The sequence below is a fragment of the Ursus arctos genome, unplaced genomic scaffold (assembly GCF_023065955.2).
Source record: "Ursus arctos isolate Adak ecotype North America unplaced genomic scaffold, UrsArc2.0 scaffold_8, whole genome shotgun sequence".
Taxonomy (NCBI): Eukaryota; Metazoa; Chordata; class Mammalia; order Carnivora; family Ursidae; genus Ursus; species Ursus arctos.
In genome coordinates this window covers 64,965,546-65,081,792 of record NW_026623100.1, presented here as the reverse complement: position 1 = coordinate 65,081,792, position 116,247 = coordinate 64,965,546, and the positions used below count along the sequence as shown (strand labels likewise).

The 116,247-nt window shown below is 48.4% G+C and overlaps 1 protein-coding gene and 1 non-coding gene across 2 annotated transcripts; one reads left to right on the top strand and one right to left on the bottom strand.

Annotated features, from left to right (window-relative positions):
• Nucleotides 1–23,176: 23,176 nt before the first annotated feature.
• Nucleotides 23,177–112,278, top strand: DPYSL5 (dihydropyrimidinase like 5). The gene is made up of 13 exons (XM_026520519.4): nucleotides 23,177–23,296; nucleotides 62,450–62,714; nucleotides 87,240–87,398; nucleotides 89,620–89,799; nucleotides 90,615–90,683; nucleotides 92,425–92,469; nucleotides 94,237–94,312; nucleotides 95,241–95,397; nucleotides 100,494–100,635; nucleotides 101,826–101,968; nucleotides 104,440–104,647; nucleotides 109,633–109,801; nucleotides 111,619–112,278. The coding sequence occupies exons 2-13, from the start codon at nucleotides 62,454–62,456 to the stop codon at nucleotides 111,702–111,704; spliced, it is 1,695 nt and encodes a 564-aa protein (XP_026376304.1). The 5' UTR covers nucleotides 23,177–23,296; nucleotides 62,450–62,453; the 3' UTR covers nucleotides 111,705–112,278.
• Nucleotides 44,124–44,196, bottom strand: TRNAN-GUU (transfer RNA asparagine (anticodon GUU)). The gene has a single exon. It is a non-coding gene; the product is annotated as a tRNA-Asn (tRNA).
• Nucleotides 112,279–116,247: the final 3,969 nt, after the last annotated feature.

Sequence of the window (116,247 nt, the reverse complement as noted above, 5' to 3'; positions counted from 1 at the left end):
GGAGCCCGGTTCTCAGCCTGGAATAACTACGATTCGAGTGAACAAGCGAATGCGTGGGTGAAGGAGTGAGTTGTGGCTGGAACCCATAGTAAACTACACATGTTAGAGATTTTGAGGCACTACATGTCTGGGCATCATCTGCCAGCCTCTGGAAACTTCTTCTAAGTCCAAGAGGTTTAAATGAGGCAGATTTGGGGGTGCCTGGCTGGCTCAGTGGGTGGAGCATACAACTCTTGATCTCAGGGTTCTGAGTTTGAGCCCCGTGTTGGGTGTAGAAATTACATTTAAAAAATAAAAATCTTCAAAAAAAAAATAAACTAGGCAGCTTTATTTCTAAATTATGATCATTATAGGGGCACCTGGGTGGCTCAGTCGATTAAAGATCCAACTCTTGATTTTGGCTCTGGTCATGATCTCAGGGTTGTGAGACTGAGTCCCGCACAGGGTCCCCGATAGATGTGGAGCCTACTTAAGATTATCTTTCCCTCTTCCTCTGCCCCTCTCCCTCCTTCCCTTTCTAAATAATTAATTTAATTTAATATAAGTTATGATAATTATAGCATCTAGAACCCAAAGTAACCAAGAGGGCACCGAAGAGATGGGTGTAGACAACCATACTTACCTCTTGCTTCTATGGTCGAGCAAGTCATCCATTACAGAAAACCATAAGCAGAGGGAACCAGATCACAGCTTGGAAGAAATGCTGTTGAGTGTTCCTTATTGGGAATATCAAAAATCAACAGAGAAAGCAGGCTGGCTCTCCAAAGGGAAGCCCACAGCCAGCTCTTCCTCTCCCCACTCACTTCCCACTCACTGCCTCCATGAAGTTTCTCTGTCCCCACCCATCTCCACACCACCCTCCATGTACATCCCCATGCAGTTCTTTGCCCATACTTGTAAATCTGCTTTGATACTGTTCTTTGAGTAGTTTGAGAGATATCTGTCATTATCGTCATCAGATTAGTACCCTCCCCTCACTCATGTGCCACTTCACTCAAGACCTGCCTCTAGGGGCGCCTGGGTGGCTCAGTCGATAAGTGTCTGCCTTCGGCTCAGGGCGTGATTCCAGCGTTCTGGGATCGAGCCCCACATCAGGCTCCTCTGCTGTGAGCCTGCTTCTTCCTCTCCCATTTCCCCTGCTTGTGTTCCCTCTCTCGCTGGCTGTCTCTCTCTGTCAAATAAATAAATAAAATCTTAAAAAAAAAAAAAAAAAAAGACCCGCCTCTAAGAGTCCAGTTAGCCACTGCTGCTGTCTGGCTGGGCCATAAACCAGCTCAGAGAGAGTCCCCCGTAGAGCGTGGCTCTGTGGCCCTGGGCGGTAGACCCTCAGGCTCCCAGCTGGAAAGGGAAGACACCCAAGCCATAGGTATGAGTATGACAAAAATGGTATCTTATTGTTTTTATTCCTATTTTCCCTAACCAGCAGAGAGGCTGAACGTGTGTTTATTGGCCATTTACCTTCCCTCCTTATAAACCCTACATATCCTTTACCTACTTTTCTTTATCAATTTGTAGAAACTTTTTTTAAGATTTATTTATTAATTTGACAGAGAGAGAGAGAATGAGCAGGAGGAGGAGAGGGAGAGGGACAGAGAGAAACAGACACCCTGCTGAGCACGGAGCCTGACAAGGAGCTGGATGCAGGGATCGATCACACAACGCTGAGATAATGACCTGAGCTGAAATCAAGAGTCAGACATTGAACTGACTGAGCCACTTAGGCACCCCTAGAAACTTGTATATATTAGGGATATTAACCCTTACTAAATCAAATATATTGCAAATATTTTTGACTTCTGGGTGGAATATATTCATATATATGGTAAGAGGTGTCTAATTTTATTTTCTTCCAGATGGCCAGGAAATATTCCTGCATCATTTATGAAGTAAAGTGCCTATGGAATTTCCTCTATAGAATGAAAAGGCCTCCTTTGCTGTATATTAAGTTCCCATAGACTTGTATCTATTTCTGCTCACTCCCTATTCTTCTGTTAGTTGTAACAAAAAATGGGAAATTACCTGAATGGTTAAATAGACTATGGCATACCCAAACAATGAAATACGGTATATCCATAGTACATTACGTAGCTATTGAAAGTAATAAATAAAACCTATATCTGGGCGCCTGGGTGGCTCAGTTGGGTAAGCGTCTGACTCTAGATTTCATCTACAGTCGTGATCTTGGGGTCCTGGGATCAAGACCCCCCTCAGGCTCCACGCTAGGCATGGAGCCTGCTTAAGAGTCTCTCTTTCCCTCTCCCCCTGCCCCTCCCCCCTCTAAAAAAATATTAATAAAAAAAATAAAATCTATTACCTTGGTCTGGAGGAACTTTTGTGATGCAACAAGTAAAAAGGAAAATTGCGGGACACCTGGGTGGTACAGTCATTTGATGTCTGACTCTTGGTTTTGGCTCAGGGCTGGTCGCTGGGTCATGGGATTGAGCCCCACCTCAGGCTCCACGCTCAGTGCAGAGTCTGCTTGGGTTTCTCTCTCCCTCTCCCTCGGCCCCTCCCCTCCACTCTCTAAATTTAAAAAAAAAAAAAAATATATATATATATATATATATAATTCTCTAAATTAAAAAAATTTAATTAAAAAGGAAAATTGTGAAGTAACATGGATAGAAGTGTGAAGCATGGTATTTTTTTAAGAAGGAATAAAACTCACGTGTGGGTACACAACTCAGAATGTACTAAAAACCCCTGGACTCTGCCCTTTAAGAGGGTGAATTGCACGGCATGTGAATGATATCTCAAAAAAGCTGTTATTTTTTTTAATAACTTTTAATTTGTGTTTGGGCATGTTTGCAAGGGTATAGAGAGAAGCGTAGGAAGATCCAACCTGAGCTGCCCATATGGGGGTGGGACTGGGAAAGGACGGAAAGATCATTAAATGTCCTTCGTGCGCCTCTGGATCGTTGAATATTTTGCAAAGAGAATGTCAGTTTTGTCTTTACAAACATTCAATAAAATAGTTTTTCAAATTCTGTAATTTTACATCTTTCCAATAGGGAAAGAAAAAAAAACAAACAGACTCAGGCTTCGATGTTTCTATGTTCGCATCCCTGCTGATCAGAGCTATTGTTCTCCCTGGCTAAACTGATGAGAACATACAAGTGGTTCCAAATCCCCAGTCTGCAGAGGCGTCCAGAGAGAGGCAAATGCAGCTCAATCCAGCAGAGAAACAAGAGACTTTCATTTCAGAGTCTCCAGCCCCAGGTGGCCGTGTGACACCGTCTCTGGTCTTGAGGCGGGGCTCAGCAGAGTAGAAGGCAATGAGCCAACCCTGAGATGCCAGCCAAGGCTGTGCGGAGAGAACGTAATTCAGTCCCCTGTCATTCAAAACCATCCCCCCCCCGTAACAAGGGTCTGTCCAAGTCTCTTCAGCCTTTCAAGCTGCCTCGGTTTCCCCTGCGTACAAGTACACGAACACACTGCATACTCCATTTTATCAGCTCACGCTTACACACCCGGAGAACTGAAAACCCAACTCTGCTGTTAACGGCACGACACTCACCACTGATACGGAAGAACAGTATTTTTTCATGAATATGGAGATGACACTCCTAAGAAAATGAAAATCGCCTGAACTGAAATGTTATTTTTAAGCAAAACATAATACAGTCGATGGTGAAGTGAAAAATAATGTTGAAGAAGTATATAAAGTATGATCCCAGGATTTAGAAATAAACACGCACGTATAAAGATAGGAAAGACATTGAAGTGTAAACAGAGGTATCCCAAAGAAGTGGACTTTTAGGTGATTTCTATGGTTTCTTTTGGTTTACCTGTGATTTCTAAATTTCTCCAGTATATATGCATTACTTTTATTATGAAAATACATGTTTGTATTTTTTAAAACTAAAAAAATTTAAAAATAAAAATAATAGCATGGCACTTGGAGCGCCTGGCTGCCTTAGTCAGGAGAGCATGTGACTCGATCTCAGGGTTGTGAGTTCAAGCCCCACGTGAGGGCATAAAGCTTACTTTAAAATAATGATAATGATAATAATAATAGCAGCATGACACTCTTCTGAAACTTTCCCACAGGAAAAGCAGCAAGGAACAGGAGGCAGCCAGCGTCAGACGCACCTATCTGTAATGTCCAGTCAACCTATCCACGCTCCCATGCCTGAATCTTCTCTCCAACAACCCCCTCCCTGCTAGCTCCCTGGCTTCCCCTTGGACTCCTCTATTGACTGGCAGCTCGTTACCTCCCGAGGCAGCCTATACCATCCCTGACACCTGCCACTCCAGAAAAGTCTGCAATTTCCACCAACGATTTCTAAATTCCCCCTATTGGGGCCATACAGATCGGACCCCAGCCCTCCGCAACATGACAGGCTTTCCTATAAAGAGACAGCCATGTGACCAATTCCAATGTCACCACTGGGCTGTCCGTCTTGACTATTATATCAGACACCCCAGCTCCTTGGTTTGGAGGATATTTGAGTTTGATTATGCCATTCCAATCAGGGAAGGAAAAGAAGGTTTCAGGTGGACACAAAGCCCCCCTCTCAGCTCCCAGGGGAGCTTCTTGCCCGCAGGCTCCTAGGGCAGTGGGGGTGGGGAGCCAGCTTCCAGGACCACCCTGGGCCTTCTAGTTCTCTGAGGAGTGTTCTATGAGCAGAGCTGTTCACAAAGGACCCCTAAAGCCAGGCTGGGTCAAGTCGCAAGAAGAGGCCGCCGCCCCCAAGGCCGCCATACCTTCATTCCCGGCCCTGCCGTGCCTTCGGCTTCTGTCTGGGCTTTCCCACGCCCGGCGCCAAGATGTCTGGCAACCACCTCAGCTCTTTCCCTGCCCCATGTCCTCTTTTCTTCCCTGAGACTGAGCCACTTTTTTTTAACTAAATGTGTAAAGTTGAGAGCAGATAAATTTACTGGGTAAACTACAGACTTGGTAGACTGATTCAACGGAAACGTACACGGAGGTATACCAGGCCCGTTAGAAATACGTGTGACAGTCAAGTGACGGCCTGGTAATTCGGTGTGGTGATGAGCGGGTCGTACGGGGGTGACTCCCCAGCTAACTGATGGATCGGGATTAGGACACACCAAACCCAAGGTCACCAACCCCAGAGGGTGTACTGGGGAAGGAGGAACAGCTTGCTGGGTCTGCACACCCAGCCCCAGGGGCTGTTAGTGGTAACCAGTGCCTCTCAGTCTCTCCCAGAACCTAGACTGACCAGGAGAGGACGGTCCTGCAAGAAGCCCCAAGAGGGGGATAAAAAAGAATGCCCCCAAGATATTTCCAGGGGCTTGCATAGGCCTGGGGCTCACTGGGCTCTCCCCCTGGGGTCCCTCCCAGCCCCATTCCACAGCCAAGGCAACAGAAGCCCAGGGAGGGTAAGTGAAATCTTGGGCAGAGAGGCTGCTCTGTCTGAGGCCAAGGAGACTTTGCAGGTCTGAGGTGGAGCGGGGCAGGAAGGGGGGTGGTTCTTACTTCGTCCCGCCGCAGCAATGGGGATGACCGGCCAGGGAGACAGGGAGGGGAAAGAAGTGACAGAGAAAAGAAAGACACAGCATTAGACTGTGACATGAGTCAGCCCCGAGTCACCCCCAAGATGCTAGGGGGCCCCAGGTCCCTGTGTCCTCGTGCTCCCCAAACCTCTTCCCACCGAAAGCAGAGTCCAATCCTCCTGGAACCGCAGGGAGCACTCCAGCGCCTGCCTTTCTGTGAGGAGAAAAAGGGCTGAAACCCTAGTGACCACCCGACCCAGGAACTGCAACACAAGGCAGGAGTCAGGGGACCTTTCCCGTCCCCCCTCCCTCCCTACTGCACATGCAGGATCCTGACTTTGGAGAACCCTCCAAAATATGCCTTTGGCCTGGGGCACTGGGTAGCTCTGTCAGTTGGGCGTCTGCCTTTGTCTCAGGGTCATGACCCCAGGGTCCTGGGATGGAGCCCCACATCCGGCTCCCTGCTCAGCAGGGAAGCTCTTCTCCCTCTGCCTCTGCCCCTCCCCCTGCTTGTGCTCCCTGTCTGTCAAATAAATAAATAAATAAATAAATAAATAAATAAATAAAATATTTTGAAAAATTAAAATAAAAAAATAAAATATACCTCCGGCCCTTGCTATGGGCTGAATTGTGCCCCCTCCCCAATTCATTTGTTCAAGTCCTACCCTAGTACCCCGGACAGAATGTGCCTGTACTGGGAGACAGGGCCTTTAGAGAGGTAATTAAGGTAAACTGAGGTCATTAGGGTGGGCCCCGATGCAGTATGACTGGTCTCCTCCTAAGAAGAGAACATCTGGACACAGATGGGTATAGAGGAAAGCTCACACGGAGGTACAGGGAGAAAACGGCCATCTACAAGCCAAGGAGAGGGGCCTCAGAAGAAACTGCCCTGCCGGCACCTTGATCTTGGATGTCCAGCCTCCAGACTGTGAGAGAATAAATCTCTGTTGCACCCCAATCTGTGGTGCTTCGTTGTTGTTTTTTTAAAGTCATTTCTTTTTTAAGTAATCTCTGCATCCAACGTGGGGCTCGAACTCACAACCCCGAGATCAAGAGTCACACGCTCTTCTGACCGAGCCAGCCGGGCACCCCCAGTCTGTGGTATTTTGCACGTCAGCCCCGGCACACGAATCCAGCCCTCAGGTACCACCCAGATCTGGCTGCTACGGGGCACGCACAAGAAGACAGGCCAGGTGTGACCGTGGAAGGGGGCAGTGGGCCCACTGCAGGGAACGCGTGTGGAGGCTGTGGGGTGAGAAGGCCAACCGGTACCACGGCAGCAGTAGAAGAAGTGGGAACGGGTCCCTATGTGCTTGGGAGAGAGTCCCGGACTCATCTGAAGCCTTTTCCGCTGGAACCCCCAGGCGGAGAATCTTGAGTAGGAAGAACTGTAGAATTCATGGTAGGAAGAGGAGCCTGCGACCCCCCAGCTCACGCCCACCTTCTCGGGTGGCAAGAACAGCAGGCTGCAGACCCTGGAGGAAATCTAAAGGAAAATAGAGGGGCGCCTGGGTGGCACAGAGGTTAAGCGTCTGCCTTCGGCTTAGGGCGTGATCCCAGCGTTGTGAGATCGAGCCCCACATCAGGCTCTTCTGCTATGAGCCTGCTTCTTCCTCTCCCACTCCCCCTGCTTGTGTTCCCTCTCTTGCTGGCTGTCTCTATCTCTGTCGAATAAATAAATAAAATCTTTTAAAAAATAAAAAAATAAAGGAAAATAGAAACCTGATTAGACCATTACATGAGCAACACCTGTGCAGACATTTAAATTAGAAAATGATTCTAAAAGGGCGCCTGGGTGGCTCAGTCGGTTAGGCGTCCAACTCTTGGTTTCAGCTCAGGTCATGATTCTGGGGTTGTGGGATCAAGCCCCGTGTAGGGCTCCAGGCTCAGCGGGGAGTCTGCTTGGGGTTCTCTCCCTCTGCCTCTGCCCCTTCCCCTGCTTGTGCTCTCTCTCTTTCTCTCAAATAAATAAATCATTTCTAAAAAGAAATTTTTAAAAAAGAAAAAACGATTGTAAAAAGAACGATCACACTGATGAAGAACCTTCTATGTTCGAAGGGCTTTCACATGAGCCGAATCGCACCTGCTGCTCCTGACAGGTCTGAGAGGTGAGGGTCGGGTTCCCCACCTTCCATACGAGGTAGTCAATAACAGGAGACAGGAACCTAAGCCTGGCTCGGGACAGCCCCAGGTCTGACCGTAGCTCAGTGACCCGGGCAAGTTGCTCATTCCCTCTAAGCCTCGGGGTCAGCAGGTGAGGGCAGGAGAACCTTCTCACTGGGCTCTTGTGAAGGTTGAACACTCTGATGTGGGGGAAGCACCCGGCGCCCGGACAATGGTAGCTGCTATTATCCTTACGGTTCCACAGTCACGCGTTCTGGGCGGCTGAGGCGCCTCGGCAGAAGTGGGGCTTGAGCAGTAGGCAGACCCAAGTCACCGGAACAACCACCACCAGGAGCGGACACCCTGGTTCCCAGTGATGTCATGTGGGGTCCGGAGTGAACGGTCAAGAAAGAGTTCTTGAGGGACGCCTGGGTGGCACAGTGGTTAAGCGTCTGCCTTCGGCTCAGGGCGTGATCCCGGCGTTATGGGATCGAGCCCCACATCAGGCTCCTCCGCTGTGAGCCTGCTTCTTCCTCTCCCACTCCCCCTGCTTGTGTTCCCTCTTTCGCTGCCTGTCTCTATCTCTGTCAAATAAATAAATAAAATCTTAAAAAAAAAAAAAAGAAAGAAAGAGTTCTTGAGATGTTCTTGGTGCAAAAAAGATGGTTTTATTAAAGCCTGGGAACAGGACCTGTGGGCAGAAAGAGCTGCACTGGGTTTGTGAAGGGTCATTGGTTATATTTTTAAGTTGCGGGGGTGGCAGGCAGAGACGAAGAAAGTTTCCAAAAGGATTTTCATATGTTAAAGGAGGATCTTGGAGGCCTGGCTCTGGTCCGGCCACGGTTTTTTGCCTCAAGCAAACAACAGCGTTAAGACAGTTGGGAGTTCCTGGAGGAATGTCATACTCTGCCTGTTTCCAGTATTTGTCAACGGGCGGCAAGTAGTAAGGAAGTTTAATTTTGTCTACGTTTCCTTTTGCCTTTACTCTCCACATCACCAAGCAACAGGGTGTTAGCCTTGGAAAAGTCTCCCCAGGTCGCCCTGGGCCCTTTTTCAGGATGGCTAGGTGAGGATAGCTCAGAGGACAGCAGTCTCGGGGTGCGGGGGAGGGAGAGGGCTTGGTGGGTTCAGGGGTTTTAAGCAATTCTGAAAGGTTGTCACCAGCTATTGAATGAAATTGGTCACCCTCAGTTCCACAGCAGAGAGACGAGTCTGCTGTGACATCCTGAATTTATTCAGTGCTTTTCTGCCAAGGAGATCAAAGCACTTCAAAATAATTTCCGCCAAACTTTTCTGAATAAGAAGCCAGTGGGAGAAAACCCTAACTTGTTTTTTGAATGTTGGTGCGTTGGTGGGTCCGGAGACGTCTTCAGTGCAAAGAGGTGATTTTATTAAAGCACAGGGACAGGACCCGTGGGCAGAAAGAGGGGCTGCCTCCTGCTGCCCCCGGGACTGTGAAGAGCGGCTGATTATATACCTTGGGGTTGGGGGAAGTAAAGATAAGGGAAGTTCTGAAAGGACTTCCAGGTGCTAGAGAAGACTCAGGTTCCTGCAGGGATGTTACAATCTGCTTATCTCAAGGATTTATGAATGGGCGGCAGGTTATGAGGACATTTAATTTTATCTACATTTCCTTCTGCCCTTGTTTCCCACTCCAGTCCCCCCTGAACAGTTTTGACCCCTTAAATTTTTGAGGTTGTTGAGAACGGGAGGTCTCATCTTCTGTAACTTCTTCCTGCTGAATAGGGGCGTAGAGATGTCCCTACCTATGGGTCCACACTGGCCAGTTGGGGAATTTATATATGGGAGTTACCAAAGGCAGAGGCACCCAACCCAAGGTAGACAACATGGATGACCGTCCTTGAGTAGAAAGGATCATCCGTCAGTGGGAAGTTGTGGCAGTGAAGGAGTTCTGGCCCCCTGCCAGGGAAACGCCAGAAAAGACAGCCAAAGAAGCTTAGTATTATGATAAGATCGAGAACTCTGAATAAAAGAGACCTTTGCTAGTTAACTAAAATTTTCCTCTGGTCCTGTATTGTCCTTTGAAAAGAAATTTGAGATCTTCCACGGGTTCAGGGGAATAAGAAGGCTCATTAGTTTGCTCACTGGTTTCCTGTGAAGGAGATCCAGGTTTTATTCTAGATATATGAGCCCAAGAAGAGCGTCCCTCTAATTCTACCGCAGTGGGAGTACATAATGTGACCCGGTAGGGGCCCTTCCACTTTGGAGTTAAATCCCCTGCTGTATTAGACTTCCAATCCTTTAAACAAACCGTGTCTCCGGGGTTTATAGGGGTGGGCCGCTAGCGACTGTCAGATCAGGCTTAGGGAGGATATGGCTTGCATGTTCATTTAGAGATTTATGAATTAACCCGGCCTCAAGTGAATAATTTAACAGAGCATTATAGTCTCTGTCTATTAATAAGTCTGCAGTGAGAAAAGGTTTTCCATGTAGTAACTCAAAGGGACTTAACCCTGTTGGTGGTTTTGGGGCAATCCTCATTCGGAGAAGTCCTACCGGTAAAAGAGTAATCCAGTTTTCTTGAGTCTCAATGCTTAGTTGGTAAAATGCTGCTTTAAGGTGTGGTTAGCGTTTCCCACCTTTCCAGAAGGTTGTGGATGCCAGGCTGAATGTAAATAGTAATTAATTTTTAAAATTTAAAATCAGTTAATTAACATACAGTGTATTATTAGTTTCAGAGGTAGAGTTTACTGAGTCATCAGTGGCATATAACACCCAGTGCTCATTACCTAAAGTGCCCTCCTTAACGCCCATCCCCCAGTTACCTCACCCCCTCCCCCTCCCGTCCAGCAACCCTCAGTTTGTTCCCTAGAGTTAAGAGTCTCTTACGGTTTGCTCCCAATAGTAATTAATCTTTAAGGCCCAAGCTATTTGCTGAGTTATTTGTGCAATGAAAGATGGTCCGTTGTCACTTTGTAGGGACCAAGGGAGTCCAAATCCAAGGACAATTTTCCTTAGCAAAGTTTTTGTTACCTCGGTGGCCTTTTCTGTTCTACAAGGGAAGGCCTCTATCCATCCAGTAAAGGTGTCTTCCTAAAGCAGTATTTATATCCTCTACGTGATGGCGTTTTTGTAAAACCTAATTGCCAGTCCTCCCCAGGATATGTCCCCCACCTTTGGTCTGACCTTAAAAATGAGGGAGGGGGTGCACATAGCACCGTCTGGATTTGCTGGTACGCAGATAGCACAGGACTGACAGACCCATTTAACAGTAGCCTTTCGTTTCTAATTCAGTGAATCCCGTCAAAGGTGTTTTTAACCATCTGTTCCAGGGCCTCTTTACCCAAATGAGTAGTCTGATGTATACCCTGCATTGCTTTCCATTGGCTGCTTTTGGGTATAAAGCCTTTTCCTCTGTCATTTATAAACCAGTCCTGTGCATTTTTTGAAAGTCCCCGTTCCTGGGCTACTCAGGTTTCTTGATCTGAATAGCCGGGGGACATATCTTTTATTGGTGTCAGGACAGGCATGAGACTCGGTATTTACAGGCTTTGAGCAGCCTGCTTGGCTGCATGCTCTGCTGTGTTATTCCCTTTAGATTCCACGGCCCCATCCTTCTGACGTCTCCTGAGATTAATTACAGCCACCTCCTCGGGCTCACGCACAGCCTCAAAGAGATCTGTGATTTCAGGTCCATATTTAATGGGAAAGTTGTGACTTGATTCTGGCCCCCTCTCTGTCCACATTGCCCCGTGCACCTGCAGGACTGGGAAGGCATTTAGAGTCAGTATAGATGTGGGTTCTGAGGCCCTTTGCCAATGGTAAAGCACGAGTGAGCGCTATGGACTCTGCTATGGGGCACATGTATCCGCTGCGCGAGCTTTGGCTTCAATGGTCTGAGTTAGACTGACGATTATACACCCAGCTTTTCTTAGCCCCCTTTCCCATGAAACTACTGCTGTCAATAAACCAGCTGCCCTCTGCGTCATCAATAGGAGAGTCTTTTAAGTCTGATTGGCTAAGATAAACAAGATCAATAACCTCTGAACAGTTATGTTCTATAGAACCACAATGGTCGGGTCCAGGCATAAGGACAGGTCTTTTTTTTTTTTTAAGATTGTATTTCTTTATTTGGGAGAAAGAGAGACCACAAGCGGGGGGGAGGTGCAGAGGGAGAGGGAGAAGCAGACTCCCTGCTGAGCAGGGAGCCGAGGTGGGGCTTGATGCCAGGACCCTGGGATCTTGACCTGAGCCAAACGTAGACGTTTAACCGACTGAGCCACCCAGGCACCCCTAAGTCTGATGGGTCTTAAGGACCACTTCAGGTGTGTCTAAAATCATACTATGGTATTTAGTAAGTCGTCCCTCCCCCATCATCCATTGGTGGCCTTTAGTTTCTAAAACACTTTGGACCTGGTGTGAGGTCATCACAGTTAGGGACCGCCCCATAGTAAGTTTTGAGGCTTCCTCTACCAGGAGGGCAATCACAGCCCCTGCTCAGAGGTGAGCCAGCCACCCTTGTGCTACGTTGTCAAGTGGCTTAGAAAAATAGCCCACTGGTCTTGTTTCATTTCCCAATTTTTGGGTGAGCACTCCCAAAGCTTGGCCCTATTTCTCTGCATATATAAAGTGAAAGATTTCTCTAAATTTGGTAGAGCCAAGGCTGGGGCTGATAGGAGTCTAGTTTTTAACATTCTGAAGGCTGTCTGCTGGGCTTTAGTCCAGAGTAAAGGCTCTTTGTCAAGAACTTTAATTGAATCATACAATGGCTTGGCTATGAGCCCAAATCCAGGGGTGCCATCCAAAGCCTACCATGCCTAGGAAAATTCGGAGTTGTTTCTTAGTAGTTGGGGGCTCAAGATCTAATATGGCATTTTTTCTGTATCAGTAGATAGAGTGCGGTGACGTGGTGTTAGCTCATATCCCAAATATTGTACTTTCTGCTTAGATATTTGTGCCTTTTTAGGGGAGACATGATACCCTCTGTCTGCCAAGAAATTAAGTAAGGTTATAGAATTTTTATCAAATTTCCCTTATAGGACTACAGATTAAAATATCACCCACATATTGAATTATAGTCCCTTGAGGCAACGTGATATCACGGAGGTCTTTGCTAAGTGCAGCCCGGAGGAAGTGAAGACTGTCTCAGTCCCTGTGGCAAGACTGTCCAAGCTCATGGAGCAGGCTTGAAGGGGAGGCCCATTCAAAGGCAAAGAGTGGCTGCGCTTTCCCACTTAGAGGGATGCAAAAGAAGGTGTCTTTTAAATCGAGTACCAACTGAGCCATCCAGGCGTCCCAATCAAGTACCTGAAACCAGTGGGCGTCCCCAGGGACTGGGGTGAGCATAGTATATGGACTTGGCACTGTGGGATGAATGGTATGACTGCTTCGTTTATGGCCCTTAGATCTTGTGCCATTTAATAGTCTCCATTTGGCTTTTTTACTGGTAAAATTGGAGGGTCATAAAGAGATTGACATGGTTTTCAAATATCATGTTTGAGAAACTTACCCACGAGCGGTTGTAACCCAGCCTTTTCCTGAGGCTTCGAGGCATACCGTGTTCTATAACGTATAGCAGTTGGTCTTTTAAGGTCACTTTAACTTGGTTGTGCTTTAAGAGCTGGTCCTGGGACATCACAATCCCAGACCTGTGAGTTAACTTCCTTCCAAAGATCAAAAAGGATATCAGGATAAGGGCTTTGTTCTCCAAGTATTAAAGAGAACACGCCGTCCTCTTCTTTCCTAAGAGCAAAGCTGCTTCCTAGTTTATACATCAAGCCTCCCCCAAGGAATGGAGTGGGGATGGGACAAGACAAAAGGGCCAGAAAAACATGAGTAACTAAACTGGCTTTTGTATTTACAAATTAGAGGCATGGTCTGATGGCATGTTTTAGTCCCCCTTTCTATACCAACGGTTCTATGGCTAGAAAGACAAGTAGGGCCAGAGTGCTGAACAAGGGCAGACTAAGTGACTGCTGTATCAATAAGAAAATTGATAAACTCACTTCCCACATCCAGGGTAACCTGGGGCTCAGTCATCTTGATGTCAAAGGAGCTGGACCAACCAGCCTCAGGGTCCTGTCATGGCAGACCCTCCAGTTCCGCTTCCTGTCCGGCAGAGACACGAGGGCCTGACCTCCTCTCTCTCTCGAGACGAGAACAGTGTCTCTTCCAATGTCCTTCTTTTTTACAAGCAGGACGCAGCCCAGGGGGACAGCCCTTCTTGGGACATTTACTACTCCAATTGAAGCAGGAGAGCTAGGTTCTTGTCTCATGGAGTCAAAGAATGAATCTCGTGGACGAAGGAGAGTGAGTAAAGCGATAGGGTTTTTATTAAGCAAGGGTATACAGAAAGAAAAGCTCTCAGGAGAGAGAGGAGTCCCCGACAGCCTGGCCACTGAGCACTTTTAGGGTTGGTGTTTTATAGAAAGCTAAGCAGGGAACTTACATCTTTTTTACCTCTCTCCTGACGGCCCCATTGATTAAGGACTAGTGACAACATCCTTAATGGCTTACTTCTTTTGGGGTCTGGTTATTTTCTGTTGACCACAGGAGACTGTCATAAATAAGACTCCCCCCATCCCAGACACCTGGGACAGGGTGGTCTGGAGTGTTCCCTTGTCTCTGGTTTCCTTACACCTCCACATTTTCGGGATTTCTGTGAGCTTGATTGCGTAGCCCCCTTACCTATGTTTCCTTATCTAGCCCCACCTGTCCCTTTCTCACAATGTCCAGTCTGGCCGCACTGGAAGCGTGGCATCTGACCTGACCTTTCTCCGGGAATCAGCCCTTGCCTTGACCCTGGTTAGTCAGGTGTCGTTCGGAGTTCGAGATAGAGGCAGCCAATATTCCAGCCTGTATCTCACCCTCTAATTTAGGCCTCTGGTCCTTTTCCTGTTTTAATATCATGTCCCTATTATTAAAAACCCCTGTGGCCACCTCCAAGAGGTGCCGAGTGGACGTTTGAGGGCCTAAAGCCATTTTAGTTAACTTCCGGTAGATGTCAGGCACCCATTGATTTGTAAAATGCCTGTTTAAAATAGTTATTCCCGGGGCGCCTGGGTGGCTCAGTCATTAAGAGTCTGCCTTCAGCTCGGGGCGTGATCCTGGAGTCCTGGGATCGAGCCCCACATCAGGCTCCACTGGGAGCCTGCTTCTCCCTCTCCCACTCCCCCTGCTTGTGTTCTCTCTCTCGCTGGCTGTCTGTCAAATAAATAAATAAAATCTTTAAAAATAATAATAAATTTAAAAAATAAATAAATAAAATAGGTATTCCCTCAGGGGCGCCTGGGTGGCTCAGATGGTTAAGCCTCTGCCTTCAGCTCAGGTCATGATCCCAGAGTCCTGGGATCAAGCCCCGCATCCGGTTCCCTGCTCCATGGAGAGCCTGCTTCTCCCCCTCCCTCTGCCTGCAGCTCCCCCTGCTTGTACTCTCTCTCTCTCTCTGTGTCAAATAAATAAATAAAAATCTTCAAAAAAATTAAATTAAATTAAAGTAGTTATTCCCTCAGGTGTCCTTGGGTTCAGGTTTGCATGCTTGCAGATTGCTTCCGCTAAGCGACCCTGAAATACAGCAGGGTTTTCATCAGCTCTTTGAGCGACTTCCTGAATTCTGTTAAAATTTAAATGTTTAGTGAAGCCTTTTGTCACTCCTTCTTTCAGGCAGGTGATCCTATGACCTCGGTCCTCTCTTCCCTGACTATCCTCCTGATGGGGCCAACGTGGCTCAGTACGTGGGACAGCAGCACGCCCCCCGGATCATGTTCTCTGTCCTTGTTGCTGGTTCACCAGCAAACTCCCGGGCACCTACCCAGATGCATTTTGTTTTGTTTTGTTTTTCCCCCTCAGAGGTTCAGCAGTGAGGCAGTATGATATATATATATATATATGATCTTGTCAGGTCAAATCAAACATAATGGATATTTGTTGAAAATACTTAATAAATTGGGAAGGGTTTTCAGACTATCGTCCTACTTATTGTTTTATGGACCCAAGTCTGCCATGGAGAACAGGGTATGGACTCAAATAGAGCCCATTTCTCCATTAGCAACCTCCCTAAGAGGATATAATCCTGATTTAGGGGGAGCTCCAGGGAGATAAGGAGGCCCACTCCTAGTGTGCTCGGCTGGGCTGGGTAGAGAAGGGCCTTCAGGCTTGTAAGGAGGAGAAGTGACAGAATCAATGTCCTCATCATTGGGAGAGGCCCGTGTATCCTCGGACAGCTTAGATTTATTAGGAGGAGGCCTGTTTAAAGAATCGCCATCCAGTGTATCAGGTGGGGGTTTGTTGGTCCAATTAGTAGCCAAACACATTCTGCAAGAGGCCCTTAGGTTGGGGTCCTGATCTAGAGCCAAGAAAGCCTGAACATAGGGTACCTCTGTCCATTTGCCTGTTTCTTGCAGTAGAGATCTAACGGATAGACCGTATTGAAGCTTAATGTCCCGTTAATGGGCCATTTTTCCTTGTCTCCTAAGGAGCACCGAGGCCATGCAGTGTTACAGAAGATTAGTTTCTTTTTCCTTAAATCTTACAATCCAAATTGTTTCCAGTGGGTTCAAAGACCACCCTGAGAGAGAGTCCTTGGAGACTGAAGAAGCAGCTTCCATGCTCCCAGAAAAGTAGAGACGGTCCATTACCAAGAAAATCCCCCCACCCTGACTCCTGGGTAGTATCCCATGTGCAGGAAATGTCAGAGGCTCCTGGTGTCAAAGTGACCCAAGGTGTCCCTCAAACGAAATAGCTATGCTCACCACCTGCCATAAAAGCTCTGTGGGGGGGAGGTCTGCCCTCCCCCACTCCTCTTCCCCATCGCATTCTAGGCTATGATGGGTGCCGGAGGATGGACCACCTTTGTCTTGCTCTCCTGGGCCTCTTTTATAAGGCACTAATCTCATTCATGAAGGCTCTGACCTTATGACGTAATCACCTCCCAAAGGCCACACCACCAAACACCATCACATTGGGCATTAGGATTTCGAAATATGAATTTGGTACAAACATTCAGCCTATAGCAGAGCCCAGTCTTAGAAGGGCCCTCACCCTTTCAGGGGTTTTATCTCCAGGAACCCCACCAGTTTCTCAAGGTAAAAACTAGAGAAAATCCCCCTTATGGTTCTGGCATGGTAACCACTTTGAAATAAGTCCAGAGGGTTCTCCATAATAAGGGCCCTCCAGGGGGAACCTTACCAGAGCCTTCTCTTATCTGAAGGAAGAGCAATTAGCCAGTTCTGACACTGTCTAACCTCCCTGTCTCATGTAAGAGAAGGGAGAAAAAAGGCTGAGAAATGCTTCTGAAGGTCACAGCCCAGGGACATGGGGAATGCTAAAAAAAAAAGAGAGAGAGAGAGAGAGATTTAACCATAAGATTATAGAACACTTCACTTTCCAACACCTTTCCACTATATCAACACTCCAGGATAATAACAGTGGGTTATAACTGGGAAAGCTGCAAATCACAGAGACTATTTAAGAAGGAGTTCTTAGGGAAACCCAAAGATAACAGAGGAAGAAAAAACAAGGAAATTAGAGGAAACAAGCCTTTGACACTCACAGCCATAACAATTATTAAATATAGCCCAGCTCCTGCCCAGATGAACACAAAGCTTTACACTAAAACCTACCTACCTCAGTTTCTCTTACTCAATACTTCATGTCTAGCTTTCAACAAAAATTTACAATGCATGTTAAAAAAGCACAAAAGAGGGGCGCCTGGCTGGCTCAGTTTGCAGAGCATGTGACTCTTGATCTCGGGGTCATGAGTTCGAGCCCCACGTTGGGAAATTTTTTTAAAAAGCACGAAAGAATATTGTCTGAGGAGACAAAGCAAGCATCAGAACTACACTCAGGTATGACAGGTGTGGAATGAATCTATAGGGAATTTAAAATCACAATGATTGTTAAGACTCTAATGGACAAAATAGACAACATGCAGGAACAGATGGGGACCGCAAGCAGAGAGATGGAAACTCTGAGTCAAAAAGAAGTACTGGGGGGGCGCCTGGGTAGTGCAGTCGTTAAGCGTCTGCCTTCGGCTCATGGCGTGATCCCGGCATTCTGGGATCGAGTCCCACATCGGGCTCCTCCACTGGGAGCCTGCTTCTTCCCCTCCCATTCCCCTGCTGTGTTCTCTCGCTGGCTGTCTGTCACATAAAGAAATAAAAATCTTTAAAAAAAAAAAAAAAAGAAGTACTAGGAAGAAACAGTGTAACAGAAGTGAAGAATATTTTGATGGGCTCATCAGCAGACCTAAGACAGCTGAGGAAAAATCAGTGTGCTTGAAAATATGCCAATAGCAATTTCTCAAACTAAATACAAAAAGAAAAAAAAAAGAAAAAACAAAACAGCTTATGTAAACACGTGGGACAATTCCAAGTGCTCTGAGACACCGTAACTGTGAACAGCAGGACTCATCGCTCTCTGGGTCCCTCACAGCACACCCACGTGGGGTTTTTCATTTGGAAGGTAAGGAGGCAAACAAACTAAAGTCAACAGAACCACCAAGCTGGACGGGATGGTCGCCACTCTGAAAATTACACTGTGAATCCCCCAAAACCACTATAGATTTGAGAAAAGGGCAAAAATGTAAATAGAATAATGTTCAGTAACAGGCAGTGTGGTTTAAATGAACAAGTATGGGAATGCCTGGGTGGCTCAGTTGGTCAAGCATCTGCCTTCGACTCAGGTCATGATCTCAGGATCCTGGGATCGAGTCCCACGTTGGGCTCCCTCCTCAGTGGGGAGTCTGCTTCTCCCTCTCCCTCTGCCTGCCACTCCCCCGCTGCTTGTGCTCTCTCTGTAAAATAAATAAATAAAATCTTTAAAACAAACAAACAAACAAACAAATACGGATCCTGGAGTCAGATCTGGGTTTTGATCTGGGCTCTGCACCTTGGAGCTGTGACCTTGGACAAGTTACTTGCCTTTGAGATCCTGCTTCCCTCTTTCATAAAGTGGGGATCGTGATAACTTTCTCACAGGTCTGCTGCAGGGATTAAATGAATCATGTACCTAAAGTATGCAAGAAATGCTCAATAAATACTCACTTTAATTCTTATTGAGATAAGTTCTGAGTAATACAACTTAAGAGGAAAAAATTAGCTGAACAGAAAAAAATCAGGTAAAAGCAGTGATTGGTCTTTTTTAGTGTTGTATTTCTTTGGACTCATTTTATAAATGAAAATCCAATTTGGTGGCAGGGTGAGGGGATTCTTTCCAATATTCTCAGCTCTTCGGCACTCATCAGGGGTTTAATAAAGCATTGTGCTGTGGAGCGTGACAGGTGGGGAACAAAAAGATGATTAAAGATCTGCCTCTTAGAGTAACTGTTTTGTTCTCTGAAGGTTGTTCCATATATTTAAGTTGTTTCTTGTTGTCACTATTATTCTTGCTAATGCCCAGCTGAAGGTGATTTGTTAAGGGAGAATATGGCTTGAAACAAAAACCTGCTTATCCTTATCTGTATAATGTTGGCATTGTGAGACCATGAAGTTCATAGTTTCCTTTGGGCTTGAAAACTCTGTATGTGGGTGTGAAATACATGCAAATTTCACATTGTAGATTTCCGCTAGGGTTGCTGGAATCACCCAGAGATTCTTTCTTTATGTTGGCTTGTGGCTATTCTAGTTCCAAGACAAGACACACTTTTATTTTAAAATTAAACTTTGAAATTTAAAAATAAAAGCAGAAAAAAAAGTTTCCTAGGCCAAAAGGAATGATTTAAATTTTTGGAGAGCTCATCAGCATTTCAAGAGCAGTGATAAGCCACTGGAATTTACTTTGATGTTTTCAGCTCAAGCACAGCGACCCCAGGGTCCCCTCCCCTGTGTCTCAGTGTTGGGCTGGGTGGCCACAGCTCTGGAATCTGAAACTCTGTTAGTCTCATTCCCCACTGCCCTTGTTTGTGTATCTGTTTAGCCCTATGCCTTTATTTTTTAAATTATTTTTTTAAGATTTTATTTTTAAGTGATCTTTAGGTCCAACATGGGGCTCAAACCCACAACCCTGAGATCAAGAGTCGCACACTGTACAGGCTAAGCCAGCCAGATGCCCCTAGCTCTATGCCTTTAAATTTTCTACAGGCTTCTTCTCTTGTCTTCCTCTCAATGTCCATTTGCCCATCTTCCTGACTCCTTTTTGGTTCCTGCCCCGTGGCACTGACCTCATATAGAAGTTTGACTGCTGGCTCACAATTGTTTTAATGGCTAAGTAGACTTCACAACGTGTTCTCCATGCGAGGGTTGTCATTGACTTATGAGGGGTGGGGGAGGGCAAAAAGAGAAGGCTGGGGAAGAAATCTAATACAAACCTGCTTGGGAATGTTGGAGAACACCATTTCTCGGTGGACACCTCGAGGAGTAACAGGTTGAAACTGCAGAGGAAGGGACATGACTCCTTGAGAGTCATTCATGGGCACCACAGTCCCTGCACTGGAGACTCGTAGGATAGGACATGCTGGGGCAGGAAGGGCTCTGCTCTGTATCAGGCAATGTGGTTTGGAGCCCTGGTAATGCCACTGTAGCAGGGTGACTTTCTGGGCAAGTCACTTGCCCTCTCTAAATCTGGACCCCCTCTGTCTATAAGAAATGAGCAATGGTATCTGTCATGTGGCATTGTAAAGATCCAGTGTGTTCCCGAAACACCTACTGGTCCTATGCCCCTTCCCCCTTATGATAACCCTTCACTTGCCCATTATTCAGAACCTTGTTGTTAAGGCGATTTGGAACTTCAAACACATTTACTGATAAAAGCCAGTAACCCTCAGCTTCAAGAAATCTGGCCCCAACACCATAAGCCTATCTACCGTCCTCTTTCTCTCCGCACCACCCCCATTCATGGACTGGACTTTCAAGTCATGATGGGTTCCTCTGCTGCCTTCCAAACACTTCCCAGCTTCTCTCCCACAAACTTCTACTCCTTCATCCTGGAATCTCACACCTCTGCTTAGAATCATCCAGCAAATCAATATCCAGGTGAAATCCAAATCAAACTCCTCTGTTCCATCATGATCTGTTCAGAACTGATTTCTCTCTCATCTGAATCCGTATTGTACTTCATCTAAGCTGGTCATATGAGCTTTATAATAAAGGTCACAACATACTGCTTTTTGTAGCTGTCATAATGAGAATGTCATTTTTTTCCTTTTTTTTTTTTTTGAGAGAGAGAGCTCACGCACACAGGAGCGGGAGGTGGGATGGGGGGGAAGTAGAAGGAGAGGGAGAATCTGAAGCAGGCTCCGTGCTCTGTGCAGAGTCAGAGGTTGGGCTTCATCTCACCACCCTGAGACCATGACCTGAGCCAAAATCAAGATTTGGACACTTAACTGACTGAGCCACCTAGGTATCCCAGCAATGTCGTATTCTTATATCCCTCACACCGTTCCATAACCGTCTGTTCTCGAATAAATGAACCACCACAGCTTCATTCGCTGAGTGCGTGCTATATGCCAGACAGCGTGCTATGCCGTTCATGGGTATTTCCTTACGTAATCATCACAGCAAAGTTTTTGAAAATGTATTACGATCCTCGTGTTCTGTAGGGAGCTAAGGCTCAGATGGCACAAGTAATTTTCCCAAGGTCAATTATCCAGAAAAACGAGCAATGATTCCAACCTGGGGATGTATAACTCCATGCCCTATGTCCTTTCTACTTCCCAGGAGAGATATTTCAACCTAGATTGAAAGTCAATGAATAAAGTAAATGAATAAAGCTAAAGTCAAGTACTGGGGACATTTGCAGCCTCAGGTTTGGGTGCGACTTTCCTCAATGTCCCAGGTAGACAGATGACCTCAAGGCTGCTCCTTCTCTTACCAAGGGAAGTAGACCCAGGAAAGCGGAGTCCAAATTTGAAGTCTGCAGGCTGCAGAAAATGTTTCCTCCACTAGAGGACTCCCTCTCCCTTAGGCAAAAAGGGCCGCTTTAAGGAAGGTCCTGGCCAGGGATCCAGTTATTGCCAGCCTGCAGGGGGCTTCACTCCACCGACCTGAGGCTCAATCCATTTTGCCGAAATCCCTGGGTCTCTGCAGAGCCTGGCCAGCCTGTGAATCCCTAGGGCAGTGCCCCAAGCTGGAGCAGTGGGAGGACAAGCTACTCCCCCTACCCCAAGTTTTCACAGTCACACCCTGGGCTCCCTGGAGATGCTTTGGTGTAAGCCCTGGGCTCATTTGGGGGTCCCTTGCATAAACTCAGGATATGTGGGGCAGGGGCCAGAATAGTAAACCTTCCTCCCTGGAGAAGCAGAACCCCATGTGGGTATCTAGCAGTGCATTCCCCAACTGCCAGCCTGGCCCGCTCCCGACCCTGAGCCCTCTGCAAAGGATGGCAGTGAAAGTGGTCCATGGACACCTCACTTTGGCAGGCTCTGAGGGCCTGCCGCCAAAGTAGGTTTTGCTGAGAGGAGGAGGGGGGTACCCGGGGGAGTAGTGAAGCGCCATTTTGGTTGAAAATAACTTGAAGAGAGGTGTGAACTACCTCTCTGTGGTGGCTGTGCAGTGCGGGCAGCTGGGAACTTCCTCTCCTCACCCCTTCTCTCCAGCTGGGAAGAGAGGGGTTTCTGCAGTAACCCACTGGCGTTTCCGGAGGGGACTCTGGGATGGGGCTGGAGGTGAGGACTCAATGATGCATTTTGATCAATAGGAACGCCTCTGAAGTGACGTTAAGTGAAAAGCGGCAAATTACTAAACCCTATCTGAGCTGTAATTACCACTACATAAAATAAAAGATTACAGTAAAGGCTTGAGAGGGATTTAGGTACGTGGTACAAAGGCCTGACGATCCACCCTCTCCTTTTTTAGATTTGTTGATTTAGTTAAATTATGTGTTTAAAACGTGAGGATAAAAAGATGAGTGTAAATGGAGTTATAGAACATTTCCAGGGACTTCACCATGTCCTGAAAGGTGGTGTCGGAAGTAGGACAGGCAGCTGGACCTGAGAGCTCGGGATGGAGAAGCTCTAGCTCAGAGCAGCCCAGAGAATGAACTCGGGGTTCGAGCCCCCAGAGGGGACAGAGGCGAACTTACTTGGCCCTGAGCGGCCATCCACTATGTACTGTACGTCAGAACATTTTGCTATAACGACCACCCCGCCCTCTCCATCCTGCGGACCCGCCGAGCGCCCACTTCGAAGGCGTCGTACTGGGTCTTGGAGGGAACCAGGCGGCAAAGGGCAGGCCCGGCAGCAGCCGGGTGAGGCGGCCGGGGCATTGTTTCAGCCCCTCGGGTAGGGTCCTGCAGGGGGAGGGGAGGTGGTGTGTCCTCGGGACCCGCCCCGTAGCCCTCCCAGGGGACTCGTGCATCAGCGCGTCCCAGCGCTGGGGCTTTGTGAAGTGTCGTGAGTCACCATGGAAACCCAAAGGAACGCGGAGAAGGGCGCCAGGGGGGTCGGCGGGTTCTCGGGCCTCACTGTCCTTCCCCTCTCGGACCCCAGCCCTGCAGCAGGGCCTGTTGGGAGTTGTAGTCCCACGGCGGCGGCCGCGCGCGGCGGCGAAGATGCGGGGCGCCGCCTGTCCCCGCCTCCCCCTAACCTGCTAGCGCGAGGTGGGGAGCACTGGGGAGGAGGCGTCGGGTCGGTGATTGGCCGAGGCCGCCTCCAGCCCCCACCCACGTCCCCTCCCCAGCTCCCGGCTTCCGACTCCAGCGCCCCGCGCGCTAAGGCGGCGATCGAGCGAGCGCGCGTGCAGCCGCCGCCGCCCCGAGCACCCGCAGCTCCCGCGCCGCGGCGAGACAGAGGAGAGACGGACCGACCGACGGATCCTCGCAGCCGCAGCATCCCGGAGGAGTGCGTGATGGCGGGGCGGGCGGTGGACTTATTCTTCCCGGGCTGGGACATCCTTCTCACGGCCTCTGTTTCTCTGGGAGGCGCACAAAAGGGCAGGGACAGGGGTGCGCCCAGGGGCCCGGCCGCAGGGGACGCGGCGGGAGGTGTGGTTTGGGATTGGGGCGGCCGACGGGGCTAAACTGGGGCCCGAATCCGGCGCTCTTTGTACGCCCACAGAGCGCCGTGCAGTGCCTTGCTCATAGTAGGCGTTTCATGTGTGCCCGAGGGATTGCAAAGAACTGGGGTGAGGAGACGGCTTGGTCGAAGGGGTTTCACTCTTGGCACACAGTAGGCGCCTAACCTCGCTCGTCGAGGTGCAGTGAATGGCTGGAAGACTGGGCGGGGGCTTCCCTGGCTACGGGCCCGTCATGCCCGAGTCCCTAGATCGTCGCTGCCTCTGGCCCCCTGCTACCACCCGTACGACACCCTGCGTCTGTCTCGCCTGCGGGTTGGGATTTGCTCAGCCTGGACCGGACCCGACGGCCCGTTCCACCCGTCTGGCTAACGCAGCGGTCGCCTAAGGACGATTCGCCTGCCGTCTCCGAGGCACCTGCCTGAACCACAAAGGCCGCCTGTGGCTGCCCGGCTCAGAGCGAACGCCGAGCTGGGTCCCTTCTCTGGAGCCCAGTGAGGGAGCTTTCCCCGCAGCATCGATCTTGGCGGGCGACAGACATCGACGCCCCAGGCCTGGGGAGGGGCAAGAGCCTGAGCCAGAGAGAAGCTGAGATGGGGAAAGGCGGACGCGGAGGCCTCCGTCTGAGTAAAGATGGGGAGATGGGGAAGCTGGGTGGGGACAGGTGGACTGGGTCTGGGTGGAGGGGGAAGTGGAGACCAGGGTTTGAAGAGGAAAGAGAGGGGGCGGGGGGGGCGGGTCTGAGGAGGGAGGGAAGGAGTGCTGTGCAGGTGGCGCGAGGCGGGGCGAGTCGGGGCTGATGAAGAATGAGGATGGGAGGAGAGATGCTGGAGGGTGGAGACCGCCGGGGTTTGAGGAGGGTAGACGCCTGGGAGGAGGAGACCCGCGCCGGCCGGGGGGAGGGTCTCTCTGGGGAGGGAGGTCTCCCAGGGGAGGAAGGTCTCCGGCGAACGGAGGGGTGGGCGGCTGGGACGCGGGTCTCGAGCCGGAAGACCCTCGGCTCGCGATGTGGAGCCTGGCGGTCCAGGTGGCCAGCTGGGCGTGGCCCTTGTACCGGGGACAGACCCGGGAGACTGGGCTGAGCTGTCCCCACCAGGAGCTTTGTCTCCCGGCCTGACACAGCCCGTAGGGACTCTGCAGGTTTTTGCGATAATCCGCAGCGCCTCAGGCACACCCCTTTCTTCTCGGAGCTGAAAGGCTTGGTCCAGTGGCAGATGCTGGCTGGGAGGCGAGACGGGGGACGTCTCCCGCCGAGAGACCGGGAGAACAATAGCCGGCACTGGAATCCACCCGACCCCGAACGAGGGCCCCCCCAGAACTCGAGTGTGCAGTTTTCTGGTGCCGAAAATGCTCCCGTAGAAATCTCAGGGCATGCTCTCGTTTTTTGGGGTTTGTGTTGGGGCATCAAGTCCCGCTGTTAATTCCCTGGTGTGAGTCTCACGTCCCCCCAGAAGGGGGGGGCGGGCAGAAAGCCGCCACCACAGGTTTTGGTGCCTGCTGGCCTCGGCGCCGCCGCCTGCCCCTTGCTGTTGACCAGCAGCCCAGACGTGGAGTGGTGGCCCTGCGGTGACCTGGAGGTTGGCTCGGTACAGGGTGAGCTCCTGAACCGTGGGCTTTGTCTGCTGAGGCTGGCCACGTCTAAGGTCTGCTGTGTGTTCAGAGAGGGAGCAGTCAGGGTTGGTGCCGATTGTGTGCTAAAATCCAGAGAAGTGGTTTTGGAGATTACCCGCCAAGGGTGCGGCTCCTGGTTTTTAGAGCCTGCCTGGGGCGGAGACACTAAAGCTTCCCATTGCCAGTGACCACACCCAAGCCAGAGTGTCCATCCTTTGCAGATTTTGCCCATATTGTCTGCTGACCTAAGACGGAGATGGTTCTGTGATAGGAGGTGGCTGCTTGCCCATGGGAAAGCAGATGAACAGAAATGGAAGCACAAAACAGGGATTCAGCAGAGCTTTCCGTGCACTCATAGTCTTGCTGGCTGTGTAAGCATCTTTCATGGCAGCCTGCAGCATCTTGACATGTGAAAGGCTTGCCCAATCCTAAAATTCTGGTTTAGAGGTTTTCTTTGATCATTGTTTAGCTTATATTAAACGTGACTCTTTAGCATAAGGTTTATACTTTTAAATTTCCGCTCATGTAACAAAAAGGTGGGGAGGGAGGGCAAGGCAGAAGCATTTTCATTCCAAGAGTGAAGGAAGCATGCATAAGACAGAGCATCACAGGACTAATCATTGTAACTTATATTTGCCATTCAGTTTAATGATGAGCCTTTGGCTCTGTCTAGCCTTGAAACCCATTAACCAGGTTGATGCATAAGGGCGATGCATAAAGCTGTGATGTCACTGTTGGCTCTTGCCCAGAACGTTCGATAGTTGCTAACCTGAAGTCCTCCTCTCTGGGCTGTACCGAGTGGCCACAGGAAAGCAAGTAGACTATATCTTGCTGGTTTTCAAGGATGGTGTTTTGAGGCGGTGCCTCTCAGAATTTACAAACCTGGTCTGAGAGGCTTAGCTGGAATGTTGTTCATTGGCTGTTTCAAGCTAAGTTAATAGACTAGACCTGTCTATCTCTAGAGTAGATGCAAACCAGGAATCTCAATATTAGAAAACCTAAAATCTGACATGAAGGTTTTTTCTCATGAAAAAGCTCCAGTAGGAAATATTTTTATGTCATTACCCAAGGGGAAAAGTTTCAGGAAGAATTGTTTTGTTGGTTTATTCTTTTTGAAAGAATTTGATGGGTTTGTTTAAGGGTGTAATCCTGTCAAGCACTGTGTGACCATCCAACCCAATATTTTCCTCCCGGGGAGTCCGTAGATGAGGAATGCCAGTATGACCAGCCCATTTCTACAGGGAAATTGGAAAGAAAGCAACATCCCCCTCCTACCTCCTATGAAAATGTCTGGGAGACAGAGTCCAGAAGGGAGAGGCAGGTGATCCCAGAATTCTGGGGTGCCATTGTTATCTCCCATCCCCCTGACCTTGGGGACCTCAGCTAGGCAGTATATACACAAGATGCTCTTGGGGGCGCCTCGGTGGCTCAGTTGGTTGAGTATCCGGCTTCTGGTTTTGCTCAGGTCGTAATCTCCAGTGGGTCATGGGATTGGGCCCAGCGTTGGGCTCCATGCTCAACTTGAGATTCTTTCCCCCGCCCTCCTCCTCCCCCTCTGCTCCATCTCCCTGCCTGTGTGTGTGTGCTCTCTCTCTCTCTCTAAAATAAATAAACAAATAACATCTTAAAAAAAAAAAAGATGTCATAGGACATGAAAACCTGGCTGTTTTCAGCAGAGCCTCTCCAAGATGGAGATGTAAGCCGGGATAGTTTCAACATGCTGAATGCACTGGGTGTTTCCACCTATGGGAACAGCCATGCAGCAAGGCAAGTGTACAGAATTGGCCACAGTTAAGCTTGGGGACTTGGCATAGGCTCCGTCTGTGGTATACCCCCACCTCTCTCTGCTCTTCTCCCATGGATATCTGGGAATTTTCCCTTCTTAATAACAGCTCCTCTGACCCAGGATTCAGCATGATCCTACATTAGCTCCAGGGAACTGGAGGCCAAAGGCCGTCACCACTGGACACCTCTCTGGGGTAAGCTAGGATTTAGATAATTATACAGAACCAGAGAAGTCGGTATTATTAGAAAACAATAAACAATATTCTATCAGATTCTGATAGAATCTGATCCTGTTCTTTTTTGTTTTCTGAGCTATCAGAATCTCAGAAAAGTCTTGTAAGACTTAGTTCACAGGATCCTATAGGAGAACAATAATACAGAAAATCTTTGTCAGTGTGAAAACCTGTAGGAAGAAGTTGGCGTAATGTGAAATCGAATGAGAATAACAAGAAAGGTGTTTGATTTTATTGCACTGTTAGTGAATAAAAGAAATAATTTCAGAATCACTTTACCTTCAATTTTTTTTAATTTAATTAATTTCAGAGAGAGCTTGAGCTTGAGTGGGGGGAGGGGCAGAGGAAGAGAATCTCAAGCAGACTCTGTGCTGAGCAGGGAGCCCCAGGCCAGGCAGATCTCACAACGCTGAGATTCGACCTGAGCCGAAACCAAGAGTTGGTCACTCAATCAACTGAGCCACCCGCCTTAAATTTTTTATTATGAAGATGAAAGAAAAGTTCAAATGCTGTTATATGAATCTTTAATGAAATTTGATATTTTTGTATAAAGCAAACACATATACTTTAACAAGAGAAATTCACGAAGGGATATTTATGATTTCTTTTATTTCAGTCTTTGAAACTTGTTTAACTTAAAAGAAATAAATTTAACTGTAGAATCCTCTGAGCCCTCATGCTCTCCCATTTTTGAAAGATTGTATTTACTTATTTGAGAGAGAGAGAGCCAGGGGTGGGGGAGGGACAAGCAGACTCCCCACTGAGCGTGGAGCCCCGAAGCCAGGCTCGATCCCAGGACCCTGAGATCATGACCTGAACAGAGGTCAGACACTTAACCAACTGAGCCACCCAGATGCCCCCCTTATACCCTCCCATCAATCAGCCTAGTTTGGCCCTTGTTCCTGTGCTCCTGCCTGGACCCTCTTCTTACAATCCAGACTCAGAGGCAACGTGCACAGGAGGGACGGCCTGGGCCTGAGCCAGAAAACCAGGGGCCAAATACCCACTCTGCACTTTCTGTCCATCTATCCTTAGGCGAATTACTTTTCTCTTGGGGACTCAGTTTCTTCATCTATACAATGAGGATTATCTGAGTTATTGTTTATATAGCATTGAGAGTAGTGCCTGGCACCTGGTAAGTGCTCAACAAATCTTAGTTATCACCATCGTCACAATCTTCCCCAGAATATGCCCACAAAACAGCATTTAGATTCCCCATTTAATCTTTTTTTCTGATTTTTTAAAAGTAATCTCTGTGCCCAACGTGAGGCTCAACTCACAACCCTGAGATCAAGAGTCGAATGTTCTACTGACTGAGCCAGACAGGTTCCCCTTTTTTTGTTAATTTTTTTCTCCATTTAATCTTTCATTGCAAGGGGCCAGGGCAGGCTGCTGTGGGGTATCCACAGTGGGAACAGAAAGAATAATCAGGACCCCCTTATGAACTGCCACCCTTGCAAATAGTAGGAATAGCTCTGTGCTGAGTCTGAGCCTCTTTAAGCACAGCTGTTTCAGCAGCTGAGAACTCGCAGTTAAGAATGTTCCAGAAGTGCTCTGATTCCCGCTTTGCCAAATCATCACCATGTGTGGAGCTGGCCTGGCATCTCACCTGCTCCTACACCATCTAAAAGAATAATCTGACACCTGTAACCGGCAAGGTGCTGCTCCCCCGAGGTTGTTATGGTTTTCGTGTGGGAAAGAGCGGTCATGTTTGGTTGAGGGCAATTTGTTGGGAATAAAAATATCTCGGATTTTTCAGCTAAGAAATAAACTCAGCACCACAGAATGACTTATTTAACAAACGCTTTCAAAGCATTTACTCCGTGCTAGGGGTTGTTCTAGTTCCTATGAGTTAAGTACTGTTATTATCCCCCATTTACAGTTGAAATAACAGAGGTACAGAAATGACCCAGCTAGAGCAGTGGCAGAGCCAAGTTTTAAACCCAAGGAGTCTACTTAGAGTCTGTGTAAGTCAGGGTTCTCCAGAGAAACAGAACCAATAAGGATTGGCCTACACGATTATAGAATGTGCCAAGTCTGATAGGTATACAGTAGGCCAACAGGCTGGAAACTCAGCCAGGAACTGATGCTGAGGCCTCTTTTTTTTTTTTTTAGAGAGGGAGAGAGAGGGGAGGAGAGGGTAGAGGGAGAGAAAGAATCTTAAGTAGGTTCCACACTCAGTGCAGAGACTTGACTTGGGGCTCGATCTCACGATCCTAAGCTCCTGACATGAGCTGAAATCAAGAGTCAGGCGCTTCACCGACTGAGCCACCCAGCGCCCTGATGTTGAGGGTCTTAAGGCAGAATTTCTTCTTCTTCAGGGAAACCTCAGTTTTTCTCTTAAGGCCTTTCAACTGATTGTATGAGACCGACCCATATTAATGAGGAAAATCTCTTTAACTTAAAGTCAACTGATGATAGATGTTAACCACGTCTACAAAATACCTTCCCAGCAACATCTACAGGTGAGAGTCTGATTGAATAACCAGGTACGAGAGCCTAGCCAAGTTAACGTCAAAAACCAACCATCACAGAGTCTATGCTTTTGAACACTACTCCAAGCTAAGAACCTTAGCTGGTGGGTGTAAAGTTTACAGTAAATAAAAGAATTTTCCAATGGGCTATTCATTACAAAATGATTCTCCTCGCCTTATTTCAAATAGTATTTGGACCTGCTTTTTGGTCCATGTAGCTTCCAGCACGAAATACCACTCCGAGTGAGCATTCAATAATATTGAAAGAATGGCTGAATGATTTTGATGATATTTTCCAGTCATTGAGACCCCTGACTCCCCATTTAAACTTAAAATCATTTGGCTCAAGTGTGGTTGAGGTTTTATGAATGACTAGATTCTCTTGGAAAAAGAAGAGTAGCTGCCTTTTGCATTGAGCGTGGTGTCACTCCCCACCCCCAACACCTGTGCATTTTCACGGCTCAGCAAAGTTTTTTGGGTCTGTCGCTGTCTCAGCTCCCTGTGAATGTGTCTTCCACACATCAGCAGTGCCCAGTCCTCAGCCACACCATCTTTGTGTCACCCCCGTGTCCACTGACAGGCAGCCTCTTTGTTGATTTCAAATCCACCATGGGCTCACTCTAATTTCTCAGGCTTTGGGTCTTTATTCTCCCTGCTTTTGTCTGGTCCTGTCCTTGCCTTTGTCCCTCTGCAGAGCATGACCCACTATTGACAGAGAAGCCCTCTCCTTTCTCATTTTTACTACTTCATCCAGATTTCTGTCTTTGTGGATTGATAGGTTCATTCTGTTATAAAATTCAAACACAGCCTCTGATTTTTTTATTTAATGTGTTTTAAGCTCTGTTTCCAAAACATGTGAAACTCAACTTTAATGAAATTACTTGGATTATTCTTTTGGAGGGTGAGGTAGGTGAGGGTGTATTTTTAAAATATTTTTAAACTCTTTAGTGAAATATAATAGAAATACAGAAAATATACAAACCATATGTGTGTAGCTTAATGAATTTTTGCAAACTAAACATATCCATGTAATCAGCACCAGACCAAGAAATAGATTACCAATACCCCCAAAGCCTCCCCCTCCCCACTTTTAAAGTAATCTCTACACCCAACATGGGGCTCAAATTCACAACCCTGAGATCAAGAGTCTTATGCTCCACCTACCGAACTAGCCAGGCACCCTCCCAAAGCACCCCCCTAAGTCCCCTCCCAGTCACTGATCTTCCCCCAGTGTCACTAACCACCATGACCTCCTACAGCATAGATAAGCCTTGCCTACTTTTGAAAGTTTCACAAATGGAATCATTATAGTGGACACTCTTTCGTGAGTGGCTTCTTTTGCTCAGTGTTATGCTCGTTGGATTTCATTTGCTCATTTTCATTGCTGTATATTGTTCCACGGTATAAATGTACCATATTCACTTAGCCATTATGTTGTTAATGGGTATTTGGGTAGTTTCCAGCTTGGCGCTATCCTGAATAGCGCTGTTGTGACTATTCTAGTACGTGTTTTATTCGTGAACATATGTGTGTTTCTGTTGGGTATATCCTTAGGAGTGGAATGGCTGGGTCAAGGGTTTGCATATGTTATTTTTTAGTAGACTGTGCCAAATAGTAAGATTAATGGTGATTTAAAAACATTTTTTAAAAGATTTTTTTTTAAAAGACACTCTGAGGGATGCACTGCTGTGATTAAACCATTTTTAGAAACCCAAGAGCTGGCATCATGTCGTGGCTTGATCAGAGTTTGGTTTCCAATTCTTATTCTTCAGCAAAAAAATAGAACTTGAAGCTGTGTCTGATTCCACAGTAGCTGAAATGAACATTTTTAAACTAATGGTTGTGGTTCAGCCTTAGTCTTGCTACAGCAATTTCCTTACTCCTGTTCCTTAAGGAAAAGATGAGAATCAGATTATAATTGTAGCATGGGTCCAAGGATCATTCCAGAGATGTCCTATCAGCCTTGAACAAGATTAACCAGTGATTTTTTTAACTATTTTGCGTTTCTTGTATTGGGTCAAATAGCAATTTTGAATTGTGTCGCGTCTGTGGCTTACAAAAATCCCTCAAAGGGTGGCAGCTTGGAATCACAGAGTTCAGATTTCTTATTTGAGAATTAGAATTATAGTGTATACCCCCCCTTTTTTTTTGCAGGTTTCTAAAAAGATTTAAAATGGACATGATTTTTACAACTGGATTATAATGGAAAAAAGCCTCTGCAACTATTGAAAACCAATAGAGATGAGGCACAAAGATAGAGCAGTAGCGTTCAGATTGTGGCTATAAGGCAGACCCATCTCATCGCCATGGCTGGTCTTTGTTGTTCTATGAGAGATGGCAGCGGTAAACATGGCCAGTGTAGATCACGGACAGCAGTTTAGGCGTGATTACGGGATGATGGTAATGAAACACGGGCCACCAAGGGAGCACGACAAGACAGTCACGAATTCCTAATTCTGCAGGTTTTTCCTTAAGGGACCCATTCAGAGCCCAGGTTCCTGAGAAAGACTTTTTTCCTGTCACGTGGCCGGCAATGTTTGTATCCGTCCTCATACAATCAAGTGAGCGAGGCAAGATTTATCGTGGCTTTAAAACCTAGGTTTACTGCTTGGACTCCGAGTCCTTTAAGCACTTAGATATAATACAAGATTCAATTTGTACTTTAAAATGTATAATATTCCGGGGAGCCTGGATGGCTCAGTCGGTTAAGCATCTGCTTTCCACTCAGGTCATGATCCTGGGGTCTTGGAATCGAGCCCCACATGGGGAAGCGGGGAGCCTGCTTCTACCTCTCCAGACTGCCTCTCCCTCCGCTCATGCTCTCTCAAATAAATAACTAAAATCTTAAAAATAAATAAATAAATAAATAAAATGTATAATATTCTAATATTTAATCAATTATAAATACCTCTAGACCGTTTTGCTAGTAAAGCTAATGTAATGATCGCTTGTTCTGTCAAACCTTTTCCATATGCTCACATAATTTTTACTGAGTTGTAACCACAACATGGATACCGGTTCGTATTCTGTTTTTTCACTTGACATTAAAAAAAAACTTTTTTTATGTCTCTACCTAATTTAGAAATGTAAACTTTTAAATGGCTGCCTGCCATTCTATTAGAAGGTACACTATTAGATATATTTTTAAAGATCTTATTTATTTGACAGAGAGAGAACGAGTGCGCGTGCACAAGTGGAGGGAGGGGCAGAGGGAGAGGGAGAAGCAGGCTCCCCAGTGAGCAGGACCCTGGGATCAAGACCTGAGTGGAAGGCAGAAGCTTAACGACTGAGCCACCCAGGCACCCCATATACCATTTAAGCATTTACTTATTGATGAACTTTTAGATTATGTCCAATTCTTTTCTATTATTTTAAATACCGTTCACATCTTTGTGAAATCACATACATGATTTTATCACCCAGCTGATACGTTTGTGAGAATTGAGGTTCCCTTAAAAAGAGTTTTCGGTGTGCGTTTTTAATCATAAATACAATTTCAATCATAGTACCTGGTAGTTTGTACGTAAAGACAAATGCACAAATGTATGTTAATTTCTTGATTTAAGGACCAACTTCACAAAGTTCCCTGATTGCTTTTTTTTTTTTTAAGATTTTATTTATTTATTTGACAGAAATAGGAAGAGCCCCCGAGAGAGGGAACACAAGCAGGGGGAGTGGGAGAGGAAGAAGCAGGCTCATAGTGGGGGAGCCTGATGTGGGGCTCATCCCATAACGCCGGGATCACGCCCTGAGCCGAAGGCAGACGCTCAACCACTGTGCCACCCAGGCGCCCCCCTGATTGCTTTCTAAACAGTCTTAGTTAGCAAGTTGGTCATCAAAGAATTTGTGTAAATGTAGGCATAAAATGGTTTGAGATGATCGGTCATTAAAAACAGGGCTGTGGTAATAATTTGGAGGGCAAAGGACCCCGAGTAAAGCCGATTTTCATCAATAAATTCTGTAAAACTGTGCAGTTTCTTAATAGCAAAGAGCACCAAAGTCGGCCATCGTGAAAGACAGGACATGGTCTCCACGTAGTGGAGGGATCATGAAGTTATCGGGAGCACTCCGTACTTGGTTAAATCGTAAATATTTGGGAGTAGAACGCAAATAGCCAGGAACCGGAAATGAATGTTGGAGAAGCCTGACAGGTGAGAGGTTTACTAACCACGCGGTAACAGTACTCGCGCGGAGCTGTTATTTGCGATAAGCTGGAACCTCTTCTCGCGTTATTTCCTGAGTGCCTGCGAGGCTCAGAGCAATTTCCGGGGAGGAGCTTGCCCATGGGAGAGAGATGGGTTTGAATCCCGACTCTGCTACTTTCTAGGGGTGAGAAACCTCTGGCAAGAGTCAGTCTCCCCAAGCCTCGATTTTCTCGTGATTTACAAGAATGTTTGTCTGTGAAGAGGACTAACGGCATTCATGCGTGGAGCCTGGTGGGTGCGTGCGGGCCGAGCACAGTAAGCAGAGCTAATGGAAGTCTCTAGGTGATAAGTTCGGTACTTGGAGATACGTAAAGGTATGTGAAAGTATGCTCAAAGCTCTGTGATTGTCAAATGAACGGGCCGGACGAGATGATCATTGGTGCAGAGGTAATAGAGACCACACATGAAATTCAGTCCAAATGGTTTCGTTCCCTCTGTCCAGTGAGGAAATGGAGAGTAGGTGCTATAGATGCTAACCGACAGCTTTGATGTTCTGTGACAGCCATACTGTGTCTCTGCCGGGAGTGTGTCACGATGTCGTACCCCTGAAACCTGCAGGCTGCAATTGGGCACTATCAGAATGAAAACGGCACACACCCTTTCACCCAGCAAGACCACTTCTAGGAATTTATCCTAAAGATCTGCATGCATAGGTGCACGATGAGAAATACAAAGGGTTATTATTGCGGCATTATTTATACTAGCGAAAAATTAGATCGAATCTAAATTCCCATCATTGGAGAGCTAGTTAAATACATTCTGATACATCCTTGCAAAGAAATATTATACAGCCATTAAGAAAACAAGGCATGGGGCGCCTGGGTGGCACAGCGGTTAAGCGTCTGCCTTCGGCTCAGGGCGTGATCCCGGCGATCTGGGATCGAGCCCCACATCAGGCTCTTCTGCTATGAGCCTGCTTCTTCCTCTCCCACTCCCCCTGCTTGTGTTCCCTCTCTCGCTGGCTGTCTCTATCTCTGTTGAATAAATAAATAAAATCTTAAAAAAAAAAAAGAAAAAAGAAAACAAGGCAGATGTTTCTGTTCTGATATACAACAACCTCCAATTTATATCACAATGGAAAGAAGGCAGGCAGAGCAATATTTAATGCATGCTGCTCTTTGTGCAATACAAAATAGATACATAGATGCTTAAATATGCATAGATTGTCCATGCAAAGAAACTATGATGGTGCTGATCTCTAGGGGAGGGGACTATTTATATGGTCTTAAATGTTTGTCATATATATTTTTTACCTGTTCAAACAATAACAACAATAATTTGGCAGCCTTCACTGGCTCTGACTTACCCTGTTAGGGACTCACAAAAACTTGAGAAGGGTTTAGTTCTTGGCCCCATGCTCATGGCTTCTGTTCTCAAATGGGCCCCCATGTGGAGGACCCCCCAAAATAAGACACAAACATGCAGAGTAGGGCTTTTGAGCCACTGAAGAGATAGAATGTGTAACCCATGCAAAAAAGAAAGCTGCTGGGACCAGCAAGTGAGGATGACCCATTCCTGCAGTTAACACACAGCATTCTAATATTTCCCCTTTTCATCATTTTTATTCAGGAAAATTTGGTGTAAATCTTGGGACACAGAAGATGAGAAGCACTAACTGGGCCCCATGAACCTCCCACCATAATGTGTGCGAGTGCTCATTCCTTCATCCTTTCCTTTATGGAACAGGTGCTATTGAACACCTACAGTGGGCCAGGTGGCATCATAGGACATGGGGGCTAAGAAGAACCTTCGACAGCATTTCATCATTTCACAGAGGAGGAACCTCCAGGGCAGTTTAACTTCCAATGAGCTATTTCAGTGCAGAGAAATGACAGGTAAAGAAGCCTTCTTGATCATCCTATAGAATTCATTCCATTCTGCTTAACATTTTGGTTACTTGTGGGCACGTTTTCTCTGTAAGGACTGTGAAGACAGACTTTTGGTGTGTCCCTTGCCAGGATCCCCAACTCCTGGTGTCCATACCTTTGTGTAATCTCTTCTTATGGTTTGCTTTTAACCAATAGAAGATGGCAAAGGTGACGATGTCATTCCCATGCCTGGTTAATATACAAGACCCTGTCTTGCTAGCATACTTGCTCTGGAGACTGTCCTTGCTCTCTTGTGAAGTAAGTGTCTGTGTTGGGGAAGCCCACTTGGCGAGACATTGGGTGGCCTCTTGGAGCGCAGAGTGGCCTTTAGTTGAAAGCCTACAACCATAAGGAAATGAATTCTGTCAACAATCTGAGGGAGCTCGAGGCAGGTTCCTGCATGTCACCTGAATGTCCCTTTACATGCACACCGAACTAGCCACCTGCATTGCCCTTGGTTCTCAGCTCTGGAAACCCACATCCCCCTTTACACCAGTGGCACAGCTCTGACGTGGACTACAGATTGGCCCCCAGGACCTGGCTCTGTGCCTTTGGTACCTTCCTCGGTTGACACTGGTTCAGTTCCAGCTGCTGACCAGGAGCAGTGGGGACATTTCTTGACACCTGTACTCTAGCTGCCCTCCTGGGCACCTGTTTCTTGACTTGCAGACCAGCCTGGAATTTCCATTCTCCCCTATTACTGTTTCTTGAAGCTTGCCCTGTGGGCTTAGCCTGCAGCACCCTGATGCAAGTTTGAAATCTTTGAAGCCATATTGACAGCTTTATTGAGGTATAATTTACATGCCATAAAGTTCACCCCTGGAAAGGATACAATACATGGCTTTTAGTATATTCATAGAGCTGTATAACCATCACCATGCTCTAACCGTAGAACATTTTCATCACCCCAGAAAGAAACCCCTTACCCATTAGCAGTCACTCCCCATTCCCTCCCACCCCCAGCTCCTGGCAACCACTAATCCGCTTTCTATAGATTGTGCCTGTTCCAGATGTTTCATATGAATGGAGTCATGTATGGCTTTTCGTGACCGTTCATTTTTTTAATCTTAAAAAAAAATGAATACCGTGTGTCCACTCTAATTCACAATATACCCTTCTTTTGTGTTGACGTGAAGTTATAAAGAATTTTGGAAAATACATGCTGTTAAAATGTTCAGCCCACCAAAGTACTCCAGGAAGAGGGGCCCTGTGGGCCATGAGGCTCACTCATGCCATTCTCTTTGGGCCCTGCTCTGAAAGAGCAGGCCTAGATAATTCCGACAGCATCTAGGTCTTCCTATCTAGAGCAGATAAAAATCCAAAAGTTGGATTATTTGAGTAGATGCTTAAAGGGAAAGGTGATTAACTTTCTCTGTGCATCTGCCGCTCACCAGGCACCATCCTAAGCACTGTGGGAAGAAAAAGGTGGAGGGAGGCCCGGCCTTGCAGATTGTGTTCTGTCTGTGAAGTGGCAGGGGATAGCTAATGTCGCCCTCGGGCTGAGAGAATGATACGGCCCTGAGGATACATCAAAGGCCTTTTCCGACAAGGGGTTAGGGCAGAATTTGGGGAAGAGGACATTTGGGCAGAGGGTTGGGTGTGAAGCTACAGGATGGGGCCAAGGAGGTGGAGGGGATGTGCTTGGCTGGAGGGGGGGGAGGGGCAGACTGAAGGGCGTTAGAGGCAACTGAGCACATCCCTACCCCCACACTTCTGTCCCTTCCCAGCTCTTCCCCTCTGGGGGTCTGTATGCTCAGGGGAGTGACAAAGAGGGGGCCCAGAGGGAGGAAAATGAGGCCTTGTCTTTATCTGCATGAGTTTACACAGACTGACCAGTTCCCCGGCCTCCAGACCACCCTCGGTGATTTTTCTTTCCTAATGAAAACCAATGACAATATAATGACAAGGTTGAAAATATATTATGCTTAATGTGTGTGTGTTTAAAGTAAGAAAATCGTGTGAATTTTTTCTCCTCTTAAGGTTGTGTTAAAATGCCTTCTCTCGTTCCTCTTTCTTTGCCCACCTTTTGTGCATGTCTTTCATGCTCCAAATAGCCAGTAAATAGCACAGAAAATGCGCCCTTTCCTCCCAGTTGTGGAATCCTCTGTTCTCAGCTAAAATGTGTAAATAGGTTTATGTTTTTCTTTTTAAGTTTATGGTGAGCTTGGAGTAATCCGCGTATTTTCTTGTAGAAGAATTTAAGGTTGGGGCGCCCGGCTGGCTCAGTTGGTAGCGCACATGACTCCTGATCTCAGAACCGTGAGTTCAAGCCCTGTGTCTGGTGTGGAACCTACTTAAAAAAAAAAAGAAAAAAAGAATTTAAAGTAATGAGTATGGCCCATGCGAAAGACCCTGTGGGTGAAGAGAACATCGAAAGCTTGGGAAAACATAGCTCAGGGCTTCTCTGTTTGTTTTTTCAACTCTTAAGTAGTAGTGAATATTGACAGGACCCTGTGCCCAGTAGGAACCCAGTTGTTCACACGGAGATACCTACCCGTGATGCCCAGTCCTCACCCCTCCAGCAGTCCCAGGCTGAAATGCTAACACGGAGGTAGACTTGAGACTCTCGGGGCAGAGATTCTGTGGTGCCCATGTCGAGGACAGTGAGGGACAGCGGGGGGGGGGGGGGGCGGAAGGACACATGGTTTCGCCAGACTGAAGGTAAATGCCCGGTGCCCCGCAGAGCCCACACCGGGAGAGTGCAGTGCAGAGGCGGGAAAGAACGTCTGGGAGTTAAATCTGGGTGCGGATCTTGCCTTCCAGACTTGCTGATAATCTGTGTGATGCCACGCAAGCCGCCTGGCCTTTCTGAGCCCCATTGCCGGTTCCGTGCAGTGTGGCTGCGAGGCTTAGAAATGAAGCAGGTCTGGTACAGTGCAGGGCATGGAACAGGGGCTCGGTACCTTTGACCGGCCTTAGAGGTCAAATAGGTAGGTTTCGCTTCAGTGATGATGATTTGATTGCTTTCCTCTCCCCCTGGGTTTATAAATAATACATATTCACTGTGAAAAATTTAAACAATTATTAAATGTAAATGAAATAAAGTAAAAGTCACCTGAAGTCCCACCACCTTAAGACAGCCACCATTCACATTTTGGTGGGCATTTTCACCATCTTCGTCACACATACACACACACACATCCATCCTGTTTTAATTGTTGGCGTTTTTTCTTTCTTTTTTTTTAAATAGACTCTCCCCCCTCTCTTTTCCATCCTCTTCAACTAAATGCCACCTCCTCACCTTCTGCTAATTGGTATAAACAAACAGGGGTGTTTTCACCCATATTTTGCTCCTTACACATTATTGTGTATAAATAAGATACCAAGATATTTTTTGTCCTTGGATATTTTACCAGAATGGGATCCTATTATGTCTGTGTGTGTGGGTGTTATGCATACGGGTATTGGAGTTCCGGTTTGGTAAAATATATTATCTCTACGACTTGTCTCTTATCATTACAACTCAGAAGAAGCTTTTTTTTTTTTTAAGGATTTTATTTTGAAATAATCTCTACACCCAACATGGGGCTTGAACTTAACAACCCTAAGGTCAGAGTCACGTGCTTTACTGACTGAGTCAGCCACACACCCCTGGAAGAAGGTTTTGGGTTTTGTTTTGTTTAGATCTTATTTATTTATTTGAGAGAGAGAGAGCGGCAGTGGGGTGGGGGCAGAGGGGACGAGCAGACTCTTGAGCCCACATGGGGTCAGTCCTACGACCCTGAGATCATGACCTGAGCTGGAACCAAGAGCCGAAACCAAGAGTCGGATGCTTAACCCACCAAGCCACCCAGGCGCCCCACCCCTGGAAGAAGCTTTAAGGCAATTGGTATAGATCTGACTTTTTAAGAGTTGCATGATATTTAAGGCATGCCTAATGCCATATTGTGATATAATAGGAAATCTGTATTTGGTCTTCATCCCCAGTTCCTGCCATGGCGCTCCTAAAACCCTTGTAGCTTCCTGAGTGACGGGGGTGAGAGGAACATCTTTTGTTATTCATAATAAGCCCCCTTCCCCAAACCTGAGTTATGCTAATGAAGTGACTCTCCCGGTGATGGTGGTGATTGCATGCTGGTTGCCACGGGAACGAGCCAGGTGATGAGGGGGTTGGAACTTTCAGCCCCCATCCCCTACCCCTCCCGGGAGGGAGAAGGGCGGGAGATGGCCAATGAATCACCAATGGCCAATGATTCAATCAATCATGTCTTCGTAATGGAACCCCCATAAAAACCCCAAAGAGATGCATTTGGAGACCTCCCAGGTTGGTGAACACATCGAGGTCCTGGGTGGGCGGTGCACCTGGGGGGGCCATGAGAGTTCCATGTGCCCCGCCCTTACCTGGCCCCATGCGTCTCTTCCGGTTGGGTGTTCCTGATTTGTTTCCAGTCTTAGTAAGTAAAGTGTTCCTCTGAGCTTTGTGAGCTGTTTTGGCAAATTATTGAGGAGGGGGTCACAGGAACCCCTGATTTATAGAAGTCATCAGAAGTGCAGGTGACAACCTGGTCCATGTGACTGACGTCTACGGTGGGGGGAGCAGTCTTGTGGGACGGAGCGCTCAGCCTGGGGGCCTGCACTCACTCCCAGTGGTTAGCATCAGAAGTGCGATGAGTGGGGGCGCTGGGTGCGGGCGCTGGGTGGCTCAGGCTGTGGAGCATCCGACTCTTGTTTTGGCTCAAGGTCGGGAGATCGGGCCCCGCATTCAGCTCCACGCTCAGTGCAGAGTGTGCCTGAGATTCTCTCTCTCCCTCTGACCCTCCCCCCACCATGGTCTCTCTAAATAAATAAATAAATAAATAAAATCTTTTAAAAAAAGAAGAAGTGTTGTGGGTAGAGGAACAGTTTTCCTTTAGATAGTACTGTTCCCCATTGATGGACATTCAGTTTGTTTCCAGGTTTTTGGTGGCTTGTCGCCCTACCCACATTGCTGCTGTGGGCCTCTCTCTACCCGGCTCCTTGTGTTCTCTTGCTTCCGTTCCTATGGATAGAGTCCTGGGAGTGGAATTGCCAAGTCAGAGAGCTTTTTAAAATTTTAATAGACAACTTTTCAGACTGTTCTCTAAAAGCGTTGGATAATTCATGTTTTCATTAGCATTTCATTAGCAACACCCTGGCAACCACTCCCAACCCACACTCTTCTCCCCCCTGCCCCCACCAGTCCTGCCAAGGTCAGCCGTCTCCCTGGAATTGTTGCCAGTCTGATGGATGTGGAGTGACACCTCCTTGTGCCTTTCATCTACATCTTCTTGATCACTGGGGAGGTTGGACCTCTTTTCACACGTTGTTGGTCATTTCCATTTGCTCTTCTCTGTAGCACTTAGTGGTATCCTGAGCCCGTCTTTCTCATGGTTGTATGTTTCCTATCAATTTGTTAGAGTTCATTGCTGTCACATGCACTGCATATGTTTTCTCAGGATAGTTATTGTTTGTCTATTGACTTTTTCTATTTCTCTGATATCATTTACTTCACTAAATTTTTTAATGTATATAAAACCAGAGATGTGACCCTTCTTTTATGGCTTCTGGATTTCCAGACTGAATTAAAAGGGCTCCCCCACTCTTTTTTTTTTTTTTTTAAGATTTTATTTATTTATTTGACAGAGATAGAGACAGCCAGCGAGAGAGGGAACACAAGCAGGGGGAGTGGGAGAGGAAGAAGCAGGCTCCCAGCAGAGGAGCCTGATGTGGGGCTCGATTCCAGAACGCTGGGATCCCGCCCTGAGCCGAAGGCAGACGCTTAATGACTGAGCCACCCAGGCGCCCCTCCCCCACTCTTAAATTGTCTATGTCGTTTCCTGAGCTTACTTCTAATATTTTTATTGCTTTAGGTTTTACATTTAAATAAATTCCAGATGGATTACGGATTTGGGTAAATGCTGTGAGGTAGAGAACTGACTTAATTTTCTTCCAGACAAATTGCCTGTGATGCCAGCCCCATCTATTAAGTAAATCATTTCATCTCCACTGAATTGAAGTATCACTTTTGTTAGATTTAATTGAAATCTGCTACCAAGCATCTTATTCTGCTCCTTTCATCTATTTGTCTAATCATATGCTGACACTATAGTTTTAATTATAGTAATTGCATATAACATCTTTTAATATTCCTAGGACAGTGCTTTCCCCACCCCCGCAGTATTCCTTTTCATAGTTTTCTTGACTCTTCTCAATTCCATTATTATCCATTTCAAAATAAATACATTAAGAACTCTAATAGGAATTGCATTACATTTATATATTAATTTTGGGAGAATTGGCATTTTTTGATATTAGCTTTTCCCATCTAGGAATATATTTATTTCATTTTGTTTAGAGCCTATTTTATGCATTTTGAGAAGCTCTAGAGGAATTTGTGCCTTCCTTGGCTCTGTGTCTGTGTGTGCACGCGTGCGTGTGTGTGAAGCTGTATTTTTTTTTTTAAGATTTTATTTATTTGACAGAGAGCACAAGCAGGGGGAACGGGAGAGGGAGAAGCAGACTACCCACTGAGCAGGGAGCCCATGCAGAGGCTCGATCCCAGGACCCCAGAATCATGACCTGAGCCAAAGGCAGACGCTTAATGACTGAGCCTTCCAGGTGCCCCTGTGAAGCTGTATTGAGGTGTAATTTACATAAAATAAAATTCACCCACTTTATACAATTCACTGATCATTAGTATATTTAAGGAGTTGTGTAATTTAATCACGTGATTTTATTTTAGAAAATTTCCATTACCCCAAAAGGAAAACTCAAGCTCATTTGCAGTCACTCCCATTCTCAACCCCAGTTCTGAGCAGCCACTAAACAAAATCTATCAAAATAGAGAAAATACTTTAGATTTGCCTTTTCTGAACCCTTCTAAGTGTTTTACTGTTTATGCTGAAGTGTTTCACAGTGTTTTTCACTATTGTGAACACATTTTTTTTTCCTGTTTCTATTTCTAGCTGGCTGGCTGCTAGTGTAGGGGAAAAAGCTACTAATTTTACTACATTTATCTAAGTATCTAATTATCTGTTACCTTACCAATTTTCTTCGGTTTTCTAGGTATGCCATCATAACACATTTTATGTCCTTTTTCTCATGTTTATTTTGAGGATTTAATTTTCTTATTGCATTTTTTAAGGAAATTACAAACACTGTTTAATAATTGTGGTCAGAGAAGGCATCCCTGCTTTATTTCTGATTATAACGACAATGACTTGCCATCAAAATGTAATGTATTGGCAACTCTTGATGAGCTGGTAGAGGCAGAGAAAGTTAGAAGAAGGTTGAGGGGGAGTTATCTTTCCATTGACGTTTGTCTTTTAAGCCTGGAATGGAATAAACACTTCCTTAATCATTGGCTGGAGCTGCACTGTGTAGTGCCTTAGCAACTTAAAAATAAATACAATTAAAATTTCAGTTCCTCCTGGCGTTACGGAATCGAGCCCCACATCAGGCTCCTCTGCTATGAGCCTGCTTCTTCCTCTCCCACTCCCCCTGCTTGTGTTCCCTCTCTCGCTGGCTGTCTCTGTCAACTAAATAAATAAAATCTTAAAAATAAATAAATAAAATAAAATTTCAGTTCCTTAGTCATACTAGCCATGCTCAGTAGCCAAACAGGGCTGGTGGCCACCTCATCTGACAGCTCAGCTCCAGCACCTGGGTGGACAGATCCTGATCGTAGCCCACAAAGCCTAAAACATTCACTCTCTGGCCTTTTACAGGAAAAGTTTGGTGACCCCTGGTCGAGAGCATTGTCTCCTCACCTGAGTCGTTTGCATATAGCTTCCTTCCATTTTTCATAATGCCATCTACGAGCTGATGCTTAATATTTTTCTTTCTTTTTTTATTTTTTTAAAGATTTTATTTATTTATTCGACAGAGATAGAGACAGCCAGCGAGAGAGGGAACACAGGCAGGGGGAGTGGGAGAGGAAGAAGCAGGCTCCCAGCGGAGGAGCCTGATGTGGGGCTCGATCCCATCACGCCAGGATCACGCCCTGAGCCAAAGGCAGACGCTTAACCGCTGTGCCACCCAGATGCCCCCCTTAATATTTTTCTTTAAATAGCTCACTTTTTTTGCTTAAATGTTGAAGAGAAACATCATATCAACACTGTAAATGGGAATATTTGCCAGAAGTAAATATCTAGAAAAAGAAATACAATGAAAGCCAATCAATGTTATTAAATTCCAGTCGCAAACCGGACCTTGCTCTTCCCCTTGCTAAAGAAAGGAAATTGACAAGAGCGAGGTATTAGCAGATGCACACCCACGCACTGAGATGTTTTCCTTGATGTAAACAGAAGTATAGAAAGAGAGCTCGTGATTCAACGCCATTTGTGTCCAAGTAGTATACCTCCTAAACTCACCTGTACATGTTTTCCTCAATTTTGGAACACTAGGCTGAGGGGAAAGGAAATCAAAGAGCATGAATTGCACTTAGGTGGTGGCTGAGGTGGTGGTGGCCCCACTAGAGGGGTAATATTTTTTTGAAGGTTTTATTTTTAAGTAATCTCTATACCTAACATGGGACTCGAACTCACAACCGCAAGATCAACAGTCTCATGCTCTACCGACTGAGCCAGCCAGGTGTCCCTAGAGGAGTAACATTTACACACCTTTCTTACCATTACTAGTTAAAGGATGGACAAGACATATTTGCATTCTCTTTATAGTATAGGTTGGAGCACCAAAGATAAACTGGTAGTTGGAGTATAGTACTTTAACACCCCATAGAAATGTCATCACAAAGTAAAAATTTAGTGGTATTTCCTCAACCTTTTATTGATGTTTGCTCTATATTAAAAATGGTCATTGGAGAATATTTCTGCACCTCCTGCAAAACTGCAGTCAAATATATCCAGCATGTTTCTTATTCCTTAAAAAGTAATCCAGTAAATTCCTTCTGGAATTATCTACATAGAGGGCAGACCCGCTTTCTCTAAAACATTCTGACGGATACCTTCTCTTAAATGTTCAGTTGGATGGAGGGGAGCAGTGAATTATTTGGGATTCAAAAGGCTTTTCCTGGGTTAATCAGGCTTCCCTTTTATCTGGCAATAGAAAGTTTTTCCTTCCCAAACCATTTCCTCTTCTGCTTGGACTGCCAGGAAGCTTAGCACTAAATGTAATTCCTACTAAGTTCTATCTCATTTTTTTCTGGTCTCCCTTTAGCAATTCTCTTTTAGATGTGTTCTGTGGGTTTTTTTGTTTTTGTTTTTGTTTTGTTTTGTTTTAAGTAAGCTCTATGCCCAGTGTGGGGCTTGAACTCATGACTCCCAGATCAAGAGTCACATGCCCCATGGACTGAGCCAGCTAGGTACCCATTTTTGTTTGTTTTTAAGTCAGCTTTGTTGGGGTGCAATTTACATACAGTAGACACAAGGATTTTCAATGTACATTTCAAAAGGTTTGGACATACTTATGTAGCCGAGTAATCCAGTGACAGGAGTGTGGGTAAGAGGAGGCATTTGGGGTCAGCAGAGTGTGCCAGCAGGTGGAGAGGCCTCAGACGTGGATGGGCAGGCCTCCACTCCCTGGAGAAGGTGATAGGCAACAACCAGAAAGGGTGTGCCAGCCTCCTGGCAATGAGGTAGTAGCCCCTTTACCAAACAAGGTGTGGGCACAGGGAATCAGTACCCGATGTGAAGTCTGGGGTCTGACCCTCAGCCGCGGAAGATCTGGAGCACAGTCAGGGCCTGTCCAGAGCCAGGTGTCCTGACCTCGAGCTTCAGCATGTTGGACTCGAGTCTTCAGATTTGCCTTCAGGGCTAGGTCCTTGGCCTGGGCTGGAGGTGGGGAGGAGGCTGCCAGGGACTGGGAACCAAGGGAATCTGGCCAGCTCCTCTGAAAAGTAGAGGGGAATAAACTGTATTTATAAAAGTAATTGGTGTCTGTCATCAGTTCCAACCCCACCTCTCTTCTAGCAGAGGCAGGTAAACAAGAAAAAAAGGAAATGCTGGCATTCAGGATGAATTAAGTGAGCAGACAACCATTTACTCCCATTTACTTGTTTCAAGAGACGTTGACTTCATCTCTTTTGTTGGCAGTTACTCAGCAGGTGCTCCCTGCCTAGCAAGGGCTCCAAGAAAGGGCTCATTTACCTCTTTTTGTTTAAGTGAATGACGGTGTCTCCACATTTTCAGACTCAACCGCCAGGAAGAGCCTTTGAACCCAATCAGTCACATGCTCCATCTCTCCAACCATTCATTCAAGGAAGGCAGCAGCCAGATGGGCCGTAGTAAAGCGGGTGCTCTGCTCCTTTATGCAGCCATTTGAGAAGACACTGCCTTGTCTGGGGCGCCAGTGAACAAAAAATAGGAAGGGGGCCATACGCTATCGCCTGTGGAGCTAACACTTACCCTCCTCATTGAAAATGATGCCCTTGCGAGGCACCTGGGTGGCTCAGTCGGTTAAGTGTCCGACTCTTGGTTTCGGCTCAGGTCATGAGCTCATCTTGGGATCGAGCCCCCTGTCAGGTTGAGATTCTTTCCCCCTCCCTCCTCCTCTCCCTGTGCTGCTCCCCTTGCTCGCACATTTTCTCTCTCTCTCTCTCTCAAATAAACAAAATCTTAAAAAAAAAAAAAAAAAAAAAAAAAGGAAGAAGAAGAAAGAAAGAAAGAAAATGATGCCCTTGCTGCTGGCTTGGTCCTGGCACGGGGGTGCGGTCTTTCACTGAGCCGGGGGACACGTGAAGAGGAGCCAAGTGGAGATGGAGTGTGATGAGCTCAGTTTTAGATGTGATCAGTTGGAAGGGCCAGTGAGACGTTAAGGGAGAAGGAACTAAGGCCATTAGATGAACACGTTGATGGTGGTTAAATAAATGTACGAGGGATATTGACTTGCTAGTGAGTTGCCTGCCCTGGCACAGACTTCCTGAGAGCCTACTCTGGGGTACTCTGCTGCTCCCGCCCCCCTGACCAGAGCGATTGTCGACTCCATAGCTGGTTTCTCATACAAATATTTTTACAATCAGGTAGTGCAGAGAGATTTGAGTCCTGCCGCAATTTGCAGTTCTTTTCTCTGAGACAACTGCAGTTAATAGTTTAACGAATAACCTTTCCAGTGTTTTGTGGAAAAAGCTCATTTATATGTAAGTGAGTTTTCATATATAGATGAAAGGTTTATATAAGTGAGATTTCATATTCATATATATTCAGCTATCTATGACATCTCACATATATACAGACGTAGATACACATACCATGAGTCCTGTTCTGTAATCTGCTTTCTTCACTTAGTACTGTATCCTGGATAACATCCCCAGTCAGTACTTAAAGATCTACATGAGGGGCACCTGGGTGGGCTCAGATGGTTAAGCGTCTGCCTTTGGCTCAGGTCAGCTCAGGTCATGATCTCCAGATCCTGGGATCAAGCCCCAGGGCGGGTTCCCAACTCAGCAGGGAGTCTGCTTCTCCCTCTGCTTCTGCCTCTCCCCCTTGCTCGTGCTTGCTCGCTCTCTCTGGAATGAATAAATTTAAAAATCGTTTAAAAAAAATGAAGATCTGCATGATCTTTTTCAATGGCTGCATAGCCTTCTCTTGTGTGAATATACCATTATTTGTTTAAACAGTTCTCACATTGACACACCTTAAGCTTGTTCTCAAAGTGTTTGCTATTATAAACAACACTGCAACAAAATACCCTCATAATACAGTTTTGTGCAATGGCCTGATTATTTCCTAGAAGAAATTCTTAGATGTAAAACCCACATTTTCAGTTTTCATATAGATTTGTAGATTTCCTCTTGGTGAGGTTGTATCAGTTTGAAGCCCTATGAACAGTGTATGGGATGCTTGCTTTTCTCTGTCTGGGCATTGTACTCTTTTTCTGTGCCATTATGATAGGTGAGAAATGTAATCTCATTGTTTTCATTTGCATCTCTTTGATTATTAATAAAGACAAACATCTTTTCATTTGCTTCTTAGCTATTTATGTCCTCTCCATTCCCACAGGTTGCCTGTTTATGACCTTTGCCGATTTTTTCCACTGGAGCCCTTGTCTTTCTCTTAAGATTTATAAACACTGTTACATATTACAGATATTAATCCTTGGTTTTATGTTGCAAACATGTCATAACCAGTTTTTGTCTTTATTCAAAGTTTTTTGCTGCATCTTTTGACATATTACAGTTTTTCATTGTCATATAGTCACACCTGCACCAATCTTTTCTTTTCTGGTTTTTGGCTTTAGATTATGCTTAAAAAGCCATAACCCATCCAAATTTATAAAAATATTTTTCGATGTTTTCTTCTAGTACTTTACCCTTTGAATTTTTATGTGAAATGCAAATCTAATGATGTCACATCTTCGCTTGACCTACCAGCAAGCCTTATGGTCCACGCTCTGAGCACGTCCCACCAGGCCTTGAATGGCTTGGGCTCTCATCAGCTCACCAAATACACCAGCCATCAGGAAAGCACCCAGCTAGACCACACTGCTCTGCTTCTGTCTGGAATGCTCAGGTTTGCCCCCCGCCCGCATAGTGAACTCCTAAGCAACGGTCAAGACTCCTCTCAAAGGCACTTTATCTGAGAAGCCGTCCTCTATTCCAGTCAGTGTTAAGTGCTTCTCCCCCGCCCCCCTTCCTGGTACTGACACAGCCCTTCTCTTCACTCATACTGAGATTTTTGTTTATGCATCTCTTTCCACTCCAAACGTGGGGGCCAAGTGTGGGTGCCAAGCTTGCCTCTGTGATCTGATTGGCATCTTCGCCAACTCAATATGCTAACAGTGGAGGCTGGGAGGCCAGTTAGAAGTATCCAGGTAATGGTGATATCTTAATGCAGGTAGATGACAAGCCTGAACTGAGGCGGTCGGTTTGAAGAAAAGAGGGTGGATAACAAATAGATTTAGTAGGTACAACAGACAGTGCTTGAGTACGGTGTTTTGTCTGAAGCGTCTCCTAAATGTTCAACAACAAGTAAATCGAATGTTAGCCCATTAGCGCAGTCCAGGCCTTTTGATCCTTGTATTATGTGGTGTTTAGAATTACCTCTACTCCCAGTCCTTTCCACGAAGCTGTGTGACCTTGGCTGTCAGTTACCACTAGTCAGCGTCTGTGAAGTAGAGACGGCCCGTCATCTTCAAGGGCAATTGTGAGGTGCTTTCAATTAAACGTCACAGTGATAAGAGCCTTCAGGGCCCCTGGCACTGACCAGCATTTAGTAGGTGTGAGGTCTCTGGTCCTGCCATCTCCTTACCTTGGGTGACTGGGTCAGTTGCCATCGTCTGATTGATCTAAAGAGTTCCTAGAAAGAGAAGTTGAAATCGGCTTTCTTCACTGGGTTTCCATCAACTCCAGGCATGCCCTGACAGCTGGTCTCCATCTGTCCCCGCCAGCACTCTGCTGGGCTTGCCCATGCTTCCATTCTTCCTGTCTTCCCCAGTCTGTTTTCCCTTTCCTCCAGAGAACCTACCAGCATGCAGTCCTTGCTCAGCCCTGCTCCTTCCTTTTCTATTCCGTTGGCACCACCAGTTGAACTCACACCACCCTCATGCCTGGATTACCACCGTCACTGTTCTCCCGGCCTCCACGCAGCCTGTGCCAGGTAAAGAAGCAGAAGGACCAGCCCCCAGATCATGTGCCCACCCCCTGACCAGCCTCGATCCCGCTCGGAGTGCGCCAGGTCATCCTGTGCCCATTGGCTCTCGTTCAGAAGGCTGGGCCTCTGGCTCGGCACTCCTAGGCCTCATCTCCTGGCTCCCCCGGCTACTTGCTCAGCCCAGTCTAGCCTCTCAGTCCCGCGGCAGTTCGTCTGCCGGCCATTCCCAGCCTCTACCTGCTTATTCTGCCGTTTTTGTTTTTGTTTTTGGTTCCCAACCCAGACAATGCCAGCTTTGTTCCTTTGCCCTAGGCCTTGCACCGGACACCCTCACAACCAGCATGGAACTCTCTTCGGAGAAGCCTTCCTTCCCATTGCTCACAGCCCATTACTGTGGCGAACACTTTGTACATGCAGAGTGCTTTTCACGTCCCCATCTCTTCTGGCCAGGCCTCGCTTCCTTCAACTAGCATTCAATGAGCCCCTCTGCGTGCCAAGCCCTTAGAAAGATAAAATGAAGCCTAGTCTCTAATGTCAAGGCGCTCCAGTCTACTATGGATGGATTCCAACCCAGTTTCCGTAATACGGGGATAATCCTGTCTAACTACCTCACAGGGGTGCTGGAAGATTTCTTTGAAACTGTGTGTGAGCCTGTCACATAGAGCGCTCGGTGGTGACGATGTGGTGTTGATGGTGCTGACACCCACTTTACAGCTGAGAAGATGGGAGTGGGGCAGTTAGTCATGTGGCCAGAGGGGCAAAGCCAAGTTCAGCGCTCCCGGCACTGCTCTACCCATCGCCCGCTCCGTTTCCTTCTCTTACCCCTCGGACCCTTTGCTGCCCCATCTGCTAGTGTTTGCTGCTCTTAAACAGGCCGCTGGAATGCAGTCAGGCTCGTGGCCTCACCCCCCAGCTGAGGGAAGCTGATCATTTTCAGCCCCCACCTGCCTTCAAGTCTCCTAAGTAAGAGTGCCCACTTGACCTGCCACTCCCAGTGGGCACGGTGCTTCTCACATATGCCTGGGGGTGTCGCCCATGAGAAAGTGTCTCCCAGAGGGGGTGATGGAGCTCACAGTGTTCTCCCACCTTGCCGCCCATCTCCCCAAAGTTGGGCTCCATTTGTCATGTATTGCTGCAAGCACTGGTGAGATTTGCTCTTCAGGCTCCAGAATTCTGGGTTAAGGTAAAAATACCTATTTGCCTTAGTGACGGAGGTGAGTCAGGTTCATAAGAAGGCAACTGGCAGAAGCAGGCACAGGAAAGGGGATGGCATTGACCAGCGGAAACATTCTGGGTATAAAGTTGATGGCAGGTAAAAACACTGTGTTTGGGAGGGAGAGATGGAAACACATTTTCAGCACAAGATGAAGGATCCGGTACGTCTTTAAAGACTTACATCACCGGGGAAAAAAGTCTGTGTCCTTCTGAAATCTATTTGAGTCGAAATAAGGAAGGAGATTGGTTTGTCCTAAAGCCCAGTCCTTTTAGGAAATTTCCCAGGAGGTGGCAGGAGGATGGCAAGATATCCTGAAAAAAAGAGGGAACGTTTTTCACCTTATTTCAGTTTTTTTCCCAAACAGAATAAAGCTGTTTGTGTGGTTTTAAATTAGTGTAGTTATTTTTCATCAGAAAATCAGTATAATATTATATAGAAAATTTGAAAAATTAGAGGAGTGAAATCCCCTATAATCCCAATCAACACAGACCTTGTTATGTATTCTCACCTGGTCTGCTTTTTGTGTGTGATGTTTTTACGTAATTGTAGTAACACATGGCATATCATTTTCATATACGGACGTGCAGTTCTTCTTTTAAAATTTTTAAATGTTTTATGAGATACGTACAGAAAATATGTCTAATTTAAATAGTAATTTAAAGCAAACACCTGTGTAACTCCCACCCTTTTCAAGGAGGAGATTTGAATATTTGCAACTCTCGAGAAGCTCCCCACCATGTGTCCCAAACACAGCCCCTCCTTGGCCTCCCAGAGATAACCAACCACTCCGACTTTTCTGATTTTCTTGGGTTTTTTTCCTTTCTATGACTATATGCCTAAACACTGTAGTTCAGTTTTGAATGTTATATGGCCCTGTCCCGTATTTACTATTTTGTGTCTTCAGTTGTTTTTGAGATGTTCTACGTGGCTGTCGTTAGTTCATACTAATTTTTCATTTAAAAGAGAAAAAGTGAAATTTTTATGTATTTCCACCCAATATTTATCCCAAATCTAGACCTTATCAGGTAGCCCAAGTTTGAGACTCTTTTCTTTTGATTTTATTTTTAAGTAATCTCTATACCCAATGTGGGACTTGAACTTGCAACCCTCATGCTCCACGACTGAGCCAGCCAGGTGCCCCTAGGACACTTTTATAATTAGGAAAATGCATTTTTTTCCCCTGCTTGTGACTTTCCCCACCCTCAGTCAGAGAATGGGGGGTCTCAGACTGAGAAACATCGTTGCCCCCTCCCTCTTTCTGGCAGTGGGCGGGCGCTGGTGCCTCTGCCCTTTGGCTGGCATTCTAGGAAGCAGCCACTCTGTGGGCCACTGGAGGCCCTGGAGCTGCAGCTGCTATCTTTCCAAGAGAGCTGATGGAATGATTTCTGGGGCCTGCAGACAGCTGGCGAGAGCGTGGAAAGCACAGCAGGGCTGAGGAATCTGCCAGAAGGTCCGCCTGGGGAAGGGTTATGGTGGTAATGTTGACTACTGGTCACAAAAGCCTGGTGTTTTCTGGCTGAGGCCTCAGTCAGGAGGCCAGATTCTTGTCTCCAGTGTGCATACACCTCCCTGCCCTTCTTCCAGGGCCCTGGAGCCGCTAGGCTCACAGAAGGGGATCTCCTCCTCTTTACTGGTTTTTGCTGGTACTCGGTCTCCGCCAGTCTCCCGACCTCAGTGAGCAAGGGAACACTTGAAAGGAGCAAGATTTCTGCCCAAATGCAAAGACTGCACGCAGGGGCCGTGATGCCCACCAAGGCGCACGTGAGCGTCCCCACGCAGGTGGCCTCTTTGGTCCCGACGCCACACACGCTCGCATGTACTGTCAGCTTCGCCTTCCCACAACTGTCCGGTTTCTCTCACAGCTAATCTTGAGCAAGTGGTCTGAGGCTCCATTTCTTGGGCTAATCCCTTGGAATTTCATTCTTGCCCTCTGTGCCCTGATGGTGCTTGCGTGTGGAGTCCCGCCAGGCTGGGCCAGGCCAGACCCAATGAAGCCATGGGTTTAAGACTTCTTATACTATCTTAGCCTAAGGACTCAGCCCACATGGGTCCATATACACCTTCCCAGAACCTAGGCCCACCTCTCGGGCTACACTTGGAGCCGCTCCTTCGTCCTTGTTTCTTTACGCTTCTACGAGAACAAGCCCTTGTTCTCCACATTCACGTCCATCCCATGGACAGATTGGGTCACCTTGGCCTGCCTGTCCTCTTAGTGTGGCCTTGATGCTGGGCTCTTATGGCTTATGGCTCCCGGATGATGGGTCCAGAGTGTCTGGTTGGGGGGAGGGGGTTGTACCATCGGCCACAGCCTGTGGAGCCCCTGCCCTCCATGTGTGACCCTTTGGCTTGATAGGCCCTTCTTTCTGCTTCCAGATCCCCAGAAGATGCCTGAGCTCCACATGAAAGACAGACCTGCTGTTTCACCTTCCCCAGTTCTCCCCATGGCTGGGTTCTACCTCCAGAATCTCTCAAAGCCTTTTGCACAAAACTCCTAGGTGACCCAAACCAGGCCCACCACTCAGACCAGCCCTCGATGCTGACGCTGGCCTCGTTGGAGAGGAGTCTAGGAAGAGGCTCAGGATTCTGGGTGGGTGATAAGGGATGCTGCAGCTGCTTTTGGACAGGCTGAGTGTGTGTGCCTGTGGAACATTCCAGTGGAATGGTCTGTGGGCATTTGGATGTTAAATGTCCTCACACCCTCATTATTGGCATAGAATAGGTTTCAGATTCCTGCTTATTTACCCTGGAAAGCAGGGTCCTAGGTGTTGAAGAAGTCAGTCATAAGGCAGGTGAAGTGTGATCATGGGATGTGGGGAGAGGTCGTGCGGCAGAAACAGCTGTGAGCTTGTCTTTTTTATTTTTACTTGTCACCTAATTGTTGTTTTCATGAGTTCATACAAATTGACTAGGGAAGTGGTTATGTCTGAGGGTGGGGTGAAACAAAAGAGGTGCGGGGACAGCAAGAGTAGTGACGATGGCGAGTTCACAGGTGTTTGTCATTTTTCTTTATACCTGACATGGATGTTACAAATACCATTTTAAATCGACTCAAGAGTTGATAAAGCCAATTAAGAATTAAAAAACTATACTTGTTTTAATATTAAAGAATTGTGTAGTGCAGTTTAGAAAGGCAGTTCACTTTATTAAAAAACTACGTGTATTAACTTAAAGCCTTAGCTGTTTCCCACTCACCTCAAACTTCCCTTTTTTTTTTTTTTTAAGATTGTATTTATTCATTTGACAGAGTCAAACTTCCCTTTTTGGCTCTAATGTTCTAGCGAACCTTTCATTTGTTTTCATTTTTCATCTCAGAGACAATCCCTTTCCAGAATCATCCCAGGACTCCATAAGTACAAACACCACAATCCCCCCCACCAACCCCTGTTAGGATCGGCTCCCTGGCTGGTGAGAGCGTAGAAAGGTTATGGCAGCTGCTGCTTCCATTACTGTTCCATTACTCTTTCCTACGTGTTGATCAGAGGAAGAAAAATAGCTGCATATTTTTGTTTTCTTTTCCTAACCACTGCCATATATTGCCTTTTGATCCTTTGGCAAATGTTACCTGCTTGGAGCAAAGGAAAAGCCACATCATTCCGTGTGTCCCCAGCGACCAGAACTGGCTTCCCCTACCCCTCCAGTTAGCAGCCCGTCTGCCATTAGGACTGGCTTACATGCTGTGGATCCTTCGTGACTCAGGGCACTTTTGTAGCTCTTGCCTTGCACGTGCCTTGATCTCACAGTGACCGATTGTCTGTAAAATCACACGTTCTTCCGTGGGTTGGACCCAAAGAGGAAACGTGAATCTTAAATCAATGCCTATTAAAAAGGAAATACATACCATACAAACCAATTCCTATCAAGTTCGTTTTAAGGTCTTTCTGCAGGAAGTGTCCCCTTCGCACTGTTCAGGCCCCACATGTCTCTGAGCCGCAGGGACCCCCAGCATCCTCCAGCTGAGCTGCTGGCAGGAGGCAGCTGTGCAGGCCAGACTGCAGGCTCTCCGTGTCTCGCACCTCCCCGCAGGCACAGGGGAGCTGGGGAAGGTGATGACAGAAGCAGGCAGTTGCAAAACACAGCGTTGGGGTTGGCATTTCCTTGGCAGGACCACACTGCGTGCCTTCTAGGAGCACGGGGTTGTGTGCATTTCATGAACGAGAAGCAGCAGCTGCCATAACCTTGACTGTCCAGCAGGCAAGGTGCCCCCTGTGCAGTTCTGCGTTGGAATGGCTCATAGCAGTAAGAAGCAGGAGGGTGGGCAGTACGGGAAATTGTCCTTTACCCAGCAAGACGGTCATTAGATGGCAAATAGCAGTCATTTTCACTGTTTTAAACATAAAAAAGGCTTTCTCAGGAAAGACTGCGTTCCGAGGTGGTACAGTGCTCTTTCCCCAGCTTATACATCACCTTGGCTGTCACCCAGCAGGGGTTCAGGACCATAAGGAATCCATGCCATGGAACTGGGAAATTGGGGGATATAAGCCGTGTACAGCTGAATAAATCTTGGCATATCAAAGATATCCATCTTGCTGTGGAAGGCATCATTGCTTCCCCAAATAAATTGTAGAATTCTTAAGATCTGCACATTTGCAGTGTAGCGGCACCCTGTCAGCCCTGGTCTGCCCCTCTATTCAAGGTCACTGTTGGTGAAGTCCAAGGACAAAAGGGAAAGTCAGGGTAGACTTGATGAATCTCTGCAGCTCTAGAATTCCATGGTTCTGAGTTATTCCTTCTAATACCATTTAACTATCTGGCATGTTTCCATTTCTGCCTGGGAGGACAGCCATGTGGTTTGAATTCTTTCATTTGCATAGACAAATAGCTGGGTGATCAAAGTTTTTGGTTAGACAAATGGGAATGTGGGATACAGCCAGAAGTCCTTAAAGGAGGTGACATTTATTTTAAGACACAGTTGTTACTTAATGCTGATTTGATTATAATGTTCACTTCTGTCTAATGTAGTATCTTAGCTCACGCTGCTATAATAAAAATACCATAGACTGGGTGGCTTAAACCACAGGAAATTATTCCTCACAGCTCTGAAGGCTGAGAAATCCAATATCGAGGTGCTGGCCAATTCACTTGCTGGCGAGGACTCTCCTCGTGGCTTGCATGACTACCTTCTCTCTGTATCCTCACGTGGGATGGGGGTTCCAGGGGAGGGGGGTGGAGAGAGAGACGGGTGAGGGGGTGTGAGAGAGATCTCCTGTCTCTTCTTGTAAGAGCACTAATCCCACTTATGAGGACTCCACCCTCACGACCTAATCCCCTTCCAAGGCCCCAGCTCCAAATACTATCACGCTGGAATTGGGGCTTCAACATATGAATTTTGGGGGTGAAACAAACATTCAGTCCACAGCCTATGTAGTAAACCAGTGGGCCAGATATTGGCTCTGTCTACACAGTAACTGTGTTTGGAATAAATGAGTGCTTTGAAGCATCATAAATTAGTAAAACTGATACCAACCATGACCACTGACAAGAATGTTTTCTGAATATAGAAGGAAAGACAGTCATAGCTGGTGGCATTTGCAGAACTTACGAGCATGCATTTCAACAATGGTGCTCAAATTTTTCCCTTCCGAGGGATTCTCCTAAGACGGCCAAGGTATCTCCCCCACTCACCCACCCCCTCACGCCATCATGTTCACAAACTCGTACGTACACAGACAGAAGGCTCGCCGCAGAGAAAGAGTCCAGGAACGTCTTTTCTTCATTTAGTTTAGCAAAGACTAGCAGGGGAAGCTGGAGGAATGTGGTGCTAATGAGGTTACTGGGGGAGGTGAGAAGCATAATGAATGTCAACCGTCAATGGTGAAGGGGGACTGAGTGGGATGAGGCATTGTGGCCACCCAGACAATTTGGAAATCTAGAAACGTGTGGGGGCGGGGATACTGGTATAGCAAAACCCTCCCACCATCACCAAACAGCTCCTGTCACTCATTCACAGCTCTGGTGTCTGGTTCTCCGTGAGACACACCCAGTTTAAACCAATACCTGGTAACTTTGTTTTCAGGCTTTTAGGCAAGAAGTGTCCCATTACCTGGTAGTCACTTTGTAACAGTTTGGGTCTCTGTCACCCACTAGACTGAAGCTCTTGAGAGCAAGGCCTGTGTCCTCAGAGTTGTGTCCGGTGCTTGACACTGGAAGAGGGTGCGGTTCCAGCGTATTTTAGTGCACACGAATGTTCATTTTTGTTCACACGTAGTCCTAGCGTGTTCTGCGGCCTCAGTCACCCCAAAGGCTGACAGCCTACAGGCCGTTTTGATGACAGCAGCCCCTAGTCTGAAGCTGGACGTCTGCCAGAGGGTGGGGATGGAGCTCCCAGCATCCACGGAAGTGGGTCTACCAGGCGGCCTGAGATCCAGGCTCTGGGTCGCGCCCCCTCCATGTTGGCAGTATGGCGCGTGGCCAGGAGTGCAGGCTGCCGTAACAAAATACCACAGGCTGGGGGGCTTATACAATAAAATGTATTTTCTCACAGTTCTGAGGCTGGAAGTCTGGCATGAGGGTGTCAGTGTGGTAGGTTTCCGGGGAGAACTCTCTTCCTGGCTGGTAGATGGCTCCTTTCTCACATGGCCTTTTTTCAGCGTTTATGCAAAGGCCGTGGCGGTGGGGGGTGGGGGACTGAGCCGTCTGGGGTCTCTTCTTATAAGGATACTAATCCTGTGGGATCAGGGCCCCACCCTATGACCTCATTTAACCTTAGAAACTTCCTTAGAGGCCCCATCTCCAAATGTGGCCACACTGGAGATAAGGGCTTTCGTGTGTGACTTGTGGAAGAACAAAACATTCAGTCCACAACAGCTCTAGACAGTTGTCTAGTTTTCAGTCCCTACTTTGTTACAGACTAGCTGTGTGACCTTGAGGACGTTCCTTTAACTATTCTAAGCCTCGGCCATCTCAGAGCAATAATGGGACATTCATGGTGCCTGTCTCAGTCGTGAGACGGAGTTCCCTCTGAGGTAATCCCGGGAATCCAGCCTCTTCAGAGCCAGGTTAACCTTCGGGATTTCTACAAGGAAGAAGAAAAAGGTTGGGTGGGGACCCAATTTTATCCTATATAGTTTGAAAACCTAGAAAACTATGAAAAACATAAAAATCACCTATAACTCTTCTACCCAGAGCTAACTCTGATAACTTTTCCCTTAACTCAGACAGACCTGAATATGAACCCGATCCTTCATCTGGAGTTGTGGGACCTTTCATTTCCAAAACTTCTGTTTCCTCCTCTTAAGAAGGGGGCTAAGGTTCCTGCTTGTTCCTACTTTTCGGGGTTGGTTGCCACGTGGTCAAATGCATGTGTCCCAGGCACGGGGTGTTAGCTTACCAAGAATGATTGCTCTCATTTCTACTGAGAAGTCACCCTTGGCTTTGATACCGGCATCAAAGCTCAGACAGGAATTCCCAGTAATTCATTATTGCATTACCCTTCCAGGTCCCCCACCGTCCAGGTGTACACTCTGAAGCATGTGTTCTAGGTTAACAAGCAAATCAGTATTCTCCTTTATAATATTCTCCTTTACTGACATAAACAATAGCAGTTAGCCAGCATAAATATTCTTATTTTTCCTCTTGCCCTAAAGCAGCTTTAAAAGGTGAAGATTATATATTTGCACAGGGGGCTAGGAAGGTGTGTTCTTTCGGCCACCCCTACCACTACCATCACTTCTCTCCTCTAGTGCAAACTGAGAAGTCGCATCTCTCCTTTCATGGTCACACTTGGCCTTGGCTTCGTAACGAGAGAGAGGGAGATTGCATCAGTCAGCCTTTCTGGGCTTCCTTTGGCCAGGGAACAAACCTGCGAACAAGCTCATTTCCTAATTGCATATTAAATTAAAACTCCAGTTTTCAGATTTTAGGACAAAAGATCAAATATACCCAGCTTCATCTCACTTCAGACAACAAGCTTGTGGTTGGGACTGTCCCATCTTCGCATCTCTTCAGCCTGACTCCTCCCCACCGCCTCTTTGCCCACTACCTTCCTCACCAGGGAAAGGGCCCCTTCTCCCCAGAGGTTGGACTGATCCCTGGGGGGAGCAGATGTTCCTGGGAAACAGCTGTTGCTGTGTAAGGGAACAGGGTTCGCTCCCACCACTTGTCTTGTTCCCCAGCACCGCCCCCAGCAGCAGCCCCACAAGGGGCCGGCCTCTCCTAACAGCAGGAGAGTCTAGTGGTTGACCCTGAATGGGCACAGCCAACTTTCTTGGTGTGGAGATTCCACGCACTCCATAGTGGTCAACTTGACAAAAACAAACTGTTTAACCAAGTGCGTCCAGGAGAGCAGGCTAAGATCTCCAGATAGCTGACCCATCTCCTTGTAAGATGTATTCCTTCAACAGGTTCCAAGGCCTTTTCATCCTGGGACACAGCCTTCTCACAGCTTACCTGGTGGCAGGCAAATTAAATGACAAGAATAAGAGGAAATATGTTGCTTCCCCTGCTCTGTCCACAGTAATTTGCTCTACTGGAAAAGGCATGAAAGCCGAGCATTGCCCTGGACGGAGAGTTGCCAGATATCCCAGAAACCAAATATGGAACGGCCTACCACTCACTGCTTTAAGCCATTTGATCGTGTTGGGACGCAACAAGTGGATGAAGCCATTCATTTGTTCACTGGCTTTGAGTATCCCATACTCGGGGCTGGGGCTGAAGAGGGAGCAGAAACAATGATCACTGATAATGCTTTTGACTTTGAGGACCTTAGTTCAGAGGTGCAGAGAGACTCCAGGGCCATGAAGTTTGTGAAGGTGGCAGAGAGTCAGGGAAGGCTTCTCAGAAAGGGGGACAATTGGATTAGGTCCTGAAGAGTGAGAAGTTTACCAAGTGGAAACGTGGGCTTCATTCATGCCTAGGGAGACCCTGCAATGATGAAGTCTCCTTCCTCCTGATCAGGCTTTGTCTTATCTTTTCTAAGTCTAAATGAATCATTTCTGTTCAGCTACCTGAGGGTCATGAGAGTTGCAGATCCAACCGAAGGTGCTCCCTGGACGGGATTCTGATTAGCTCACCATCACGGCAGCTGTCTGGACGCTGACCCCCTCCCCTGTGTCCACCCTGCTGCCCCTCTCAGGTCCCACAGTGGCTCCTCCACATCTCCCCCTCCCCCACTCTGCTCACATCCTCTTGGCTCCTCGCTGCTCCCAGGAGCTCCCCGCCTCCCGCTATTCAGAGCAGAGAGAACACAAATTCCTGTGTGTCCCCACCTCGCCTGCATCTTCATGTTATCTCCTTTCTGCAAGCCTTGACCTTAACCTCTCTTGAGTCTGTTTCCTCTTCTGTGGATGGGCATAATAATACCTTCCTCACAGCTTTGTTGGAAGGATCAAATAAACCGTGTTAAGTTGACAGAGACCCAGCTTCCATTAATGATGGCCTTCATTCTTCCATGCTGCAAGACCTTCCACCACAATAATCTCTTATCCTCTTCTATCTTTAATCTCTCCTTTGACTCTCTCCTAGCTGTTTGAAAAAATCTTAGATCTGTCCTAAATTGATCTCTTCCCGCAGGCATGCTGTCCTCAGCCCATTTTACGTCTCCCTTTACTCACAAAGATCTTGACATGTTTCCACAAACTTGCCTTCAACCACCATTTATCAAAGACTTGCTCCTCTCCATAACAGTGGCCAAGATCTCCCTGTGGTCCTTATCCCCCTCCCCTCTATGGCCACATTTAATGCTAAGGAGAGGGAGCTCCAAGAGGAAGAGAATGGTTAGTGGTCAAATGTGGCCACTCAGTGGATGATCCATTTTGAACTGATTTTTGTGTAAGACCTGAGATTGAAGTCAAGGCTAAATTTTGCTTATGGATAGCCAGTTGCTCCAACATCATTTGGTAAAAAGACTATCTTCTTCCCTCCATTGGATTTTTTTTTCACCTTTGTCAAAAATCAGTTGACCATACTTATATGGGCTATTTCTAGATCTTTATTCTGTTCCACTGATTTTGTGTCTAGCCCTCCCATACCACCCTGTTTTGATTACTGTAGCTATGTAATAGGTTTTGAAAGCAGGTAGACTAAGTCCTCCCACCTTATTGTCTTTGTCAACATTATTTTATTTTATTTCATTTTTTAATTTTTATTTATTGGGGAGAGAGAGAGAGACCTAGCAGAGGGAGAGGCAAAAGGAGAGGGAGAAGCAGGCTCCCCACTGACATGGGGCTCAATCCCAGGACCCTGGGATTATGACCTGAGCTGAAGGTAGACACTTAACCAACTGAACCACCCAGGTGCTCCTGTCAAAATTATTTTAGCTTTGTCATTTCACATAAACTTTGACAATAAGCTTGCCTCTAACTACAAAAGATTTTTGCTGAGATAGGAACTGCATTAAACGTGTATATCAATTTGGGGAAGATTGACATCTTTTCTGTGTTGGGTGTTCCTATCCATGAATATGGTGTGTCTCTTCACTTACTTAGATCTTTGATTTCTCTCATCAGCATTTTGTGGTTTTTTAGCATATAAATCCTGTATATGTTTTCTTAGATTTATGCCTAAGCATTTTAATTTTTTTGCATGTACATGTGTTCATTGCTACTATATAGAAAAACTAACTTTTGTATGTTGTATCTTGTATCTTGCATTCTTGCTGAACTCACTTATTTGTTCTAGGAGAATTTTTTTTTTGTAGATTCTTTGGAATTTTCTCCACAGACCATCATGTCATCTGCAAATAGGGACAGGTTTTATTTTTTCCTTTTTGATCTATATGCCTTTTGTCTCATTTCATTTTGTAATAGCTGGCAAGAACTCCCTTTGTTGAACAGCAGTGAAAACAGTGGACATCCTGCCTTGTTCCCAGTTGTAGGGGGAAAACATTCAGTCTTTAAGCATTAAGTCTGATGTTAGCTATAGGTTTTTCATAGATGTTCTTTATTAAGTTGAGGAAGTTAACTTTTATTCCTACTTTTCTGAGAGCTTTTATCATGAATGGATGTTTGAATTTTGCCAAATGCTTTCTTTTTCTGCATCAAATGATACGATTATGTGATTTTTCTCCTTTAGCCCGTTAATATGGTGGATTACATTGATTAACTTTTCAAATACTGAACCGACATGGCATCCCTGGAATAAATCCAATTTGCATGGTGTAGAATTCTTTTTACATATTGCTGAATTCCACTTGCTAATATTTTGTTAAGATTTTCTGTATCTATATTCATGAGGGATATTACTCTATAGTTGTTGTTGTTTTGTTTTTTTTTTTTTTTTGATACTGTCTTTGTCTGGCTTTGGTATCAGAATAATACTGGTTTCATAAAATGAGCTGGGAATGTTTCCTTCTCTTCTCCTTTCTGCAAGAGATTGGCATTCATTCTTTAAGCATATGGTAAAATGCTCTAGCTTTTAAAAATAGTGGTTCTGGGGGACCCAATCTGGAGCACATAAAGCTGAATCTCTGCGCATGGAGCTTGGGTGAAGGTGCTTATCCGAAGCTCTGCAGATGAGCTTATTAACTGTGCAGGCAGGGTGGAGCTTCCGTGTGGTAGTGGCCTTGAGGAAGGATGGGAGGGGGGCCTGAAGCAGAATCCATCGGAAGAATACATAAATGAAACAATGGGGAGGCTTAGAGAATTTGGCTCTCAGAGTCATGCCCCAGGAACCACTGATATCTTTGGGACCATATGGTATAATGGGGACATTGGTCACACAAGGCATCTGGGTTTGACTTGGCTGCCTAGAAGCCATCGATTCCTTTCTTGGCAATTTCAGCTTTCTCATTGCCAAAACGTGACTCCTCGGGTTGCTTTGAGAATAAAACAACACAGTCGGTATGAAAATGCTTTGGAACCTACACAACATTTCGGGATGGTAAACATTGATGTTTCTTTGGGCCCCAGATTCGTCCTTACTGCCACTGTGTCATGATTCCCAGGAAATCCCACTATGAGGTCAGTGGGAGGCTTGTGAACCCAGTCGGTTATAGGACCGGTGTTCTCAGGCTGTGGAGAAAACTTCCTCCCTTTCCCTGCTCACTTACTCTGCCCGTGGAGTTTGGGCTCTGATGGGAAGAAGTGAGACCTCGGTTACAGTGAAAAGGAACTCTGACCTTGACCGGTGCCTCCCTCTCTCCTTCCGTAGGAACATGCTTGCCAATTCAGGCAGCGTGAGGATTCTCATCAAGGGAGGCAAGGTGGTGAACGATGACTGCACCCACGAGGCTGATGTCTACATTGAGAATGGCATCATCCAGCAGGTGGGCCGTGAGCTCATGATCCCCGGAGGGGCCAAGGTGATCGATGCCACTGGGAAGCTGGTGATCCCTGGAGGCATTGACACCAGCACCCACTTCCATCAGACCTTCATGAACGCTACATGTGTGGATGACTTCTACCACGGGACCAAGGTAATGCTCCTGTTTGCTGAAGGTACCTTCCCTTTGGCTTCTTCCGTTTGCGTGGCTGCTCCAGACTAGACCCATGTGAACAGGATGCCCCCACTGTGTTGCTAAAAGGAGAAGGGTGCTCTCATGGGGCCACTGTGGCAACTGACATAGGAAATTCCAGGCTAGGTGTTCCAGATCTCCATGACTACCGAAAAGGAGGTATGTGGGTCTGTTTTACTGATCACGTCACTTACCTGTGTACCGAGGCCGCACACTGATTTTATGTTTATATTTCTGTGTCATGTAATGCAAACCTAGAAGAAGAATTTGCTGGTGTGTTTTATTGTGCATGTATGTGACAGGCGTGAGGTATTGATCTGGTGGGCTCCTTTATGTGTGATAAGCTAAATTCATTCCCCAAAGATGGTGACAAATAGATATGCCTCTTCTAGATGATTTTAATGGCAGTAATTATGAAACGCACATAGCTAGCTGTCTTGTATTTTCTCTCCTAGCTTGTTCATTATTTTCAAAAACAGTTGGAAAAAAATTGGTGGTGGGCCTCTTTCCGAGGGAGTGGCCGTGGACAATGCTTACAGTTACTGAGCTGGGCCTGAGCTGCTGGATGTTCCTGAATGCGTGAAACAAATGAATTAGGAGGAAATTACAATTTGCAAAAAGAGTCACATGTGGGTTCTTTTATCCTTCTGTGTTCCAGAACCTCTGTTATTGCTGTCATTCCTCTGCATTGTAATTATCTGTCACGTGCCAGCCTGTCCGTGAACACCAGACTGTGGGCTCCTTAAGGCCTGACTGTGTCGTTCTGCTTTCCCAGAGCCTGGCACTGACCAAGAACCAGAGTTACTACCCAGTAAATGTTTGTTGAGTGAATAAGTGAGTGATGCTTATCTATGGGGGTCTCTGTACCCCGCAATGCATCAGAGTCGCCTATGAAGACATTTTTTAAAGATTTTATTTATTTGAGAGAGAGAGACAGAGAGAGCACGAGCAGGGGGAGAGGCAGAGGGAGAGGGACAAGCAGACTCCCCGCCAAGCTGGGAGCCTGATGTGGGGCTCAGTCCCAGGACCCCAAGATCATGACCCAAGCCAAAGTCAGACACTCAACTGAGCCACCCAGGCGCCCCTGAAGATTTTGTTAAGTGCAGAATTGAATCAGAATCTCAAGGACCACAAAGTCCCTGACCCTGGAGGCAGGGTCTGACTTCCAAAGGCCTTGGCCTCTAACACTCCCTGGGAAAAAGGGATCCACTAGCTACTGGCCCAGGGGTTATAATCAGTCCTCTGTCCTACTTTGGCCCACAGCCTCAAATCTCCAATGGCCCTGCACCCTAAAATCCTGTCTCTGTTCTACCTGGGGTTCTCAGGGAGCCCTTCTCCCACGCTCAGGTGTCTTTCCCTAGGATCCATTTTCCTGGGGGTTCAGGTGTCCTTGCTAGGCAAGGACTGCCAAGGCTCTCCAAACCCATCCCTGAAGAGCCTGGCTGGGGCAGGCAGAGGCTGGCCTTGGGGGGGGGTCACAGTTCTAGGACTGGCCAACCTCAGGCAGCTGGCCGTTTAGGTCTCCCTGAAGATATCCTCCCTTTCCAGTCCCGGAGCAACAGACCCAACCCCTGGAAGGCTGGGCTGTGAGGAGTCCTAGTAGCCATGGCCTAGCCTGTTCTGACGCAAAGAGGCTCCCAGGACTAATACTTTCACATCTGGGGCCAAATCTGCCTACTCTAGGAGAGCCCAGAGAAGGGAGGCCATAGGCAGACCCTTCCTACTTTCTCTTCTGAGAATTCCCCCAGGACCTCTGGGTAATGCCTCACTGATGAAATGGGGAGCCCCAGCCCCATAAACTTTTGCAGGGTCTTCTTGCAGGATATGCTAGTGGCAGGACCTTTCCGGGGTGAGTGAGCATATCGAACTCCCCACCCCCATGTGCTGGAGCCAGGCCGGGCCTGTTCGGTTTGTGGTCACTGTTGTTGCTCTTTTTTTTGAAGCATAGCATAAATACCAAGAAGGGCCCAAATCGTACGTATATAGAATTGTCCCAGTTGAACACACCCTTGTAACCAGCATCCGAATCAAGAGGCCAGACATTGTCAGACCAGAGTCCCTCCTTATGCCCCCTCCCAGTCACTACTCCTTACCAAGGATAACCACTACCCTGACTTCTAATATCACAGTTTAAAAAACAAAAACCAGGGGCGCCTGGGTGGCACAGCAGTTAAGCATCTGCCTTCGGCTCAGGGCGTGATCCCGGCGTTCTGGGATCGAGTCCCACATCAGGCTCTTCCGCTATGAGCCTGCTTCTTCCTCTCCCACTCCCCCTGCTGTGTTCCCTCTCTCGCTGGCTGTCTCTATCTCTGTCGAATAAATAAATACAATCTTTAAAAAAAAAAAAAAAAACCCAAACCAAAACAGCTGCATTGAGATATAATTCACCCATTTAAAGTGTAGAAGTCAGTTGTTTTTCGTGGATTCACCATAGGTTGGTTCTGTTTACTTTATATAAATGAAATTAAGTGGTTGGTACCTTTGTATTAGCTTCCTTAGCTCAGCATTATTTCTGTGAAGTTCAGTCATGTTGTCCTTTGTTCGCCTTTACTGCTTGGTACTTTGATGTACCGCACGGTACTTACCAATGGGTATTTGGGTGGTTGCCAGTCATACTGTCGCTATGAATGTTCGTAGACTTCTTTCAGCAAATGTACGCACACATTTCTGTGGGGCACATTCCTGGGAGTGGAATTGCTGGGTACATAGGCTACACATGTACTCGGCTTTACGAGATGCCACCAAATTCCTTTCCCAACTGGTTGTCAGAAGGTCTACTCCCAGCAGGAATGGAAGAGAAGCCGTAGTATTTACCATCAACATGACTGATTACCCCTTGGATCCCTGCTGGGGTCTATTCTGTAGTAGGCTCAGGCCTGGCACCCAAAACTGTAGCTTTCTGGCTCTTGTCCCCGCCTGGAAGACCTTTAGTCCAAGGTCGGATCCACGCTGTCACCACGCTGTCTACCAGACTTTCAGAGGGCAGGCTGGCCTTCTTTGTCTTATTTTTCACATTGTCATCTGCTGGGACCTCATTAGCCAGGAGTGACAGCTTTTCCCCTGAGAGCCTTTAGCTCTTCATAGCTGATGAAAACCTCAGCACACGGATCTTTGTGCAAGGTAGCGGGTAACTCTTGATCTTTTCCAGGTTTCTCATCCATGGGAGCAGCTGCGTCTGGAAAACACATAAAAGCCCCTGTGTGATTTAAGGCCCCCCAGTCCATGTCAGGCTCTAGTTGTGGAGTGTTTAAAGGCCCATAGATCCTAAGCCACCCCCCTGGCTACCGGTGTCCCCTAAGCCCACCCACCCTTTGTTCTATCCATCCCGTAAGCAAGACTGGATCGTGACGTCCTTGTGTCCCAGCCCGCAGTCTGAGCATCTGTTTCCTCGAGCAGCCCCTGACTCCGTCTCCCCTGGATCCCATCCGTAGACCCTGCCCCGGGTTCTGCCGCAGTCTCCCGGCCTCCCGAGAGCTAGTTTCCTGCCCTGGTATTCCCACCCCTCCACTCCCGATTTCCCCGTCCCCCTGGTGCTCCTACAGCGGGGCGCTTGGGCATCCTCTTTCCTCAGGGTGCTGACAATCTCCCGGGGAGAGAAAACGCACTCCTGTTGCAGTGCCGCTCTGGGGGCCGTGTCGATTTAATTATTCACATGGCCTGTGGCGCTCGATCAGAGGCTGTGCGCCCTGGTGAGCAACGCTGACCTACTTTGTACGTTCTAAGGAAGGTAGCGGTTGATTTGCTTTAAGCATCTGGGTTTATAATAGAATAATAATCCTAAGGAAAGGCTCACCCAAGTGATTAGCCTAGAGAGAAAGAGAGATCAAGTTGCATCTTTTTGTTCTTGTCCGACATCCGCGGGGCCTTGAACTCTGCACCCCCTGAGCTATTGCGTGCCTGTCAATTTGGCAGTGGCAGCCAGGGCTGTGAAAACAAAACAGTTGAAAGCCTGGCTTTTCCGAGAGCATCTGGGTCTCCATTGTACTGGGTCTAAAGGGATTTCTCTAGCACTTTAACAAATGCCTTGCCTGCTTTCAGAGGCCGTGGCAGGCTCTGCCTGGCTCCCCTGGCTCTGCATCCCGTGCTCACAGCCGGGCCCTTGATCCTCCTCCCCGCCTCCTCCACCCTCCCAACCTGCAGGCCCTGCCCTCCCCAGGCCCAGAACCTGGGTTTCCTGGAAGCAAAGCACCAAGACCGTCTGCCTGGTAATAATGCAGACCCCATTGAAGAAGGAGGTTATCTCCCGCGGGGAGGCAGGGGGCGGGAGGGAGGAGGGAGACCAAGTAACACCAACTGTGTTTATAAAGGTCCAGGATTTCAGTTGGGTCATGAGGTCTTTTACTATTATTCTGCTTAAAGTACTTATAAGTTATATTTATTCTCTGGTGGGGAGCTAATATTACATAATAAAGAATGTTAATTCAGGCTCTTGAGCTCCTCCCCACCAATGGCTCTCCGCAGCGAATCGGGCTTTGTAACCTACAGACACAGCCCTGTCACTAAGATGTTGATAGAGGGGGCAGGCATGGGCAATGGCGAAAAGCTTCCTAGATGCCTTTTCTGCCTCCTGCTCCTCCAAAAAGATATTAAGAACCACCATCTAGGCCAGTGATTTTCAACCCTCAGCAACAAATTACACGAGAACAACTCGGGGAGGGTGCCTGGGTGGCTCAGTCAGTTGAAAGTCTGCTTTGTCGGCTCAGGCCATGATCCCAGGGTCCTGGGATGGAGCCCCACATCGTGCTCCCTGCTGAGTGGGGGAGTCTGCTTCTCTCGCTCCCTCTGCCCCTCCCCCTGCTTGCACACCCCCTCTCTCTCTCAAAAAAATAAATAAAATATTTTTTTAAAAAAAGAAAGAACAGGGGCACCTGGGTGGCTCAGTTGTTAAGCATCTGCCTTTGGCTCAGGCCGCGATCCCAGAGTCCTGTGATCGAGCCCTGCATTGGGCTCCTCCGCTGGGAGCCTGCTTCTTCCTTTCCCACTCCCCCTGCTTGTGTTCCCTCCTCTCGCTGGCTGTCTCTCTCTCTGTCAAACAAAAAATAAAAAATCTTCAAAAAAAGAAGGAAAGAAAGAAAGAACGAACGAACAACTTGGAATTTTTTAAAGACGCAGGTATGAAGGGCCCACGCCAGATCGGTGAAATTTCTGTCTCTAGGTCTGCCTCTTTCCCCATCAGTATTTTTTTTTAAGATTTATTTATTTTAGAGAGAGAGGGTGCAACCGGGGGAGGGGCAGAGGGAGAGAGAGAATCCCAAGCAGACTCCCTGCTGAGTGCGGAGTCCGATGTGGGGTCGATCCCAGGACCCTGAAATCGTGACCTGAGCTGAAACCAAGAGCTGGCTGCCCAACCGATTGAGCCACCCAGGTGCCCCTCCATCAGTATTTTTTTTTTTTTTTAAAGCATCCCTGATGATTCTGACACTAGCAGATGGATTAACAAGGAATTTTCTCCACTCTTGAATAGCACGTTGTTCTGGCTGTGACTCCTGCAGGTCTGACCCTCACCTTATGTGTCAGGCTGACGTCTGAATCCGCTTTGAAAGTTCAGGCCTGCTTTGCTTTGCCCTTGCCAGTCTTTTTGTTTTGTTTTGTTTTGTTTTTTAAGATTTTATTTATTTATTCGACAGAGATAGAGACAGCCAGCGAGAGAGGGAACACAAGCAGGGGGAGTGGGAGAGGAAGAAGCAGGCTCATAGCGGAGGAGCCTGATGTGGGGCTCGATCCCATAACGCCGGGATCACGCCCTGAGCCGAAGGCAGACGCTTAACCGCTGTGCCACCCAGGCGCCCCTGCCCTTGCCAGTCTTATTTATTTGCTTTTCTCCTTCTGTTCACATTCCAGGGTCTGATCAATGGGCTCCCAAATCCCAGCCTGGGTCCGAGAACCCCTGTACTTGCTAGATTTCCCTGGCCCTGTGTTCTCCCCTCCTGTCTATATCCCTCTGACATCATCAGGGAGTGAGAAGTTGGCCATGGTAGAGGTGTCATCAAATGGGAGTCCGGCTGGGTCTGTCCCTCTTCTTTGAGGGCCCAGAGACTCCCTCTCGTCTGTGCCAGGGCCATCTGTCACAGAGACAGCCTCCCATTAACTCAAAATCAGCATCAGCAGGACACCTATTCTTCTCTACAAGGGAAGCCAAATGCAAGAAAAGTGTTTGGCCAACATGAGGTCAGCCAAGGGGCTGTTCAATGGCATAGGTCGGGATAGCCTGCCACATCCCTCCCCTTGTCTCACTGCAGAGGACTGGGCCCTATCTGGCAGAGTCCTGAGATAGGACAGGCTAGGACATAAATTCCCTTTGGTATCCGGTCTGCCAGCATCCTTACCAAGGATCCCATTTATCCATTGGGCAGATTGTTTTTCTACTTTCCCTTTGAAATTTGCTCTTTTAGAATTAAACCTTTAAATGCTGCTTCTTTCTTTCTTTCTTTCTTTCTTTCTTTCTTTCTTTCTTTCTTTCTTTCTTTTTTTCTTAACTCCAGTACTCTGTCCATTTCTGTTTAATTCTGGCCAAAATGTCTTTCCAGTCTTTTAGCTCTGCAATAACGCTTCCTGTTTATCAGGACCCAGACTCACATGGTCTTGCTTTTCTGTTGTTGTTGTTTCTTTTTTAAGTAGGCTTCATGCCCAGCATGGAGATCAGGTCCTGAGATCATGACTTGAGCCGAGACCAAGAGTTGGATGCTTAACCAACTGAGCCACCCAGACACCCCTGTGGTCTTGCTTATTAATCGATGTTCCCAAGTTCACTTATGTCTTCATTCCTGTAAAAAGCTAGAAGGGACCTTAGAAATCGAGTTCCACCCTCCCACTGACGGGAAATGAATGTGTTGCCCCAAGTCCCTGCGATAATTGGACCAGAATGCAGGTTCTCAGCCTGAGGGTCTTTTCACCCTGCCACTCGGGGGCTCTCCTGAAACCCCAGAACAGGATAGTCACTGCTTTCAGATAGCCGGCCTCCTCTCGGTGGGCCGCGTGCAGGTGGTTTCCTTGACACGATGGCTCTTGCCTGGACCAGACGAAATCATCCCAGAACTGACATGCACTAGGCATGTCTTTGCCTCCCTGAAATGGTGGCTTTAGAAGATACCATTCGTCCCTGGAGGAATAACATCCTTCTTAGATGTTTGCAGTTTTCGCCCATTTACAAATGGGCGTTGTGGGGATTAAATGAGGACGCATGAAAAAGGCTCCCCACAGTGCCCGGCGCAGAGTATATCTGTGATAAATGTCGGTCCCCAGGCTGTGATGGCCTGGCCGTGGCTCTGTCTGCAGTCTCTTAGATCACCCACTTTGGCTTTGCAATGAAATTGTTCTGTCCATCTAGAGCCTGTGCTGCCTCTGTGTCCCTGGCTTGGCCTGCCGGCCACCCAACAGGCCTTCTCTCAGAATCCACCCTCCTCCTGGCTTGTTTTCCTGGGCCGGCCGCAGCCACAGCATGCCTGTCCTTCCTGCAGACCCGCAACCCCTCTGGTGTGGCTGTGCTAATTGGGATCCGCACAGCTGGGCCCCTCTCCCCTTTCTGAATCACCACAGTCCCACTGAAGGTCTCGATGGGTGCCTCATGAAGTGGCTTCCCCTTCCAAGCCACCTGGAGGTCGTCCCTTCTGTGTGCTCCCCAGGGGACCTGGCCACCTGTGCAGGGCTGTAGTCGTCTTCTACGGCGTCAGTACAAATTAAAACAGTAGCCACTTACTACTAGCTCACAGTTCTGTAGGCCAGAAGTCTGGGCACAGTGTGACTGGGCTCTCTGCTCGGGGTCTCACAAGGACACAGTCAAGGTTTCAGCTAGGCTGAAAGCTTTCTCATCTGGAGTTCAGAGTCCTCCGCCCAGCTCATGTGCCTGTGGCAAAATTCAACTGCTTGCCGTTCGAGTGCTGAGGTCCCTGCTTCCCTGCTGGCTGTCAGCCGAGGGCCCATCTCAGCACCTGAGGCTGTCACCATTCCTTGCCATGGACCCCCTCCACCGTCAAAGCCAGCCACAGAGACTCTTTGAATCCCTCTTCTATTTCAAATCCCTCAAACTTAGAATCTCTTTTTGCCAGAAAGAACCGGGTCCTTTAAGAGCTCACCTGGTTAGCCTCAGCTCTGCTGAGATCATCTCCCTTCTTTTTTTTAAAGATTTTTTAAATTTATTTGACAGAAAGGGAGACAGCGAGAGAGGGAACACAAGCAGGGGGAGTGGGAGAAGGAGCCAAGCAGGGAACCCGATGTGGGGCTCGATCCCAGGACTCTGGGATTATGACCTGAGCCGAAAGCTGTCACTTAACGACTGAGCCACCCAGGCGCCCCTCATCTCCCTTTCTTAAAGTCAACTGTGCCGTATAACAACACATGGGTGATGGTGCCCCATCTTATTCATAGGGCCCCTTTCACACTCATGGGAGGGGACTGCACAGGGCATGGTTCACTGGGAGTCATCTGTTTACCATTGGGCTGGGGGGATCCCATGCAAAACCATGGCCATCCTATAGACATTTTGCCCTGGTCCATCTCCACTCCACCGATTTTGCTTCAGCTACTGAAATCTTTTGAAGTCTCCATATTTACATTTTTTAAATTAAAAATCACCTTGGCCATCCTTCACTTCACAGCTTTCTGCGCCTCGTGTCATGTTCCTGCTTGAGAACCTGCCGCGACTCCCTGTTGTCTAAGATGTCAAGTTGGGATTTCTGGGTCTTCACCCTGGACAGCTCCCCATCTGACCTTGCCTCTCCCTCCAGTCCCCATTCCCAACACATGCACATGCATCAGCAAGGGGCTTTTCTTTCCCTGTGAATGTCCCATGCTCCCTGCTGCCGTCCCTTCCCACCATCCGAGGAACCCTTGAATGCCTACCAAGCCCACATCCGGTTCTCCCTCCAGCTAATTCAGATCCAGGATCCCACTTTCTTCTTCCCAGCTGAAACTCCTGCACAGTTTGTCTTACAGCTAAATTGAAGAGTATTTGAGAGACAGAGACCATAATTTATATTTAACTCATGACCCACCACAGACCCACATAGCTTGAATCATAGAGTAGATGTTCAAGAAACAGGTGAATGTCAGCACCGTGTGGTGGTGATGAGCACAGACTGGCGTAGACCATTGGAATGGTCTACTGTGTGATTTGGACAAATTAATCTCTCTCTGTCTCTCAATTTTTTCTCTGGGAAATGGAGATTATAATAGCATTTTATGTGTTAACTGGGTTACTATTTGTAAAGAACATAAAATAATACTTGGTGCTCAGCAAGCACTATATGAGGGTCCATTAAATCAATCAATCACTTGATCGTGCTCCCACCCCCTGGAAAATAAATTTATACAGTTTCTTCATGAGCCTACATATTAAACTCTTAGGCATCAAATAGGAACTAAAAAGTTGGATTCTGTTCCTGTTAGGTCAACTATGAGTGTTTTAGATTTCAAATGGAGTCTAATAGTAATGGTGATAAATTCTAGATAATTTTCTCTCTTCTTTCTCTTAAAAGCAGAAATAGCCAGTCATAAACTCTGCAGGCATCAGGAGCTATTTAAAGATGTCCTGCTTCAAATCAGTTACCTTGCTTAACAATGCCTTGCTGGCAACTTTCATTCTACACCTACATTAATTGGCCAGGCAAAATGTAGGCCAGGTTGACCCTTCTTAGAACACATGTAAGAGGAGATCTATTGTTTCTTATGAATTTTACATCTAGTATTGGAAAAAAATCTCCTATGGGGACCAAGCAGCTCCTCAATTTCTAGAATAGTCTTTGCAAAGCATTTATCTATACAGAGATTATCGTATCTTAAAACCTTTGGCTCAAGAATAGAAATAAACACCCCTTCTGTGATCCCAAACATACTAGAAACCTTTCATACCTCGTACAAGAAGTTCTGCGTTTATATTCTCCTCCCTTGGGGTTTAAAAAAAGAAAATAAAGAAGAAAAAAATACATGTACTGCATGTGTATTTCAGTGATACATATAGTACATGAATGATGTATTTTTCTTCCTTTTCTTTCTCCTTTTTCTTTTCTTAAAGCCTGCATATTTTTTAATAGTTCAAGAAATATTTGAACATAGCCTTATGGAAAGCCTCAGAAATCTCAATTGTAAATATCTCTTTTCCCAAGCCTTGCTGTAGCTGCCTCTGATATGAGGTCGTCATAGTCCTGTGTTGAGAGTAAGGTGCATGTCTTAGAATGATGCCCTGATGGACAGGTAGGAATGTGTGTAGATGCCACATCTTTTCCCCTGGTGGTTTCAGCCTCGTGATTCCCTCAAGTGATCAGTGCCGCCAAGCACATTTTTTCTCCTTCTGATCCTTTTTTATTTCTTGTTAATTAAAAATTAGGAGCTATCATGATCCTTAGTTAGTGACTGTACGAAGACAAAACTATGGGCCAACTGTAGGAAGAACTTTCTCACTGATCAGTTTTTCTTTCTCATGCTCACACACGGTCATACATTTGCACATTCTCGCACTCACACATGCTCAATCACACACACCATGTTAGAGATGGAAGTACTGCTAAAGATTCATGACTCCAACCCCTAATCCATAAATAACTTTCATGTTTAGATTTGAACTCGCCACAGTATTCTCAATTAATATTTAGAAATAAAATTAGGGGCGTTTGGGTGGCTCAGTCTGTTAAGCGTCTGCCTTTGGTTCAGATCGTGATCCTCGGGTCCTGGGACCGAGCCCCACGTCCGGCTTCCTGCTCAGCCGAGAGTCTGCTTCTCCCTCTCCCACTGCCTCGCCCCGCTCATTGTCTCTCTGTCTCTCTGTCTCTCTCTCTCAAATAAATAAATAAAATCTTCTTAAAAAATTAATATATGTTGGCGCACTTTATTTTGGGGAGGTGTATGAATAGAATGAAGAAGGTCATGATTCAGTAACCTTGGAAACCAACTTTTTTTGTTTTAATCCATGTGTTTTTTTTTCCTCAACAAATTTATTAAGGTACAATTGACGTACAATAAGTCATGCATTTTTAAAGCGTATAGTTTGAGGGGCACCTGGCTGGCTCAGTTGGTGGAGCGTGCGACTCTTGATCTCAGGGTTGTGGGTTCGAGGCCCACGGTCGGGTGTAGAGAGCTTACTTAAAAAAATAAAATCTTAAAGTATACAGTTTGATCCATTTTGTATTATGTATACACTGTGAAGTCATCACCATTAATATGATAAACATATTCATCACCCCCAAAAGTCTTTCTGTGTCCCTTGTCATCCTTCTCTGCCCCTGATAACCACTGATCTGTTTTCTGTCACAATAGATTAGTTTGCATTTTCAACATTTTTATATAAATGGAATAATCCAGTATTTATTCCTTTTTTGGCCTGGTTTCTTCCACTCAGCATTATTAAGTTTTTGGTTATTGCAGATAAAGCTGCTATGAACATTAGGATACAAGTGTTTGTCCAGACATATGCTTCTTCCCCTTACATAATTACCTAAGAATGGAATGTCTCGGTCATATGGTAGACATATACCTTTATAATAAGACTTGAAAGCAGATAGTGTAAGTCCTCCAGCTTTGTACATCTTTTTTTTTTTTTTAAGATTATATTTATTTATTTACTTGGCCAGGGCGGGGGATGGAGGGCGAGCAGTGGGGGAGGGGCAGAGGGAGAGAAGAGAGAACATCTCAAACGGACTCCATGCCAAGGACAGAGCCCAACGCAGGCCTCAGTCTCACAACCCTGAGATCAGGACCTGAGCTGAAGTCAAGAGTCGGACGTTCAACCAAATGAGCCACCCAGGTCCCCCTGTTCTTTTTTTTCGAAGTTGTTTTGGTTATTTTGTCTTTGGGAGCAAATTTTTTTTAGTACAGGCTATAAGCCAAAAACTTAAGAGAACTGTAAACTGAGTGCATTAACCAAACACTTGATAAACTTTCTCTGCCCTTGGCATGGTCCCTTTCTGCTAGCTAAAAGTTAAGACTTTTCTTTAAAATTTTCTCAAGTTATTTGGAGAGGGGAAAAAAGGGGGAAAAAAAGCTATGAGTGTGTGTGTGTGTGTGTGTGTGTGTGTGTGTTAAAAGAAACTCTGTTGGGTGTTGGGGGTCCAGATGAGGGCCTCAAGGTTGTCCTCCATGAAGCTGGGCTATACACTGATGTGGTTGTACTGTCTTCACGTGCTCCGTATCTTACTGTACAGTACACTGTGAGGACGTCATGGGGAAGAGTCCCTTCTGCTCCCTCTCTGCCTTACAGTCAGTCCGTGGTGAATAGGGGTATGCTGGGTCGTGTTGAGGGAACTAGAGGAGGGTAGAGTTTTGGTGGACTGGAATTCTAACCACTAAGCCATTGCCACCCTCTCCTGGTTCCTCTGTCAGGTTTCCATTCTTTTTGGTATCCCTTGTTACCACCAGGCTTGGGCTGTGGCTTCTCGTCTGGGTTGGTGCCCTGAGTCACTTCCCAGGCTTAAGATTCTCTAGAACTCATGTTTGGGAGAGCACGCTAGCTCCGAATCTCTATGCCCTGGACTTCATGGCCCATCAAAGAGTATATTTTTACTGCTGTGTGGAAAATACACGGTTGAGAATGGAGCAAATTGAGCCTCTGATGGGCTCTGGGATCCCAGGCCCCCAGGTGGCTCCTGGTGGCTTAGTGGCTCTCCACAGACCCACAGATGAGCTTCTGCCCCCTGCCTTCTACAAGAGCGGTATGTGGAGCTGTCCAGGCCCATTGGCAGAGCACCTGTATATCCATTATTCACTTACTTTGATCTTTAAAGCCCCCCTCGGGCAGGTCTTATTATTATCTTATTATCTATTCTTTCCAGGTGGGGAAACTGAGTCTTAGAAAGTGAAATGCTTGCCATGCTAATCAGAGCAGGGACAGGTCTGCCTGCCTCCCAGCCTCGACTCTAGCCCCATTCCTGGCCGCCTTGTATCCAGGGAGGCCCCAGGGCCGCCTCCCCTGGCAGTTTGATGATATTGTTATCACTTAACTTTGGAACCAACATGAGGACTCACCCACGTCAGGGTAGACGGGGGCAGGAGAGCAAGTTGGGTTGCATGTGGTTTATTTCTGGATGGTTGATAAATCCCTCTCTCTGGCATCCATGGGCAGCCTGGGCTTTTAATAAAGATGGTCGTGCCCTGCTTGCCTGTAAACTTCCCTGCTTTGGGATTAGAAGGGGCTTTGCTAAGGAGGACGATGACAAAGGGCCCCTCTGTGCGGCTCTATTTTAGAATGGTTTCCCCAGGCCCCTTGGCTTTTTAGAAGCTGGCAGCCACGTTCTCTCCGCCACATAACTCCCTTTGAGGATCATCTCCGGTCTCCATGGCAACTGCATGTCGGGAGACAGCCTGCCCTGTACTCTGGCTTTGTATTAAACACGATGAATTTAAATTGGATGCTCGGCAGTGAAGATAATCATTCTGGATTAGAGAGAAGCCTGGAGCTCCTCATTTCATAATTTTGGATGTTGGCACAATTCTCAGATTTAGCCCTGTAATTCACACTCAAGCCACACCTACCTCTCTGTGTCTAAACTAGTTAGGTCCAATTTCACTTGGGCTTTTCTCCATCTTTTCACAGAGGAATCTTGGAAACAGGGAGCCCCTCAGTCAGGCCAGGGCCATCCTGAGCTCTAGAAGGGGCAGCATACTATAAAGGAAATGTGGGGGCTCTAGAAGCAGATGGACCCTCATTTATTCTGGCTGTGCTATTTCCTCTGAGTCCATTTTCTTATCTGAGAAGGAGAAGAGTAACCTCTACCCTATAGAATCATATTTTAAAAATTTTTTAATGTGCTAAAATATAACATTTACCATTTTAGCCATTTTTAAGGGTACAGGTCAGTGACATTAAGTACATACACAATGTTGTTGCTGCAATACCCCATCTCCAGGAGCGCTCGGGTGGCTCAGTTGGTTAAGCGTCTGCCTTCGGCTCAGGTCATGATCTCGGGGTCCTGGGATTGAGCCCCGCGTCAGGCTCTGCACTCAGCCAGGAGTCTGCTTCTCCTTCTCTCCCTCTGCCCCTCCACCTGCTTGTTCTCTCTCTCTCTCTCAAATAAATAAAATCTTTTAAAAAAAAAATCCATCTCCAGAATTTTTTCATCTTAACTGAAACTCAGTACCCATTAAATATGACTTCCCCAATTCCCCTCCCCCTCACAACTCCTGGCAACCACCATTCCACTTGTCACTGTGAACTTGACTACCCTAGGTACCTCATCTCTGTGGATTCGTACAGTATTTGTCCATTTGTGACCGGCTTATTTCATTGGGCATAATGTTCTCAAGTTTCAATTATGTTGTAACGTGAGTCAGAATTTCCTCCGTTTTAAAGGCTGGATACCATTCATCTATGCCACTATTTATTTGTCTGTGCATCACGGGACCCTTGGGTGGCTTGCACCTTTTGGCTGTTAGGAATAATGCTGCTATGGACACATATATCTGTCTGAATCCTTGCTTTCAATTATAGACTCATTTTGAGGATCAAACAAGATAAGAAATGTTAAGACCACTGCACATAGTAGGCCGTCAGTAAATGTGAGTCCCTCTCCTGAAAGTGCATTCAGCCCAGACGTTAACTGCCAGAGCGGCCTGCTGGCTTCGGAAGAGTGATGTCACCTTCTCCTGAGCAAGCTGCTTCTCTCTCCCCGCAACACGCCCATCTGCCATGCCTGGGAATTAACACAATTCATTCCAGGGTTTAAAGGAAATGTCTTAACCGTGAAAATGTGCATCGTCTCATGCATGCTTTAACATTCTCCCTCCGGTTGGTATTCATGTATTCTTAGTTCCAGAAGTGAGAGAATGTTAGGGCTGATGTATATACTTCCTTATTAGTTGTCTATTTTAAGTATTTCCTCTAGGAGACCCTGAAACCAGGTGAGAACACCGCAGGCTATGAGGGTCTGGGCTTCGTTACTATTTCATGGGTATCAGATGTGTTCTTAGCATTACAGAAGAGCGGGGGATTTGGAGTAAAAATATCTAGCCCCCCGTCTTGGCCCAGCTCTAAGACACTGAGGTAGGCACACTGCTGTCGCACGTGGTGGTTGCGAAGACTTGATGAGGGGAGGACAGCTGACCCGCTCCTGGAGCACTCCGTGCATTGAGGGACAAAGGGACCAGGTCCTTGGGCTGGGGCGCAGCTCTCCAGGAGATTCTCTCTGGGTCTAGTTTCATCCGAAACCCCTAGAGTAGGAGTGACTCTCTGCTGCCTTGGGCGCCTGCAGCAGTGAGAATCCCAGAGCTCAGGAACCATCCTTCCCTGCCGGGTCCTCGGAAATGAGAGGTTCTGCCTCCAGCCCTGCCCCACGAGCGGCCCCCCGAGAGAATCAGCAAGCACCCCTTTGTACTTAGGAATTGGAGACAGAAGGGAAGGAGGAGGAGAGCCCTTGCCAGACTCCTGACCTCTGTGTGACCCAGCTGCTCCTAGCAGCAGGGCTATCAGGCTGACGGGAGGAGGGGAGGGGAGGACTTTGCTCGGAATCTCAGACCTGCTCTCCCTTCTGCAGTGCTGCTGCCGGGGGCACCGTGCGTGCCGGGAGCTGCCTGGTGAGTGGGCGCCTGACAGGCTTACGTCAGGGCCTCCAGAGCAGAGGTGCTTGTTCACTGTCCCTGAGACCCCCACACTGCCCTGGTTTGTGCACTTAGGCCTGTGGCGGGGGGACAGCTTAATCTCTAGGGCAGCTCCCCTCTTCTTGAAGCCGTTGAGCCAGGGAGTTTCATGCCTCGGTAGGAGGGTTGCTTGGCTTCCATAACCCCATGCCGACCTGGTCTTCCTCCTGGTCTTAGCTATCCTTCCCAGTGTTCCTCCTGGTCTTAGCTCCGTCTGAATCCTCCCTCATGTGCTGCCTCTCAGAGCTCTAGCCCGGATCACCTCCTCCTCCTCACCTTGTCTCCCCTGGTGACCTGTTAGCGATGACGCCCACGGTTATAGCTACAGCCTGGACACCCTGTGCGCCTCCCCCAAACTCAGCACGTCCACCACAGCCCTGCCGCCCTCTCGGGGATCCCTCCTTCCAGGAATGGCACCCCTTCCTGTCAAGCCAGAGCTCGCTCGCCCAAGACCACAGGACTCCTTGGCGATACAGACTGAAGGCAGGCCCAGGTCTGCCAGGCTCCAGAGTGCAGGCCTCTCCCCCCAGAGAGCCTGCCCCCACGCACTGCTACCAAGCGTAAAAATGCAAATGGCACCCTAAGTCCCAACCAAACTCTGAGCCGGCCTGAGATGCCTCCCCTTTTATTGCCCTGCTGGAGCTCTGCCTGGACCCTTTTGTAGGCCATCCCTGCCCACCTCTCCACCCCCCGGGCTCCCCACTCTCTCAGCTCTCCCAGGCTGCTTCCTCTGCCCCAGCAGCCGGCTTCCCTGGCCCCTCACGGAGTTGATTCCAGCCCCTGGGAATTTGACTCCATTTCCTGTTTTGCTAAGAGGTGTGGGATCAAAGGTCCAGCACTCTCTGATCATCTCCTCCTTTCTCCATTCCCCCACCGCTCTTGAATGGGTGCGAAGAGGGGTCCCTCCCAGCCTAACAGATACGAAGGTCAACCCTCAGTTTCCTCATCTGAGCACTGGGGGACAGTAGTGTACCTGTTTCACGGGGTCATTGTGACAGTGGAAGGGGCACAGAGCACATGCTCAGTGGGTGTCGGTTAGCATTAGTGACGTCCATCCCCATCGGATGTCCCTCAGTCGGCTCTGTCTCAAGACGAACAAAACCCCCTTCCCTCTCCTCGTACTGTTTTCTCAGCATGAAACCTCCCTCATCATTTACCTCACCTCCCCTTCTAGCATCAAACCTAGCTGTTGCCGCTTCTTCCAGGAAACAGCTTCACATTTGTCCCTTCCATCCCCGACCCCGATCAGGGCCATCACACTGCAGCTGGCACTCCTCAGCCGGAGTATTGGAAGTCAGACTTCACCCTCTTCTTCTGCCCTGCAGCCTGCTGTGACCACAGACCTGCCCAGGGCTCAGGGTGTGACTGGCATCCTCTCTGTAAACGTGCTCCCAGGAACCCCACACTCCCTCAGCCCCCTGGGACCACCGCCTCCACAGCACACAAGCTGCTAAACTTTGCTGACCCGATGGAATCCAGGTCCGGCAGCGTCCTCACAGTTTGGACCTAACTAGACAGGTCTGCTGTCTGTCCTCCGGCTGTGCCCCCCCCCCCCGTGCCCACCTTCCAGTATACCCAGTATAGCCTGCCTATCCGGTATATCCTTCCCTTCCTCTGGCCTTCTGCACTTGATGCTGCCACCAAAAAGAATGTTCCTTTTTTTTTTTTTTAAGATTTTATTTATTTGAGAGAGAGAGCATGAGCAGGGGGAGAGGCGGAGGGAGAAGCAGACTCCCCGATGAGCAGGGAGCCCGCTCAGGGCCCCAGGATTATGACATGGACCCCGGGATCATGACCTGAGCCAAAGACAGAGGCTTAACCAACTAAGCCACCCAGGCTCCCCAAGAGGAATGTTACTTTTGATGCCTTGTGCTCTCGCAGCACTTCGACGTCATCTCTATTACAAATGAACCTTCTCCTTGTCCTGTTTGCCAACCGCATTCTAAGTACCTAAGGTGCTTACATTTCTCGCTCCTTCTGGAGCATCTGATACATGTCATGGAGGGCACATAGTGTGTGTATTAATGCTACCTACAAATTATGCTTGTTGGCCACCAACACTACTATTTATTGGGCTCCTACTATGTGCACACACTGTGCTAAGTGCTTTACATGCATTATTTAATTAGAGTAACCCCATGGGTATATATTATTATCTTCATTTTACAGATGAGGGAATGGAGCTCAGAGATTAAACAACTTGCCCCAGTTCTTACAAGTAAGTGATGGAGCTAGGATTTAAACCTGGATCTGCCTGCCTTGAAGTCCAGTTCTTGTCACTATGCTATTTTGCCTCTAAATATAACATTAATATGCCTGTAAATGGCAGGCAGAGTGAGTGTGGGGAAAATGTCCTTTTCCCAAAATACATTGTGGATTGAAGGTTGCCTGGTTCCTCTGCAGAAAAATCAAAGAATGAAATGTGAGTTTTAGACATGGTAATGCTTTAGAGTAAGAGCATTGCAAGGTCAGACATGGGACCAGCCCCCCCCCCCCCCCCCGCCCCGCCCATGGTCTGGGAGAGGCCGTGGACCTAGAAGGTAGGAGTGGAAAGAAAAAGGAAGTTTGGGAACGCAATTAATTGCAGATGTACTATTTAGAGAACACCAGTCAGCTGCAGGATGAGCTCCACAGGCTGTAAGTTATGGGTCAAGAAAAGGCTTGAGAGCTGTCTGCAGCCACAGGGACAGAAAGGGTAGCCCCAGGGAACTGATCGCACATCAGTCGGATGCCCTGTAGAAAAGCTAGGGAGTTTTTTGGTTTTGGTTTTGGTTTTTCGGAGAAAGGAGGCATTTGATAGAAAAGGGTTGGGGGTCACTGCAAAAGAGACTGGAGCGGGGGTCAGGGCGGTGGTCTGCACTCAGGCAGCCTGGAAGGGAATTGTCAGAGGAAGAGTCCGTGTCCTGAGCCCCCAGTGCGAGCTGCCTGAGTTGGTGGCGATGCTCGGTGTATTCTGTTAAGAGCCGGGTCACCGTCGATCAGGCAAGTGTAGCTAATAAAAATGTGGGACTCCTGGTTCAAAAATGGTGAAGAATTTTAAGATGATGACAGCAAAACATTCAATACCAAGCAGAGAGCCTGTCTACATGCAAGGCACTGTGGGACCACTCAGACCGCGTGCCCGCGAAGCTGGCCCTGGCTTGGGGGGCTTGTGTTTCTGGATGCAGAAGATGTGGACTGAGTGCCAGGCATGGTTCTAAGCACCAAATGTGTGTCATCTCACTTGATGAAATGCTCAGGTCCTTCTTCTGGAGAGTTTCTCAAGTCCCAAGACATGGGTGGCGCGTAAGAGCTGGCTTTCCAGAGGGCCCGTGAGCAGCCGACAGCTCCCTGATGGTGAAGTTGCTCAGAGCAAGAAAGAAACCACCGAGCTAGTGATTTTTTTTTCTCTGGTGCTTTGGGAGATTGTGAATAAAAGATAGAAGATCATTTTAATGTGCAAAGAAAAAGAAGTGGTTCAGCAATTCCAAGAGCTGAACCAATGCTGCCTTTTCCAGCTGCATCAGGAGATGTAGAAGTGTTTGCATCACGCTCACTAGTCAACAAAACACACCCAAATACTTGTTATTTGCCTCTCTGTGCTGGAGCATTCCCTCTTTAAAGGCTAAGTTTCCCTTGATCTATAGGTCTAGGCAGTAGCAGAGCCTGCTTTTCTGATTCCAGTTACCTCCCCCCCAAAACAAACTCTGTTTTCTATGCTCCGTAGGGAGCCTTCTATATGCTCCAGGAAGCCCCTCCCCCTTCCCCAGTGAAAAACCCCATGGGTTAGCTCTGGCCCAACTGCCTTTGCAATGGCAGAGCACCAAGTTCGTGCCTTGACCTATTAGTTCAGCCTTGGAACAAGCTTCTCCTTTGGAGGAGGGGTTGCGGGGCAGGGGCAGGGAGGGGTGTGGAATTGGAAGATAAAAAAAACCATTGCTACTGGGATCCCGGCACAACATGGTTCGAGCTGCAGCAAAGCAGAAGGTGGTAAGAGAGTGACTCCCCAAAGAGCTTAGTCCTGACAGAGGCAGGAAGGGCCCATATACTGTCCTCTCCAATGCTGTGATGTCAGCAAATAAATCATATTTTTCTGAAATTTCTTTCCAACTTGCTGAGCATGGCCCTGGTCCATACGGAGACCCTGTGTGCCCCACAGTGGTCTGATGAACTTCTGAAGCACAAAGGCGACATTTCTATCAGGTTTTGTTGCGTTTCAGTACAAGTGCTGGCCAAGTGTGTGCCTGGAAAGGGGTCATAGAATGGATTACCATTAAGTGCCTGGGTTTTATTAGGAAACAAATGGAGGTGACATTACTGAGCATCAAATAATTCCAGATTTATCCAGCAGAATATCACAAATGTCAACAACAAATCACCGTAACCCTTTGAAATACTCAAGCTATGTTTCATCTCCTGCCAAATGTGTATCATGATGCTGTGTCTGTTGGTTAAACCAATGGTCCCAATACCCATATTAACTTAATAGTGAGAGATGTGAAGTCCCACATTCACAATAAAAACAAATGCACATGCTCAGTGGGGATGCTTGGCTGGACAGCAGTTTATGTAAAAACTTAAGGACCTGTGTCGGTAAATGGGCAGTTTTGGTCACCCACGAGGCTCCAGGTGACCCCGGTGAGCTGGCTGTTACCGGGGCCGGGCCTGTATAATTGGAGGTGCGCATGCGCCGCGAACTGGTACCGTATACCCTGAACGTGGGGACTGCTCAGGTGTGAGCGGGAATACTCAAGCACCACGTATGGTGGTAAGTGTCCTTGAACTCGGAATTGAATACCTACGTGGAGGAGTATTCATACAATTAATTAAGTGAATGAAATAGATCTTAAAGATGTTGAGTTTTTAAAAAAGCAAGTTGCAAAAAGGTATGGACAGTCCAATAACATTTGCGTAAATTTTTAAATTCACAAAACAAGCATAGTTGAAGCATAAGCACATAGATGGGAGCAATTATAGCAACCTCAGGGGAGAGGGATGGAGAACAGGGCTAGAACAGGGTAGAGGGCTTTGGTTGGATTGCTTGTATTCCATTTTTTAAAATATTTTTTAAAAAACAGTAAAAAGTGTTAAATCTGTTATGTTTAGACTAGTGGGCTCATGCCTAGGTGTTGTATTATTTTCTGTACTTTTACTGTATATTTGGAATGTTTCATAACTTTAAAAGAAAGTATTTTGAGCACATAAGCATGGCTAACTAAATTTTTTTAAGGATTTATGTATTTATTTGAGAGAGAGAGCATGTGGGGGGTGCAGGAAGGGGCAAACGGAGAAGCAAAGAGAGAATCTCAAGCTGACTCCCCACTGAGCAGGGAACTCCATGGGGCTTTATCCCAGGACTGTGAGATCATGACCTGAGCTGAAACCAAGAGTCGGACACCTAACTGACTGAGCCACCCAGGCACCCCACATGGTTAACTAAATTTTAAATAATTTTTAGCTTCCTCCAAATTTATATTTTAAAAAGGTATTATAAATAAAGTAATATAGTCTATTAAATAAATTTCAGGAAACTAGAGAAAATAAATAACTCAGACTCTCATCACTCAAAACAGTCCTTGTTAATGTTTTGGTATATTTCCTCCCATGTTTTTCCTTGTGTGGGTGCCTGTGTGTTTAAACATACTTCTCAGCATCTTGGGTACACATATTGAATTCTGCCTTTTTCGCTCATTATAGTATCACCCTTTTTCCGTGTTATGACTTAGACTCTGTGAACATCATTTCTGTTGACTTCCATTAAACATTGTCCACAGCTTGCTTAACCCACACCATTTAGCAGAAGACCAGGAACGCTCAGCAGTCACACAGCCCCATATTCGCAAACATAATCCCTTTGAAAGCCTCAGGAGCAGGATTGGGTCGTGCTCTCTGTTGATTTCTACAAGGCTGTTTTGTGTGGGATGACAGTAAAAAGGTCTGTCACATCTGTGATATCACACTCCCAGGAAGACAGAGCTTGTCGGCATTCATCCCGTGGGTTGGAACTGTACGTATTTTAAAGCCAGCTCTGTGTTTATCTTGCCTGAGAGGAGACAAGTGCTTGTACATCCTTGTGCATCTAGCATCTGGTCTGGGCTCCTGAACCTGCAGCTGGGGGAGTATTTGCTGATCCTGTTAAACTCTTGTTTTGAGGCCGGAGGTAATAGCAGAAATAATTATTCCAGATATTTATGTGCCCCTTCCCAGCTCGCAGATGCTCTCACATCCATTGCCACCGGATCTTCCCTGGGCCCCCTCGAGGTGAGGTGCAGAGCGGGCACACAGCTGGCCCTGGATTCCAGCCAGTAAGTGGGAAAGTCAGCACTGCCGTCCGGGGACACCTACCAGAACTCTTCAGTTACTGTCCTTAGACTCAGGCAAGAGAGGCCATGTCTGTCCAGACCCCACTGTCCTCTTCTAGACTCACGGTCCCTAGAATTCCCTAACGAATGGTCCTGAGCACTTCCAGGACCTATGCAAGCTTGAGTCTGTCCTCCTGGGGGTCAGACTACCAGTGTGTGCACGCCTAGGTCCAAGGACAGCATTTTGCAGGGAGTGAGCAGATCTTAGACCCGCAGCCTGTAGGACGAACCCAGGGTCAGGGGTGTGAGCTGGGGCAGGTGCAAAGACTGAAGGCCAACATCCCCTGCTATGTAGCTCAGAGCTGCAAGGACTCCCAAGAGCTCTAAATTCAGGCCTGGCCTTCTCGGCCATATATTTATTTGTCAGAGTAGTAGGGGGATAGAATGTATTCTGTGTAACAGTTAGCTTGATCTTCAGCACATGGACCTCCTTTTCTACTCTTGCTCTGGGACCCACAGATCTTAAGAACAGTCCTGGCTCTCTTATCATACTGTGCTGTTTCCCGGTCCCCCTTTTTCTGTCCAAGGCCACAGACACACTGAGGGGAATGCACAGGAAAGCAATCTAGAACCAATAAAACAATTAAGTGTATAAAATAAAACAATTCAGTGTATAAAATCCCAATATCCGACACACCCCATGTCCACGTGTAAAGGCAAGAAATGCATTTCAGGGCAGAAGAGAGTACAACCACCTGCTGTAAGGATGAATCAGCCTGGCACATCCAGCCGGATCACAAATAGAAGGCAGCTAGTAAAGCTACAATCTGCTGCTCTTCCCCTTCTCCCATTTCCCTGCCCCCCCACCCCCTTCGCGGTTCCCCCTTCCTGTACCGCAGAACTACTGCCCTCTGTTGGTTGCTTTAAGCCATGCAAGAAGTCGGACCCCTGACCTCCTGACAACACAGGGAGTTAGTTGTCTCACTGGCCCAGCCAGGGTCAGCGTGGAAAACCTGTGTTGCAAGAGTTTTCATTTTAATTCTTGTTTGGCCACTGAACTAATTTTTCTTTCAGTTCCCCATTCCCCAGTAATATTTCTGATTTGTGATCAAGGATTTGACTGACCAGAGAAGCATGAAATCATTAAGACAATTTCATGTCCTGTTTTTCTCCCCTACAGAAAACAGAGATAAACAGCGAAAGTCTGGATAAACACACACATTAGGACAGACTTCAGTCAGTCCGTTTTATTCGAGATGTTTCACTTGACTTTCCCAACCATCCAGCAAGGAAGCTAATTTAGGTAAAGCTTAGAGAGGCTAAGTAGCTATTAGAGTAGCTATTATAGGGAAAGCATCTCAGAGAGGTTAAGTAATGTGGCTGAGGTCATCCAGCTGGGAGATGGCGACCGGGGACTCAAATTTGGGCCCAAATAGAAGGACGGGTTTCATCCAAACTTCTACCCATCGGAAAAAGAGAATCACCTATCAGAGCCTTCACAAAGTAGTGGAGCCCTCTCTTAATTATTATTCTATTTTGATGAAGTTTTGTTTGGGAACACACATTAGCCTGGAACAGCCTTTGGTCAATGCTAGTTCTGGAAGCTTGTGCTGTTCACCCAACCAAACTGGTTTAAAAAAAATATGTGTGGGGGAAGTGGATCTTTAATATAGATTTAGTAATTATTCCTGGAGGTATGTTTGTTTGTTTGTTTGTTTGTTTGTTTGTTTGTTTTTTACAAGTGAGGCTTTTTAAGAATTTCTCTCTAAGTGGTATCTTGTGGAGATTGTGACTAGGATAATTTATCACTGATAAATCATACAGGGACCTAAAAAGTGCTCTATATCAAACAAGATAAATAGAAATGAACGTAATGTGCTTGGAAAAACTGAAGACATAACCTCCCATGTGGAAAGTGCCTATGAAAACTTTGATTAAAATTGTTTCATGAAGGGGCGCCTGGGTGGCTCAGTCCATGAAGCATCTGCCTTCGGCTCAGGTCATGATCCCAGGGTCCTGGGATCGAGCCCCGTGTCGGGCCCTGCTCAGTGGGGAGAATTCTGCTTCTCCCTCTCCCTCTGCCCCTCCCCGCTGTTTAGGCTCTATCAAATAAATTTAAAAAATTTTTAAATAAATAAATAAAATTGTTTCATGCAATATGAGAGAATAAAACAAAATGATATATCCAAATTAACACTTCCTTCATTAGGATTTAAATACGTCTGGGTGACTAAATAAATATTATAAATAGACATATTACATTCAACGTTTGGTTGTGTCATCTCTCTATTCAAGATGGCCAGAATCGTTGGCGGTGGGGGGAATCAGCTCTTCGGGAAGGTGACGCTGGCCTCGGGCTCGGGTAACACCCTAAGCGGTTTTTCCAAAGCGCCGAGCCACAACCCAAGATGAGGAAGAAGCAGGTTTGGGTGCTGGATCCACAGTGGCGGTGAGGGTCACACACTGGCTCGAGCGTGTCTGGCTCCTTACAGTTTCCCAAGCGTTGCTGCATTGGCGACTCACAGCCTCTTGCTTGATAGGGTCAGTGGTTGGCCTGAACGTCCCCCCAAGGACCCTGGGCCTCCCTGCGGCAGTGACTCAGATGTGGGAAGGGATGTGACAAGACTGCTTTTCCCGTCCCCCGCAGGCGGCACTGGTTGGAGGCACCACCATGGTCATCGGCCACGTCCTGCCCGATAAGGAGACCTCCCTCGTGGACGCCTACGAGAAGTGCCGGAGTCTGGCCGACCCGAAGGTCTGCTGTGACTACGCCCTGCACGTGGGGATCACCTGGTGGGCACCCAAGGTAACGGTGCTGGCTGGAACCCCAAAAGAAGAATGAGTGCTCTTGGAGGCAGAGGGGCCATTTGGTCGGAGTCGACTAGGGTGGAGTGCTCTCCCACAGGTGTGGGAACCCCCAGCTTAGCCCCCCCCCCAAATGCCAGAAGAAAAAACGCTTGATTCCACAAGGGGGTGAGAAGGCTTGTTCTGCTTAATTTAAAGGACCAGTTTTCCAGCAGACACACATGGCCTAAGACCAGAGGCGTGGGGAGCGCCGAGTCCTTGCTCGGCCCACAGCAGCATCTCTGGATGCCAGTGGCACCTAAGGGGGCTGCTGCTGAGTAGCGGGCTTGGCAAGTGTCAGGCTCCAAGGGTCCTATCGTTTTGGTGCTGGAAGGGACAGCGTGGCCCTGAGGGCTCGGAATAGAACAGAGGGAGCTGTCCAGGCTCAGTGCTGCCTGGAACAAATGGACAGGGCCACTTCCTCCCTCTGGAGCCCAGGCCCCGCTCCGAGAGCCCGGAGGCTGCTCCTGGCCGGCTGGCTGAGGCCGGCTCCCAACAGCCGTTTCTCACTTCTGCCTCTGTGGCCCTCCCACTGCCCCAGGCCCCGGGGCCAGGCCCTGGAGTCCCACCTCCTTGCTCTTCCTAAAAACAGATAGGCGTTTAGATTTTGCTTCGTTTCTGGAGTTCTATTGCTTATTACCCCAGGGAAGCAGGCTGGGTGTTTGTTCTTTCATCAATTCTGTATTAATCACCATGTGCCTGTACTTGTGTGGGTGCCCTAGAATCATAAAAATAAACAAACGTCGGGGCGCCAGGCTGTCTCCGTCCGTAGAGCGTGCAGCTCTTGATCTCAGAGTCCTGAGTTCAAACTCCACATTGGGCATGGAATCTAATTTAAAAAAAACAAGCATTAAGACATTTTACAAAGTTCTTCAGCTGTGGAGCCTGGCTTAAAGGACCATTCCTTCCCAGATGGTAATTAAAAGCCTCATGGACTTCTGCCCTTGGGTTTTAGCTGTGAGTGTGGGGCTCACCCAGTGTCCTCCATTATTTCCGACCTGGTCCTCGAAGGCCCCCCAAGCCTCACACCATGAAGATCTCCCTCATGGTATTGGGTGAAGGCACAGACCACCCTGAATGTCAGTTAGCCCTTACTACAGGTGGGGGTTTTCTTTATTTTGGACACCCTCCTGGGTGGATGGACCCTACCCCGAGCCTCTCTAGTCCCTCCCCCTGAAGTGGGCCTGGAATAGAGCGTCCATTCCGATCCTCAGTCACATCTCTAGGTCCCCGGAGGTTGTGGGGACTTCCACGCCTCTAGAAGTTCAAATTCTTTTTTGTTATTACCAAAAAATTTCTATCTATAGATTTTAAAAATGGGAAAGAAGCCCATCATCTGGTCACCCCCCAACACAACCACTATTGTAGCTTATTGCCTTCCAGTTGTTTTTTTTTTTCATATGTGCTTTTCACACAGTAACTCTTTCATGTAAGTGGGAGCGTTCTCGGTTTGGCTGCACGGTCTTCATGACCATCAGGGCAGTGGCCACCTCACATCCTGCCGAGGAGATAAACCTCACTTTATATTCCTATTGTCAGACCAATGTTGCTTCCATTTTTTCCTATTATAAATAATATAGGGATGAATCTCCTTAGTCACGTAGCTTTGTTCATGTTCCTAAATTAGATTTTCCCCTGGGTCTCAGGATTTGTTATTTTATTTTTTTTAGATTTTATTTTTAGGTAATGTCCATGCCCAACCTGGGACTTGAACCCACAACCCCGAGATCAAGAGTCACACGCTCCACTGACTGAGCCAGCCAGGCACCCCAGCGCTCAGGATTTTTAGCATTATTGTGCCTTCTTTGTAATACCACTTCCATTACGAGGGCAGGGGGCACAGGCCGTGGGAGTAAAAGATGTTAGTGCATTTACCAAGAAGACTGGCTTGGAGTCAGAAACACAGGACACGTCTCTGGGACAGCAGAAGCAAGCCTGGACAGTAACAATATAGTTCCTATGTTTGTGTCACACTTGACAGTTTTCAAAGTACTTCTGCATCCGTTTGCTCACGTGACCTCACAGCAGCAGCCTGTGAGGAAGTGAGATGCTGCGAGGTGGCGGATGGTCATATGGTCACTCCGCCAACTGACCCACAACTCCTCCATCCTGGGCCGGCATCCGCCAGTCAGCCTCTTGAACACCTGTACTCACGTGGCATTGCTTTGCGTTTTGCTCTCCAGGTGAAAGCAGAAATGGAGACACTGGTGAGGGAGAAGGGTGTCAACTCATTCCAGATGTTCATGACCTACAAAGACTTGTATATGCTTCGGGACAGTGAGCTGTATCAGGTGTTGCATGCGTGCAAGGACATTGGAGCCATCCCCCGAGTCCACGCTGAGAATGGGGAGCTCGTGGCCGAGGCAAGGCAATAGAGAATATTGGGGAGGGGGGAGGCTGGGGCACCAGTACAGACAGTTCTCAGGGGGATTCCTGAGCAGCCATCACCAGCCCGTGCTTTTGTTCAGACAAAATAAGTTATAAAAGAAGGTGTGAGATGTTGACACCCCAGATGACAAATCTTAGGCCAGAAAATCCAAACTTGTCTACTGTCTGTAAAACAAAAATCTCTTTACAGTCCAAAATGGTTTCTGAGTCTTAGATAATGAAATGATGTCTTCGTTCTAATGATAGGATATTTAAATTCCATTATAGCAAAAGAATTTGGAGCACCTCTAAGAAGTATTTCTAATGAGATTTGACATCAAAATAAATGAGAGTCAGCTCTCTGCTTTCCTGTTACCCCCCCACCCCCACCCCAGAGGAGCTGAGATATTATTAGCAATCTCCTCACTGGTGGATGAGCCCCTTTGTACTACTGGAAATTAAATAGGACACTTGGGAAGGGTTAATCTAGGTGTTGCTGGAAGCTAGAAATTTGACTAGACTTTCGGTGGGGGCAATTCTGACTTTCAGACCGACTGTCTTGGATGTCCCAAAATTACACAACTGTAATTTTAAGAGGAAAAAAAATGTTCAATCCTTATGAAGTGAGACTCAAGACTTATTGCAAGGGAGCCCAGTACTGATTCTGTCCTTTCTGGAAGATGAATACTACAGAAGTGAGAAGAGTAGCAAGCCTATTGGAATGGGCTGTGTCCAGCATATTTTAGTGCCCCTGGGGTTTGTGATTTTCTCGTATCTGCATGGTTCTCTCAGTTTTCTGTCTTTTATTCAGGGTGCCAAGGAGGCGCTAGATTTGGGTATCACAGGCCCAGAAGGAATCGAGATCAGCCGCCCAGAAGAGGTGAGGAAAACTTTCTGTGCCTCTTGTCAGCTTCTTTCCTATGAATTCACAGAATCTTTAGGATAGAAGAGACATTAGCAAATATAAGTTATATATTATCGCTTTCTCCATGGGTGAAATTCTCTTCCGGAAGCTTTTCAGGGAACAGCCTCCTCCCTGCTGAGGCTGACGTGGCCTTGAGCTTCCTTGGGAAAGACAATTTGGGGGAAACCAGACCCACCTGATTTGATTCTGATTTCAGGGATCTGAGGGAGACAGCAGGGGTGGCCTTCCCCAAAATTGAACAGGGGGTGGGGTGGGGGGGAGAAAAGACAGGGTGAAAGGGCCTTCAGGTGTTAGAAGAAATTCCAGGGGCGCCTGGGTGGCTCAGTAGTTAAGCGTCTGCCTTCAGCTCAGGTCATGATCCCAGGGTCCTGGGATCGAGCCCCGCATCAGGCTCCCTGCTCGGCAGGAAGCCTGCTTCTCCCTCTCCCACTCCCCCTGCTTGTGTTCCTTCTCTAGCTGTCTCTCTCTGTCAAATAAATAAATAAAATCTTTTAGAAAAAAAGAAAAAAAGAAATTCCAGACTATAAGCCAGTGATTCAGCGTTTTCCGAATGAGATCCCTCTGAGCATCTGAGGAAAACTTTGGACCCTTCCCACCGGAAACCAGAGGCACACTCATGTGCGTGCTCTCTGCCCCTTATTACCCTGTGACCCACGCGATGGTAACGGAAAGCCCTGCCATCCCTCTGCCCTGTGGTTTTATCCTTGCTCAGTGTTGCAGGGCGTCCACACACATCCCCGATAGTCCCCCTCCCTGCTAGAGAATTCTGCTCCGGAGGGCCCACACTGGACAAATAATGCCTTCTTGTCCTATGACCCTGTTCAGACATCCTCCGCCATTTCTTGAGGAGAAAGCTATTTTCCATTTCTTCAGAGCCTTCTCTGAAGGCAGAGTGGTGGCTGGATGTCCATGAGGGACGAGGAGCCAGAGATAGGATGTGAGGGCACTGCCATCAGTCAGACAAGGCCCTGAGCGTGCCTGTGAGAACAGGAGTAGGCGGGTAGGCACAGGCCTGGGCTTTGTTCAGTTATCGGAGAGCAAGAGCAAGGCTTTGACTGTAGGGTATTAATAGCATGAGTCAACACTGTCATCGTCTACTGGTTAAAGGCTCCACACCGGGGGAGAGTTTGCTCTCTGGAAGACCTTTGGCAACGTCTAGCGATGTTTTCAGTTGTCCCACCTGGGCTGGTACTGCTGGCATGTAGTGGGTAGAGGTGAAGGATGCTGCTTCAGGAGCCTGCGGTGCCCAGACAGCCCCCACCGTGAGGAATTACCTGACTCACAACGTCCACAGTGCTGAGGTTCGGAAACCCGGGTCTGGGTTAACTTCCAGTGCGGTGTTAGTGAGTATGGTTCCTTTGCTGCCATGCTGAGGTGGCTGTGGAGAGAATACACCAGAAAACACAGAGATGGGATTCTAGGTTTCCTTCTGCTTTTGTTTTGTTGCCTTTTATTTGAGGCCTGAGTAGCATCGAGCGAGGATATGCCTGTCGTACTAACTCCTCAGATTCTCTCGGTGAGCAGAGCGGCTGGAGCGTGGAGCTCCTGGGCTGCAGCCCCTGTGGGTGCGGTGGACCCTTCCACCTCTTGTGTTGAATATTCCAGCACTTTCTACAAAGTGGGCTCTTGAGCAGATGTGGGCTTACTTGGGAGAGATGGTGAAGGTTGTTTCCTTCGTGTCCTTTGTTTCTAACAGCTGGAAGCTGAAGCCACTCACCGAGTTATCACCATTGCAAACAGGGTGAGTAGACCCCGGCTTGCCCTCAACCCATTCTTGACTTTGGGATCAGAAGCCAGACTCTTCAGTCTACACGGTGGGGTCCCATTCTGCCCTGGCTGCCAACACCATGCCTGACTCGCAGGGCCCCAGAACCGTTGGCTGGGTAAATGCTGTTTGTTCCCACAGACCTGGCAGAAGTCCTTTCCGCCAGCTCTCTCTCCCACCCCCTTGAGCTTGCTGGGTCTGGCTTCACTGCTCAAGTGGAAATGGCTCCCGTGGGCGGCAGGTGGGTTTGGGCGCCACAGAGCCTCCCTGCGATTGAACTCTGCTTCCGGTAGAGGAATTTGGTAGATGTTTGCTTAGAAAACCGTGATTTAAACCTCTGCCTCTGGACCACTTAGAAGTTTTCCTTGGTATCGCTCAGGGTCTGGGGGTGCAGACGCAGTGTGGTGGTGGGAAGCGAGCAAGGGTTGTGAGGCCTTTACCAAATACAAGCTCTCAGCATATGCAAATCACTCAACCACTCTGATGCACTATTTTGTTATCAAAATCAGAGTGGTAATATTCCTTCGCACGGGATGGTTGTGAGGCTCAGAGGGGGCAGAGCAGGAAAGGCACTTTACAAACAGCCAAGCGCTAGACCAAGGTTATTTCCCCTTCTAGAAGATCAGCGTAGAGTTCGATTTGCTCAGAGAATCTGAACCCTCACGTTTTCTAAGTGTGGTGCCTGGACCAGCAGCATTGACATTTGTTGGAAGTTTAGAAATGCAAATTCTCAGGCCTGTGCAGACCTCTTGAATCAGAAACGGGGGGGGGGGGGGGTAGTTGCCCAGCCATCTGTTTTAAATAGCCTACCCCTGATTCTAGGGGGCACTCATGCTCCAGAACCTCTCCTCTGGAAAGACATGGACTCCCCCCAAGGGTGTAAGCCTGAGGGGTGGTGTTAGGAACAGCAGGGGAAACACAGAGGTTGGAGGCCCGGCGGATCTCAGAATTAGCGAAGTTGTGCCAAGCGCACGCCGCGTTGGGCCAGTTCCTAAGCTCTCTGTCCTCTCATTTTGATGAGCAGAGAAGGCATCAGAATAACATTTGGGAAAAATTGTCCATGAGCAATTTACAAGTCTGGGCGCTGGACAAGGACATCGTTTTACTGGCGCAATGAGAGTTACAATATCAATTACTCCCTGACAGAAACTTACTCCAGAGTAAGGAAAGATCTGAACAGCACAAGGCCAGCTTCCTGTTTTTTAGCTTAAACATATGCCCAGAGGAGCGAAGCCGTGGACCATTGCCGTCCGGCTAATCGATACTATAATCCAGGTGTCCAAGACCAGTCCTGTCGGACGTAGACTCTGAACCCAGAACCTCCTGTATTCTGTTTCCTGCCCAGGGTGCATTCTCTCTGCCGATAAAGCCGCCCTCACCCGGCGGGCTTTGTCATTTTAGATATGGAGTATAATCCACGACTGTCTCTAGGTCTTCACACTCACAAACAGAAAACAGTCCCTTGTTTTATGTTGTAAATCATCTTGATTTCGGCCGACTTCCTGCCCTGACATTCGCACTGGGCTCTGCGTCTGGGTGCTGCCTGCCTCCTCCCTGCTTCACACGGTCCGTGCTCTGGCCGCCAGCCCCGCGTTCCCGGTGGAAGACCCTCCCGCCGAGAGTGGGGCTGAGAGACACAGGGGGAGATGCCGGGGCCAGGACCGGTGTGGCTGGGGCTGTGCTCGTGCGCGGCAGGTGCGTGGGCTTGATGTGCTCTCCTTCCCGCCGGGTTTCCTTATTTAGACTCACTGCCCGATCTACCTGGTCAACGTGTCCAGCATCTCGGCCGGTGACGTTATCGCAGCTGCTAAGATGCAAGGTGAGTCCTGGGGCCAGAATAGCCAGTGCGCATGTGTGGTGGGATTGCAGCCCTCCGGGGCCAGCCAGCCCAGTGTATGCCCTGTTCTCTCCTGTCACCGTCGGAAGCACTCTGCACTAGCCTGGGTTCAGTGCCTTAGAACCAGTGTTTTCCTCTGCACGAGTATCTGTCCCCTCCCCTGGGTCTGGTCAAATTTTCCAAGTTTTCAGGCAACTCATTAATTGCTATCTTTTTTGGTCTCTTGGATTTTACTAGCGGTTGCCTTGGTAACCGACATAAAATCCTGGACCAGTTCCAATGGACATTTCAGGGGATGCTTGGGAAGTCCCTGGAGGAATAACAGCATATGAGCCCAACTTCCGCCACAGCCCTGTCCCCAGCACCCTGTGTACAAGCCCCGGGGCACCTGTGTGTCTGCTGTTGCTGAGCACCAGACAGCGCCTGGAGGTTTCTATATGTGCTTGTGGTCTCGGTCCGGCTCAGGGTGCCAGTGAGGTCCTGCTAACAGGAGAAACAAAGGCACAGTCATAGACCTGGGGATATGAATCAGAGCAAGGGTTCCCAGCCTGTGAGATCTCGCCTCCCACCTCTCCCCTAGTGGGAGCCCCTTGCGTGTCCCACCTGCACTGTTGCCCCCTTCCCTCCCAGCAGTGCCCCGCAGCACCAGTGCTCTAGCCAAACCGTGCTCCTCCAAGCGCCCCTCGGCACTGCCCCTCCTCAGCGGCCCTGCCCTTCTCTTCTTGTCTGGAGCCAGCCTGGTGAGACGGAGCACTCTGGCCTTGAACCCAGCTGTGCACTCAAACACCCTCGTGAGCTCGGACAAGTCCCTTCCTCTCTCCGACTTCGGCTCCTTCACTGAGGACCATTCAGAGCCATGACCTCTCGGGTCGCTGGCTTCGTAGTTACGGTCTGACCTTTCTTCTTGCAGGGAAGGTTGTGCTGGCCGAGACCACCACGGCGCATGCCACGCTCACCGGCTTGCACTACTACCACCAGGACTGGTCCCACGCGGCTGCCTACGTCACGGTGCCTCCCCTGAGACTGGACACCAACACGTCCACCTACCTCATGAGCCTGCTGGCCAAGTAAGACACTTGCGGAGAGCGCTGTGGCCCCAGAGCGCATTGTTACCCCGTAATAGCGGCCTTCCCAGCGATCTGTAGCTCTTCGCGGTGGTGCTGTAGCGGCCCCGCATCCGACTTAGAGCTCATTTCGTTGTGCCCGTGGGATGACTTTGCCCTTCTCCAGAGCCTGTCAGCTAATCGCCATCCCATGGGGCTTCCCTGACCACTTGATTTGGAGTGAGAGCTTCTGACGTGTAAGAGCCAAGAGCATATAGAAAAGTGTGAACGGTGGTGATTCAGAATTTCAAGGGACATTGCTTTTTACGCTGAAGACCACTGCAGGGCTGTGGGATGTGTCCCAGAATATACGTGGGCCTTTCTGTCTCTTTGTTCTTCACTCTCCGTCCTCAGTGTTCTGCACGTGTCTCCCTCCTTTCTTTCCTCTTTTCCCTTTACCTTCTGTCCTCTCTCCCTCTTTCCCCTCACCCTCCCCTTCCAGATCTCCTTTCCTCCAGTTTCCTTTTGTCTGACACTACTTTTTCCCACGTGATCTGAATCTAAAGGCAAAGGTTTAACCAACAGTCTGAATTCAGAGGGACACAAACACGAAAAGCTTTTGTTTCGTCCCAAACTGTTTGCAGCTTCTTTCCTTTAGTAACATTTTGGGTAGAATCCGTTGCTTTCTCTCCCTTTTGGTGACTAAAGTCCAGTCTAGTTTAAACATCCATCTCCTCCCTTCCCCGTGCCCAGTTCGGGGCTGGGGGATTCTTCTCCAAACCCAAACACCAGCCTGTACTCCTGCTTCTCAGGCAGAAAGTGACTGTCCTTTGGGGCCCTCCCTGGGCAGGGCACATGGCCGGTGTGGGCTCTCTTCTGCCTCCCTCACACAATCCCCTGCTCCGGGAGATGGAGTCCAGCTTGACCTCTTCCTCCTGCACCTTCCTAGCTTCCAGAACTAGTGGTGTCCCCGCAAACGAGGACCCTGGAAGGCAGCTCAAGCCTGGTCACCTTCTACAGTGTCTCGGGCCCAGCAAGAGCTCACCCAGCTTTGCCACTTTCTACAGTGGCAGGGTAGGCTGTCCCCATCCCACTGGCTCTCCTCACTCAGGCTCGGGGTGGGTCCACTGATTCACCTCCCAGGCAAATGCCCACTATGATCACCTCTGTTCTCCGTGGGTGAACCTGTTGGAATGTGCCTTCCTTGACTGCTAGGAGAAGGAGTAGGGAAGGCCACTCAAACCTAAAAGTAAAAGGGAAGGAAAGACCACAGGACTCTCCATTCTGCAACACCTCAGTCTCCCTGCCTGTCCTCTGCTTTTATACACCTGGGAGTGTGGCTAGGCCTCTTCTCTTCTAGGGGCTGGTGGGGCTAACTGAGGGAAGTAGCCAGCCCCGGCTGAAGGCTGCTGTCTTTAGATAACAGGGCACTTATTTTATCCACGTCCTTACTTTCCCATCCTGGTTGCCAACAATTGGAAAATTCCCACTCAACGTTCTGCTGTGTTAACACTTTAAAGAGGGGTGTGAGGTGCAGTCAGTAAGGCCTCAGGGGGAAGGAGGCCCCTAGAGGGGCAGTCTGCGCACAGCACAGCACGGATTATTTTCCATCCCTGGGATGCTGAGCAGCCGCCGCCCTTACGGGTTGAAATAAACCAGGGAGCACGAGAGAGGAGAAATGGCAGATCAGCTCTTACTTTTAAAAATGCTCTTCAGGGGGGCTCCTGGGGGGCTCAGTCGGTTAAGCATCTGCCTTCGGCTCAGATCATGATCCCAGGGTCCTGGGATTGAGTCCTGCATTGGGCTCCCTGCTCAGGGGAGAGCCTGCTTCTCCCTTTCCTCTGCTGCTCCCCCTGCTTGTTCTCTCTCTCTCTCTGTCAAATAAATAAAACCTTAAAAAAAAAATGCTCTTCAGGGGTGCCTGGATGACTCCGTCTAAACCAACTCAATCTCAGCTCAGGTCTTGATCTCAGAGTCGTGAGTTCAAGCCCTGCATTGGCCTCCACACTGGGAGCAGAGCCTACTTTACAAAAAAAAAAAAAAAAAGGTTTTCATTGGGAAAAACCAGCCTCCTTTTCATCATTATCAACACAACAAAAACAAACAAGTATCCAGAGCCCACTGTAATACTTTAGGCTCGGTTCCAACGTCAAAGAATCTTTTTTGAAACGCCTCTGCTTGCCGCAGGCAATTTTCCTGGAAGATCAGAAAGTGGTAAATGCCCCCATCCACCCAAATTCAAATAGGCTGGGGGGAAAAGAGTATTGTTAATTGAATGATTTAAGTTTTTATGTCTAGCTTATTTTTAATTTAAATTATGTAAATAAATTCTCTCAAGTCAAATTGTAATTTCATGTGAACTGCTTTGAGAATAGTTTGAATCCCTTTTTAAAATCAGCGCATGTTGTGAAAGTGTGCAATTTTATAGAATTTGGAGCATTGTTTTACCATTTTCGTGAGTTACAGGAATTTACGGTTCCTTTCATTTTGTCTTTGTTAGGACGCATTGTTGTTGGTAATTGATATTGTACAAAACACTTGATAGAAAACCCGGACACCAGTTAGCATGTCCCTCTGAGAGAACGTGTGCTGCTTCGTCACGAACTACTTTAGGTTATGATTTCTTGTGTTTCTTTTTTTTTTTTTAGATTTTATTATTTGACAGAGAGAGAGACAGCCAGCAAGCGAGGGAACACAAGCAGGGGGAGTGGGAGAGGGAGAAGCAGGCTCCCAGCTGAGGAGCCTGACGTGGGGCTCGATCCCAGGACCCTGGGATCACGCCCTGAGCCAAAGGCAGACGCTTAACGACTGAGCCACCCAGGCGCCCCTAGGTTATGTTTTCTTATATATCAGGGTAAAAAGCACAATCTATGGATGGGAGGATTTATCCTTTATTTAAAATCTAATTTTTTTTCCTTTCTTTTTTTTCTTTTTTTTCTTGAAGTACAGTTGACACATGATGTGACATTAGTTTGAGGTACAATAGTGATTTGGCAGCTCTCTGGGTTATGCTGGGCTCACAGGCGTAGCGACCATCTGTCACCGTCGACACTGTGGCAGAGCCACTGACTGTATTCCCTGTGCTGGTGCCTTCCATCCTGGTGACTTACTCATTCTAGAATGGGAAGCCTGTACCGCCCCCTCCCCTTCGCCTGTTGTGCCCATCGCACCACCCCCCTCCCTTCTGGCAACCATCAGTTTGTTCTCTGTGTAAAATCTAATTTCTTAAAGGGGCCAGAAGTTTTTTCATTTGACTATGTAAAATTTTAAAGGACTTCACAAAGCCAGTCATGTTTTAAACTTTAGAGAAGTTGGGTTGGGTGTGTCGTATCTCCTAGATTCAGGGCAGCACCTAGGTGACCTCAAACGCCCTTCTGGAGGGGGTGCCTGGGTGGCTCAGTCGTCAAGCATCTGCCTTCTGCTCAGGTCATGATCCCAGGGTCCTGGAATGGAGCCCTGCATCGTGGGGCTCCCTGCTCAGCAGAGAGTCTGCCTCTCCCTCTCCTCTCCCCTCCCCCACCCTGGCTCGTGTTCTCTCTATCTCTCTCAAATAAATAAATAAGAAACCTTAAAAAAAAAACAAAAAAACCCTTCTAGAATGTGACCACATTCATTCACACCTGCCCCAGGGGCACCTACTTGTGTAGGAATCTCTTTTGAAGGTGGGTGCTCGGTAAGACTTGGTTAAAGAATGGGAGTTGAGGTCCCTCACCCTCAGCCGGTGACTCTAACAGGCACCTCTTCCGATCTGATCCCTGCCTGGGTGTCTGGAAGACCCCTGAGAAGAAGGTGAAACTGTTGGGTTCTGCAGGCCCAGGGAGTGTGGGCAACCCTGGGACACGCTAGAGCAAACCGTCTGCTGTGTGGGGAGTCCCTCGCGCAGTCTCTGAGAAAGCCCCACACAGCAGCTTTGGGTAAGGAAGACACCAGCCCATGCCTCAGGAAGAGCTCAGTCAGCTCACTGTGGATCTGGCCAAGGGCATTAGTCGTTTGGCAACAATTGTGACTGATGAGCCCTGCCAGGCCCCCATGGAGACAGCCCAATGTGCAGCGTGACTCCGAATCGTCTGAGGGCCTTACAAATACAGTCACCAAGCCAGTGAATGCCTTCTCCCAGATTCCCCTTCGTACTTGGGCAGACATCATGGCCCACAAGCATTCCCAAGGCTTTATCGCCTCCTACAAAGAAACTAGATTATCAGGACTCCTGCTGTGTGGTCCCAGCAGTTGTCCCCCTCTCCCACATGAACCCCTATGTTCCAGCCTGACCCTGCCTGCCCTCCAACAGTGTTTCTTCCTGAGGTTGCCCTGGCCTGGGCAACGTGGGCGTCCATCCCTCTCCGCCCCTCACCACCCCTGAACCCTCGGCCTACAGAGATCTCTGGACATGGCCTGGTTCTCTGCCACCCTCATTTGGCTGAGTCTGCCGCCTCGTGCACGGTCTCACCATCCTGAGTCTCTGCCCAGAACCCCCGGAGAACCCCACCGCACCATAGCCACCCCCAGCCTTGCATGGAGGCCAGCCTCAGTAACCGTCTGATGGTCATGGAGGGCAGGGTGACAAACTGATTGACTTGCGTATCATGGCTGGTTTATGAAAGCAGACTTCTCTTCTGTCTTGGCCCTCCTTTCCCCTTCTGTGCCATTCGAGCCCCCACATCCAAGAAAGGCTACGGCTGCAAATTATTAGCAAAGTTTAACATTGAACCTGTAAATGTTTTGCCCAGCACATGCTTGTCGCCAGCAGGGACTGGTAGGGGTTGAGGAAGGAGATGAGAGGAAGTTGGCATCTGGGCCTGTGGCAGTGAAACCACCTCACGTGAGCAAAATGCTAAGTTCAGTCTTTCTCTGCTCACGTTCTTCACTCTTAAAAGTTGATGTCTCAAAGGCTCTCATCAGTGTCTCCTGTGACGCTGACAGTCGGTGTCACACTCAGCCCATATTCCCATTCTGCAGATGAGTCAACTGAGGTTCACAGAGATTAAGTAACTTGTTAGAGCTCATACTTCAGAGGTCAGCTTTGCCTGGAACCCAAGGGAAGGCTTTTCCCCTGCGTCTGTCCCCACCCTCTGGGACTCTGGCCTCCCTCCCTTACTGGTCACGTCCTTCTCTCTATCCAGTGATACTCTGAACATTGTGGCATCAGATCACCGGCCTTTCACTACGAAGCAGAAAGCTATGGGCAAGGAGGACTTCACCAAGATCCCGCACGGAGTGAGTGGCGTACAGGACCGCATGAGCGTCATCTGGGAGAGAGGAGTGGTATGTTCGGGTCCCCTCCCTGCTCAAGTCCCAACAAGGTTTTTACTCTTTGGAGGGCTGCGCCAATGGCTCCTTGTTTCACCCAAAAACAAAACCAAAAAGTCCCCCCCCACCCCCCGAACAGAAAGGTAGTGTGGTCTATTGTAGAAATTTGGAAAATACAGAAAAATATTAGGGAAAAAAATCCCCATAATTCCATACTGAGAAGTTAAATGATTAATATTTTGATATATTTCTTTCTAGTTCTATGTGTGGGCTAGATGTTATTCTAATAACTGGGTTCATCTTTCTTTTCATAGAACAGTCTATCTTGAGTGTTTGCCTATATCAGTAAAAATTATTTTAAAACCTCTTTTTTAATAGCTAAATAACATTTCCTCCAATGGAAGTACCACATTTGTTCATCCTTCCCTGACGTTTGGAACTCTTAGCTGTTTCAAATTTTTACACTTACAAATAACGCTGCCGAGAATTTCTTTGTTCATGAGTATATATATTGTCAGCATTTCTAATTATTTCTTTAGGATAGATTCCTAGAAGCAGATTTCTGGGCCAAAGGATATAAACATTTTAAGGCTTTTTATATATTTTGTCTAATTGCTTTTCAAAAAAGATAGGGACTAGGACTTCATTTGAATACCACCTGTTCTCCCCATGAAGAGTAAGTATTTTTGGTCTTGACCTATTACAGATTAACTACAGCCAAAGTATGAACCTAAGGAGATTTGAAGTCCTCAAGACTAGGCCACCAGCTCAGGGGGGCGCGGGAGTGGCTGAGGAATCGCTCTTGAAGGGAGTTCACAGTGTTCTCATTGGTGGGTGAGGCAGGAAGATGTTTTTCAAGAGAACAGAATATATGTCCCTTTGTGGATGAAGGGAGGCTACCGACCTGTCCATAGTGAGCACATGAGTAGAGCTGGTTGTGCAAACAGGAGGTAGATTTCCGCCAGGTAGACAGCCTTTTGCAAAGGGCCCACGCACCATTGTCGCTGGATGAAGGAGTAAGGAGTGAGCAAGGGCTGGGAACTGAGCCCAGCCAGATTGGCTCATCTGACATGGTGCCCACGTCATTGTCCTTCTCGGCACCATTGTTCTGACCAACTCAAAGGCCACAGGCCGGAGGCAAGGGTGACCAGGGGCTTGAAGCACACGCAGGGTTTGGTTGACTTGGTATTTCTGCAATGTTTCAGGTTGGAGGAAAGATGGATGAGAACCGTTTTGTGGCCGTTACCAGTTCCAATGCAGCAAAGATTCTCAACCTGTATCCCCGCAAGGGCCGCATCATCCCTGGAGCCGATGCCGACGTGGTGGTGTGGGATCCAGAAGCCACAAAGTAAAACCTGCTGCTAGCTTCCATGGGATGTTAAGGAACTTATATTACAAAACTCCACAAGCTTATCATCTTCACCCTGCGTCTAGCATAGCGAAGTCTGACCCTGAGGTGTGGTTCAGTTCAACAAATATTTGAGGACCTGCCATGGTCTGGTCATTAGGGAAGCAGCAATGAACAGACAAGTCTTTTTTTGAGAGAGGGAGAGAGAGCGTGGGGAGGGGCAGAGGGAGAAGGAGAGAGATCATCTTAAGCAGGCTCCACACGCAGTGCAGAGCCCAACGCAGGGCTCGAAATCATGACCCTGAGATCATGACCTGAGCCGAAATCAAGAGTCGAACGCTTTGGGGCGCCTGGGTGGCACAGCGGTTAAAGCGTCTGCCTTCGGCTCAGGGCGTGATCCCGGCATTACGGGATCGAGCCCCACATCAGGCTCCTCCGCTATGAGCCTGCTTCTTCCTCTCCCACTCCCCCTGCTTGTGTTCCCTCTCTCGCTGGCTGTCTCTATCTCTGTCAAATAAATAAATAAAATCTTTAAAAAAAAAAAAACAAAAAAAGAGTCGAACGCTTAACCAACCCTGGACGAGAGAGTCTTAAGACCTGCTCCAGTGGTTCTCCATGGGCACTGCTTTTTTTTTTTTTTTTTTTTTAAGATTTTATTTATTTATTTGACAGAGACAGCGAGAGAGGGAACACAAGCAAGGGGAGTGTGAGAGGGAGAAGCAGGCTCCTCACCAAGCAGGGAGCCTGATGCGGGGCTCGATCCCAAAACCCTGGGATCATGACCTGAGCCGAAGGCAGACGCTTAATGGCTGAGCCCCCCAGGCGCCCCTGGGTACCGCTCTTTACAGCATTTCAAAGCGGCTTCACATCAGTGAGCTCCTTCGATTTCCATGCAGCCCCAAGAAACACTCATGCTGGAGTTTTTATTTCCATTTCCCTGTTGAAGAAACTAAGACCAGAGAGTAGAGGGCTCCGCACATCACAGAGCTGAGAAGCAGGTGAACCAGACACCCTGGCGCTCCGGGCTCTCCCACCCGCCCCCTGCTTCCCTCATGGAGAGTGTTGGGTACTCCTGAGTGCACTGTGCTCAACGGCCACAGCATGAGTGACCACGAGCTGAGCGAGTGGATGAAGTGTGTCAGGAGCCACCATGCCACAGGACACAGAGCCTGGTTTTTACTCAGAGATCCGGGCAGGGGAGATGGAAACTGTTTTTTCATATTAAATTTCATTCAATCACTCAAGAGATTCTTTTTTTTTTTTTAAAGATTTTATTTATTTATTTGGCAGAGATAGAGACAGCCAGCGAGAGAGGGAACACAAGCAGGGGAAGTGGGAGAGGAAGAAGCAGGCTCCCAGCGGAGGAGCCTGATGTGGGGCTCGATCCCATAACGCCGGGACCACGCCCTGAGCCGAAGGCAGACGCTTAACTGCTGTGCCACCCAGGCGCCCCCACTCAAGAGATTCTTAAGTGCCACTCCTGGCCAGGCACTTTTCCAGGTGCACAAGCTAGAAGTGAGCAAGATAGGCAAACACTGAATGGAATTTTGAAAATAGGTTGAATTGAAAAGAAAGTCCGCCCTGTGTACCACCACGTGCCCTGATGCCAGGATACCCACGCTGTCTTCTCCATAAGAGCATTCGAGAAGCTGTGTTCTGCATCCTGATGCCTGGGGCTGGTCCCTGTTGCTGTAGAGGTGTGGCTGTTATCGATCGCTATTGGCAGAAAAACCCCTAGAGTTTAGGGGCACCTGACTGGTGCAGTCGATTAAGCGTCGGACTCTTGGTTTCAGCTCAGGTCGTAAACTCGGGGTCATGAGATCGAGCCCCACCTCTCAGCACGGAGTCTGCTTGAGATTCTCTCTCCCTCTCCCTCTGCCCCTCCTGCTTGTGCACGCTTTCTCTCTCTCAAAAATAAATAAATAAATAAATAACAACAACAACAACAACAACAACAATGCTAGAGTTTAGCCCAGTTGATTAATTTCCTGGGGCTGCCCTAACCCTACCACAGACTGGGAGAGCTTACACACCAGAAATTTATTTTCTCACCATTAGGAGGCTAGAAGTCCAAGGTCAAGGTGTCCGCAGGGTTCGGGAGGGTTGGTTTCATCTGAGGCCTCTTCCCTTGGGTTGTAAATGGCTGTCTTTCCCCCTCTGTCTTCATATGGTCTTTCCTCTATGAGTGTCCATGTCTGGTCTCTGAATTTCCTCTTCTTATAAAGACATCAGTCAGATTGGATTAGGGTCCACCCATCGGACCTCATTTTACTTTAATTAGCTCTTTAGAAGCCCTATCTCTAAATACAGGCACATTCAGAGACGGGGGGTGAGGACTAAAGCATATAAATTTGGGGGATGATGCAATTCGGCCTGCAACAACCAGCTTTTGGGGATTATTCCTTCCCACTGAGCTGAGACATCTTTACCTTCTCTCAGAGCTTTCTCTCCCACCCCTGCCTCTCCCTCAGGACCATCTCAGCCAGCACCCAGGTACAGGGAGGAGACTTCAACCTGTACGAAAACATGCGCTGCCACGGCGTCCCGCTGGTCACCATCAGCCGGGGGCGAGTCGTGTACGAGAATGGTGTCTTCATGTGTGCTGAGGGCACTGGCAAGTTCTATCCCCTGAGGTCCTTCCCAGACACTGTCTACAAGAAGCTAGTCCAGAGAGAAAAGGTAAGATGAGGGAAGGAGAAGGGTATGGGAAGAGGTTGAAGCCCCTGTGAGGGAATTCGATAATGACTGTATTAAATCTCCAAGATGTTCTCACTCTCTTCTCCCACTGAATCCTCTTGCCTGGAATGGTCACTTTGGGAACAATTGAAAGAACAGAAAGGGGTTCCTCCAACAAAGTAAAACGTGGTGGGAACAGTCGCCAGTTCCCCTGGAGCTAAGGGAATGCTACAAGCTCCTCACAGATGTCCCCAACATCTAGGCTCTAGGAGGATTCTTGCCCACCCTCCAGTGGGATTCCTGGCTTGCCCTGAGTTACCATATTTGCCCTGGATTTGCTCTTTCCCTGAAACCCCCCCTCCCTTGTGACCATAGTAGGGTGGGTAGGATTTCCCAGGTTTTGACCTCCCCCTCCAACACTACAAATGGTCAGGCCAGGTCTGGAACAGTTCATATCTCAAGGGTCCCACCCAGTCCTTGGATTCCATAAGCACCCTGATCACCAAAGTTTTGGGCTTCTCCTCGTCCCCCGTCAGAGGGTTCTGTCCTCTGAGTAGACACAGTCACCCAAAGGAAGACTGGCTGTACCCTCATTGCTTGGGGATTGATGGTCCAGCCTTATCTTTGAGAGCCGGCCTGGAGAATCTGGCCCAAGTTCTTGCTGACAGCTCCGGGTGCTGCGACCTGCAGGCCTGAAGGTAGTTCCCAGCTCAGCCTTGTCTATCAGCCGCTTGTCTGTGCAGGGGTGAGACCCAGTGAAATGGTCTGTGTTTTTCAGCCGGAGGCCCTAAGTAGCTGCTGGCAAGGGCACCTTTTCTGGACCCTTCCAGGTGACCTCCCCACCCCCATCCCACACCCCATATTGTGGTCACTGTCCCAGACCAGCATCAGCTTCCTATTCCCAGGCCCCGTGCTCTCCACTCATCATCAGCTCTGGCTTCCAACAGGGACCAGACATATAAAGGACCCTGACTGAAAATAGACCCAGCTGCCATGTGACTGAGCTCTAGAAATCTGCTCAACAGTACCTCAGGAATAGGCCTTTTAAAAGCTGCCTGAGGGGCGCCTGGGTGGCACAGCGGTTAAAGCGTCTGCCTTCGGCTCAGGGCGTGATCCCGGCGTTCCAGGGTTCGAGCCCCACGTCAGGCTCCTCCTCTATGAGCCTGCTTCTTCCTCTCCCACTCCCCCTGCTTGTGTTCCCTCTCTCGCTGGCTGTCTCTATCTCTGTCAAATAAATAAATAAAAAATCTTTAAAAAAAAAAAAAAAAAAAGCTGCCTGGGGCTTGGCACACTTGCCACGAAACGATCATATGACCTCCGTCTTCAGCCAAACTTTTTTAGTCTCTTGGTTCTCTAGTCCTTTACGCAAAAGCCAAGCTTCTTTACTCGGTGCCTCAGGCCTCCCCTCCTTGTCCCCCTTCTGGTTCCTTCCTGAAACCACCCAAAGGCTTTCAGAAGCAGTTGGTTGCTTTAGCCTCTGCCCTTCCAGATGTTCTCTGAACACCCACTACTCTGGCTGGCCTCAAGCCCCCAGCTCCAGAAGGAAGGTTCTACCAGTTGGAATGGGAGGCAAATAGGCCTTCTTGCACTCTTCGGGGCCCTGACCAAGACTTCATTCCACCCCGAGTGTGGTCCTCAGCAGAGCCCCTCTGTACAAGTTCATTCACGAAAACAACAGCTTTCTTTCACAAACTATGGTCCAGCCCTCCTGGGCTGGGAGGGGTGTGTGTGACGGGACCAGGGCAATGCCAGAGCAGGAGAGGGCCAGTTTCCGTTCCCCATCTTTCATTATCAGGTAGAAGTTTTTTGGGTTTTTTTTGTAATTTTATTTATTCAAGTCATCTCTACACCCCACGTGGGGCTCAAACCCACATCCCCGAGATCAAGAGTCACATGCTCCTCTGACCGAGCCAGCCAGGCTCCCCTGATTTCCAGGTGGAATTTTAAGTCCTCAGCCAAACAGGTAGTTCTGGGTTCCCAAAAGCTCAAGAGGCAAATGTGAGCGTGTCCATGACCGCTGATTTCCTCTTGATTTGCCGGCTTGTGGGCCTTCAAGATTCCACCACTGCCTGGTTCCTTCCCAGTCTTGATGACGTAAGGGCATGTAGAACTGATATTTGAGAAGCAGTCATCTAAAGCGTCAGAGTAAACAGGGCATATGAACACGAAAAGATCAATTCTGCTGGCTTTCCGTGTATGAGGGCCCAGAGATCTCAGAATGATGAAAGACCCCTCTCTCCCGTAAACCAACAAAGGAAAAAATCCAAAGCCAGATCTGCTGTGGGGGAGCAGGCTTGGGTTACCTGAAAAAAAAACAAAAAACACCATGACTTCAGTTATCACAGTGTTCAATCCAAAAGCAGACTCAGGGTCTGTCAGGAGCTGAATGGTCCCATCTCCTGTCTGCTCCGCGGATGTGGACAAGGGCAGGAGGCCTCAACCAGCCTCTGGAGGGTGTGCCAACAAGAGCAGGAAGGGGGAGGCATTCACAAACTAGAATGTCTGACAAAGGGTGGCTGTCATTTTAAAAAGGAAGCTGGAAAATAATATGTGTCGGTTAGGGTGCGGAGAGATTGGAACCCTTATTCATTGCTGGCGGGAATGTAACATGGTGCAGCCATTTTGGAAAGCAGTTTGGCAGTTCCCCAAAAGTTAGATATTAGAGTTACCAAATGAGCTCTACTCTTGGGTTTATCCTCAAGGGAAATTAAAATATGTATCTACACCAAAGCTTGTGTGTAATGTTCTTAGCAACATTATTTGTAGAGGCCAGGAAGTGGATGCAACTCAAATGTCCGTCAGCTGTTGAACAGACAGACAGAACGAGCTATATCCATATGGTAGAATATTACTGAGCCAGAAAAGGAAACGGAGTGCTAACATACTGCACACCACAGACAGGAGCCTTTAAAACCTAATGCTAAGTGAAAGAATCTAGTCACAAAAGACCACAGAGTTTATGATTCCATTTATATGAAATGTCCAGAAGAAGGAAATCCGTAGACAGAAAATCCGTCAGTGGTTACTCAGGGCTGGGGAATGGGTGGAGGATTGCTTTTGCGGTGATGAGAATGTTTGGGAATGAGATGGTAGTGGGGGTGGCCCAATGTTGTGAATATACACCACTGAAACCACCGAATTGTGTACTTTATTGGTTGTTTTTTTTTTTTTTTTTTGAGGAAGAGAGAGAGAGAGTGCGAGGGGGTGGGGAGTCAGAGGGAGAGAATCTTAAGCAGACTTGGTGCTGAGCACAGAGCCCGACATGGGGCTCGATCTCACAATCCCCGAGATTATGACCTGAGCCGAAATCAAGAGTCAGACTCGTAACTAACTGAGCCACCGAGGACCCCTGAACTGTATACTTTAAAATGGCAAGTTTCATGGTACGTGAATTACATTCCAATTCGGGGGAAAAAAAAAAAAAAGATTATCTGATGACAGTTCTGTGGTCTTTCCAAAAAAGATATTTTAGTCAGGAAATAGGGTCAACGGAGGGCAGAGAAGGTATTGTAAGCCCTTCTAAAAGCCAACCTCATAAAAACGTGAGATGACTACCAAGTCACAATACAGCTCCTCGGGCCAGCCGCGCAGGACGACCACCAGCTTCCAGGATCGATGTAAATTCAAACCAGAATCTCTCTCTCTGAAGCATTTATTACAATGACAATGTCAGGTTCCCAAGCAAAAGCCTCCGCAGCCTTTCTGTAAAAGAATGCACGTGGGCACAGAAAGAAAGCTAACAACAAGTCTCGTTTTCCAAAAATTATCAGTGATCGGCCCCTAAAGAGCATAGGCCTTGGGTGAGAAAGCATCTCCGGTGGCGGGGTGGGTGTGCGGGCGGGGGGGGGGGGGGGGGGGCGGCTGCCAGAAGCCGGGGTGTGGCCTGCCGGGGTCACTCGCTCAGGATTCAGCCAGCCCGCGCTTCCACCCTTCACCCCTGGGGCCCCGGCTTCCAAAGCCAGGATGTCAAAGTGCTGCCCAATAAAGGCCAAAACAGTGCAGACCAGGCCCAACGTTCTGAGGGTTGAGCTAAGCTCTAGCTCTGTTGGGGGAGAACGTGAAGGAATATGTGTGTAGACAGGAGCTCCTTCAAGGACTTCCCCATATGTATTGTTTCAGCAAGTTTGCAGTAAACCCCAAGCAGCAAGGAGGTTGGGGTTCTGTCCCTGGGGGAGTGTGGATCGTCGACACTGCTCATCAGACCCTCTGCGCACACTCCAACTCGCTCTGTCCTCCTCGCAGTAGCACCTTTTGTCACAAATAAGCACGCGTGAATGACCTCCGCCATACACGGGCCGCTGGCCCTCCATGTCACTTGCCATGTGCCAGAGCAGTTCCGAGAGCTCCAGGTATATCAATTCATCTGCTCTCAGAACAATTCTGTATGTAGTACTAATAGGTACTGTCATCATCCTAATTTTACAAATAAGGACAGAGACACAGAGAGATTAGGTGACTCGCAGAAGGCCACAGAGCTTCCCCGTAGCAGAGCTGGGATCGGAAGCCAAACTGTCCGGACGCAGGCTCTTACTTGACGGCCTTTGTGAGTACGAAATCAGCGAGTATTGCCGCTGGGGGCGTCTCATCTCCAAATCAGCTATATTTTGCTGCTATCCCCACAAAGTTGTTGGGAGCCTGGCAGGTGAGGGGATAACGTTGCTCCAGGTGAGGGGAATACCTCAGAAATCTACCTGCTGCCTTGGAAAGGATTCACCCATATTGACAGGGAGCCAGCAGAGACCCCTTTATGCAAGCGTGCTCGCATGTGCCCACACACACACACAAACACACTGTTTAGGAGGTAAGAGAATCCTCTACTCCCTGAGCTCCAGAGGTAAGGAACTTTTGTCGCGTCCGGTCATTTGGGTCCTGAGCAGAGTGGCAGCATCCAACCTCCCATCAGCCATCGAGGAGGCTATGCTGGCGACAGCGTCTGGGCTCTAACGGTGTCCTCTTTTCCCGTTTTCTCCTCCTCCGCCCTTCACTAGACCTTAAAGGTTAAGGGAGTGGACCGTACTCCCTACCTGGGGGATGTAGCCATCGTCGTGCATCCTGGGAAAAAAGAGATGGGAACGCCGCTCGCAGACACCCCCACCCGGCCCGTGACCCGACACGGGGGCATGAGGGACCTTCATGAGTCCAGCTTCAGCCTCTCCGGTAAGAGCAAGGGCCCCTCTGCCTGGGACCTGCGTCTCCCCCGCAGTGGGGTAGCAGGAGCAGAGGCCTGGCTGGGCAGAGGGACTTCTGCAGCTTTCCCTCTCCATCTTCTCCCTCCCCCCACCATCTCGTGTCTACAGAGGAGTGCCACGGCCCACATTAGAGACACACAAATATTAGGTGGGGCAGGAGGGCTCTCCCGGTCCCTGGGCACCAGCCACTCCAAGAGGCCATGGCTCGTCTGGTGCTCTCCCCATGGTTTCTAAGTCCAGACACTTTTTTTTTCCCTCGAAACATCTTGAGGGCTCTGCACACAGTGGGTGCCCTGGGAATGACCAGAGCTCAGAAGGGCTAACCCACTTGGGCTACGTGGGACTGCACCCCCACTGCGGTGTCTCTGTCCCCATCCCCGCTCATCACCAGCCTCTGAAAGAAGTGTTTCTGTTATTCCCTTTCCTCCCCCACCTCAGCCCCATGTGCGCCCCCCCAGCACCTTCTTTTTTGCCAGCAATTGTAATATTTGCAATACCGTGTGTGCTATATGGGGTGTGCCTGTGCTCTGGGACTTTATTTATCCCAGGTGTTCTGCAGTAGCGAAAGGTGGGGGTCATTGCCACAAAAACGGTAGCCCTCCCGGAGAATGAGCAGAGGCTGAAGGTGGCCTGGTCCTGCAGGCCGCTCTGATGGGCACTGGGACCCCGCTGGGGGTGGGGGGGGTCCCTGAACACGCTGAGCGGCCTTCAGAGCCAGACCAGGTGAAGGCCTGGCATCGCTCTGCAAGGGCCGCACTAGAACCCGAACAGTGAAAGGAGCAAGATCCAGATCCTTCCACACAGGGTGTGGCATTTACGGGCACATGCAAGCTGCCCTAATCCGAGAGGCCAAGTACCAGGGAAGCAGGGCTGCCCGCAGAGCTTCCTCTGTGCCCCCCTATGTGCTGGGAGCAGCTCAGGTCAAAAGTCCCATGCTTTCTGTTTTGAGGACCTTGTAGTCTGGGGGAGGGATCCTCTCCATCCTCAGAGCCAGTCTCGTTGCCAAGATAATTCTTCCCCCACCCTGAGGGCGACTGCCACTCGCACCAGCGACAAGACAGGTGTGCTGGAGTCAGAGAGGAATCTGCGGTGTGGAGGGCCGTTCCGGGAGGTGTCGGTTCCCACGGCTGCCTGGGCACGGCCCTTCCTGCATCAGCCAGCCCCTCGAGAAGCCTCAAGGTGCTCAGAGCTGTGGGCCTGCTGGCCAGTGGCTTCTCCCACCACATCTCAGGGCAGGACTGCTCTCCGACTTAGCAAATATCAGGCGTCCTCTCACCTTCCTTACACCTACCCTTGTCTGTTCTGGATGGGCTGGACTGAAGAATGTCGCACTCGTTCCCTGGGACACCAAGCCTCTTCTCTAAGGCTTGGGATTTCAAGATGCTGGGCCTTTGGGGTGTGGTTCTTTGGTTTTCCAGAACAATGGCGTGCCCAGCCTTCTCCCTGTCTTGCTCACTGAGGTGTGTATACAAAGGCCCACAGGCTGACGGGCTGATCATGGTCTGTGTGCCCCAAAAGAGACCACCTGCCAGACATGTGGGGCCGTTAATCAGAAAGACCCAGGTTCGAATCCAGGCTCTACCACTTACACACTCTGTAACCCTGCGCAAGTCACTTAACTTCCCTGAGCCTCAGTTTCCTCATCTGGAAAACGGGATGGAGTTGTGAGGATTCAGTTAGATCATACCCGCAGAGGGCTTACCGGCTTCCCCCGGTAGATGGTGACTGTGCATTTATAACCCAGGCGAGAGCAGCCGGGCTCACCCTCCGCTTCCTTCCCTGCAGGTTCTCAAATCGATGACCACGTTCCAAAGCGAGCCTCGGCTCGGATCCTCGCTCCCCCTGGAGGCAGGTCAAGTGGCATTTGGTAAAGGCACTGACCAGCCCCCCAAGTGAGGACGCACCGCCGCCACCAGCCCGCACACCCTCCGGCCACGGCTGCAGGGGGCGGGAGAGGCTGGGCTGGGCGGCACTCCACCTGAGGGGGCCACGGGACCCGGGGGGCCCTCCCCATGTCTGACACGTGATTCACTGTGCTTAGAGCCAACCCTAACAGGCACTTTGAGATGTGTTCCTCCCGCTGCAGTCCTTTCCTGCCTTGGCCTCGGCAGGCTGTTGGGGCCCAGGAAACCCACACTATGCACAGAGCCCAATGCATAGAGCCCGGCCCAGCCCCTCCCCTCACACCCGCCTCCACGTGCTGGGCTCGGAAAGCCCAGCCTTTAGTGCCCTGCCCCCTGGCTGCCCCGCCAGCTGTCCGGAGCACTTCGCAGACGTGTGTTGGAGGAAAAGGACCCCCTCCCGCAGGGAGGCCCTGTGGTCCCTTTTCCCAAGTCAGACAGGCGTTGGCTCCCCAGCCATGCCCAGGGCGTCCCGTTTCTCCTGACTCGATGCTGGCCCCCGGGTGGGTGGGGTGGGGACACTGTACCCTTTGCAGGCTTCTTCCTCCTCCCACCCCCGCCTCTGGGAGTCACAGGCCCCGGGGGGGGCGCGCTGGGCGGGGCGCGGGGCTGGTGCCAGGCGCCTGTACATGATTTTGTTTTGCACGTTTGGTTTGCGCAGTGGTTTGGTTTGACTTGTTCGTGCATCCTGTGAAAAATAACGGAGCTTCGTGTCACTAGCATAGCATAGAAACAGGAGTAGATGTGGACCTTAAGAGACGCTGCACTCGTCGCCAACCAGACAGCCTGGCGCACAGACCAGGAGCGGGCTGAGGAGCTGGACTCACGGGCCCTTCTCCTCCCCACCTGGAGTCTTCCAGGCTGCCACGGCCCTGTCCCAGGCCCTCCTCCCGTCCCCTTCCCTCCTGGGGTAGTTTCCTACATTCTGAGGGGATGCCCAGTACGCCAGCCCTGGGTCCTCCGGGAAGCAGAGCCGCCCTTCCCACCTCGGGCTCCGGGCACTCCCAGCACTGACACCCCCGAACACCCGGCTTCCTGTAAACTCCCCCGGCTGGACAGAGGCCCAGCCGCTCCTCCCGTGTGATTGGCAAGAGGCCTCATGCCTGCTAAGAGAGGGGGAGCTGGACTCTGGAGGGAGCAGGCTAGAGGCCAGGGAAGGAGGCCAGGCCAGCGGGACCAGGCCGAAGAACCCACATTGCTGCCCAGGTGCTATGGCCTCCTGGGGTCAGCACCTCCCCTTCCCCTCCTCGTGACCTCCGTCTCCTCCCACGTCCAGTTGGGCTCTCCCTGCCTCCGAAGTGCCGGGAGGTTTCCAAGGAAACGCTAGAGGCTGGGTGATCTCCATCCACCCCGAGTGAGCTGGGAAGCAACCGGGCGCCTGCCCGTCTCAAGCCTTGCCCTCTGGTCGGGGAAGTGGTTTCATGTTGCACATTGGCTCTGCGCACCCCAGGCTTGCCCTGGGGCTCTTGGGCTAGTGGTCCTACCCTGCACATTTCTTCAGTGCTTCACATGCTTTCAAAGCACTTCCATATACAAGCTCTCCATTGCTCCACGTGACAGCAAAGCACGTGTTCTTCTCCCCATTTCACAGATGAGGCCCAGAAAGTCTAGGCCTTCTGACCCCACGAGTGTCCATGACGATCCTTAAGAGCTTGGCTGTCTACCCCAGCTGTGGAAAGGAAGAGTGGGTGACGTCTCTCGTAGATCCCACCTGAGAATTTAAGCATCCAGAAGACTCACTCCCGTGGTAGGCTTTCTGCTTTGTTTTGCACAGGTAGATAGATCTTTCGTGTAAACCAGTAGCGCCCGTTCGCTGTCTGAGCCAGAACTGGTCAAATGTCGGGGACTTGCCCTGGGGCTTGAGCTGCCCCCACCACCTCCCTTCTCACTTCTTGCTCATCGTCCTCACTTAGGAGTTGAAAGGACGGAGACGGTACCCCAGGGAGCAGAGGCAACCCTCACTCATGGGGGGTGGCAGCCACGGGGACAGTAGGTAGGGATCTGGGCCTAGGAAGCCATGACACAGACCCCTCGGTACAACGCACATCGTCATCTTTATCCCAGCCCGTTGCTGGGTCATGGGCCTTGGGCAGATGCCAAAGAGCCGAGCAGCGGTGGCAGCCCGCGGGCACAGCATCGCTGCTTGGGCTAAGAAAGCTTTACCTTCTCTGAGTGCCTCCGCCCGAGAGATGCATGGCCCTTGGGATGGCCCTGGGAGACCACGTCTTGCAGTGGTCCACCACAGGCCTTCCACCTCATCTTACCCCCCCACACACACATACCCCCGATCCTTCCACAGACCCCGCCCTTGCCCAGGAGCTTCTAGATGAAAATCAGAAGGAGGTTCAAGGGACCCAAGCAATGGTCAGCCCCCCCCCATCCCCTGTCCCTGTGCAGAGCTCCGGCCAGCTCTGGCCAGCTCCGTCAGCAGCCCCACTGCTCCTGGTTGGATTGAAAGGGTCTCTGGTTGCACGGAATGCAGCGCTCAAACTGGTCTTGTACTTGCTGAATAAATACTGTTGTTCTTGCCTTAGCTGCTCTCTAGGTTTGTGGGATTAAGTTACCAGAAAATTGTGCTACCGTGTGTGCGTGTGTGTGCGTGTGTGTAGTGCTAGGAGTCCGCAGTAGGTCTCGGTCAAGCCAATGCCGTGATGAGGGCTTTTCCAGTACTGACCCAGAAACCACAGAAGCACGCGAAAACCCAAACCCCTCCAGCTGCCCGGGCGGCAGGCACAGCCTGGGGTCGGGATGGAGCCTCCAGCACCCAAGTGACTTCTCACTCCTCTGTAAACGTCATGGTGCTAAGATTGTGTCACCCCCAAGACGACACATGGTCCTGTGCTTTGGCCACCTGTTCGAGGCAAAGACAAAACAGCCCGACACATTGTGTTCTGGTGCAGGTTTGTAGTAAACTGTAGCTACTTCTCACTTGGTCTCTTGTGTTTCTTCAAAGAAGAGGGAGTTCGGCGGGGGACTCCACCCCAGGGGCAGGCGCGAGGCTTCAGTTGCTAAGAAAACTCAGCTTCGGTTCTTCGCTCGTGCTGGGTGGCAGGTAGCCTCTCACGGGGAGGCCTGAGCCGAGTCTGCGGAGAAAAACAGCTGAGAGGCGGGGGCCCCGTGCCCAGCGCTCAGCGCTCAACTCCCAGCGGGAACAAAACCAAGGCTTTTGGTGCCAGATTCCCAGGACAAGGTTGCTGAGTTAACTAAAACAGGGAAAATTGGGGGAAAGCATTACATATAAAAGGTGGGGAAAGTAGGCTTTCCCCACTTACCCTTTGTTGCCTAGTCTTGGCTACCATTTTGGAAACCCATAGCCCCCTCTTCACACGGTGGAACTCTTGGCCAGTGGAGCTGTGGCCTCATAAGGTCACGGGACGGAGGACTGTCCCAAGGCCAGTGTGTCTTTGAAGGCCCTCCAGGCTGCTCTCTGGTTCTCCAGGCCACCCCCCACCCTTGGATTGGTCCACTGTACCCTCCAACCCCTTCCACCTGCACCAAGACTCCTCTGTCTTCTGTCTAGATCTCAGCCCGACGTTGGAGGGGATCACCGGATCAAAGTCTCCCACACCGAAGAGTGAAACCATTGCTTCCACCGCTATAGGGTCACTTGTACTTCGTTCTTAGCCCCAGAAGACAAAACCCTAATGAGGGCATTTTAGGCAGTGTAGAAAATCGTTGGTGGCAAGGGAATTTTCCTAGCTTTCACCAAATAATCAACCCTGCAAATAAGGCCACAACTGAGAGAAATACCCGGGGTGCTGTAGTTGGGGCAAACACTTGGCCATCATGAAATGAGCTGTATGTACTAGCTCCGGTGGGGTTTCCGAGCCAGATGGAAACACTATTACCTGGCTTGCAAAGGATGCCAAGTCCCTGGCATGGGACTGGGCCAAAGTGTCTGCGTTACCCTGATTTCCCCTAACGTGAGCGCACACCAGAACTTGACTAACTGCCAAAAATCCTTGGTTTCAAGCGTTTGGATGAAAAATAACGTGGTCATATGTTTGCCAGGCCATGGGCACCGCATGGGGTGGTTGATAGAGGAAAAAATAAAAGATACCCAGAAAGACACAGCAGGCCTTTGTGTGTATGCAGTTGTGGGAAAATAATAAGGCCACAGACTTTAAAATAAGGCAATCTACCAAGATCAGTTATAGATCTGTATTCAGGGAAACCTCACCAGCCAGCCACTGGGCAACTTTCACCCTCAGTCTCTCTACTCAGAATTACAGGAGGACTTTTTTTTTTTAAGGTTTTATTTATTTATTTGAAAGAGAGAGCCAAGCACAAGCAGGGGGAGCAGCAGAGGGAAAGGGAGAAGCAGACTCCCCACTGAGCAGGGAGCCCCATGTGGGACTTGATCCCAGGACCCCAGAATCATGACCTGAGCCAAAGGCAGCTGCTTAACTGACCGAGCCACCCAGGCGCCCCCAGGAGGACTTTTTTACAAAAGTATAACCTAACACTAAAAATTGCCTTGTAGTTGGAGGAGACGGGAGAGCCTCATGGCACC

What these genes read in the sequence shown, in the direction of transcription:
- DPYSL5 (XM_026520519.4), top strand. Translation starts at nt 62,454, where the DNA reads ATGCTTGCCAATTCAGGCAGCGTGAGGATTCTCATCAAGGGAGGCAAG. An exon ending in ACTTCTACCACGGGACCAAG is followed by an intron (nt 62,715 to 87,239) that starts GTAATGCTCCTG and finishes CGTCCCCCGCAG; the next exon opens with GCGGCACTGGTTGGAGGCAC. An exon ending in AGCTAGTCCAGAGAGAAAAG is followed by an intron (nt 104,648 to 109,632) that starts GTAAGATGAGGG and finishes GCCCTTCACTAG; the next exon opens with ACCTTAAAGGTTAAGGGAGT.